Source organism: Pezoporus wallicus, unplaced genomic scaffold (assembly GCF_028554395.1).
Source record: "Pezoporus wallicus isolate ANWC-B61680 ecotype Strahan unplaced genomic scaffold, APGP_CSIRO_Pwel_v1 contig_9772, whole genome shotgun sequence".
NCBI lineage: Eukaryota > Metazoa > Chordata > Aves > Psittaciformes > Psittacidae > Pezoporus > Pezoporus wallicus.
Window position 1 is genome coordinate 138,934 of NW_026637538.1, and position 136,701 is coordinate 275,634.

The window sequence follows — 136,701 nt, forward strand, 5'->3', positions numbered from 1 at the left end:
CTCTTTTGCAGTGACTCAGAAGAAAAACAAACACCTGAAATGGGCACAAAGTCACACACAGACAAAGGATGCTCGTGGTGGTGCAGGGCCGGGAACGCGCCTGCTCAGGCCAGAGTGACCCAGGGAGCTGCTGTGCTCCATGGGGTTGCTGTGGGTTTGGGCTCAGGGAATTTAGGAGAAGCTGGAGGTTGCGTTGAGGGAAAAAATGGAGCCACAAAAGGCAATTGCAGAGGGCAGCTCCTCCTCGAAGGGGCAAGTCTTTGATCTGCTGGTGCCATCGCTGGGATGCGCCTCTGTTCAGGCTTTGGGGAAAGGCCAACGCATCCCAGCCCCATTTTCCCTCCTGTTATGGTTATTATGGTACTTGTTTAACTCCACTTGGTCCGTTTTTATCTAATGCTTTAAGTCAGACTTCTCTGTGTGTTTGTGGCACCGGTGCTTGCTCCTGGCCTCTGCATTTCTCTGCCCCTAGGAGCTGCCCTGGTTTCCTCTCTCCAGTGAATTGTCCCAGCTGGATGCTGTGTTCCAGCTGGACCATCCCTGCTGTTTCCTCCTGGGCTGCTTGGCAGGATGCGGTAACTGCTCCATCCACTGACCCCTGTGGCTCTGCTGTACCACCACCAAGGGAGGCAAGGTTGGATGCGTGCTATTGTAATAACAGGACTGAGCTCACTGGCAATGCTGTTGTGGCCACCGGTGTCAGAGGGCTCTGCAAAGGGGGTGAGTTCTGCTCTTCCTCGTGGGGAAACTGAGGCAGGGGAAGGTGAGGACTTGGATGCAACCAGGCCTGGGAAGAAGGCTGCAGATGCTGGGGAGCTTTCTTCGGTTCCCCAGTGTTTAAGCTGCGTTTGCTTCAGTTTCCATCAGTTTTCCTAAGGCTAAAACCCTGCTCTGAGGTTGGGGCAGATTTTCATCTGATGTTTAAAGGGAATTAAATGGCATTGAACCAGTATGGGCATGGAGGAGTATGGTGGGGAGGGGGAAAACAACTTCTATCCTGGGAAGGCTTCCAGCTGGGAAGCCTCATTGGAAGCCTGATTTCCTTGAGGAGGTTATAAAGGGCAACACTCCCTGCACTGGAGATGGGAAGAGGCTTTTCTGCTCCTTATGGGTGATGGTGGGATTTTGTGCTCTTGGACTGGCGCTGCAGCTGGGGCATGGGTATGAGGGATGGAGCATGGGCTGGTGTTGGCTCTGTTCTGCTGCGGGGCTGGTCCAGTGCAGGGTGAGAGGAAGGACAAGGGGCTGCAAAGCCACCCAGCAGCTCCTGGTACCTGGCTTTGAGGTGTTCCCAGGCAGCTTGAGGCACTCAGGGGATGGTTTTAAGAGGATTTAGCAATCGGTGATAGTAATAAAGGGTTTCAATTAGCTTTATGCAAATCCATGGAGCATCTTTGCTTAGTCAGTGCCCTCAAATGCTTGTGTTTGTTTGGTTTTCCTGGGGGAAAGTCTCTGGGATCTCCACCCCGTCCTAATGAAGATGTTTAACCAGGGAAGCACCCGTTTCTGTGCCTCACTGGCACGAGAGTGTCAGAAACAGCGTCAGGTGGAAGGGATCCTGCTCCCTGTGTGCTGTGGGTGTGAGGAAGAGGAGAGCTGTGCCTTCGCCTCGGTGCTGCTCTGGAGAGAGGGTCTGACCCTCTCCTTGCAAAGCTGCTCCTGTGCATGGAGAGCAAATGTTGGGAGTTATGGACAGCCACTGAGGTGCAGTGCCTGGGTTGGGAAGGAAGAGTCCCCAGTGGATGGAGGGCTCAGCCTGTGCCCGGTTTAGACCCCTCTGAGCTTTGGCATTTGAGATCCTGGAGCAGAGACAAGACTTAGTCCCCTTTCCCCAAGTGCAGGTGTTGAATGAAGGGAACTGAGTTGCTGTGTCAGTTTATTAGAGATGCAAGAGTAAAGCTGGAATAAAAGCCACTGACAAAATATGTCGTCATTAGAAATCATTGCTTCTCCTTTTCCTTCCAACAGGGTTCATGTCTTTCTCTAGCAGTTCAATGGGCTAGGTATTGCATGACTAGGGAAGAAGTTGATGCTGGTTCTGTGTGTTTAAAGGTGGGTTTGGATCCCTTGTACAAGATCACAGAGGAGCTTTGTTTCTTAGGGACAGACACATCGATGCTCAGCCCTTTTCTTACCTGACAGCAGAGTTTAGCCCCCAGACCCTTTGATTATGATGGAATTTATGGCAACAGATGAGCCAAAGCATTGAGAACCCAGAAGAAAAAGGGAAGCTGAGGGTGAGTTTGAAAGCAGATAGTGCAGGTACATAAGCAAACTGCCTTCAAGCAGCAACAGCCCTTGAAATCTACCCTTTGGGGCACAATAATGGAACCAATGCAGTGTGTAGAGAAGCTGCAGGCCAGGCTGTTTTAGGTGAGTTCTGCTCATGCCTGGGGTGTGTGTAATGTAAAAGCCTGACTGGTGAAGCTGCTGGTCAACTAATGTTGATCCAAGGTGGGATCTGTGGAAACAACTGGGATGGATAAAGCTGTAATGAAAATGCTCTTAGGCAGAAGGTACCTGCTCTCCCATTTCGTTTTAATCCTGGAATGTAGGAGTAGAAAGACCAGGACCTGCACCAAAGGCATCTTGGTTTAACTGCATAATGGGGGCAATGAGGGGGATTTTCGCCCTTCTTGCTCCTGAATTCCTTAGCAGAAATAGCAAAACTCTCGAGCACCCAAAAGGCCTCTTTGCCCTTTAGTATCCCCATGGAACGAAACATGAGCAGTCTTGGGGAGCTGTGTGTCCCCTGGCTCTGGCCTGGCTGTTGCTGTGTGTTGGCAGAAAGGGATGTGTGCTGCTTTGTTTCCAGCATCTGCAGCTCTTTACATGTTGCTCCTGGCCGACTTGGTCATGGGCATCACCTTCATGCGGGAGCTCCTCGTGCTCTTGCTGCTCCCATCGTCGCTGCAGCTCACTGCTGGGAAAGGCAGAGCAAAGCTGGGCTTCAGCTTAGGGAATTCCCTGGAGAAAAGGCAGAAGTTGCCCAGGTTTGGTAGAAGGTGGACATTCCAACTTACAGCTGTTGATGGGGAAGCCGCCTTCTGCACAGAGCCTGGAAAGAATGGGAAAGGGTGGCACATTATCCACCTATCTTCAAATGCAAAGCCCTTTAGCCTCATACAGCTCATTGCAGCCTTCCAGTGTGTGAAGGGGGCTACAAGGATGTTGGAGAGGGACCTGCATCAGGGACTGGAGAGATGGGACAAGGGGTGATGGGTTCAGACTGGAACAGGGGAAGTTCAGGTTGGAGATAAGGAAGTTCTTCCCTGTGAGGGTGCTGGGACACTGGAATGGGTTGAATGGAGAAGGTTTGGTTGCCTCATCCCTGGCAGTGCTCAAGGCCAGGTTGGACACAGGGGCTTGGAGCACCCTGCTCTAGTGGAAGGGGTCCCTTTGGAGCTGGAGGGGTTTTGAGGTCCCTTCAAGCCAAACCATTCCATGATTCTATGATCCCACCACTCACCTGCTCTCCTCTCCCTCCAGCAGCTTCCTGTAGGTGACAATCTCAACATCCAGGGCCAGCTTGACGTTCATGAGCTCCTGGTACTGGCGGAGCTGCCGGCTCAGGTCTGCCTTGGTCTGCTGCAGAGCATCCTCCAGCTCGGACAGCTTCTGCTTCGCATTCTTGATGGATGTCTCCCCACGTTGCTCAGCGTTGGCCATTGCGGCTTCCAGCTTGGTGCACTGCAAGGAGCAGGACAGGGTGAGTATTGGCTGTCTCTTGCTACCTTCAAATGTGATTAATGCATTTTCAGGAGATGGGGTTAAAGTCTGGTTGTGGATTCAGCCCAGCAGTCCCTTCTGTTGGGGTTCGAGGGAGCTGGACTTGTAGTTTCTGTGCTCCCTTGTGTTGCTCGCAGGGGAACATCTGTAACTGCATCTGCCTTCAGGTACTGCATTAGCTGGGCTTTAATGCAGCTCTGGTTGGAGCAGCAGGGTCCCAGCTCATGGGATGTGCTACAGCACCATTTAATTTAGGTGTGGGAGCAGAACAACAATTCACTCTCTGCCCTGTTGAAACAACCAGACCTGGCTCTTGGTCTCACCACATCTTGGTGCTCACCTGGTCCTTGGAGCTCTTGACTTCTCCATTCAGCCTCTGGACCTTCCGTGTCAGCTCAGCTGCCTTGGTTTTTGTCTCTCGCAGGCTGTCAGTGTTTCTGCCTGCAGTAACTCGCAGCTCCTTGAACTAGAACAACCCAAAGGATGTCCCAGAACACACTTTGGGTTAAATCAGAGTAAATCTGGAGGGGGGGGATGGTGTTTCTCTGGGTTTGAAGTTGGTCTGAAGAGTGGAGCTGCACCCAAACCCTCCCTCTCCAGGTTTTCTCACCTTACTTTCATACCAGGCTTGTGCTTCTGCCCGGCTCTTGCGGGCAATGTCCTCATACCGAGCCCTCGCATCAGCAGTGATGCCCCCCAGGTCCAGATCTTGGCTTTTGTTCATCTTGATGACCACTGAAGTAGCAGAGATCTGGGCCTGCAGCCGGTGGGTTTCCTGGTGGTGACATGGGGTTGAGCTGGTCAGAGATGCTGGTCCCGCTGTGCTTCCAGCCCGGCCTCAAGGGGTGTCACCCACCCTGCGCAACTCGGTCCCACTTGGTGAGGACCACGCAGAGATGAGTTGCTGTTCACCCAAGGGATGACCACTGCCCTGTGCCACCCCTCTTCCCTTGTCCTTTGGGAGCAGTAGCTTCAAAATCCAGCTGGGAAATGCAAAGGATGCTGGAGTGATTGACCGCTGCCTTACCTCTTTGTAGATCTTTCTCAGGAATTCAGCCTCTTCTTTCAGGCTTCCCACCTTGGCTTCCAGCTCTGCTTTGTGTAAAAAAACATCGTCCACGTCCTAGAGATGCATTGAGGATAGAATCATAGAATCATAGAATAGCTAGGTTTGGAAAGGACCTTAAGATCATCAAGTTCCAACCTCCCTGCCATGGGCAGGGACACCTCACACTAAAGCATGCCACCCAAGGCTTCATCCAACCTGGCCTTGAACACTGCCAGGGATGGAGCATTCCCAACCTCCCTGGGCAACCCATTCCAGTGCCTCAGCACCCTCACAGGAGAGAATTTCCTCCTTAGATCCAATCTAAACTTCCCCTGTTTCAGTTTGAACCCGTTACCCCTTGTCCTGTCACTGCAGTCCCTAATGAAGAGTCCCTCCCCAGCATCCCTATAGCCCCCTTCAGATACTGGAAGCTGCTCTGAGGTCTCCATGCAGCTTCTCTTCTCCAGGCTGAACAGCCCCAACTTTCTCAGCCTAAAAGAAGTTTGTCAGTGAGTAGACCCAGGGATACCCTTGGGCTGAGGGACTTTGAGTGCTGGTACCGTGACCGTGCGCCAAGTCCCAATTACACCGTTGCTGCTGATTTGAGTTCAAGCGAAGCCAAGCTCCAGCTCCTGCTTGTACTTGTTCTGTGTGCTGCTGTTGGGAAATAAATCACCCCAAAGACCTGAGCCTGGAGAGGAGAGTTCAAACAGCCCCTTGCTCACCTTCTTCAGGGCAATAAACTTGCTCTCGGTGCAGGGCCGCTGGCTGCATTCGTCCTTGTACCTGCGTGGGAAAACGGGAGATCTCGCTTGCATCCAGTGCAATTACACCTTTGTTTGGGTTTCTGCAGGGCTCCTCTCAAGAAGTGAAACTCCTCGTTATTTTCCTTCTTCCCTAACAGTGTTTTGGGATCTCGTTCCATTGCCCATGGGAAAGCAAACTCGTTTCAGAGAGGTTTCTGTGTCTATAAAGTTGCAGCGGAGCTGTTTTCGTTTGACCTCTGCAACAGCAAATAACTGTTGAGCACTCCTAAATGTTAACGTCTTGGATTAGGAGGGAGGCAAAGAGAACCTGGAAGGGGAACATAGAATCACAGAATGGTTTGGGTTGGAAAGGACCTTACGATCATCCAGTTCCGGCCCCCTGCCATGGGCAGGGATGCCTCACCTTAGATCATGTCACCCTAGGCTCTGCCTCCTCTTCCTCCATCTCTGTAAACTGGAACCTTGTTTTATGTACCAAGATCATTTGCAGTGTACCAACTAGTCCTCTGGGAACCATTTACTGCTATGAAAGGTTCAGTCTCTGCGTGCTGACAAATCCTGAGCAACATTTTGAGCTCTGCACTCGCATTTCTCTGTTTTTTACTTACATTTTCTTGTTGGTATCCAGAAGCTGCTGGGTTGCTTTCAGGTCTGTTTCTAACTGGGCTCTGGTGCACCCCAGTGCTTCCATCTGCTTCTTCAAGTTCCCAATGTAAGCCTCTAACATGGGTGTGATGGTGTTCTTGCTGTGATTTTGACCCTGCAGAAAGCTCCACTTGGTCTCCAGCACCTTGTTCTGCTGTTCCAGGGATCGGACCTGAATCCCAGTGAGCAAAATAGGAAATGAAATGAGGATTGAGAGCTTGTGGGAGCCACTGTTTGTGCAACGGCAGTGAGATGTGTTCTTGGTGCTCGTGAATGCAGCGTTTCCTAATTGAGTGGCTTTTGTTCTGGGCCACCCTTGTGGAAAAGCACAAAACCCCAAAGTACTTCTGGAAATGAGAGGTTTGCATTAAATTGGGATGTGTGGAGAGGAATTGGGAAGGAACTGGAATGCTGATGAAACTGGGTTTAGCTTGTTCTGTAGTCAGGCCTAGAAATCAGAGCAATCCTTCCTGTGCACTGAAGCTTCCCCAGTGGCTCAAACCCACCCTGGTGCTCAACTGTCCCCCTGAAGCAAGCTGCCTTCAGCATCCAGAACGAGTTGTCTTACATGGATTCCATGCCCTTTCCATGCCAGACACCTCACTTATTGCAGACTTCAGCTGGGGAGGGGTTCTCAGCTCACCTTGTCAATGAAGGAAGCAAATTGGTTGTTGAGGGTCTTGATCTGCTCCTTCTCTTGGTTCTTCACCGTTTGCACGTTGGGATCCAGTTCCAGTCTGAGTGGCTGGAGCAGTTGCTTGTTGATGGTGATGGGTATGACAGTGCACAGCCTGGAGACTCCACCAACCCCATAGGCAAAGCCTCTGTAGCCAAACCCCATGCCAGCTGCACCAAAGCCACATCCACGTCTTAGAGGAGGACACCTTCCAACAGCCATTCTGGGCCTGGCGCATGCCGCACCATCGAGACCTCTGCTGCTGAAGTAACCCAAGCCGCAGTAGCCCATGCCACCACCCCAGCGACACCAGGCAGTGCTGAAACTACATCGGTTCCTGGGAAGAGCTACAGAGGAAGAACCCAAGCTCCTGCCAGCACGGCCAGAGCTGATGCTGCAGGAGCAACAGAACATGGTCAGTGGTGGGAGAGAGATGGGTGCAGTGATGCGCTGGAAGCAGATTCCCTCTGACCACAGTGCAGCGCCTTCTTCCTTTTATTTGGTGGAAGCTGGGGTGAGGCTGCATGAAACTTCCACAAAATGTTTGTGATGCAAAGAATGTGAACTGCTCAGCATGCACTGCGCCGGCCAGCGGGGACAGCAGCAGCTTTACCCCAGGAAGGCTTGAAGAATGCTGGTAGGTCAGAGGGGGCATGTTTAGAGGGGTCGTGCTGGTGAATTGTGGTGATAAAAAGGGGAGCATACAACTTGTACTGGGTTGGATGAAGTGGAACTGAGACTTGACAAAGGTAAAATGCTGTTCTATCAAAGGAAATCTTGATGCTTTGCTGGCACCTCAGCTTGCAAAGGAGAGAATGTGACTCAACCTGCTCTTTAATAAAAGCTAACAGTGATAAATGTGGGAATTAATGAACAGAATCGAGGAGGGAGGTTAGGGTTCAATGTTTTTTTTGGTTCTGCCTGTAAAAAGGCAACGTGTTTCAATGCCACGTCAACATCTGCTCCTCAGGGTGACTGTTCTGCAGGTTGATGGTGTTTTCCAATGCCATCCTTTGTTGTTGGGGGAATTGCTGGTTCGTTGCCATTGAAACCAATGCTTGGAACACTTCTGCAGAGGCGTCTATTGGCCAAATCCTCTGAAAAGTGGCGTCTCTTCCTCCCCTCATTGAAGACTGGGTTCCCACCTTGTTTGGGGCAGGGCCAGGCTTGGTCCTTCACCTCCTACGTTGCCCTCATTGCGGTGTCAGGGCTCGGACGCACGCGTGTGTGCATCCAGGTCTTTGGAAGCGCAGGGATGGGGCTGGCGCCGTGGTGTGGGAGGGCGGCGTGGTTTCTGTTCTCAAGGGGCAGGGTGGAAGCTTCAAACCTGTGATTTAGTTTTGTTTACTGCATTTCTTTCCCCTTCCCTATGCAGTGGTTGCAAGCCACACGAGCCATCTTTATTCATGCGCCATCTTCCAGATGGGGGAAGACTCAAGTGCCTGAGTGCATTAAAAGCTTTTGAGCCCTGCACTAGTGTTCCTCTGTGCTTTACTTACATTTTCTTGTTATTTGTAAGGAATTTGGGTCCATAAATGCTAGGAAGTGCCTTGGAAAGTGTCACTCTCTGGGACATGGGGTCTTGGTGGGATTTGCTGCAATCACAGAGGTCATCAAGCAGACTGGGAAAGGTGGTTTGGGGTTAGTTCATTGCTATTTCTTCCTTGCGAGCACCCTGCAGGGTTGTGCCAGCACTCACCTGCACTCCTTTCCACCCAGCAGCTTCCTGTAGGTTGTGATCTTGATGTCCAGGAGCATCTTGATGGTCACGAGCTCCTGGTTGTCACCCAATGTCCTGCTTTGCCTTCTGCAGGGATACCTCCAGCTCAGAGGTTTGCATTTTGCATCCTTGACAGCCACTTCCTCGTGCTCCTCAGCTTCAGCAGTGGCTCCTTGCAGTCTGATCTCTGCAGGTAGGAGATTTTCATCACTGCCACTTTGGAGAGTTGGGAGATCTTGACCCTGCCTCTGTATTCATGCACTGCTCTTTGTTCTGCTCTCAGACTCTATAGGGAAACCTCTAACTCCAGGATGATTCTCTCTGCCAAAGCCTCTTTGCTTTGGTGCATGTGTTCTCACTGCAGGTCTCTACTGACGGCAGTTCAGTTCTAAGTCGTAATAGACCTTTTTACTCTGTGCTCTGGATACAGGCACATCTTGGAGTGGAGCAGCTGACATGTATTTCATCGAAACTGGCTTTACTGCTCCCTTGCTGTAGTGGAGGGGTTTTGGAAAGCCACAAGCTGGGAACTGCCAATGGCACATTCTTGCTCCTGAGTCATCCCTACCTGGGCTTTGGTGCTTCCATGTTCTCCAGTCTCTGAATCACCAGCTCCATCATCTCATCCTTTGTGCTCTGCAAGCTGCCGTGCTTTTGCCAGTGGCTCCTCTCAGTTCCTCATACCGAGGAGAGAGAAAACGCCATGAAAACAAATACCAGAGGGAGGAGATGAGTCAATAATTAAACCTACTCCATGATTCTGGAGCCACGGTCCCGGATCTTGAGCTCGAAGAACAAACCTTTGTGACTGGGGGTCACCAATGACTCATTTACACAGCAGCAGCAGCTCTGTGTGTGAAGATGTTAACAGAGGATGTGTCACACGCAGCAGGGAGCTCGGGAAGCAGACCCTTACAAAGCCTGTTCAACCCAAATTCGGGAATCCGAGGAAGCAGAGCCCTTAGAAGGAGGAATAACTGCGTTTGTGAGTGCCCATCGTGACTCACCTTGTGGTACTCTGCATCCACCTGGCTTCTGGCAATGGTGTCATATTGAGCTTTGACATCATCGATGGTGCCATCCATGTCCAGGCTTCAGCTCTTGTCTGTTTGCACACTAATAGAGGTGTCCTCAATGGATGCCTGGGGCTGAGGGATTCCCTGGGGGCAGCAGCAGGAGTATCACTTGTCTGCACTGGAGGTGTTTTCCCTGTGGATCTCCATGGTGCAGAGATAGGGAGATGTGGTGTGCTGCCAGTGGGGTAAATCAGAGGTGATTCTACTGAAGTTAGGGTTCAAATGATATAAAAATGGGGCATTAGAGAATCAGCTTCTCTGCATGTAACAGCAAAGCTTGATTGCCATTTGCAAGAATGCTCCTGGAGCATGAAAGTACCTTCTTGCCCCCATTGAAGGCTCCCTTTTAGTCTAATGGTGGTGCAAAATGTCCTCATAAAGCTCAAATGGGTCCTGTCTGCAAAGTCAGGCTGCAAGTTTTGGCTGCTGTTACTGGTCAGCAGTTTGGCAAACGCACTCCCTGTCTCAGATGTGCTGTGCAGCAGCTTGCTATGGCTCTGCACTGGGCATCTCTTACCAATGAAGGATGTGCATTTGTTATTGAGGGTCTTGATCTGTGCCTTTTCCTGGTGCTTCCCAGAATAAAGGTTTGGGTCCATCTCCATCTGGAGAGGCTGGAGCTCATTGACTGTGACCTTGGCAATGGGTCCAGACCCCAGGGCTCCACTGACCCTGCAGCTGAAGCCAGATCCACTGTAGGCCAACACCATGCTTGAGGGGCTGTAGTTGTACCATGGCTTGGTACACTGGCTGTAGTACAACTACACTGGCTTGGGCTTGCAGCCTGCAGTGACACCAAGGCTTCTGCTGGCAGAGCATCCCAGCCTGGGGTACCCCACACCACCACCTCCCCACACTGTCGTTCTTGGGGTCACAGCAGAGCCAGGGCTGAAACTCCACATGCTTCCAGCTCTGGAGCAGATGGGTTGGATTGGCAGGATGGGAGACTGGCTTGAAGGGGAACAGAGGCAGAGGGAAAGGCTGAAATGATCTGGATGATCTTAAGGTCCTTTCCAACCCAAACCATCCTATGAAAGCAGGAGGCAATACGGGCATTAATGCGACCAGAAACCTCTGCAGGGAGAACTTTCACCTCTTTCTGTCCCAGGAAAACAGGCTTTGGCTGCACAACCAGCCCCCAAAACTGTTTTCTAAGGATGTTTATGAGCGTAGGTTGGTTGGTAATACCTTGCTCTCCACTGAACAGTGATCTGAGCTGCTCTTAAACACACACCTATTGAGTTATGGGCTGCATCTGGGAGGGAATCCCTGGCCCCATAAAAGCTGCATTTGCAAACCTCCCTTTTTTATAGGAAGCATGAAAGAGAGAAGCATAATCAATCTTTTGATGTCTGTGGGGCACTGGGAGTGGGGGAAGGAGCGTTGCTTTGTTTTACATGTGGGAAAAGAAGAATCCGAGTTAAACTCTTGGGAGTATTCTAGGGATCCAAAGACTGGGGCTGGTTTGGGTTGACACGAGTTTGGCCTTTAGCCAGACTCGCTCCTTTTGTCAGCAGAATAATTCACCCTTTTCTTTCTTTCTTTGACCTCTGTGATTTTGGTTGCCTCAAACGCAATCTTCTCACTCCCTCAGGAGCAGAGGTGGACCTGCACAAGCAGATTTCTTGGTGCTAGAGCTCTGTTGGCCTGTAACTACAAGCAGAAAACAGGTACACCAAGGGGGCATGGGAGCAGGGAAGGATTTTCCAGCTCAGACCTTTGCATTAGCCAGGAAAAAACCAAATGCAGAGGTGGAATAGATGGAGGTCCTCAAACTACCTTTGTGCTTCTGTCCTCCACTGAATGCCCTGAAGAGGGAGTCTGTTGTTTTCCCCAAGTTTCATGGCATGGGATCTGCCACCAGTCAGATCCATGGACACCCCTCATCTTGCTGCTTGCGGAAGTGTCCTCCATGGGGAACAACTTATGGAAGAAGTGGTGAAATCGCTTGGGAATGTAAGTTTGGATGATATCAATATTCATCTTTCAGCAAAGGAGAGGGGGTTCAGAGAGACCAAAATGCAGGAAAGGCGGATAAATCTTTCCTAGAAAACAAACCAGGTGAAAATAGAAGTGAAGGGGCTGTTGGTGGGAGCCTTCTCAATGCTCTTCCCTCTACTGGGATAACACCCAGGGCTTAGCCCTGGAAACCTCAGCCTTTTCTAAAGGTGCATTTGCTTTAATGTGATTTTTCTTGCCATTCACCATGGCCCGAGAATGTTCCGCTCCATGAAGAGCATCAGGGAGAAGCTCCTATGTGCAAGCCTGAAAGCTGACCTGCCTCATTCAGCCACACAACGGTTTCGGATACAGCTGTGTGGGAGTTGTATGTGCTAAAGCACTTATTGGGACTGAGCCTAAAAGGCTTTCAGAGAGCTCAGCATCTTCCATGATTGGGCCCTGGATGCTGGAGAGCAGCAGCTCCACGTGAGAGCCGTGGAATGGAAGAAGTCATGTTGGCTTCTCTTCTCACTTTATCTCTTGGGGTTTTAACTACAGACCTGAGCAGAGCTCAGCTTGTCTGAGCCAGCCCGGCTTCGACCTGCTGACCCAGCAGAAACCTCAGCTCTGGAGCATCTCACTGCCCTGGGATCGCATCCCTGTTGAGCACTTGGTCTGATGGCTCTGTTGGCTGCTCCAGGGAAGGGATGGAGAGAAATCCCTCCTGTTTGCCCTGCACAAATGAGCCTTTCCAGAAGTTTAGCTCTGATGTGTGGGATCCACCTCTCCTGACTTTAAAACACCTTTTGGAGCGCTCCTGCAATGCAGATGACTCCAGCCAACTGCCTAGAGCGCTTTCAGTCCCACAGAGGGAGGTGCTACTGGGAAACCAATCATCTGACCCAAAATAGTCTGGTTCTGTCCTTTGACTGGCTCAGATGTAGGCGTTTATGGCCAGGTGAAACCAGCCCCACCTTCTGGTCTTGCCCTGTTGGCTGTGCAGAAAGAGTTTGGGTATTGCTGCCCTGTGATCCCTGTCTCCAATATTCCCCCTGCTCTCCGGGGCTCAAATGGAGGAGGAGATGGGAGGCTCTGAGTGACAGCGAGTGCCTATGGCAAATCTAAACCTTGCTCTAAAATTACACTTGGAGGTGTATTTGGCACAGAAAGCCCACGCTGCTCGTGGTAAATTTGACTGCAGTTTATTGAAGAAAACACCATAAAACTCACCCAGTTCAATGGGAGCAGAAAATGAGAGGCAAGGAGCTGGTTACGTTTTTGGCACGTATTGTCCAACCCTCCTCTTTCCATAAAAAGAAAGGAAAAAATGAAAAAGCCAAGAGCAAAGGTGTTAAACCAGAGGTGTTTTTCCAGGTTATGTAAAATTTATGCTGTTCTTCCTTTTTGTTTTCCCTGTATTTTTAACCCCATCTCTGCTTTAAGCTCACTCTGGCAGGTGGAACATAGAATGGTTCGATGCTGAGACAAGGTCTAACGACCTGAGGTTACATGGTGATATGATATGTACTGGGTGGGTGAGGAATTGGATGCTACAGAGAGCCAAGCCCTTGTATGGAAATGAAGGCTGCATTTTTGCATGTAGGTAGAGCTGGAGAGCCCTGGAGTGAAACAACCAATGCAGGAGGAACTAGGAAGCAGAGCAACTTGCTCTATGTTGGAAGATGCTCCGTTTTCATTCTTCAAGCCTTTGGGGTGAGCAAGCCCAGCAGTGGGGAGCAGGGTTGGTTAGGTGATGGGACACATTCTGCTTTTGTGTATGATGGTGTAAATGGAAGTCCTGCATCTCCTCTGGATTTGCATCAGGCCACTGGAGCCTGGGAAGCTGCCAGTGGAGCTCTAACCATGGCACCCATTAATGGGAGGGTTCATTACTCATTGACAAGCAGCTTCTGGTCAGCTGCATGAGGCTTTATGCAGAGGAATTAGTTGGACTTGGAGGGACCTCTCTCCCGGGCTAATAAGCAGAGCTCGGAATAGGTTTTCCCCTCATGGGAAGGTGATGAGCATGGCTCTGTGGATGGTGTTAACAGCTTTGTGCTGGTGGCAGGAGACTGTTCCCACCTCCGTAGCCGCTTCCAGATGAGACCATGACTGTGATGGGAAACAGTGAGGGTTAGCTGGTTTGGAACAGTACAAAGGAATTTCAACCTTCAGTTCCACACATCCCTGCACAGGCTACCACTGCTTGTAATCTGTGGCTTTTCTTCCTATCCTGCAGCGGTCCTGGCCTTGGACATCTGAGTCTCCCAAGAACAATCTCAATGTACAAAGCCTGTCAAGTTCAGAGCTGGGCAGAGAAAAGATGTTTTTTGGCCTCCCCAGATTGCTGCAAACCCCTAATACTCCATTTTTTTGCTGGTAACTCCTAGGTGCATATCTCATTTTCATTGCCTTATCCTCAGTTCCAGGTACATTTAAGGAATAACTCAATGGATACCCCATCAATGGTTTACAAGCTGGATTACTTACAAATATTCACTGCCCTAGCTCCTTCTTCAGCCAGCCTGGAAGAGAAGACAGAGAAGTAAGGGCTTGTTATTTAGGACAATTTCAAGCAGCAGTTTTGTGCCAGGGACATTGGATAACTGAATGGTCCTTTCCAACCCAAACCATTCTATCTGTTTAGGAAAGGGGGGTGTTCTCACTGCAGGTTTGTGTGGCTCTTCCCTCTCCTGTTGCAAGGCAAATGTGAAAACATCAATGGCTTGGGGCATTGTTTGGTTTGCAGAGGGAGCCGCTCACCTGCTCTCTTCTCCCTCAAGCAGCTTCTTGTAGGTCATGATCTCGATGTCCAGGGCCAGCCTGACGTTCATGAGCTCCTGGTACTCCCAGAGCAGAGCATCTTCCAGCTTGGCCAGTTTTGCCTTGGCATCCTTGATGGCCAGTTCATCGCTTTGCTCAGAATCCGTGGTGGCCATTTGCAAACTGGTGTGCTGCAAGAAGTGGAAATGGGTCTGGTGGCTGCTCAGTGGGTTTGGACCCCCATTTCCAGCCATGGAAATCGTGGAGATGGAGGTGCCCCCATGTCTGGAGGGGTCCTGTGCACCATGACCATACCTGTTTCTTTACACTGTCAATTTCTGGGTAGAGCTGCTAGATTATCTGGCTCATTTCTGAGATGTTCCTCTTGGTGTTGTTGAGCTCATCCCCGTGATGGCCAGCCGTGGGCTGCAGCTCCTCATGCTGATATGGGAATAGAGGTAAGACACCAGGGCGCAGTCAGATTTGGGCAGGAGCTTGCAATCACTGGTAGAGATTGACCATGCTGTGATTCTCAATGCACTGGGTCTTCTGTCTCTTTCTGTGCTCAATCCAAGCTCTTCTTCATGAGCTGCAGCACATTTCCTTCCTGCCTCTATCTCTTGATGCTCCTCCATCTCTCATTCTCAAATTAGCATTCAAGAAACTAAATAAAATCCCATCCAAATTAACTTAACACCTTCCTCCCCTGTTATCTCTGCTTGCACTCCCCAGTATAAAATAGCCTTTGGGAAATGCTGAGCAAAACTTTTCCACTCACCTGATTGATTTCCATCGTCACCTTGCTTTGGTACCAGGACTCACCTCTGCCTGGCTCCGGTTGGCGATGTCCTTGTACTGGGCTTTGACCTCTGTGATGATGCTGTTTGGGTCCAGGTTTTGGTTTTTGTCCGTGGACAAGGACCATGGAGGTGTCAGAGATCTCAGCTGAGGCAGCTCCTGTAAGTCAAACAAATTCATACTTGATCCCAAATGCTGTGTGTGGTTGTCCCAGAGATGATGTGTGGTGGAGGGATGGGAATGGGGAGGAGCTGCAGCTCCAAACAGCTCTCTCAGACTGGTTCTATCCTGTTGGTAGCAGGGAAATGGGGAAATAGAACTGGGAAATGTGGGATGTTCTTACTGCTTCCTAGAGGGCTTGCAGGAATTCAATCTCATCTGTCAGTACAGCCACCTTGGTCCCCAGCTCCACTTTGTTCACGTAGGCAGCATCTGCATCCTGGAACCACATCACCAGAGGCAGTGAACCAAACCTTGCCTATCTGCATCCTTGTACAAAGACCAGTTGTCATTTAGCATGAACCTTTAGAGACAGACCAGAACTGAAGACTTTATTGACCTTAGTGCCTTTGAACAGAGCCAACAGTGAACTGATTTCTTCTCTCTGCCTTTTCTAGTTTTTGACAAGTCAGAAGCCACTGAAATTCCTGATTTTCTTGTCAGTGCACAGAAAGATGATTTGGACAGTGCTTGAAATCATGGAAGTTCCTTATTGCATCTCCTGCAGGTAGGATCAGGGGGTCTGTGGAGGGTGGGATTGTATACAGCAAGGCTGCAGAAGTGGCAGAGCATCTAGTATGGATGACACAGCTCTGATCCGGAACCTGGTGGATGAGGGTCCTGAAACGAGGATGAGATATTGCCAAGGACTGACACCAGCACAACTGGGTGTTTCTGCTTCGAGGAGGGATGACTACACATTTGCTAAGTGCTCTGCCCAGCTTGGCACTGCTGGATAAAGAGGGTTATTTGCATTCAAATGTATTTTGCCTTTAAAAAGTGTGTCTCTTCTTTGTTGTTGCCTCGCCTTATTGAGCAAAAACAAAGTCATTCTCTGCAGTCATGCGCTTGTTGATCTCCTCTTGGTACCTGTTGGGAAGGGGAGATGAGCATCCCTTTACAGCTTCCATGCTGCAACTCACCTGGTCCACCATGCGCGTGTGGGAATCCCTCCTCCATGCATTCATTTTGGGTTGATTTTGGGGATACTGAAGAGTCTGTTTCCAGGGGCATTTACTACCAGTGCATAGATCTTTGGAGGAAACAACAAAAATAGCTACCCAACGATGCTGTATCCTTGCTATGTCAGTGCATATGTTATATGTAGCGTTATTAGATATGTGTATGTCACTGACTGTGATAGAAAGACAGTCCCCTTGGGCTAGGTGGTGAGAGGAAGCCATCTAAAGAAGCTGCATTAAAGGCCTTCATTAAAGGCACGTTTTACCCTCCCAGAAGTTCTTGCTGTGAATGGGAGCTTTGTCCTCTCCCAGTTTTCCCAGGCCAGGAGGGCTGGGTGGAGCCATGGCTGAGCTCATCCCCACCACACCTCTGTTAGTCAGAAGAGCCCGCATCTCTGACGCCAGCTCCCGAAAGCGGTGGCTTCGGGAGGGCTGGGGATGGCCAGCGAGGAGGGGGACCTGGGCAAGGAGAGCCAAGGTCTGGGCCATCAGCAGTGCGCAGTCCTGCTCTTGGGAGAGGATGAAACCCAGCAATAGCCGCTCAGATGAAATGGGGAAATGGGGGAGATGAAAGACAGGGGTTCAAAGGAAGGAGTCCGTGCACCTAATAAAACATTGGCCCTTCATGGCCATTTCATGGGGAAAGATTTGTTCACTTCAGGAATAACCAACCCTTAAAATCATTCCCATTAAGCAAAGTCCTAGCCTGTATTTAGATCTCTAATCTCTTAGGCACATAAAAGAGGAAAACTAATTTGGCATATATCTGATTTCTAATTACCATATGGATTAGTATTTGACTCAGAAGAGCAAAGCATTAGGAAGAATACTTTGGGAACCACAAAATTTAAAGTAAATAAAGGTGAGAAGAACAAATTCCAAGGAAATGGGGACAGAAGCAGTGACGTCCTTTTGGTTGGTGAAGGCATTGTTGCCACATCAGTTGATGGTTCCTGCCCAGTGGTGTGTGTGATGTAATTGAGCTTTTAACCAAAGATACCCTGATCAGGAGCCAGAACTTTGACACATGGAGGCAGAGTATTAAAGTCTGAACCTCTTTTATGATGTGGCTTTTGGTTGTCAAAGGATTTCTTGTCTGAAGTCAAGGTGCACCCAAGGGTTTCTTCTCAGCTGCTTTGCTGGTCCAGACTGTGCTAATGTTAGAAATAGCTTTTCAATGTAATGAGGACACTCTCTGGCAGAGGTAACTGATAGCAGCTGGGATTCATCTCAAGTCAGCTACCTGGAACTTGGCTGTTTTGGCTAAGCTCTATTCTTTGGGGTTTCTTTTGTAGCTCATGGAGAAAGACATTTATCTCTGGAATGTCATTTGTCCCATCCTAGAATGAATTGGGGAAGTCCAGATGGCTGACTTGTAGAATCCCAGAATGGTTTTGGTTGGAAGGGACCTTAAAGTTTATCCAGCTCCAGCCCCCTGCTATGGGCAGGGACCCCTTCCACTGGAGCAGGGTGCTCCAAGCCCCTGTGTCCAACCTGGCCTTGAGCACTGCCAGGGATGGGGCAGCCACAGCTTCTCTGGGCACCCTGTGCCAGCGCCTCAGCACCCTCACAGGGAAGAGCTTCTGCCTTATCTCCAATGTGAACTTCCCCTCTTCCAGTCTGAACCCATCACCCCTTGTCCCATCGCTCCAGTCCCTGATGAAGAGTCTCTCTCCAGCATCCTTGTAGCCCCCTTCACACCCTTGTAGCAGACCCTGATGTCCTACCTGGCCAAACTGACACAGGACAAAATCTGTGTCCTTTTCTGTATTAAACGTTTCTGAAGGCACAGAGAGCCGTCAGGCGTCTCAAAGCAGATTGTGGATGATGATTTCACCTCCCCAGGGCAGTCGTTCCTGTTCCGATGCTACTCTTGGGCTAGAGGCACTGCTGTAAAGGCAGAAAGTGTCACTCATGATCTCCCAAGAAAGGGAGAGCAGAGGGATTTTGGCAGAACGCGCGTGTCCTTGTTTTGAATTGCAGCCTGCATGAGCTCTCCTCTCTGGTTTTTCTGGTTCCAGACTGACAATTTAAGCTCCTTACTTATTCACAGCCACTGAGCTGCGCATCCCTCGTGGGCATGGTAGCAGACATGAACACTTGGGAGATGTTTTTGCAGAGTGCAAAGAGTGGATGAGAGTGGGAAAACCTCCTCCCAACAGCCTGGAGAGTTCAGGAGCTGAGCTGAAACTCAAGATTTCAGTGGCATTCAGTGGGGTGGAAGCAGCTCCTGACTTTCAGAAGCACTAAAACTCTCATCTAATACATTGGTACTAAGGGATATTGTAATAATTAAATTAAAACAAATCAAAAAGCCAGCAAAAGCACTCAGTTATAATTAATCTTTCTTTTTAGACATTTCTCTCCTGGAAAGGAGCCCACACCAGTAAGAAATGTGTCTTTTCAGAGTGCTCAATGGTATTGTTGAGATTCAGGTTTCATCCTGGTCTGTATTAAAATGACTGCACAGGAGCTGTAACCAGTTAAGAAGAACTGGAAGTTTCCTCCTCTCTGTGTTGCTTACCTGTTCTTGAGGTCTTCAACAGCATCCTGCATAGCCTTCAGCCCTGAGCTGAGCTGCAGCCTATCCCCTCCCAGAGCCTCGAGCTGTCTTCTCATGTTGCTGATGTACGCATCAAACATGGGTTCAAGGTTGTTTTTCACAACTCTTTGGTTTTTCAAGAGGCTCCATTTGGTCTCCAGAACTTTGTTTTGTTGCTCCAGGAGCCGCACCTGAAACCCAGAACAATTTAGATCGTTTGGGATCATCGACTCCAAACCTGCCTCAATTTCGTGAGATGGGGGCTTAAATGGAGGGGAGTGTGTGTGTGTGTGTGTTGGTTTTATTTTCTGTAATTTAAAGTGGGCTTTAGATGGGCTCATCAGCAAAAGATCATTGGAAGGAGGATTTGGAAACCAGGAGCAATAGTCACTGCAAAGAAACCTGGAAAACTAATTTGCACCATATCCAGCCTGCCCAGAGGCCTCCGACACCAAGGGCTATGTAGACAGTCTGGATATGGAGGTAACAAGCTGTGCATCAAGGGTTTGGGATTAAATTGAGAGTAGCTCTGATCCCACTCTACAGGCAATGACAGGCAAGCCAGGCTGGGTGAAGTGGAAGGCGTCTTTCCTTGTCGATGAAGGAGGCAAACTTCTTGTTGAGGGATTTGATTTGGTTCTCCTCCTCCTGCCACACTCTCTGCACGTTGGGGTCAATCTCCAAGTTAAGAGGTACCAGGAGGTGTTGGTTGACCATGACCCCTTGAATACCTCCAGGGCCACATCCTCCTCTGAACGCAAACCCAGCTCCAGCAACTCCATGTGCCAACCCGCCCTGACCTGACCCATAACTGTGTCCTGACCTAAAGATGCTCTCCACTCATGGAAATCCTCTTGCTTGCCCCTAGGTTACAAAGGCTCCTCCTGCCAAAACTGCTGCTGATCCATCCCATGCCTCCACCACTGTTGCGAGACATGGAGCTGAAGCTGCTTCAGTCAACGGGCATGGCAGCAGAAGCAGCACTGAAACCCCAGTGAGTCCTCCTGACCTCATGACAACCGACTTCTGTGCCATTGCTCGTTGGTGGCAAGAGCAGAGAGCAATGAGGTGAGATGGCAGATGAGTAGAAGGCTTTGGGAGTTTGGATCAGGAGTCCCCTCTGACTTTTATCCTTTTGGAGAGCTGGGCTTGCTCACAAAGGACCGCAGCTCTGTTTGCTGAGCTCATCGGTTTGCTATGCTGGCATGTGGCCACCTTCCCCAACCCGTTAATCACCAAGTCACTAATGCAATGGGCTGACAACCTGCAGGCTCATAAAAGTAACCAGATTTTCTAACCTATATTTTTCAAAGCAGGAATTATTACTGGGGGAAAAGAATATTTACATCTGGAAGTTCCCTTTAGGCTTGTTTTTAACTTGGTTAATGGTGTCAGTGCCCATGGAATTTAAAGTTGATGTTGCCACAAGAGGGAATCCAGAGATGTTGGAAGTGCCAGTTTGATGGGCTTTCCTATAGAAAACACTGGCTTTGCTCCCTGGTTACCAGCTGTCTTGGGGTAGGAGCAATCTGTCCTGATGCAGGCAAGAACTCGGATGTCTTAGTCTGCACTCCTCATCTTTGCAGGCAACTCTTCATCTGCACTGATAATTTGGGGTGTACCTCTGCCTTTCTGTTGGCTGCAAAAGGAGCCTGGATGCTTTGCTTAGCTGAAATGCTGGGTGATGAGATAGCTAAAAGTACATGGCTCCTTAGAGAGAAAACAGCCCTGTCAAAGCCCAGGCCATCAGGTGGCTGTTTGATGCTGTTATGTTTAAATAACAACCAAATATCAGTTCTGCTGCTGTCAGTGGGAATAGGCTCCAGAGATGCCAGGGAAAGATGGGCAGGTATTGAAAAGGACGGAGGACGAGCCGTTTCCTTTCCAGTAGTGTGGTGGTGTGCTTAGGTCTGGAGGATTAATGACAAACTGGTGTTTATTGAACCACCTTCTCTTTAGGTTAGGAGTCAGCATGCCCCTGATGAGTGCCACGTTTACCTGTAGTGCTTTAGGCCCTCGGCAGGGTTGTGGCAGAGACCGAGCCAGCACAATCTGCTGGGGTGATCTCACCACGTTCAGTTTTCATGGGTTTCTTAAGCTTTGGTTTGTGTCGGAGATCAGAGAAGGGAACTAAACCTTCCTTCCCTCAGGGTCTTTAACTATCTCACAGCCTAGGTCTGCGGACATTATTCTTCCCAAAGAGGGTGAGTTTGGTGCTTTAATGGGTCTTTTTCATTTCTAATTATGGTAATGTCAGTGAGGGCATGTTATTAGCCCCTGCAGCTGGTGCATGTACAGAACAGCATGAGCCTTCTTGGGAAAACCTGGATTTCTATCCCTACGTGACTCGTCGCATAAAACCTTGAACAATTGCAGGGGTTGGGGCATGATCAAGGTGGTATGAAAAAGCTGAGATGCAGTAATGTGGAAATGAAGATAGAGGGATGTTGTCTCTAGTACCTGCTAGGAGGAGTGGCTATTTCCCCATCCTGTGGAAGATACTGATGCTAAAACACTTTGCTCACACAAATGGGTATGGAATATCCACCTGCTCTATTCCTGTTGGATATAAGAGTTCTCCATGGAGTTGCAGTGGAAGGAAAGGTCTCAACTCTTGTATGGCTTCTTTTTGCCTTCTGTCAACCATGCTTTTCCCCAAGGTTCTACAAAGTAATTGGAATTAAAAGGCATGTATGACAGATTTAATTCCATCTGCCTTTTATTAGACAAACACTGGGAGATGAGGATTTTGGAGGGTCAAAGAACAAACAGGAGCATGACGTGTTTCATAAATAAGGACAGCTTTCACTTCCAAATCTTTTCAGGTAACAGGGAAAGGATTGCACACAAAATGAGAGGAACCTGGCACACACTGGCTAACAGTGCTCGTCTCTGGCTCTAGTAGCATCTCTTGGTTGAAGAGGTGGTGGAGACGTACTTCATGCTGGAACTGCTTCCACCCACCCGGCATGACCCAGCTGCGCCTTGTCCGCTTCCAGAGCTGAAGCCCATTCCTCCAGCACAGATCCCACCTCCGACACCACCACTGCTGCCTCCGAAGCTGAGACAGTTTCCACCTCCATATCCTGTTCCTACAGTGGTTCTGGTCACAGCTGCAAGAGGAAAACACTCTTTAGAGGCATCCACAAGCAGTGGGTTCTGAGTGGCAGGGAGGTGAATGTGAAAGTTACCAAACTACCTTTAGAAGTTACTTACAAATATTCACCGTGCCAGCACCTTCTCCAGAGAGCCTGTTGGAGAAAAATGAGCCAGTGAGAATTCAAGGGGAACCCATGAACAGGAGCTGGCTGAAAAAGGCAGAATACTTGGTGGAAGATGCAAAGTTAGCGTCTTCCCGAACAGCTCATCTTCATGGGCAATGGCTTGCCTTTAAACAGGTTTCAGGTTTTGTGAATGTGGGAAGTCTATACCCAATAAGGGTCTGCAGCTCCACTGCACCTCTGGAAGCTGGGATATCCAATTGTCCCTACCTGCACTCCTCTCCCTCCAGCAGCTTCCTGTAGGTCGCGATCTCGATGTCCAGGGCCAGTTTGACGTTCATGAGCTCCTGGTACTCACGGAGCTGCCGGGCCAGGTCTGTCTTGGCCTTCTGCAGGGCTGCCTCCAGCTCCTCCAGCTTGGCCCTGGCATCCTTGAGGGCCAGCTCCCCGCGCTGCTCAGCATCAGCGATGGCTGTCTGCAAACTGGCGCACTGTGGAGGAGAAATGGTGGTGGTGTTCCTTACCTGGAGCATAGACCAGTTCCTCGTACCCTGAGGTCATGATGCTTGATCTACATGCAGAAGGCTTTGGGTAAACATCTATAGGTGTGATCTTAACAATCACTGAATTGATTCATGTTCTGAGACAGGCCACAACCTGGATTTAAGCTAACTGCACACCTCTTAACATCTCCTTTACTAATGTTGCATTAAGTTACTCTTAGTGATGTTACTGCACTGACGTATTCATTCCTGATCCAGCAGTACTCACTGAGACTCATTTAGTTTTATTCCCTGGTGTTGGCCGGGCAACCAAGAGGTTAGACCACAGCAGCAGGTAAGCCTTAGCCATTCACACTGCCTTTTACCTGCTTCTTCACGCTGTCGATTTCAGACCGCAGCCGCTGGACGTGGCGATTGAGCTCAGAGATCTCCTGCTTGGTGTTACGGAGGTCATCCCCGTGTCTGCCTGCTGTAGCCTGCAGCTCTTCGTACTGCCACCAAGAGAGAGCAGTCAGTCAAGGTAAAATACATTGGTTTTAGAGTGGGTGGGTGTTTGCACTCAGAAGCATGCTTGTGTTCTCAATCCCAAACTGGCACTTCCAAACTTTATAGGATTATTAAATTGGAAGGCATCCTGTGTTATAGAAATCAAGGAGGGACCCATATGCCCATGGGGATTTGGAGGAGGGAGCGTGGTTCTCTCATCGCTGAAGCCTTCCTAGGCACTCACCCTGGACTGGTACCAGGACTCAGCCTCTGCCCGGCTCCGGTTGGCGATGTCCTCGTACTGCGCTTTGACCTCTGCAATGATGCTGTCCATGTCCAGGCTGCGGTTGTTGTCCATGGTCAGGATAACAGAGGTGTCAGAGATCTGTGACTGCATCTGGGACAGCTCCTGCAAAGCAGTGGGTATTTCGGTGGGTTACAGGTGTGAGATGTGAGGCTCCTCAGAGGGAGGAGACCCCCATAGTCAGAGGGTAGATCTGGGTGGACAAAGGGGTTTTTCCAAGGTAGTTTCAGGCAGGGCTAAGACAGAAGGTGAAATGGGAAAAGCATTGAATTATTTAGTGCAACAGAATGGAAAATAATCAGTCCTGAACTTCTGAAGGGGGAAAGGAAGGCCAGGGCATTGGAAACTGAGAGAAGGATGTAAATGCTGCTGCTTACGGCTTCATAGAGGGCTCTGAGGAAATCTATCTCCTCCATAAGGGACTCCAGCCTGGCTTGCAGCTCTGTCTTGTTCATGTAGGCAGCATCCACTTCCTAGAAGAGGGAAAACATCACAGTAATGACGTGGGGTTTGGAGAAGCAGAGGAAAAGCTGGAGAATGTGTATCTCGCTATACTGGTGCAGAGGTGGGAGGCACAATGTGCCTGCACCCACCTTCTTCAGGATCACAAATTCATTCTCTACAGCCGTGTGCTTGTTGACCTCCTCTTCATACCTGCAGGATGGAAAGGGAGGGTTGGTCTGGGCTTGTACAGTTTTGTTCCTTGGTCTCTTAGCCCCAAAATCTTCTGCCTGTGACTCAGCCAGGGGAAGTGAGGCTGAGTATGTCTGATACTAAACTTAACCTGGGCCTTACTCAGAAGATCGTATCAGCACGTGTCCCTTGTTTGATTGCACACATGCAACAGTGAGCTGTCACAGCCCACCCTGCTCCCTAGGCAGACCATGAATGGACTTACTTGTTCTTGAAGTCCTCAGCAAGGTTTTGCACCTTGCTCAGCTCCCCTCCCAAGTTCTCCTTGTCGGTCAGCAACTGGTTCAGCTGGCTCCTGAGGTTGTTGATGTAGGTCTCAAAGAGGGGCTCAATGTTGTTTCTGACTGTTTTGTTCCCCTGTTCTTGCAGAAGGGCCCATTTGGTCTCCAGGACCTTGTTCTGTTGCTCAAGGAATCGGACCTGGGTAGAGAAAGTAGATGTTTCACAAACGGTGATTTTAGGATGGTTGTCCTTAGAGAGGAAAGGTACAATCCTGCTTGCTGGAAGGTGGGGGCTCTTCGGGCTCAGGGAACAACTGACAATTTAGACAAGCAAGGAAGCATTGCACATCTGATACTAACATTCCTGCTCTCTTTGCAAACTCTGCTTCCTTACATCCTGTATCACCATTTTCCCAGTGTTGGCTGGTCTCATCTCAGCATTAATGCAAGGGTTGAGTGGTCTCAAAGCTGAAACCTTTTATTCCTGAGCTGCTGATGTTAGAAGTGTCAGTACAGGAGTAGCAGAATTGCTGATAAAGATACAACTTGCCCTTGTTCTTGCTTCCCCACTGAAGAATCAACAGAGCTTAACCAAGAAATCTTATGTCTCACCTTGTCAATGAAGGAGGCAAATTTGTTGTTGAGGGTTTGAATCTGATCCTTCTCATCCTTGCGGATACTCTGGATGTTGGGGTCAATCTCCAGGTTGAGAGGTTTCAGAAGGCTCTGGTTGACTGAGACTTCATGGATGCCTCCAGCTGGGACAGCAGGGAATCCAGGGCCACCCATGCCACCACCAAACCCGAAGGCACCACCAAAACCACAGGGGTTCCCAGTGCCAGCACCAAAACCTGCAGGTCCATAGAAGCCACCATCTCTTCCAGCTACGGAGATCCTCTTGCATCCACCAAGGCTGTAGAGGCTCCTGCTTCCAAAACCTCCAGCAAATCTTCCATAGCCAGCTGCGGAACTGCAGCTTCCACCTTGGGATGCAGAACGCAAGCAGAAGCTGGAGCTGCTGGCATTTGGGATGAAGGCAGACGCAGCACTGAAGCCAGTTTTGATCTGGTTCCTTGCAGCACACTGGCGAGACATGGCCACTGATATGAGCAGGGTGAGAGCAGTAGGAAGAATTAAGCAGCGAGGAAGTGGATGAAGGCAGAAAGGTGAATTTGTGCTCCCCCAGGCTGGGACTGGCCCTTTTATACCCTTTACTAGCTGGGGATGGGTCTGGCGTGGTGCTCATCTCACTGATTAACCGGGCTCGGCACACCCAGCCCCATGCAGCCAGTGAGTTCACCGTGAGCACAGGCACGGAGGAAGCACTCACAAAGTGCAGGGGTTGCATTTTTTCATGATAGTCATGATGGGGCTGTCGAAATATCTGAGAAAACACTAAATAGTTCCTGCTCAACCCCTCTTCACAGCCCTCCCTTTCCCACTCCCTCCTTTCACCTCTGCAGCAGATGGCTCCCAAGGTTGGGCAAGCGCTCGCTCATCTCTGTTTCAGGGGTGAATCAACCTCTCTGTTGCATAAGCCCTCGGTATTTCACGGTGCAGTGGTCCAAGGGCTGAGGAATCTCTTACTGTGGGTCAATGTTTTCCTGCTGCTGTGGTTTTGTGTAAACCCCAGCAGGGCATCAGCACCTCAGGCCTTGACTTGTTGGCAATACTGAACTCTGGTTCTTATGCCCAAACGTGAACTGATAGGGATGGGAGAAAGCAGTGATGGAGGGGAAGTTATGGGCCATTAGTGGAAGTCTTGGACTATCAACTATCAAAAACCAGCTGGGGAGTGGGGAGCACATGGAAGGTGATTCTATGAATGGTATTTTCAGGCTTTCCTGTGAAAAGTGTCTACATTTCATCCTGATTCAGACTGACAACCAATGATGAAATATCAGAGCATGACCTGGGAGGGAGTTACTGTCTGTGACGACACAAAACCTGAGTTAGCGATTTCTCAGGGCTTCACCTTCACAGATCTTTTGGCTGTTTCCTGACTCATGGCATGACCGTGTCTCTACACGGTGTGAAGCCTTTTCCCAGGCTTCCTGCCCCATGTCTGTTGTCTTCTCCCTCTGATATCTCTTACTCACAAGGAAATTCACTGCTTGGGATTGTGGCTTATGACCTTGTTCCCAGTCAACTCCCTTTACTCTTGTTCCACATAGCACCCAGGAAAAGTCAAACAGTGCATTTCTCTGGAGAAAGACACATGGAGACATTCGAGGCCAGGCTGGATGTGGTTCTGAGTGACCTGATCTGGTTGAACATGTCCCTGCTCATTGCAGGGGGGGTTGGACTAGATGAGCTTTGAAAGTCCCTTCCAACTCAATCTATTCTATGGTTCTATGGTGTTTTGACTTGCCCTGTGCATGCTGTATGGTAGCATTGTAGTCAGGGTTAAACCCCAGCCAAAGGCTAAGCAACGCACAGCCCCTTGATGGGATGGGGAAGAGAATCTTCAGTGTAAAAGTGTGAAAACTCATGAGTTGAGATAAAGGCAATTTAGTAGGTAAAGCAAAAGCTGCAGACGCAAGGAAAGCAAAGCAAGGAATTAATCCACCACTTCCCATGGTCAGGCGGGTGTTCAGCCATCCCGAGGCTCCATCACTCATAATGGGAAGACAAACGCCATCCTTCTGAACATCTTTTCTTCCTCTTCCCCAGCTTTACATGCTGAACATGACACCATATGGTCTGGAATAGCCCTTGGGTCAGATGGGATCAGCTGTCCTGGCTGTGTTCTTGTGCAACTCCAGCCGATCGATTGGTGGGTTGTGATGGGGGGCAGAAAAGGCCTTGGCTCAGTGTAGGCACTGCTCAGCAATAGCTGAACAGCCCTGTGCTTTCAGCACAAATCCAAAGCATTGCCCCATACCAGCTACTGTGAAAAAAATTAATGCTATCCCAGCTGGAATCAGCACATCTCCACACACAGGCACTTACCCGAGAGGTAAGGTGCTGGAAATCCACTCCCAGGGTCTCGTCCAGATGTTCAGGGATGGATACGCTTCTCTTGGACCCTGCAGCCCCTTAGGTTTGCCAGGGTACATCTCTCTTGTGGCTGTCCATGCTGCTTATCTACTCACCAAAGGAGGTAGCATCAGCCTGTAGAGTTACTGGGGAGTCACAGCTTTCCCCAGCTATTAGAAAGACCCTTGCAGGCTCTGGGTGCGGAGCAGATAGTTTCAGATGCATCTTCTCCTACCTTCCTGCCTTATTCTCTTCTCTAGTCTTGTAATATTTCTCATTACACACCCTGGAATGAAGCTAAAATAACTGTTCTGGGAGTGTTTCAGCTACTGTGTGTCACAACAAGCAGCAGTTTTTAAGAGGGGAGCTCCTGTGACTAAGCTACTGCCTGTCCTAAAGAGCTCTGTGAAAGTGTTATGGGTAGCAATTAGGAATCAGTTCCTTCCATGCACTGCAAATTCAAGCCCCTGAGTGCAAACACCATTCATTTCATCATGACTAAGGGCTTAATCTGGGCTGTGCTAGAATTAACAAGGGCTGTCCTCTCACACTGAAATACAAGCCCCAGGTCATTGCTACGTCTGTTTAACTTGTCCAGCAGGATGGATGCATTGTACATTGTGAGCAGAGCCCTGCTCTGGAGCAAGGACAGTTGTACATTGGTTGCGTATCCAGTGATGGGAACATTTGCCAGGGTGTCTTTTTGTATCTTGCTTAAGCAGGGATGCCCTGGGAGAACAAATATTCTGGCCTCAGCCTCTCCCATGCTCGATTGAAGAGCTTTGTAATCTCTGTGTTACAATGCAGGTGCTGATGCAATGGGTGGCATCCGTCTGATGTGCCTGTTGGCTACGTGCATTACACCCTCTTTGGTTAAAGAGTGTGTTTGGGCAGCAAGGTGGAAGACCATTATTTAACACTGCCCAGGCTCCTGTTCAGAGCGAGGATATTGGCTCCTTCCCAGGAAGCTGCTGTGAGCATTCAGCAGGGAGAGGTGGTGGAGCAGGAGTGAGAGTCTCAGCAGACCCATAGCCAAGCCTGCAAGTTGTTGGGAAGGAGATTGCCTGAGGGATACAGAGAGGAACATCAGAGCATCCCAGAACATTGTGGAAACTGGTGGTCTTGAGGGAAAATCCAAATACTCTCAATCATCCATTTGTCGGAGCAATCCCAGGCACAGCTACAGGTTGGGCAGAGAAGAGATTCAGAGCAGCCCTGTGGAGAAGGACTTGGGGGTGTTGGTCGATGCGAAAATGAACATGAGCTGGCTGCAGTGTGCGCTTGCAGCCCAGAAAGCAACCGTGTCCTGGGCTGCATCAAAAGGAGCGTGACCAGCAGGTCCAAGGAGGTGATCCTGCCCCTTTACTCTGCTCTCGTGAGACCTCACCTGGAGCATTGGGTGCAGTTCTGGTGTCCTCACGAAGAAAAGGACATGGAACTGTTGGAACAAGCCCAGAGGAGGCCACGAGGATGAGCAGGGACTGGAGCACCTCCCGTATGAAGACAGGCTGAGGAAGTTGGGGCTGGGAAGTTCAGCCTGGAGAAGAGAAGCTGCGTGGAGACCTCATAGCAGCCTTCCAGTATCTGAAGGGGGCTGTAGGGATGCTGGGGAGGGACTCTTCATTAGGGACTGCAGTGACAGCACAAGGGGTAACGGGTTCAAAATGAAACAGGGGAAGTTTGGATTGGATCTAAGGAAGAAATTCTTTACTGTGAGGGTGCTGAGGCACTGGAATGGGTTGCCCAGGGAGGTTGGGAATGCTCCATCCCTGGTGGTGTTAAAGGCCAGGTTGGACAAAGCCTTGCATGAGATAGTTTAGTGTGAGGTGTCCCTGCCCACGGCAGGGAGGTTGGAACTTGATGATCTTAAGGTCCTTTCCAACCCTAACTATTCTATGATTCATGCTCTGCCAATTCCCCTCTGCTTGCCCATCTCTTTGAGTATTTTCCTACTACTTGAACTTACTGAATAACATGGGGTGAGAGCTGGGACTGTTTTTCTGCTTGTCCAACTGCTCTTCAGCAGTGAGATGTAGCTTTCAGCCTGATGATACTCTGCTCTGCTTTTGCTTCTTAATTAATTTCTCTCGATTAGTCAGAACCACATCTAAAATTGCTACACCTCCTCCGGTTTTTCTCCACTTTCTCAAAGCAAGATCTTGTCTCCAATGTATTCTAGGAGTGAGAAGAAACATTGGATCTTGAAGGCTTTCACTTTCCAACAGGTCCCCTGTTCTTGGATATTTTTTACAGCTATTGGATGAGCAACATGTAACTCAGTGTAGCTTCTGAATGCACATGGACCAGATCCTCCACCTGCTTATAGTCAAAGGAGAAGGAACACCAGCATCAAGACCCAAGATGAGCACCTAAACCAGCATGGCCAGTGCTCTGAACAGAAAGGGTGTGCTTTCAACCCGCAGATGTTTGCACTCAGCTCACAGTAAAAGGGGTTTTGAGATGCACTGATACACCCAAACAAGTCGGGTGGTTGCTCTGACTCCCCATGTAATTAGCTCCCTATTGTTAGAAGTTTATGCAGGTTCATCACGCACTTGGCACTGCCCTTCGTACCCCCTGGGAGCCAGGCTGTTGGATGTTGCATTGCCTGGGACCTGCATAGTAAATGAATCTTAGACCTTTTCCCCTGTGCCTGGCTCTTGCCTTGGCGTGCCCTGTGTTTAGCTTCCAGTGGGGAGAGCACTGAAATCACCAGCAAACCTCCCTTTGGTGCTAAGCTGTGCCAGTGTGTTTTGGCTGCTAATGGAGGTGTGAATGAAGAGCAAAAATCTGAGCTTTTCACTGGGCAGAGCCCTAGGAAAAGTGCTTGTTACCTTCATTTGCATTTGCTGTTCCATGTCTTTAATTAAAAGGCCCACAAAATAGAATAAATTACATATGCATTTTTATTAGACAAACACCAGAAAGTGAAAAGAGACAAACAGTCACGGGACACGTTTTATATACAAAATCCTGCCAAAAAGTGCTGAGCTGTAAAAAGCAAGCTGCCAATTTAAAACACTTGGACTCATGTTCAATAGCAGAGCCCTACACGGCGCGTGCGAGACAACACAGCTGAGAGAGAGTTCCTAAGGTGAGGCTCCTGTGCAACAAGACATAGGGTTTAGGTGGCCCTCATTCTGTTGACCCCAACTATGGCCAATGTTAAGGTGTTTTCTGGTGAATGAAGGCATCTGAAAGGAGGTTTTTAGCTTCTGTAACTTCTTCTGGTGGAGGAAGTTGAGACAAACTTCATGCTGGAGCTGCTGCCTCCCCCAAGGGTGGTGGTGGTAACCCCGGGACCGCTTCCACAGCTGAAGCTGTTCCCCATGTTGCAGATTCCCCCTCCCATGCTGAGGTTGCTTCCTCCTCCGTACCCTGTCCCCACAGTGGTTCTGGTCACGGCTGCAAGAAGGAGGAGAAGCTCTCAGTTTCTTTGGGCACAGGCACATTAATGCTTACTAAAGGTAATTGCATGTATTTTAGAGACTTACAGATATTCACTGGGACGCCATCTCCAGCCAGCCTGTTAGGAGACAGAAAACAGTAAGATAAGAGCATAAGAAGTCTGTTGACAGTGTGTTTGAGGGAAACGGGGTGTATTTCCTAGAGATCTTGGGGAGAAAAAGAAAAACTTGCTGTAATTCGGGGATGCTTCCTGCAATGTGATTTCCATTAGTGAGAACAATCTTCGCCTTCCCTGCCCCGCAATGCCCTGTTTAGCTTTCCAGACATGCTGAGCATCTCTGGTGCTTTCATTGCTTTGCCTCTCCATCATCAGGACTAGAAGGACTGTGTTTCCTACCCACCTGCACTCCTCTCCCTCCAGCAGCTTCCTGTAGGTCGCAATCTCAATGTCCAGGGCCAGCTTGACGTTCATGAGCTCCTGGTACTCGCGGAGCTGCCGGGCCAGGTCTGCTTTGGCCTGTTGCAGAGCATCCTCCAGCTCGGCCAGTTTGGCTTTGGCATCTTTGAGGGCCAGCTCCCCACGTTCCTCAGCGTCTGCGATGGCCGCTTTCAGGTTGGCACACTGCAGAAGAGAAACCCCCAGTCAAATTCCCCATATCAGACCTAGAGCTGATCCTTATTTACCCTGAAATCACAAGGTTTTATTCCAACCGCAGCAGGTTAACTGTTTTTTAGTGACGCTTCTCTTTTTGCAAGAGAAAAGCATCAAACTGAGCAGAACTTGCCCAAGCTGCTCTGACATTTTCCCTCCTCTCCCTTGCAAGAGGAACTGGTTTAAAGTGTGGGCTTTGCTGCCTTTTACCTGCTTCTTCACGCTGTCGATTTCAGACCGCAGCCGCTGGACGTGGCGATTGAGCTCGGAGATCTCCTGCTTGGTGGTGCGGAGGTCGTCCCCGTGCCTGCCTGCTGTAGCCTGCAGCTCTTCGTACTGTCACAGAGAGAGGAACAATTACCCAAGGGAAAATCCATCCTCTTTGGAGTCATCCAGGTGCCTGAAAGCACAGGTCCCTCCTCGAGCCGAGACCAGCAGCTGTGCAAGATGCAATATCTGAGATAGTTTTCTTGGAAGAGTCGTTCTTTATCTGTTCAAGACAAGACATGAAGATAACAGCACGGAAACCCCCAGGTTCTTCACCTTGGTTTGGTACCAGGACTCTGCTTCAGCCCGGCTCCGGTTGGCGATGTCCTCGTACTGTGCTTTGACCTCTGAGATGATGCTGTCCAGGTCCAGGTTTCGGTTGTTGTCCATGGTGAGAACGACAGAGGTGTCGGAGATCTGCGTCTGCATCTGTGACAGCTCCTGCAAAGTGCATAGGGGATTAGGTGAGCTCATTCTGTTGAGAGATGCCTTTTCATCCTTTCAGATGAGCGTGCAGACCTGGCAGAGGCTACAGATTGTTATCTAGCCAGCTAAGACGGTTGATGTAACTCTAAAGAGATAAAGGAGTTAGCATCTCCTGGGGGAAGAAAACACAGGTTTTCAGGGGGAAGCTCTTAACTGAGGGTTGCAATGGCTTGGGAGGGGGTTGTACTCACTGCTTCATAGAGGGCTCTCAGGAAATTAATTTCTTCAGTCAGCGCATCTACCTTGGCTTGTAGTTCCACCTTGTTCATATAGGCAGCATCTACATCCTGGAGGATGAGAGATTTACGTTACGTGTCTTAAACTCCTATTAACAAGTCAGCAACATGCACATCCCTGTAGTAACAACGCAGGGAAAAGGTTTTGAAATCTCCATGGATGGATTTGTGACTGAGTAGGCGATCAGAGCCCTATCAGTATTCATCAGACGGTGTTCTGCCGTTTTCTCTCACCTTCTTGAGTGTCACAAATTCATTCTCTGCAATGGTGCGCCTGTTGATTTCATCTTCGTACCTGATGGAAGGAGGCAGGGGAAGAATTTGTTTAGGCAAGTAACTGATGGAGGTGATTTTAGTTTGCTGGAATGAATTTCCTTAAGAGCATTTTGCATACAATGGTCTTTTCTCCTAAAGAGTACCTGAATAAGAGACCATGAGCACGTTCCTAGGCTAAACTAGTTAAAACAAGTTCATCAAATAAATTTGAAAGAATCTATTCTTTTCTCCTATTTCTGGCCGTTAGTCAGACTCCTCCTGCCTCTCAGGCAAATTCAGCTGTCCTGGAACTCTCAGACCTACCATGTAATTTCTCTCTGTTTTTTCTCAGTAGGTAATTTAGTTAATGACTCTTTGATCATATTCGAAACGATTCCCTAAGTGTTTGTGTATTCGGATCTGTGACTCCATTACCATTTATCTCAGGAAAATGTCATAACCCTCACTGTCAGGAATTCCTGTGTCCCGGACTCTCCTGGATCCCCTGGTTGGCTTAAGGATGTTGAATGGAGAAAGGCTGCACCTACACAGGCAAGTAGCCCGCTAGCTCAGTAAACTTACTTCTTCTTGAAATCCTCAACCAGGTACTGTGTGTTGACGAGCTCTCCCTCCAGCCTTCCCTTGTCGCTCAGCAAACTGTTCAGTTGCATCCTGAGGTTGTTGATGTACGTCTCAAAAAGCGGCTCCAAGTTGTTCTTCACTGTTTTCATCCCCTGCTCCTGGAGCAGGCTCCACTTGGTTTCCAGCACTTTGTTTTGTTGCTCAAGGAATCGGACCTGCAAGCAGAAATATCCTGAAGATGCTTTGAAAGAGCGGAGATTATGGAGAGCTTTCCTTGCAAACGGGGGATCTCAGGATTAGCTGAGGTGCTGAAACACTCCTTACAGCTGGTTTTCATAACCAAATTCTCCTCTGCTAGAAGAAGGAATTTGCTGTTTGGCTGCAGGGACCCTGCTCAGTGGTGCAAAGAAGCTATGGAACGAACGACTGCCGATTTTCTTCCACTGTGATTGCAGAATCAAGGTAAGGTGCATGCATTTTGTGTGAAGACTGCATACAAAACTAGATAAGGAGCAAGACAGGGTCTGCACTCTTGTTAAAAACCCAATAGTAAAGTGCCATTTCTCCTTCCTTTCAGTATAGCTTCCCCACCCCACAAAAGCTCCACAATGATGCAGTGTTTTCCTTGAAACCAAAGGGGAGCTGCTCAACTGGAGCAGAAATCAAGCAGTTGCTCTTGTGCATCTAATACAGTTAACAAGGAAATGAAGTGGACAGACAGTGTCAGATCAGATTTTTCTACTTTGAAACATGCTGTCCAAGCATGTTTCGTAACAGTTCAAACAAGCTGGTACTGTTGCAGTGATACCTTTAAATGCCTTTCAGGTAATTTAAGCAATGAGCTTACTTTGCCTAATGCCAATTCATGCCATTCCTTTCTTGGTCATTTTAGATGAGTCGCTTGCATCTCACTTTAACCATCTAAAACCTGTTGTCTAGGCTCCTATAGTGCTCAGTGGAGAGAGCCCAATATCTCCAGAAGGACAGGATTGTCTTCTAGAGCTTTCTTTTTCCACTGCCTATGAGATGTCAAACAGCAAATGAGGAGTACCTCTAATACTGGATGATTAATTCATAGCAACCACTGTGTAGCAGGTACCATTCCCTGGAGTTTCCAGGGATTGGGCATCTTCCAGTCTCATTCCTCACTTCTATTCCTTCTTGATCACAAAGCAGCTAAGAAGAGAGTCCCCACCAAAAATATCAGGACAAGATATTTAGGGAAGCTCATGTCTCACCTTGTCAATGAAGGAGGCAAATTTATTGTTGAGGGTTTTGATTTGTTCCTTCTCCTCCTTTCGGATCCTTTGGATGTTGGGATCAATCTCCAAGTTGAGAGGTTTCAGAAGGCTCTGGTTGACGGAGACTTCGTGGATGCCCCCAGGGCCACCCATGCCACCACCAAATGCACCATATCCATAGCCTGGCATGCCAAAGCCACCACCGTACACACTACCACCACCAAAACCTGCAGATCCGTAGAAGCTACCACCCCTTCCAGCCACAGAGATCCTCTTGCATCCTCCAACATTGTAGAGGCTTTTGCTTCCAAAGCCACCACCAACCCTAGAAAAGCCGCTGCCAGCATTGCAGCTTCCGAGCCGGGTGACAGAGCACGAACTGAAGCTGGTGCGGGTAGTGTTTGGGATGACGGCTGAAGCAGCGCTGAAGCCACTTCTTCCCCTCTGAATCCTCACGGTGGACTGGCGAGACATTGCTGGCTTTTGGATTGGGATGGATGCTACAGCAAGAATAAAGGAGCAAAGGTGCTGGCCTGGAGCAAGGAGTAGGAGGGAAAGGAGAAAGATGAACCTGTGCTCTCCACGGGCTCGGGAGAGCCCTTTTATGCATGTATGAGACTGGGATGGGTTTGATGAGGTGGATCATCTTTCTGATTAATTAAGCTTGGCATGTCCAACAGCATTCTGGAGAATGAACTCACTCCGCACACACGCCCTTCTGAAATAATATAGCCAGGTTCTGAGCAACAGTGGTATTGTTTGGGAATAACTGTCGCCTTCTGCCGCCTTTGTAGACAGCCAGGCTCTTCGCCATATCAAAGCATTGGAAAGTTGCAGTGAGTCACGTTGGGCGCAGGGAGGAAAACACCGTTCAAAATGCCTGTCACTCAACACCTCTCTCATTTGAAAACTTCATCCCTCAGGATTGCTTTTGCCCCTTCTCTGTTCCCAAGCAGGGCTGTGAGAAGTTGCAGTCCCTTGAGGTTCAGGAAAGGGATGTCTGTCGGGCAGAGCAGTGTTTTACAGCAAGCCCTGCAGTAAATTGTTCTGTGTTGGCATTTGGGATGTTGGCTGCACGGTCCCCTCCATCCACCACAATGTACCTGCAGAAATAGCTTTGCTTCTGTCCCTATAAAGGCTCAGCTCCCTGAGCTGATCTCTCCTGAAAATCCTGCTTCTGCAGACTTATTCTTCTGAAGAGAAATACACTAAAAAGAAATATAGGAGTGAAATGAAAGGCTTTGATGAGGTCTTTTGTTCATGTGTGGACTTTGACAGCTGCCGTCAAGCTCTATCCATCACAGATAGTTGTGTCAATACCTCAGTTTTGAAGATTTGGACCTTGGTATTTTAGCAGGATGCAAACAACCAAATGAAAGAAAAAGCAGGAAGATAGATTGTGGGAATGGGAACTGCTTTGAATCCACTGGCTCTATGGAAATGGGGTGCTCCGGGGCTGTTCCCAAGTCACAGTTTATAAACACAATGTAGTTTCCCAGGCATTTAATCAGCTCTCTCAGCACTGCACATCTGAAAGGGTGATCCTGCCTGCTGGAATCCACTAGGGAAGTGCTCCACAGGATTCCCTCTGCCCGGATCTGCAGTGCTTGGGACACAGTGAGACATCCTGGATCTTTCCTTTCTCAACGCAGCTCTTTGCATTTCACATGGCAAGCACTTGGAGTAACAAGCCGAGTAGAAAAATGTGAGAAATAATGCATTTTGAGGGCCAGCAAGTGCTTCTGGCCCTCTTTGTGCTTCAGGTTGTTCAGGAAAAGATGATTTGTCATTTATTTTATATGAGAAGGTGAACGCATCTCCCCCCAACAGCTTCCTCTCGTGCTGTCTGTGGGCTGCCGCACAGGAATAACGTGGCATTGAGGAACTGCCATGGTGGAGGGGTGTTGGGCTTTGATCTGCCTCTACCTTGCAAAGTAGCAGGGTAAAAGAGAAATTGGAATTTCATCACTTTGTTCCCCCGCTGTTTCTCCAGCTGCTTTCTTTCAGATGGATTGCATTTGCAATGGAGTTTTAAATGAAGGAGGAATAAATAGCAATTGTCAGTTTATTTTCATGTCTATTACAAGACTGAGCTTTTGTTGTAAGGAAGGGCTTAATCCTGCAATTTTTTGCCCAGCGGGGCTGTCTCATTGAGTCTGGCTGCCTGCATGTTTGCACCCATGGGAACTCGAGTAAACGGATTGCAACCAACAGGTCTGCATCCAAAAAGCAGTTGGTTATTGCTCAGCCTTAGGGTTTTGCCCACCAACTGGCAGATTTCATGACTCAAACGCTGAGATTGATTCAAGCGTGCTTGGTTCATATCAATGCAAGTCCTCAATAGCAAGATATTCAAAGGCAGATGCAAGTTGCCAGGCTTCTCAAATGCATGTGGCTCCTTTGAGAGCTGCTCTCTCAGGTTCTACCCATCTCATTTAACTCTTCTGACTGAAAGCTGTTCTGTATTCTTGTGCAGTCCATGGAGGTCACCACCAAACCGCAGATTCTCCCGTTCCAAAGCAGAGGATGGAGAGGCCCCTGAAAATGGGTTTTCCACTTTCACCAGCATTACGTGGGTAGACCAGATAGCTGAGTCAGGGTGTGCAGAGCTGGCCAGGCTGAAACCCACCCTTGGTTACTAACAGCGTGATGCGTCAGTACTTTCCTTTCCCCCCTCAGGCTCCTTTTACATATGAAACTTGTCTTTTTTGGCTAAAGAATACATCAACTGCTTTGGAGTCCATTGTTAATAATAGTAATAAGACAGGTCCTCCAACCAAGTAAAAAGAAATTAATTTCTTTCCATTTCACATTTGCACTAGGGTGGAGGTGATGCGGTTGTCACTCATCTGGAAGGAATTCGAGAGGTAATTACAAAAGGCAGAACTGTGAGCACAAGGAGCTGTAGCTACAGGTTTGGGGTATGGGGTGATGGCAAAGGGGGGCCCCCACCCTGCTCTGTTGATGAAACACAGGGTTTCCAGGTAGCTCCTGGGGGAGTGTCTCCCATGCGCCCGGCAGCTCCAGGCATGTAATGAATTTGCTGCTCTGATGCAGATAGCTTGCTCTGATACAGACTTTCTCCTCCATCAAAGGATAATGCTTGTGCTCACTCAAGCTGCTCTGTAGTTCTTCCTCTTAACCAGACAAAGGGAGCTGTGTTTGGGCAGGTCCCCTCGTGTGAGAACCCCCGTGACGTAGCAGAGGACCTCTGAAAGGTTGAGCAGGCTCCGGGTCCTTTTCCTTCCCTTCTCCTCCTCATTTCTTCCTCCCAGACTCAGCAAAGAGGGCACGCAGCAGCAGGTGCAAGCCCCAGACCAAGGGGCAGGAGGTCCTTTTCCACCATGCTATAAACCTGGGAGTAAAGTTTTGGCTGAGTTTGGTCCTGGCATTATGCTGATACCAAGGCAATAACTCTCCTTTGAGATTAGGAAAGTGAGTTCTGACTCTGTGAGGGCAATAAAGGCAGCTCCAGCCCCTTGAGTGAGAAATCTGAGCCATTTTCTGCACTCAGACACTGAACAGAGGATACTTCCAACAGCTCTTCCTCACCTCCTCTCCATCTCTCTGCACTGCTGCTCCTCTCCAGCATCCACCTTCATCTGATGATGGATGATGCCCTTTCTCAGACAAGGCTGGAGGTTTTGGAAGTGCCTCTGTGTGTTTTGTTTTCACAAATACATCCATTTGTAAAAGAAGAGCGTGTCTTACTAACCTGCGTTGGTTCACCTGTGCTACCTAATCTCAGCTTAATTATCAGTAAAGCCAAGGCTGTAATTTAGGTTAATTGTTTAAATTAAAGCCTTTGGGTTAAACTTGGGCTGCTAACCTAAATTCAAACCCTACTCATTTTGACCGTAATTTACTATTTCATCCAAAGTTAATGAAGCCTTGCTGGTCACCTGAGCTTTTTCCATGGGGGACCACGGGACTCCATGTGCTCCCCACATGGATGTGCTGTGGGGATGGGCACCTCTGGGAGACCTCCTGAGCAGGAGCCCAGTGTCCCTGAATCTCATTTCCTGAAGGGATGAATTAGGATGAACTCCTCAGAAGCTTTCCCATAGGTGTTGCCCCGCGATGGGTGTTGCAGCCCTTTGAGCCTGTTCCCAGCAGTATCTGGAGGCCAGTCAGCTATAACTACCGATGGCTTTGAAGTGTAGGTGTGACCTGCTTTCTCCAGATAATTGTTTTCTGGGCTAGCAGAGAGACACTGATGCAGCCCAGGGATTTGGAATAACTTTGCCTTCATTACTGCTGTTGTTGCCAGATGCTTTATACAGAGCAGGGAGGTCTCCTTTCCCCTCATGGCTTGTTGCACCTTGAAAGAGCCGCTGACCATAGGTGGGTATGAGCTGATACCTCCTTTTTCCTATCCTGCTGGCAGCACTAGTGCTTATTTGGTGGTACCCAAAGAAAGCCAAATGTCCCAAATTGCATTGCAATGCTTTCTGAGCCTATCTTTATCACCTTTAATCCCTACCCTTTAACTCCTTGAAGCCCTGAACAGGGCTGCTGGGGCTGTGATCTCCACTAAGCTTCACATGGAAACCAAGATCTTTCAGCACTGAAGGTTGTTGCAGCAGAGCATCTGTAGCATCATTAGTGATTTAGTTAACGATATGTAGCAGCATTAACGGTTAGACTTGATGATCTTAAAGGTCTTTTCCAACCTATTTGATTCTATGACTCTATCTCCTGCTTTCTCCCTGCCCCAGGGTACATCTTTTATCCCGGTAAGGAAAACCAAGCCCTGGAAGTGGTGCTGCTGGGAAGTCCCATTTCTTCTTGACCAGCTCTGTGCCTGCACATGGCTTCATCCTGCACCAAGTGCTGCTCCTGGTTCGAGTTTCCTTGTGAAGAGCTATAGCACCTGTGTGAAGTGTAACATCTCCCTGTTAAACTGAATCTGCTCAATGCTGTTCTCAGAGTCGGTAAGATAAACAAGGATAATTCATGTGTCCCAGGAGGTGTATCCAGTCATAGAACTGTGGAATGGTTTGGGGTTGAAGGGACCTTAAAATTCACCCATTCCAACCCCCTGCCACTGGCAGGGACCCCTTCCACTGGAGCAGGGTGCTCCAAGCCCCTGTGTCCAACCTGGCCTTGAGCACTGCCAGGGATGGGGCAGCCACAGCTTCTCTGGGCACCCTGTGCCAGCGCCTCAGCACCCTCCCAGGGAAGAGCTTCTGCCTAAGAGCTCATCTCAGTCTCCCCTCTGGCAGGTTCAAGCCATTCCCCTTGGCCTGTCCCTACAGGCCCTCGTCCAAAGCCCCTCTCCAGGTTTCTTGTAAGCCCCCAGCTTTACAAAGCCGTAATTTCCTTGCCCCTTCCCATGTGCTGGAGGGGACGATCATGGGGTGAGCCCCACTCCAGCCCCACCATGGGACCATCAGTGCTTCAAGCCCTTGCAGAGCAGCTCCGTGCCTTTCTCTTGCTCTGGGCCCCCACCTGCTGGAGACACCAAGGTGGATTGTCCGGTGCTTGCACACCTCTGGGGATGGATGGGTCCCGTTGACTCAGGAGCTCAGGCGTTTCCATGTGGGAAGAGCTCCGGCATGCCGAGTGCGAGGTGCTTTTGCCTTGCAGATATGCTGATGTCCCCCTCTCCTCTCGCTCCTTCGGGGTCCTACATGGGTGCATATGGAGTTTGAAGGGAATGAGGGGTAGGTTGGTGGATACCAACCAGTCTCCTTTTAGGATCAGCATCCCCAGTGGGCTGCAGGCTCTTTCTCATCTGCTCCCCTTCCTGCCCTGGCCCCTTTCCTCACCCGTGGTTCATGCTCCAGCTCCTGCCTCCATTGAGTTCCCACCTCCCGCCTCCATTGAGTTCCCACCTCCCACTGTGCTTCCTGGTCACTGCTGCCAAAGCCCTAGAGCCTCACAGGGAGCAGGAGCAGGGGGATGCCCACGGAGCCACAGGAGAGAGCCCAGGAACATCACGGGAGCCTGGCTGGAGCCCTCCATCCAGGGAGGTCATTGTAGCCTCCCCAGGGGGGCTGGATGGGGATTGGGAACCCAAGTGCTGGGGGCGCCTTGGAAGGCCTCAGGTTCATACAAAATGAAGCTCAGGCCCCAGAACATCCTCTATTGAGGAGCAGCCATGATACCTAGTGAGGCACAGGGTGGCTGCCCCATCCCTGGCAGTGTTCAAGGCCAGGTTGGACACAGGGGCTCGGAGCACCCTGCTCCAGTGGAAGGGGTCCTTGCCCGTGGCAGGGGTTGGAACTGGATGAGCTTTAAGGTCCTTTCCAACCCAAACCATTCCATGATTCAATGCTCCACATGTGCCAACTCAGGAATCCCAGCTGAACCTTTGGTGATCTCATTCCTTTCCCCACTCCCCTGCTCTCTCTCCCTCCTGCAGAAAAGGCAGCTTTGCAGTTAACCACCACAGTGGGATTCATCCAGCTTTTGGCTCAGCCTTGGGGCAGCTTTTCCTCCCTGTCCCTCAGTCCTTCATCCATCCACCCTCCTTTCCACCCTCCTTTCCATCCTCCTTTCCACCCTCCTTTCCACCCTCCTTTCCATCCTCCTTTCCACCCTCCTTTCCATCCTCCTTTCCACCCTCCTTTCCACCCTCCTTTCCATCCTCCTTTCCACCCTCTTTTCCACCCTCCTTTCCACCCTGTCCCTCAGCCTGAGTCCCAAAACTGAGTTTTGTTTCCTCAGGACAAGGCTCCTTTCTCATGAACTGCCCACAGAGAGTCCCCACTGTGCCTGGGGCACACGGGAATACCCAGAGCAGAAGAAAAGCCAAAAAGCATCAGATTTTAAAAATGACAAATGCTCTTTATTGGACCATACAGTATGGTAGGCGTGGAAGTGAAGAGGCGGTAGCCATGAGGACAAGGGATTAGGAATCAGTGTCAGGAATCATTCATACACACAGAAAGCAATAACCTTTCCCACAGGTGCCTGAGAAAACAGAAGGGGCTGGAAAAAATACCTTTAGTTGCAGACAAAACATTTGGAGGTTGTAACGTGGGTTGTGGACAGAGGCTTTCAGAGCATCTGAGAGCTGTTTGCATTGCTGGGGACCCAGGACTGAGGATTCACGAGGCTGTCGCTCTTGTTTTAGGATGAGTGAAACGAAGTTGCGTAGCCAAACACGGTTGTCCCCATTCAGCAGAGTGCTTCCACTTTGCTTTAAATGTGACTCCAGAGGGAGAAGAGGGGAAGAACAAGGACTGTGCTGAAAGAGGGCCACCATGGCTCCCCAAAGCCCTGTCGGTGACCAGTTACAACCTATGCCTTAGCCAAAGATGCTCCAGATTCTCGTGGTTGGGATTCTGGTCTCCCCCCCACTGCCCTGAAGGTGGAGGGATGAGGACGGAGGAAGGAGAGGGTCTAGCGTAGCTATTTACACCATCGATCCATAGGGCAGCACTTGCTTTCCGAAGGCAGGAAACACATCGTCGTCGTCCGCGGAGGGGGTTCCTGTGCTCAGCATCCTTATCTGATGGTCTTTTTGCTAGTGGTGGTCTTGGAAACGATCCTCACGCTGCCTCCCGTGCTGGAGCTGATGCCTCGGCTGCTCCCGGAGCTGAAGGTGCTTCCCCCACCATAGCTGAGCCCCCCGCCAAAGCCTCCGCTCCCTCCGAAGCCGCTGCTCATGCTGTAGCCTCCACCGCCGCCTCCCATACCGAGACCTCCTCCCATGCCCAGGCAGCTGCCGCCACCGTAGCCCATCCCGCTGGAGCTGCTGACCACGGCTGCAGGGAGACACAAAGTCAGGGTCCGGCCATCCCACCAGGAATGCTGCAGGACCCCACCATGGTGGCAGGGGTGATGGATGGTGCAAGACCCCCACCATGGTGGCAGGAGGTGATGGATGGTGCAGGACCACCCATCCAAGGTGGGGGATCCTGCACTATCCATCGCCCATATGGCAGGGGTTGAGTGAGCAGGGGTGGAAGGAGGGGAGATACTTACAGACACTCACGGCTCCGACGCCCTCTCCGGCAAGCCTGTTGGGAAAGGGGAAAGTAAGCAATAAAGGCAAAATGCAGGCAAGAAGGTAGAACATTAGCCACTGGGACCATCTAGTCAGACTGTTGTGGCCTTCAGTGGAGACTGGTGGGGTATGTCTATGTCATGGGTGAAAGGTGGCAATGCTCATTTTTGTTACACCATCAGGTGCCAAGAGCTGGAGGAACGCTCCTTTTTGAAGCTCAGAGTTATAACACCCTTCTCTCTGCCCTTGTTTTACACCTCCTGGTGCTCCAGCCCCTGGGGAGAGTTCTCTCTTTGAGCCCAAGGAGATGTGCCCTGATCTGAAAGAGCAGAGAGCAACAGCTCCATGCATTTGCCCTCACCTGCTCTCCTCTCCCTCCAGCAGCTTCCTGTAGGTCGCGATCTCGATGTCCAGGGCCAGTTTGACGTTCATGAGCTCCTGGTACTCACGGAGCTGCCGGGCCAGGTCTGCCTTGGCCTTCTGCAGAGCATCCTCCAGCTCGGACAGTTTGGCCTTAGCATCCTTGAGGGCCATCTCCCCGCGCTCCTCTGCCTCAGCAATGGCTGCTTGGAGGGTGGCACACTGAAAGCAAGGAAAACAGACAATTATTCGACTTGGGCTGTCCCAAAGTGCTCTCCTGAGTATAACTATGGTATTGTTGGTACTGGCTGGTGGCTCCCCAGATGGCAGTGAGAGCTCCTGATGGGTCATCAGGAAGGTGTCATAGGGTGGGTGACTGGGAGCTGGCACCATATTCGTGTCCCCAAGAAAAGGAGAGGCATCTACAACTCTTTGCTTTGCTGGGGTAGCTTAGTAGATCACAATTTGCTTCCCCAGCAAGAAAGTGGCTATCACAGCACATCCTTGCACTGAGGGACCTCCTCTGGTGGGCAGACACAGAGTTTGCCATGTCCTCTTTAATGCAGGGGGAAAGCCTGGCCTTCCAGCCCTGCTGCAGTACCAGGGGCTGGCTCTTTTCACGGTTCCTGGCCACCCTATCTCCTCCCACCGGCCCTGCATCGCTCAGCAGCTGCTCTGCAGGAGCATCCCCCCTCTCACCTGCTTCTTCACGCTCTCGATCTCATTCCGCAGCCTCTGGACCACTCGGTTGATCTCTGAGATTTCCATCTTGGTGTTGCGCAGGTCGTCGCCGTGTCGCCCAGCGGAGACCTGGAGCTCCTCGTACTGGTGTGCGGAAAGGAGAGTGCTGGTTAGGCACCTCGGGGCTCGGGAGGGTGAAGGGGCTTCAGAGTGCTGCTCTGGGTGAAGGTTAAGGGGCAGGGGACACATTCCTTTGAGCAACCTGCCTATGGAATAACAGCATTTGCTCTTAATTGTTAATGTATATTAAGGCAGCTGTTGCATTGCATAGAGCACCTATGGGTTGCTACTAGTAAGAACCTGGAAGGGAAAGAGGAGTGCTCTGTGTTTATGTCCAGGTGTACCAGTGACTGTTTGTGAACCCAAGGTCAAGGCATTTAAGCATCTTGTCCCTTGGTTTCACCACGAGCATGTGAGAGTGGTCAAGGGTAGCAGCCCACAAGCACTCAGTGGGGATCTGTACGCAGGAGTCTATTGCAACATGCACAGAAAGATAAATTCATTCCTCCATCAGTCCTGCCTCCCACCAGTTAGTGTGGTGCCCCTTAAATCCCAGAAACCAGTCAGTCATTCATGTTCCCCACCTTATTTTGGTACCAAGCCTCAGCCTCTGCCCGGCTCCGGTTGGCGATGTCCTCGTACTGCGCTTTGACCTCTGCGATGATGCTGTTGAGGTCCAAGTTACGGTTGTTGTCCATGGACAGGACCACGGAGGTGTCAGACACTTGCTGCTGCATCTGGGACAATTCCTGCAGAAGATGCAAATAATGAAGTTAACGGTCTGGTGTCTGGGGTGGAAACCACACAGATGACGGGAACCCTCTCTGCCGAGCCATTTTCTTGCATTCCCCCTTGCTCTGCTCTCACCAGGTGCCCTTTTCTACCTTATACTTGCATTAGGATTTCAAAGAGGCAGTGACCACCTTCTTTTTTACTACTGGGCACGGCGGCTGGAGCACCGGGGCATGGAGAGCTGTACAGCAGGGAGCTGTGGAGGATGTTCCTGTGGGGAGGGCTGGCTGCTTACCGCTTCGTAGAGAGCTCTCAGGAAGTTGATTTCATCTGCCAGCTGATCTGCTTTGGCCTGCAGCTCGACCTTGTTCATATAAGCACCATCGACATCCTAAAGAAAAGGAAAGCAAAGATTTCTGGTGAAACCACAACCCAAAGGGGCTTCAGGACGCCAGTGGGACCATCTCTCTGCTTCCAGGTCTGTTATTCTTTGGGCTTGTTTTTTATGTTGCTGTGATGAAGGTTTGGTTTGGGGATTATTTTTACTGTAATGTTGGACATTTACCGTGAGCCAGAACAAGGTTCTTGGGCAGAAGGCAAAGCTCTGACTCATGGGGATGTGACCAGAGACCAAGCTGAATTGAGCCACAAGAGGCTGGGTGGTTTGCAACAGTGCAGCTCCATTGGCATAGAGAAGGTCATGCCCATCCTTGGCCATAGGAACACACAGCCCATCCTCCTAGATATGCCACCATCATATCCTGGCCCAGCTGTGAGGTTGTAGAACCCCAGCTCCCACCAGCTTTGCATGAACTCTCTACATGCCCAGGGAATGTCACTGTCCATCCCATAGCTCCCAATTCACTCACCTTCTTGAGGACGACGAACTCGTTCTCTGCACCCGTGCGTCGGTTGATCTCGTCTTCATATCTGTTAGGATAGAAGAGTGAGAGGGTTTGGGTGGGAATGAAGAGCAAAGCCAGCATGGGAAGCAGCAATGGGACCACTCCAGTCCCAAAGCATTAGCTGTAGCTCACAGACTTATTCCTTACTCCCACCTCTTTGCAGTCCAAGGCAGATGCAAATGATTACTGACTTTGAACCTGCAAGACTCCATCATATGAATAGTCTCATCTAAAATGAATAGATTCTAATCACTGCCCTCACAGTCAAGTTCATACATAAATGTGGGCAGATTCAGAGCCCATTTCGGTAGGAAGCAGGAGCAGGATTCTCGGTGACCTTTGCCGAAAGCAAAGTTGTGCAAAAGGCTTTCAACAAAGCTGCTTTGCAATGCCTACAAATATATAATAATGTAATGATTTGATATTTGATATTATAATAATGCTAATGGCTCTGAATAACCCGCTGCAGCATTTAATTAAAGAGAAAAGCCTCTGATTCTGTAGCCGTGGTTGTGCAAGAGCAGATCCTTGAGCCCCAGACTGTTTCTGTGGAACTTTTTATGGCTCTGAGCAACATCCTCTCATCAGATAATCAGGGCAGGGCAGCTAGAACGTAGACAAAACATGTAGGCTCTTGAGGCAAAGACCTGGATTTTAAAGGCAGGTTCATGCCAGTTCTTCTAGCGTTGGCAGAGATATCCCTGCAGATGGATCTCCAAGCGGACATGGGAAGAAGAGGAAATTAGCCAGAGAACTGGGAACAAACTCTGGGTCTGAAATCAAACATGTTCTCTTTTCCGGGCAGTAGCTCTAAAATTGAGACAACTTCATTTGTCGTTTTTGGCCTGATCAATATTTCTAAAAACCTATGATACATCTGAAGACCTGAGGGCCACCGAAGTACAACATATTAGAAGCTATGTCAGTCCATCCTGTCAGCTCTAAATGTCCTCTCCTTGTGTTCCCCCCCCAAAAAATCTGTCTCTTTATATGCTTAACTATCTAATACAAGCACATTCCAGGTCTCCAGGGTGTTTTTCTCTATTTGCACTTGGCCAGGTCTGGTTGAATAAGGGGGAGGTTGTTCTCACCAGACTGCAGCCAACTGAAGATGAGCGTCCTCACCTAAAAAAAACACCTAAATGTCCCTTGTAGTCAGCAGATGCCAACTGGCACATCCTTAAAATGAGTCATCCCACCTCTGCTGGGGTGATCATCCCTTATCTCAGGATGGGATTAATTTCCCTCCAGGGAAAATCATTTTCTTTGACAGTAGTCAGAGAAAAGAGCTGAGCATCTTTCACGTGATGAGTGCTGAGCACACACAAGTTGCCTGGTGCCCTCTGGAAAGGCTGGAATTTCCTTTGGAAGAAGAGAAGTGGGGGGATTTTGGAGCTGACAGTTTATGGCTATGGTTCCTTCCCTTTTTGCGTGTCTATCAGACTCATGAGGTATGCATTTTTCTGTCTCCAGGTCTATTATTTTGGGAGATTTCTGTTACACTGGAGCACCTTCCCACGGGTGCACTAGTTCTGTGCTAAATGCTGCTCCTGCACCTAAGAAATCTGGCATAAGCAGAGGTAATTCTGAGACTAAGCTTTGCTTTGATATGTTCATTTTGCAAGCTGGAAGAGGATCCCAGCACAAACCCGAAGGGCATCAGTGGGCATGAGCCGCCTGCCCTGATTTTCCTGTCTGTTAATCATTTATGCTACAGAGCATGATTTCTTACTTGTTCTTGAAGTCTTCCACCATGTCCTGCATGTTCCTCAGTTCAGTGTCCAACCGTCCCCTCTCTCCCATAAGACTGTCCAGCTGCCGTCTGAGGTTGTTGATGTAGGCTTCAAAAAGGGGATCAAGGGACTTCCTGGTGACTGTGTGACCTTGCTCTTGGAGCAGGCTCCACTTGGTCTCCAGCACTTTGTTCTGCTGCTCCAAGAAGCGCACCTAGGGAGAAACAGAAAACAGGCACATGTGTTTTAGCCTGGAATGCAACCATGGGAATGGTTCACGAAAGAGCCCCGCTGTCAGGATAAGGTGGGATCATTCAACATGGAAAGAAAAGGTCAAGAGATGCTGGGACAGTCAGGGGGAAGGTTTTAGGATCTTCCTAATTTAGGGCACTGGAGTCTCGAAAGTATCAGAAGATGTTTAGCTATGTTTCTCAAGAGCTATTAAGCAGTCCAGACACTTGCAACTTCAGGTGTTTTTACCCCCACTAGATGCTCAGCCCACCTTACTGGTTTAAACTGGTGTTATCCCATTGAGTTGTGTAGAGCTTTGCCATTTTGCAACCAGTAGAAGATCCATCCATCCATCTATCCATCCATCCATCCATCCATCCATCCATCCATCCATCCATCCATCCATCCATCCATCCATCCAACCCCTGGGATGTTCTTTACAGGGAGGAGTGGGTTTACTTTTTCAATAAATAAGGTGATGAAGAACTCATCCTTGCAAAGAGGAAACCTGAGACAGTTCTCAGTTTTCAGCCAAACCCACGCTGTTTCTTGGCTGGGATTAGTTCAGACAAACCCCTAAATCCAAAGGAAGTTTCTTCCTGTTGCTTTTCCCCAAGGCAACTGATAACACGATGATGTTTAAGACCAAACTCTCACCTTGTCGATGAAGGAGGCAAATTTGTTGTTGAGGGTCTTGATCTGCTCCCGCTCCTGCGTTCGCACCTTCTGGATTTCTGGGTCAATATCCAGCTTGAGGGGTGCGAGGAGGCTCTGGTTGACAGTCACTTCATGGATGCCACCAGGTGGGCAAACAGGGAACCCGGGGCCACCTCGACCACCAAATCCGGGACCTCCCATCCCAAATCCACTGCCCAGCCCATAGCCTCCACCACCTCCTAAGCCAAAACCAGCTCCTGCTCCACCACCATAGCCAAGACCAAAGCCAGATCCTCCACCAAAGCAGTATCCACCACTGGCTCCACTCCGTAGACCTCCGACTGAGCTGTAGGAAATTCTCTTGCTTCCACCTAGGTTATAGAGACTTCTGCTGCCGAAGCCACCACCAGCTCCGAAGCCTCCTCCACCTCCGGCTCTTCCTCCTCCAACTCTGGAGACAGAGACGGAGCTAAAACTGCTTCTGGTACCACTGCCACCTCCTACGATAGCAGAGCCTGAGCTAAAGCCCCTCATGCCCCCTCCAGTAGATGATCTGAAAGAGATCCGACTCATGGTGTCTTGTTCGATTGGAAATGCAAAGAAGAGGAGAAGGAGGAAAAAAAAAAGGGCTGGGAAATAAAAGCTGTGCAGCAGGAAGAGAGCAGAGGGCGATGGAGACAGAAACCCCTGTGATGGGAGAGCTTGGGAGCCTCCTCTTTTATCTGCTTGGAAAACTTGGCACGGGAGTTCAGAACTTGACGTGCCTTGCAGCGACTTGCCTTGTCAAACACACCTTGGCTATGGGGAGGCGCTGAAAAATGCATTGTTTGCAGGCAAGAAAGTAACGGAGTGAGGGAGCTCCCCCCTCCACTAAAGCCTGCCGCTCTGAGTCATGGAATTAGAATTGAATGGGACGACTTGGTCTGTGCTCAGGGGCAGGATCCAACACGATTCTCCCAAGACCCTGGGAGCCAGTTTTCCTTAGGTGAGCCAAGCGCTCACTCGCTTGAGTAAGGTTCCTTGCACTGAAGCTTTTTCAAGGAGAAGTTTAGGGTTTAAAGCATTGCACAGCAAACAGGGCAGCAGAAACAGGGGCTTTTCCAAGGCTGCCAGCTCTGGGACTCGTCATGCATGTCCTGTTGTTGGCTTGGGAAAGCTGGGGGTGAAGGTGACTTTACTTAACAGCACAGCTCTCATGGTTTCTTTTGGGAAAGGGATCTAAATGATCACGGGCTGGAAGTGAAGGGCTGAGTGGAAGCTTTTCGTGGCACGATTTTCTGGGATCTTTCTCTCCTCATTGCAGGAAAACTGAGAAATCGGTTACCAGGACTTTCAGGGACAGGAAATAAATCCCTGTCCAAAAATAACTACAAATTAGATTAAATAGTACGACGAGACTTATAAAATTGTTATTAAAAAGATGTTTGAAATGATTGCTCTCCCTTTGAAACTCCTTGTCAGGCTCAAGGTTCAAAAGCTTCCTGTGAAGTGGTTTTCTTATCACTTCTTTCCCCCCCACACCCTGTATTAAGCAGCAGTTTCCACGTCATTGCTGGCTCTCCAAGATGTTCTGTAAAGGGGAATTCACCCTCTTTTCTTCCAGCTCCCTCCCACTCCCTTCTTCCTTCTGCTGAGATCATTCAGGTGGAAAATTTTCCTGAAATAGCCTTTGCCTCTTGATGTTGGGCTCTTGGGTTGAACCCTCACCGAGGAGCTTCAATCCCCATGATGAGGCTGGGCCATGCTTTAGGATGGTGTAAAGGCAGGAGAGCGGGGAACCTCCTCTCCTGTGCCCATGAAGAGCTGGACACAGGTTACAAGAGAAGATATCCGCTCCTTCCCACCTGAAATAACTTCTGCAAACTGGATTCTCCCCAGCCACATCCTTGTGCCGCTGGGACGGACCACCTTGGTCAAGCTCAGGGTCAGGTAAAACAACAGTGCAGGGCAGAGACATGGAACCCCAAGCACCTGAATCAAAAAGGTTCTTGAAACTGTCTACGTGAGCAATAAGTACAGGAGCTTGATCCAAAACGAGCGGCTTAAGGGTATCTGCTGCAGCTCATAGCTTGTTTCTGTTGACGTGTTTCCAACCGCCTTTTTCTCTGTCTGGGAACTTGAAAGAACCCGAGCAGAAGGGGGTTTTTGTTTTGTTTTGTGTTGTGTGTGTTTCCCTCCTCACTGCAATCAGGAGAGCTTCACAATGCTCATCTCCTGCAAGCCCTCCTATCGCTGAGCGTGAGTCACCGGCACCCGCGGGGCTTGGGGCGAGCTATCGGGAAGCCGATCCTTGGAGGTGCTTGGAGCGGGTGTTGCAAGGCAGCTTCCCACTGAAAGGGAGGTGGCCGGGCGGTAGCAAGGGGGTGCTCTCACCTCGGGAGTGGAGATGCGGGAGCCTCCATGGTGCTGGAAAAGCAGTTTCACTGGGAGAATTGCACCCACACATCCAGAAGCAAGGAGCCCCCCGTCTCACAAGTGATGCACGGCGGCAGGTAACCCCGATAGTAACACCGCTGGGGTTACGCTGGTATTGAAAACAAATAAACTGTGTTTATTTGGCGGATGTGTGGAGATTTTCTTCCCTAATCCTGCAGATGTGAATTGGCACATGTGTGCTTCATCTTGTGGACGGGGGCCAGGCAGAGAGCCTGCCTTTGACTTCCAAAGAGCTATGCAAAGTCACACCTGGGAACCAGCGCACAGGCTGCAAGGGTTTTAATTAAAGCAAAGAGAAAGGCTTCGTGTTGAAGGCAGTCATTACCTCCCCAGCTCTTCTAGGAAAGCCTGTTGCTGCAGACAATGGTAATTAAGTGGAATATTACAAAGAAGTTGGAAGAGTAAAGCAAATGATGGTTTAGGCACCAAAACAAGGAAAATGCTTGCAGAATCTCTCAGTCCCCCCCAGTTTCTTTGCTGGGCTTGTGTTGCTTATGCAGTGTCCTGGTGTAGCTGCTCAGGGCTGCAGGTGGGCTGTGTTTGCTCCCTCAGACAGGAAGGTTTCCTGCAGGATGTCATAGACTCCCGGACTGGTTTGTTTTGGAAGGGACCTTAAAGCTCATCCAGCTTCAACCCCTGCCATAGGCAGGGACACCTTGCACTAGAGCAGCTTGCTCCAAGCCCCTCCAGCGTGGTCTTGAGCACTGCCAGGGATGGGGCAGCCACAGATTCTCTGGGCACCCTGTGCCAGCGCCTCAGCACCCTCACAGGGAAGAGCTTCTTCTCCATCCTAAACCTCCCCTCTTTAAGTTTAAACCCATCACCCCTTGTCCTCATGATGTCCATTGCTACAGTCCCTGATGGAGGGTCCTTGTGTCAATCACAGAGCCAGGATTTACTGCACAGGGATTGCCTGGAGGGCGAGGGCACTGCTGGGGTGGAAGGTGGGCTTGGGATGTGGAGCATGGGGAGGAGGAACGGAGCCAGCTGAGATGTTTGCAGCAGCTCTGCTGCCTGTGAGCACCACTGTTGGGCTCTGCTATATGGGCTTTTTCCAGCTCAGGGTGGAATAAAGACATTCAAAACTGTTAAGGTTAGTTAAGGTTAGGTTGTCATTAGCTGCGTTAATTCCTTACACCCGTGCTGTGTCATTCAGTGCTTGCACTGAAATTGAGGTGACTCAAAGTTTGGTTTTAGCCTTCGCTGGTTTTTGTCCTGTCTGTAGCATCCTCTGCAACAGCAGGGACTGAGGAGCTGGGTTTTGTCCCCACACTTGGGTCTTTCTTACTGTGGCTCCTTGGATTCTCTGGGAGAAGGGAGCTTGGATGCTCCCGTGTTTTGGTGCATCCGGGTTTCAGTGAGGTTTTGCTGCAGCTGTTGTGAGCGTCTCCTCTGAACCTGCCGGGGCTTGCTTGCTCTTCCCCATTTGCTGTGCTGAGTTATGTACAGCCAGGATATGAAGAGGTCAGGGCAGAGCAAAGCCTCTGACTCTTTGAAATGCAATAATGTGTGAGTGGTTGTCTGAGTTGGGTTTCTTCCCCCCTTTTCTCTTCTTTATTCTCCTTTTGCAATGATGGGCTGACTGAAATACCGGCATTGCTTGGTGAGTTGCTCTGCTCCAGCTCACCAAAACCCATCCTCAATCTAGATCATCCTGATAAATGAGGATGTATCATTTATGCTCTTGGGTTTGCTACATCATTGTAAGAAAGCAGACATTAAATACTTGGGGTTTGCTCATGCTGGCAGGGGGACCCTCTCTTCCATGGAAGAAAAGCTTTTGGATTAACCCCAATCCTATGTTAAGAAATGAATGGTGATTCATTTTTCTGTCACTTAATGGATAAACCCCCCCCCCCCCCCCCCCCCCCCCCCCCCCCCCCCCCCCCCCCCCCTTTTCTCTGATTCTTCAATTTAATTTCAAGATTTTCATTATTATTTTATCAAAATTTTGAAACTTTTCCCCTGAAGTGAAGCAAAAATCCTCTTCAGTTGAAGGTTGGGAGCATTTCATGCTACTGATTCTGGTTCAGACTAAAAAAAGATGTAGGGACACATAAATTACAATCCAATTTTATTGGACACATTCCAGAAAGAGAGAGGAAGGAAAACACAGCATTGTATCGCTACCATTGGGATATAAAAAGCTGCAATTTTCTTTGTAATGGTACTTCCACACAAATAAAAAGACATGCTGGAAGGCGAGAGGGGTAAACACCATCAGAAAGGGGAAACGCCATCAGTTTGAGGCACTGGTGTGCTCCTGCTCCCAGTTGCCTCATTTGCCATGTAATGGGCTGAAACCTGGCTGCACTTTTCAGTTTACCAAATGTCTTCCTTGTAGCAGAGAAGCCCACACTTGGTGGAGGTGCTCAAATGCCCCTTGGAGCAGTGTGGACATGGGCCTTTGGGTGGATTTTCAGTGTGATTTTCAGTGTAATTTTCACTGTCTCAGGCTTTCACCTTAACTGCTGCTACCAGGACAGTGGGGAGCTCAGCAAGACTTAGGCTGTTGGATGATTCTGGCATTTTTTAAGCCTTTCCAACAATACCCTCAGGACAGCAACTCAATTTAACTGCAAACACAGATCTGGCTTTTGGAGAACTCCCTGCCTCAGTTATTACTTAGAATGAAGGAATCCTATCATTTAGGAAACAAGCCCTTTTCCATACATTGTGGATCAGTCAATGGTGGCTCCTCTGACTGAGATCATGTGTAAGGTGCCACTAAGGGCAAACTTTCACTTAAGAGAAAGGACAGGAATGGGAGAGTAGTTGGGGCTTCCTTTTGCACAAGCTCGTTGCAAGTTAAATCCACATTCCTGCGAGTGGTGCTTTTTAGATGGAGGTATCTCAGCTTGCTCTGAACCACTGGCCGGGCTCTTGTGCTTGACTTCACAGAGCTGCAACGCTCAGCACATCTGGAAGAAACATGTTTTTCGAAGCTCATCTGGGAATGGGGAAAAGAGGGGTTTTCCATCGCACTCGGCTGACTCAGAAGTGGCTCCTAAAGGGCTCTGTGCTCCCACAATAAGGGATGTTTTAAGAAGGGCCCCACGCTTGCAAGCCACTGCCTGGGATCTTTCCGTAACCTCCTGGGGTATTTCTACATAGCAGAAAAATAACCCACGTCTCTGATGAAGATGAGTTGCTTAACTTGAAGGACTGAGTTTGGTTCATCCCAGCAGTGAAGGCAAAGCAGGCTGAACTGAAGCCAAGTTCCCAGCCCATCCCTGGGCTTCTGTGGGCCAGAACTGAGCTAAAACCCCAACTTACTGCATCTTCGCTGCTATTTGATCTGTCTTAGCTGATGGCTGTCAGCTAGCCACAATGACAAACAAGCTGCTCAGCCTCATTAAAAGCAAACAAACAAGCAAAGAAGAACCCCAATTCCCCATTCAGAAGATCACTTAGGCCCGTGGTTTCCTTTTAATCCTGTTTCAGGTGCTTTGAGACATCTGGTTCATGTGTGTGGTGCTGCTTTTCCTCAACTGTGATCCAAATGCAGAAGAGCTACGGTGCAAGGAGCCAGGACAGGGTTGTGTGGAGGGGTGGTGGTGGTCAGGAGTGATACAGGAGTAATGCAGGAGCAATGTGGGAGTCATGCCTTTGGGGAGGGTCTGGAGCTGGTTTTACTCGGGCTCTGTAGCATTCTTCAGGCTTTGACTTTTTATGCTCTTTTTGCTGGAGGAGGTTTTAGAGACGATTTTCACTCCTGGGTTGGAGCCTTTTGCACTTCCAGAACTGAAATTCCCTCCGCTGGTGCTCAGAGTGCTGCCACCACCTCCTCCATAGCCAAGACCACTTGCAGTGCTGAGACCACTGCCTCCTCCGAATCCACCTCCGAGGCCACCACCACCCCCAAGTCCAAGTCCTCCTCCGCTTCCAAAGCTGTAGCCTCCACCACCACCTCCTCCAAGGCCAAAACCGCTTCCACCTCCTCCTCCAAGACCAAAACCGCTTCCACCGCCTCCTCCAAGACCAAAACCGCTTCCAGCTCCTCCTCCACTTAGGCTCAGTCCACCAAATCCTCCTCCTAACCCAGCTCCACCAGCCATGCCAGAGTTGGAGCTGATGACGGCTGCAAGTAAAAGCAATGAGAGGGTTGGACATGTGTTTGGCAGACACCCAGTTCCGCAAAACACCATCCTCAGGACCTCAACCCACAGGACTTGAACCCAACTTATCTCTTCTCTGCAAGACACTAATGCTGGTTGGAGGGCTCTGGATGTGTTATATTGGGCAAAACCTCCCCGTTCCCAAGGTTGCTCACAGTCTCTGCTCCCAGTGGGCCCAAAGCAAGATAAGCACTGCGGTACTTACAGTAGCTGATGGGGTTGAGTCCTTCTCCACTCAGCCTGTTGGGAGCAGATAGAGGGGAGGTAAGAGTAAAGTAAAGGAGACAGGCAGGGGCAAAGCAACCATCACTATTACTCCTGCAGGAATCTTGTGCTTACCTGCTCTCCTCTCCCTCCAGCAGCTTCCTGTAAGTTGCAATCTCGATGTCCAGGGCTAGCTTGACGTTCATGAGCTCCTGGTACTCACGGAGCTGCCGGGCCATGTCAGCTTTAGCTTTCTGCAGAGCATCTTCCAGGTCAATCATCTTTGCCTTGGCATCTTTGAGGGCCAGCTCCCCACGCTCCTCAGAGTCTCCAATTGCTGTCTGCAGGGTGGCACACTGCAAGAGAAGGGATTGGGACTCCTAAACGCTGCTTTTCCTTTTGGATAAGGAAACAAAACCATTCTGGATGGGTTTTAGTGAGAAAAGTGATGACTGAGGTCATTCACCCATAGCTAACATTACTGGAGTTGAAATGCCAGCCTGGCAAGAAAGATTGAATAGATGTCATCGCATGGTACCCTTTCCAGGAGAGAATTCAACATGTTTAATGAGATACATCTTACTAATGTTCCTGATCAGCAAAGCAGAGCTGTGGTGCTAAGGGACCAGAGGATGGGGCTCCACAAGCTCCATTTGCCATTCCTACCTGGTTCCTCGTGTTCTCTATCTCTGACCGGATCCTCTGGATCAGCCGGTTGAGCTCAGAGATTTCCCCCTTTGTGTTGCGCAGGTCATCCCCGTGCTTCCCCGCCGTGGCCTGCAGCTCCTCGAACTGAGGTGCAGAGGGAAGAGTAAACCACTTGGACAAGATATGGCCCAAAGAGGCAAGGGACAGCAGCGGTGTTCCCCAGAAATGCATCCGTGGCATCTGTGGGTCTGTTCACCTTGGTTTGGTACCAAGCCTCCGCCTCGGCACGGCTCCGGTTAGCAATGTCTTCATACTGAGCTTTGACTTCAGCTATGATGCTGCTGAGGTCCAGGTCCCGGTTGTTGTCCATTGACAGGATGACGGCGGTGTCGGACACTTGTGCACTGAGCTGAGCCAGCTCCTGCAAGGAAGCACACGGGATCCCGGCCGGCTGCACTTACCTTTGCCATTGCCATGAATGGTGGCAGTCACTGTCCAAGGGTGACAACAGGACAGAAATCAGGGGAGGAGGGTGTCTGTACCGCATCATAGAGGGCTCGAAGGAAACTGAGTTCATCGTTCAGAGCATCCACCTTGGCCTCCAGCTCCACCTTATTCATATAAGCAGCATCCACATCCTGGAAAAGAGCAGCCATGGGGACATCTGCAGAACCTCTTCTGTAGCTCAGCCAAAAAACGGCCAAGCCAGGAGAGGAGGCCTGGTCTTCCACCACTGCACTGCTGCTGCCAGCCAAACTCTACTTGGCACATCCCCCTGGCAAAGCACCCAGAGGACATCTCTTGGCCAAAAGAAGCTCTGCGTGTAACGTTGTGAGTGGATCAGGTAGGGGATGCAGCCCTTTGGTTTCGGTACCCACACTAGTGACCATCTTTGTTTTGCGTGATCTATTTTCCCAGGCATCCATGTGTGTATGTTGTGGGGCAGGAGTGGGACAAGAATTTACTTCCATCCTCCGAGCCCCTCCATTCCTTTCTCCCCAAAACCACAGTCCAAATGACAGCTTTTAAAGGATGAGGATGCAGCTCCATGAGATCTCCCATCCTTTAGGACATTCCCAGCCTGTGCAACGGTTAAGGTTAGATCAGCATCCCTAACACCTCCTGTCTCACCCACCTTCTTCAGCACCACAAATTCATTCTCCGCGGCTGTGCGTCGGTTGATTTCCTCTTCATACCTGCAGGGATAAAGGGAAAGACGTGATGGATCATACCTTGGCAAACAGAAAAGTTGTACAGGTCGGATGGAGAGTTGTCTGGGCTGGGAATGGTGATCCAAATCAACCTCCTGGAAACCGCCCTGCTCAAATTCACTAGAATCCGATTTCTCCAAGGGTTGAAAAGAGATTTTGACATAATGCAGATGGAAGAAGGAGGGTAAAGCTGGTTTAGATGATTTTCCTTTACAAGTGTCATCACATGTTGTTGTGTTCTGGCTGAGTTTTCCAATTGGAAAAATGTTGATGGACAGACAACCTTTCTGCTGCTCTTAAGGAAGGCAACATGGGTTCTGCAGGGAGAGAGACCTCACATGAGTGGTATTCAGAGGGGGATTAGTTAGGTACTGTGTTATGGGCTAGAGCACAGACTGGAGATCCTCTTTTCCCCCCTTTCCTGTGGAAAGTTTGATGAATCTCTCAGGCTGATGTTTGACCTTTCAGAAAGCGAAATTTAAGCGAATTAATCCTACTGCCTAATGCTCAGATGAGCCATTTGCATCCCATTTCACCCCAGCGTGCCTGGATGTGCTGCTAACAGGCACTCACTTGTTCTTGAAATCCTCCACGAGGTCTTGCATGTTCTTCAGCTCCCCATCCATGCGTCCTCTCTCGTTGAGCAGGGTGGCCAGCTGCCGTTTCAGGTTGTTGATGTAAGCCTCAAAGAGTGGGTCCAGGCTGCTTTTGCCTGAGCTGTTTTTTTGACCCTGGTCCTGCAGGAGGGTCCACTTGGTCTCAAGCACCTTGTTCTGCTGCTCCAGGAAGCGAACCTGAGCATTGGGAAGCAGAAGAGGCTTAGCAGAGGATACCTGTGAGCATGCTGATGGCCAGGAATCAGTAACTGGGACTGATGCATGGCAGCACCCAAGGCAATCCCACACTAAGAGTGTTAAATCCGGCTATGAATATCCTCTAGATTATCTGGGGCTGTCTTAGCCCACCCAGTAGTTAAGCAAATTTTAGGGTTAGGGTTAGGATTAGGACTAGGGTTAAAAGTTATGGTTAAAGTTATGGTTAGGGTTGGGATTCAGACTCAGTGGCCAGTTCTCTTTAGAGACAATTTAATTTGGCAAGCCAATGAGCAGTCATTAGAAAATGTGGGTTCAGCTCTTTCAGCACTTGCTTTCTTCAACATCCTTTGTTTTTTTTCTGTCTTTGTAAGAGATATTCATCTTCCTTCATTAAAGCTAAGATCTGAGTACTACAGGTTAAAAGACAAGTACGTAATTGCCTTTCCTTTTGCTCATATATAGTACATATTTACAGGAGTCAAAGCCAAGGAAGGACTTAAGTTGAGTCAATTTAAAAAGGACTTTAGCTTGCAGGCAATAAAGCAATAAGGACTAAGACATCTGCTGCGATTCTCCACAGAGGGAGCTGGGTTAAGCAGCTAGATCTGGACCTGAAACTGGCTTGTTCCATTTGGCCAAATATATCTTATTTCTCAGGCAAAAACCCTGGATCTCATCCTCTTCTTACTAGTTTCTGGTCTAGTTTTCTGCCCTGTAACTGTTCAGAAGAACGTTCTTTTTGAGTGCTTTAATGATGACCTGCAGAATAGGAAACATGCAGCAGACTGTAGATCTATGAAGTTGTACTTTGGCAGCTACAAGGCTGTCTCTCTCCCTCTCAATCACATTCCACAGCACTTGATGAAGTCTCACCTTGTCGATGAAAGAAGCGAACTTGTTGTTGAGGGTCTTGATTTGCTCCCTCTCATCTTTTCGCACCTGGTGGATGTTTGGGTCTATCTCCAGGTTCAGTGGCGCCAGGAGGTTCTGGTTGACAGTCACTTCTTGGATTGTACCAATTCCAGGTGGGCCACCACCAAGTCCCATTGGGTTCCTGCCACCACCCAGCCCTCCACTGAACCCTCCCAGACCCCCTACTCCACCAAAGCCAAACCCTCCACCACCTCCAGGTCCAACACCAAAGCCAAGCCCGCCAGCACCTCCACCAAAGCCATATCCACCACCTCCACCACCGAGACCAAGCCCAAGACTGCCGCCAGCTCCACCACCACCAAGTCCACAGCCACCACCACCTCCCAGGCCAGAGCCACCCCCAGCTCCACTCCCGAAGGCAGCTCGGAAGCTGCTTCCAACACCAATGGATATTCTCTTGCTACCACCAAGGTTGTAGAGGCTTCTGCTGCCAAACCCACCACCACCACCACCGCCGCCACCTCCTCCAATGAGCCTTCCAAAACCACCTCCACCTCCTCCAGATCGTGCCACAGACATGGAGCTAAAGCCAGCCCTGTTGCTGCTTGGAATAATAGCTGAGGCAGTGCTGTAAGATCTGCCTCCACCTCCAGCTCTCATGCTGTAAGTTTGCCGATTCATGGCAGCAGGAGATAACACTGGCAGTGCTGAGAAGCAGCAGAGAATGCAGCTCTCGGATGGGAGGGCGTGCAGGATGCCCCTTTTATCCCTGTGGGGATCTGGGCTTGGTTGCATGGAAGTCCAGTGATCAATTTGGTGCCTTCATGGTTTTGACGTGCCAGGCAGCCAGCTGTCTCCATGAGACTTGTTAAACCCTGATTGCACTCAAACACACCTCTTGGAGCTGCTGTGAATCTGCTCAGCTAGAAGAGTTAGATAACTCCCTGAGTTCTGGCAGCGAGAGCTCCTGCTCCCTTAGTGCAAACCCTCTGTACGCTTACAGAGGTGGATTATTTCATTTCCTAACTGCAAAACAAGATAGGGAAAATAAAGAAAGGGTGAAAAGAACAAAATAGCTACATGGGATACTCTTGTGCTGCTTATAAGATGCAGTAAATCAGTAGAGAGCTTAGTGGAGAGTCCTCTGAAGTAACTCAAGTGAAAGGCAGTGGCAATAAAATGGCTAAATCTGAACAAAAATATTTCACAGTGCCTTCACAGAGCACAGGAGTGATGCTCATGAAGCCTGACATCTCTTTCAGGGCTCTAATTTATCCAGTTTGCCCATTCACACCATCATGCAGAGGCCTTCGTTTTGAGCCGGCTAGTACAAAGAGGTCCTGATTCATGATTTTCTGCTGAGACACTCTATTTAAATGTCACCTCAAATGTTGTCCATTTAGGTTTTAGTCTATGGCAGGTTTCCTAGGCTTCCTTTCTAGAGGTGTTGGCATCTCTAAAGGACAGCTCCATCCCACCCAGAGGCTGCCATTGCAGAGCCTCCAGCCATCTGATGATGTGGTCGACGTGTTTTCATCTTGGTCTAAAAAGCGTTTCCACCAAGGAGACAGATTTTCTGAGAAACACTCTGCCCAGCTTTGTGGCACACTATTATTTGCATGTCAACGCGAAGATGTAATCAGTCTCGAGTTTCTAGCTCTTTTACAGCTGTGATTTCTTTTACAGACCTTTGAACATTTCTGTTCAAAATGTTGCCAAAAGCAAAGATTTAACCAGCATGAAAAACACTCCCACAAATTCTCCTTGTTTTATTTCCTGGAATCCTTGGGAAAAAGAACAAAATCAGTGGGGGGTGATGACATTTTCTACCATCTCAGACTTGGTGGAAATGCAATGTTTTGAGTGTTTTATTAGTTGTATGTAAGAGCACAGTTTTCAACATGTTGCTGTCCTGGTGGCATTGCCCATGCTGTCTGCATGACTGGAGCTTAAATCTATTTACAGGATAGGTCTCTACATGCCCTTCAAAATGCATTCATGCGCCCCAGTGCTAAAAAACCATTAAGTATGAGCTCAAATCCCACTGGCATCTCTGGAAGAAAGATTAAGCAGGTGCTTCATGTTCTACCTAATGCAGAACACAAAATATCTGATTATCCTTGGAGAAATGCTGCCAGGCAGGCTTGAACTGGGAGAGCTGGGTCACTCAGATAGAATATCCCATTGCAGTGTGAAATTCCCAGTTGGTGCAGGTTGGCTTGGTTTTCTTTGGGGAGTGTTGGTCTGAATCTGCCTGGGACGTCACTTGAAATTCATGAGCATCTCTTGCCTTGATTATTTGCATGAAATTCAAAGCCCGGGTGCGATGGGAAAATGAAATTGTCTTCATGCTTTCTTGACCCCAGTAAAGGCAGATTGTCCTGAAGCTGACAAACGGGTTCAGATCAGATGTCAGAGCTGAATGAATGTAATGGGATTAAAGGTGGGGCTGCCAACAAGAAAGAGGGAATTGTCATTTTAGGCTCCCACACTCTTCTTCCTTCAGCCCACTGTCCACCAGGTATGTGAGCAATGCAAAGGCTGGGTGGAAAATGCATCGCTCCTTTCCCAGGCTGGTTTATCATGTGGAGGAGCTGAGGTTTGTGGGCTCCATATTCCAGAGGTAAATGTGGCTTCTTGCATCTGTTAGTTGGGATCAGCTCTACCAGATTCTGTTGACCTATGAAGGGTCGTGTCCAGAGCAACTCTGAGCAGGATCTGGCCTTCAAACTGCCCCAAAATACAAGCTCCTGACCTTTTTAATCTCCAAAAAGGCCTGATGTACCTGAGCATCCTCAAGCAGGCAGCAGAAAACATGGGTTGAGAAGGGCAGGCATGATTAAAGGTTTTCTCCCAGAAATGCAAGAGCTGCTGGGCTGCTTTGGTACCCTGGGGAGCTGGCTGGTTTTGGTGTGCAGGTCTGTTCTGCAGGGATGTGATCAGCATAAATTATGAGCTGTTGGGGCACCGGAAGCTTCTTGTTTGGGTGTTTCTGCTTGATATTTACATACAAATGAGATGATGTCCGAGTCACATTGGGAGAGAAAGGATGAAGATAACCATTTCGAGCAACGTTCGCTTGAGGTGGGTGGGTTTTGTCTTCTCAGCTGATTCATTTGGCTTTCACCACCACCCCCAGCCCAGACAGTGTGGCCAAGGAATGTCATTTATTAAAAATCAATTAGTGATCTACTACCTGCTGTTCACCATCATCTTGCTTTCCATTAGAAGAGCACTGCAGACATGGGGAGCCTGAATCCACCCTGCTCAGCGCAGCCTCTGTGCTAGGAGAGAAGCAGAGGCAGATGCTCATCACCATCCTGTTGGCATGGACAGACCGAGCCTGGCTGCGTGGTTCAAGTCATCCTCCAGCCATGGAGATGTTGGGGCAGGCAAGGCCATGAGTCAGCAGTGAAGCCCAGGAAGCGGAGTGAGATGTTGGGGAATAAATTACAACACCCGGTCCTCGGTGTAGCTTTCATGGGCTGAATTAACCTGCCCACACCCTGCGCTGGTTCCAGACTGGGTGAGGAGAGACAGATTTCTCCAAAGGGAATTTCAGAGCAGCGTTGTCTTTTGGCTGCACCCAGGCAAGCCATGGGAAGAAAGGAGCCAGCAGGGCTGGCTGGTTTTCATTAGCATCCATCTGTGCATCCAGCTGCGATGGGTGCCACCATGGCAAACCCTTCCAGCCATGTTATAGAGACCTTTCAGGAAAGGTCTGGGCACCCTCACAGGGAAAGGGCAAGCTGATCTCCCCTAAATCCCAGTGTTCTAAAGTGAGTTTTCCCCTCCCTGCAAGGAATGATGGAGGAGGACATCCAAGCATGTCCTACAGGCTCTGCTCTTTGTCTAAGTCCTTGTGCTGTAGGGAAGATGGGGCATTTTGGACACTGCACTTTTCTCTTGCTCTTGTTTCGGGGTTTCAGGGTTGAGATGTGGGATTCTTTTCTCTTTGTTACTACCAGGGCTGGTTCTCACTGATTTCTTTTAACAAGGTCCTGTCTGCTTTTCTGTTCTGCCTCCAGAGATCCCAGACAAGTGTGAGAGATCCCAAGTGAGCTGCGCATCCCACGAGCAGTTAAACATCCAAGTTTACACTGCATTTCCAGACTTCCTTCTGGCCACACTGGTCTCTGGATGGAAGAAAGGTATGCAAAAGTGCAGGAGAGGAAGGAGAGCAGACAAAGTCTCAAAAAATGACTTCTTAAAACTCCACTTCTCGTGGGCCACCAACCCCACCCGTATGGAGAATCATGTCTGAGAACATATCCATGCTTTTGTAATATCAGGGAGGGAAAGAAAACCCATGAAGCAAAGCATGAATTATGCATGTAGTTTATTGAAGGTACAGCTGAAAGTCTGGAGTAAGCGAAGGGTAATCAACTCTGTTCACTTACACATGAAAAGCATTAAATGGGTCTATCTGGTACACACACAGGAAAAACAACGCATGCATTTTACTACAGAAACATAAGGTGCTCGTCGGTGTGTAATTAAAAACCACTCTACCAAACCTGGTGTAGCAACTTGGACCAATTTGCATAAGCATTACCAACCCTCTCGTAAACAGGAAAAATTGGATTTTCTGGTGTCATTAAAGTTAAGTAATAGCTGCAGCTCCATTGCAGACAATTAAAATGTGGCTTCTCTTTCTGAAGTTGGGATGACCAAAGTTGTCATCCTTTTGCAAGAGCTGCATTGCGGAAGGGATGGGGGGGGGGAGAATCCTTGCTGGAAAGCGGTCCAGCAGGGAAGACTGATTTAGGGTGATGTGTGACTCCCTGAAATGAAAACCTCACCTGGCTGAGACCATGGGGATGAGTTTTCCCCCCGAGAAGGAGATGCAAGAGAAGGTGGGTTTTGATCATGCAAAGGGTTTTTGGCAGAGCGCCTATCCTAATGGTGTGTGCACGGGCAGCGCATGGTTGTGTGATCCCTACAGCTGTCAGGAGGAAGGGGAATACTGTCTTATCGCAGAAATGCTGACTAATTTAAAACACAATGTGTAGTTACCCTCCGGCCTCTACCGGGTTGTTCTGACCACACGCATGGCTGTGCTGTACCTGTTCCCGGCGCCGCACACCCCTGCCCCTGGAATGATGACGGCTCCCGGGCTGCACTGCTCCACGCTGGTGCACACCACGTTCCCCAGGTTGCCCATGCCGGTGGCACACTGCACCCCTTCAGCACCGGGGATCACCTCTCGCCCCACGCAGCTGACCACGCTCCTGGCCCCAAAGCCAGCCCCTACCCTGGGCAGACAATCCACGCTCCGGGTGCTAAAGCCGGCACCGGTGACGCCGAACGAGGAGACCACCCCTAACCCCGGCCCGGCCCCCCCTGCCTTCACAGTGCATTTGCCTCCGATTCCAGATAGGGATCGACACTCGCCGACGGTGCCACCACCGCTGACCACGGCTGCGGGAGAGAAACAGGCTTGGTCGATCCCTGAGCAGCTAAAACCCAGCTTATAGGGAAACTCACAAGCTTAAAAGACTTGTAAGGGAATCAAGGGAGTGCTTCATTAGCTTACCTACGCTCACAGGGTTGCCGGTGCATATCCTGTTAAGAAAAGATATGTCTCAAAGGTGTGTTTAGGGAAATATTCCTCAAATACACAAGCAAATAGAGGTGCTGCCCAGCCATTGATTCCTTAGAAACCCTGCAGGTACTTCAGGCTGGATGTGGTTCTGGACAGCCTGGTCTAGGTGAAGATGTCCCTGCTCATCACAGCGGGGTTCGACTAGATGAGCTTTGAAGGTCCCTTCCAACACAAACCATTCTATGGTTCTATGATTCAGCTTTTCTATGCACCTGGGTGTGAGGTGCTGGGCCAATTGCCCACCAAATCACTGAAGGGTTGGATGCCCAAATCCCATAGAGATCTTAATATCCCATCCCCTTTTTGTGCCACAAGAAAGGCCTCTGACAGCAGCGTGCTTGGTGAACCGTGATAGAGCTGCCCTGGGAGCATGAAGAGGAAACAGGGGCAATGCTTCGCTCTACACCTATGGGGAGAAAAAGGGATGATGCTCCCCTCTGTGCACTCATGGGGAGCTGAGTCTACCCAGCATTTCTCATTGCACCCCTCTCCTCCTATTGGGTTTTGCCAGCTGTCGATACAGGGTGCAGCCAGGGATGCTCCTACCTGCTCTCCTCTCCTTCCAGCAGTGTCCTGTAAGTGGCAATCTCAATGTCCAGGGCCAGCTTGACGTTCAGCAGCTCCTGGTAGTCTCTCAGCAAGCATGCCATCTTGTCCTTGGCTTGCTGCAGTGCAGTCTGCAGGTCAATCAGCTTCTGCCGGGCATCTTTGAGGGCGCAGTCACCCCGCTGCTCAGCATCACAGATGGCCGTCTGCAGAGCTGCAATCTGTGGACAGTAACAGGCAAGAGGGTGGCCAGTGGGGATATTAAGAGGCATTTCCACAGGGTTGCTCATGTACCCCTTTGTTTCTCAGCTGTGGACTGACAGAGAACCTAGGTTTAGGTTGGACACATGTTATGAACAAGCTATTTAGCAGTAGCAATGGCAGTGTTCAAGGCCAGGCTGGACAGTGCTTGGAGTAGCTCGGTTAGTGTGAGGTGTCCCTGCCCATGGAACTAGATGAGCTTAATTTCCTTTCCAACCCAAACCATTCTATGATTCTATGAAGGGGAGGGGATCTGTTGGCTGCACCCTGGTAGGAGGCATACAGCAATCACTGCTTCTGTTAGGGCCAAACCAACTGGATTCTGCCTATTTACTGGGAAAGAATTCTACTTCTTTGTGTATCAACAGCGGAAGAGAACCTACAACCTGCAAATGCAGGCTTAAGTTGGGAGGGGGGAGCTCTTTGCAGCTCAGCAAGGTGGGAGCTGGTGGGGATGAAGCCCTTTGCACAGCCTGCTGCCCATGCAGTGCTTTGTCCTACCTGTTTCTTCACGTTGTCCGACTCGCACTGCAGCTTCTGGATCATCCGGTTCAGCTCAGCTATCTCGCTCTGGTTGTTCCTCAGGTCGTCACAGAACTTGCCTCTGCTGCTGTGGAGCTCCTCCAGCTATGGCATTGGAAGAGGATGACGTTAGTGTGCCCACATCACCCCTTCCACGGAATCTGGTGATGCTCCAGAGCTGCACTGACGTTGATGCTCCTGGGAAGCACCCAAAAATGACCTCAGCCTAGACGAGGTGACAGTCCCAGGTTGGTCTTGGGCATTTACCCTTGGGGAAGGGGATGTGCACATCCTGATGGGTGTACACCTCTCTGAAGCAGCACAGGGACCTGCTGTGGTCTGGTTTTACAGGGAAGCCTCAAACCACAGCTTTAAGACTGGTGGGTTTTTTGGCTTGACCTTCTTTAGCCAGCTACGGTGCATGAACCCCCGAGGCGTGGGTTTGAGTTGTGTCATGGAGGACAGAAATAGTTGGTCCTTGAAGCTGGCCAAGAGATTTCATTTCTGTCAGTGCTGGTGGTGTGAATACTCACTCTGGTTTGGTAGAAAGCCTCCACTTCAGCCTTGCTCTTCTGGGCGATCTCCTCATAGCAGCACTCAACACTCTTGATGATGCCTTCCATGTCCAGGTCCCGGCTGTTGTCCATTTGCACGATGACAGAGGTGTCACACAGTTGGCAATCCAGCTGAGCTCTCTCCTGCAAGACCCACTGCATGTCAGTCCCCTTCCCTCAACCAGCCCAAGGGACCCCTTGCAAAGGGGGGGTCTGCTGAGAAGGTGGAAAGCTGGGGAAGTTCTCCCATTAACACCCAACTGGGGTGTTGGGTTCTCTGGGTGGGTAACTGGTTTCTAGGAAGAGCTGGGACCTGTCTTGTTGACACAATATGGGATTGCTGCATGCAGTTCCCTAAGGAAGGGTGGGGAATCCTGGTGGGGCAACTCGCTTCATTAAGATTTGGCATTTCTGGCTGTGTCAGCAGCTTCCTGGGGTGTGAAGCCCTCAGGGGTGGGTGCTTTGGGACCCTTTGCTGCTGGGAGGTGTTTGCCTGGAAAAGGGGCAAATGCAAAGTGTCCCCTGTGTGCTTTGTTATAAACTCCCTCCGTTTTAGACCAAAGTGTTACTTTCACCGAAATACTTTGACTAATGTAGCTTCAAATGAGAACATCTGGGTTTTGAAGAGTGAGATGGTCCTGTGGTTCCCAGGGGTTATTTTGACTAGAATTTGAGGGGCTTTTTCATGCAAAAGATCACTCTCTTTGCAGCCAGCAATACAGGGGACAACCAAGGATGCCCTTTGCCTTCCAAAAGTGTGTGCAATGGTGTTGTTATCATATATATATATATATATATAAAGAGAGAGAGATTTGGGGGATGCAATCCCAGGATTTGCAGAAAAGGCCCCTTTCCCTGCTTTAGTTCTGGTGTGGGAGCTTGGGGTGCAGCAGATGATGCCTCGTCCCCAGGGCAGCACACAGGGAGCCAGGAGCTCTTACCTCGGCATAGATGCACTTCAGGAACTCCAGTTGCTGCCGCAGGAGACCCACTCTCACCTCCAGCTCCTCCTTGGTCAGGTAGAGACAGTCCACGTCCTAGAGAAACACCATGTGTGCAGTGAACAGAGGTGAAGAAACAAGGGCTTTTTGTCAGGTTTGGAGGAAATCCCACTATTCCCAGCCCTTAAACCATCTGTTTTTTGTTGCATGTGCCCACAACCTGACAGGGGATCTCCAGGTTCACTGGGTTGCCTCTGTTGTGGGGCTACCTGATAAGGACTCAGTGTCAGGGTCAAGGTGTCCCCATTTCTCTCCCTGGCCCCACACTCAGGTTTTGCCCACGATCCTGTTGCTCTCTGATGGTCCCACTGGGGCTGTCCCTTGTGTCACTCACCTTCTTGAGGACCACAAACTCATTCTCCGCAGCCGTGCGCTTGTTGATCTCATCTTCATATCTGCAGGAGGAGGAGAGGAGAAGGGTGGGATGACGAGCCCCGTCCCCATCACCCAAGCAGCCAGTGCAGAACATGGGAAGCGTGGTTAAAAGCAGAGCCTCTCCCTGTTGCTTTGTACCTCCCTTTTCATTTTTCCTTTGTTGCTGTTTCTTCCCTGATGGGCTTTGTTCAGCAGTTTTAACCAGCCCATGCCAGCAGCGCTGGTGGCTGGAGTGAGCGGGCAGTAAATCAGGCCAAACCACTACAAATGCAAAGCTCTGCACCTCGTCTGAAGGCTGGGACTGCTCCTTCTGGCCTTGCTGCTTTGTGTGATGTTTTTCTGATGCAGGCAGGACTCTGCTCTGAGTGTTCATGGGGAGAGTGGCCAAAATGCCCCAGGGGAGGTCAGGAGCTTGAGCAACCTTTGAAACTCCCAGGTGCAATGGGGAGGAAAGTCCGTGTATAATAACCAAGTTAATTGGGACCTAGAAGAACTTTCACAACATGATTCTGGGAGTCTGACCTCCTTGGTGGTGGCTCAGAGAGAAAACACACCTGAGATGCTTGACTGAAAGACCTCTGGAGAAAGGACTCCCCTTTCATCCTGTGCTGTATAGCACCAACCACCAAGTGTCCTGTCCTGGGGCTTAGCGGAGCGCACGGGGAGCTATTAAGGAGTATCTGCAGCTTAGATTAAAAAGCCAATTCCCACATTCCCTCTGGGAAGAGAGAATGAACCCCAATGGAGATGATGCGCATAAAGCGTGGGGTGGAGACAAAGAGGCTGAGGGTTTTGTGGGAACGGGGACATGAGATGTGGGGGAGCCACAGGCCCTGATGATGAGGGAGGTTTGATATGGCAAACCACAGCGGTGTGCAGGAGCATTAGGGAGAGGAAAAGCGGTTCCCTGTCCCTCTCCCTTAGGAAATGCTGTGGTTGACGAGCTCTCCCATCAGCAGCATCTGAGCACACCAGTACTGGAAAGCGACCCAGTACTGGTGTGCTCAGCCCTGCTCCCCCTTGCTGTGCCCCAGTTCCTGCACCCATCCAGTGCAATTGCATTGGCTCAGGAGCAGCAGCAAACACCCGGGTCTGCAGCTTCTCCCTGTGCACTTACTTGCACTTGAACTCTTGAACCAGGTCCCGGAGACAGCGCTCCTCGTTTTCCAGCCTCTCCCGCTCCCCCAGCACGCACTCCAGCTGCTTCCTCAGGTTGCTGATGAAGTTCTCGAACACGGGCTCCAGGTTCCTCCTGGAAGCCGGCAGCACATACTGCTGCAGCAGCTCCCACTTGGTGGTCAGCACCTTGTTCTGCTGCTCCAGGAGCCGGACCTGCGGAAGCAAGAGATGCAAGAGTCATGCAACAGCCTCATGTTTCAGGCAAAGTTGCTTTGGGAGTCTCCACTTCCTAAAGGGAGAAGTAGAACTAAAATCAGCAATGCAAATGGTTAAGTGCTGGTTTCTCAGCAGCCTGAGTGAGACCAGCATCCTGTGGTCCCACCCAGGACTCGTATCACAGGCTGAGCAACGCTGATCCATTTGCTCTGTGTTGAGCCCAATCATCTATTGATCAAAGCTCAGCTCAACCGAACACCACCCTGTGACAAATGGCTGGTGGAGGATCCACTGCCTCCTCTGATGGGCTGAGTACGGTAATGATCCCTGAGCAACGCTAAATGCTCCATCCAGGGTCTCATTTGAATGTATCTGATTTAAACTCTAATCATGGATATTTATCATGCCTTTCACTTCTAGATTAAAGAGCTCTCTTGTACCTGAGAACCTTTATGGATCATGAATAAGTCATTTTTCAAATGGGAGGAACAGGAGTTGCTTCTCTTACATGGGTTGGGTTTTTGCAGCTGCAGAACAGCTCTCAAGGAAGATCAAGATCAAGACAGAGCAAAGGTTTCTCTGCCATTTGAAAAACCATTTCCTATAACACATCTCCAAACAGCAATGGGCTTAGCGAAGAAAACTACAATAGATTTTAGGAAATCACCAAATAATTTCATTCACAGAGTGGAGAGACAGAGAAGTTAAAATCGTTCTCATTTTAGCTAGAAATCTTCTCATTTTAGCTAGACATCTATCCTTGTCTTCTCATTATAGCTAGAAATCTATCCTTTTCTTCTCATTTTGGCTAGACATCCCTCCTTCTACATCCCCTTGATGAAGCACAAACTACTTTAAAAATACAAAAGTCCTTTGGAGTTTATAGAGGTGTGATAACAATGTCAGATTACACATTTGGAACGCAACTTCCTATTTTGCCTTATTACTTTTCCATGCCTCCATCCGCTTTGATTTACGATATTCCTGGAGCTGCTCCTGATTTAGCAATTTGGCAGAAGGGTGACCACCAGAAGGTAAAACACCACTGTGGTTGCCTTGGTGCAGAGCTTAAATCCAAACCATCTCCATGCCAGGACCACCGGGGTCTATCAGGAACGTTTACAGCACCAGGAGAAGTATCTCCCGTCGTTGTCTCTCTAGAGACAATCCATCCCTCTAGAGACAAAGAGCCTGCATGGAGGGAAGCGGGGTCTCACCTTGTCGATGAAGCAGGCGAACTGGTTGTTGAGGTTCTTGATCTGCTCTTTCTCATGGGTCCGCACTTGGCACTCCTCGGGGTCGACCCCCACGCACAGGGGCTTGAGGAGCTCCGGGTGGATGCTGACTCCCCGAATCCCTTCCGATCTCCCTCCGCCGATGCCGATGCCGATGCCGCTGCCGTAGCCTCCCACGGCCACGCCGTCCCCGAGACCTCTGTAGCTGCCCAGGCCCCCGTAGCTTCCGCAGTTACCAAACCCCACGACCGTGCCCATGCCAAAGCGGCCTCCGCCGTAAGCGACGTTGCAACGTCCGACGCCGGCGCCGCCGTAGACCCCGCTGCGGCAGCTCCCACCAAAGGAAATCCTTTGGCCTCTGCCCAGGTCGCAGACGCTGCGGCTGCTGAAGCCCCCGATCCCGCAGCGCCGTCCCACCGGCTGGCACACGGAGGCCGTGCTGCTGTTGGCCCTGCCGAGGCCGCAGACGGCGGATGCAGAGGAAAAGCCCCTTCTTCCCAGGAGAGAGCTGGAGGTGTAGCACTGTCGACTCATGGTGGCTGGAGGAGACGGGAGGCGGAACAGTAACGGCAATGCAGAAGAGCAGGAGGAGCAGGGAGTGGAAGAAGGAGATCTCCTTTACCTCCTCTGAGGCAGAGCCCTTCTCCTTATATACATTTCAGGAGGTGCCTGGGATGCAAAAATTTAATTTATCCACTGGGTTTGGCCTGCCTGGCAGCAAGGAATGGCTTCCAACATTTTAAAGCCACAGCAAACACTTCTATCTCATACGAAATAATGTGGAAATTAAAATAAACTGCTTTGCTTGCAAGCTTCAGTTTCAGGACTTATATTTTACTTAATTAATCTGCTTCCTTATTGTGTAATTATAGTTTAGCAAAATAAGTCAAGGGGTTTTTATTCATAGCTTGTTTACGGTTCGGTTTCACCACAACGTTTAATTACGTTTCAGGACCTCCTGCAAAATGTCATGGCCATGCCGCCTCTTCCAGGGTCCCGCGCCAGCTCAGGGCTGGCTCTTGAGCAACGACTGATGGCGATAGGGGAGGAGGAAGGAGTATCTGCCCAAACACAGGCTGTTGGAAGCATTCTCGTAAGCATTTGTTTCTTCCTCTCATGGGTACGGCTCCAGCTCTCTTAGGTGCTGGCTCGTGTGTGGAGTGGGATGGGGACAGTGGTGTCCATATCAATGGATCATGAGTTTGATCTGAGGATGAGTTCAATCACGGGGGGGCTCATGAAGTTGAGGCACTGGTCCAGCCGGGTCTCATGTGCCACTTAGACAGAGTTGAGGGTAAGGCATTTCTGGGAAGCGCTTTGCTGCAGACAGAGATTTATTGCTGTGTTATGTGCCCTGGGAAGGTGATAATTGTGCTCAGCGCCTGGGTGTGATGTGACTGGCACACACGGTGCATTCACGCAAACGATAGCTGGAGATGCAACAAAGTGAAGTGTTATAGACAGGTTGAGAAATGTTAGCCGGAGTGAACCTTTTTCCTCGTATTCCTGTGACACACCTCTTTGACATGAAATGATTCTGGTAATGGCTGGTAATGAGAAGGTACCAGCCCGTCTTAATTAAAAATTCTTAAAAAGAGTTTCGAATTTGCTTGGAAACGAAAAAAAAGTCCCTTTTTTGCCTTGAATTTGCTTGGAAATAAAGTCCCTTTTTTGCTGTAACAAAGGGGTCTAGTCACAGAATCACAAGTGATTGCATAGCTTGCCCAGAGAAGTCTTTGCATCTTTGCTGGGGCAAAATGAACTGGTTCTGGGAGGATTCTTAGTCAATGCTATTGTAAGCTTGAAATACATTGCCTGGAATTAAAAATGATGCAAAGGAATCAGGATGATTTAGAATAGTTTTTGGACTCTCTCCAGGTGAAGATCTTCCTATTTTTTTTTTTTCTACAGGTCTCATAATAGGTTTAAATTAACTATAAAATACTTTCTGCAATTCTAATCATGCAGTAGTTCCGTTGTAGCTGTGTTGGTGTGTGGGTGGGTATATTAGGATGTGCATCTTGCAATGAGATGTACTTTTGTTTGGGATATTGAGATAGTGGAGAAAGCAGACAAGCTTTTGGGCACTGCGTCCAGGTAATCCAAGCAACAGGACCCCATGCTAGTAAGTGAAAAAGGGAAAACATATGGAAATGTACTATTTTGTGCTGAAGTGTTGGTGTAAATGTTGGAGGACTATGGGGTGTGTGCTCTGTAGACAGACCTGGAGCACTGCCTGGCAGTGGGGCTAAAGCATCACTTAGCCTTTAGGTAGGTCTGTACAACGTGACGTCAATGAACTCTTTTAGGTGAGCATAACCATGGGCATGCTGTAAAGCAGGGAGAGGCCAGGCTGTCCCATCACCAGCACAAGTGGCTGTGGTGCTGCTTTCTGCTGGCTTGGTGCAGCTGTGGTGGGGCAGAGATGAGACATTGGTGGTGGTGACCAGGAGCAGCCACTGCTCCGAGCTCTGGTATCCAGCAGGAGCACAGGGACAGACTCAGCTCCTTTTCATGGCAAGGAAGACGCGGCCCTTCATCCCTGAGGCTGGTGACATGCTGGTTTTTCCAGCTGTGAGAATCTGGATCTGGTTTGGGTCGGGTCCCTCCTATCCTCCATAGGAGGAGGATGACCATCCACCATAGGGTGCCTTGAGCTGCATGGGTGACACACGTACCATTTGAGGGCTAGAGACCCTCCAAGCATCCCATGTTGTTGGAAAGCAGGAAAAATGCCTCTTGTGGGACAGCTGTCCGCGTTCCTCCACCAGCTGGGAGCCCTGCAAGCCCTTCTTATGGATGACATTCCATCAGGCTGTTTCCCTGAGGATTGAAAGCAACAAACCTGCGCTTCAACCTTCGGCTCCTCCTCGCAGCCCTAAGAAGTGGCTTCTCCCAGGTGCCCAGCCTCGCACATCAGAGGGAGACGGTTCAGGGCAGCGCTTGTGGTTTCCATCTGCTGAGCTTTCACAAAGCCGGTTCACAGTCACATGGTGGAAGCCCTGAGCGCTGGTTACATCAGCTTCAAAGGAGGAAGCACCCTGATGTGATTTGGTCTTCTGAAGAGAAGGATTGCAATCGCTTTTCTTTCATTGGGCACACACATGCACAGCACGCAAATGCCTCCTTTGCAGAGAACTTCTTCATGTCTCCGTGCTTTGTCCTGCCTGATTGCAGGACAGATAGTGTTTGAAGAGCCTAGAGAGGCTCTAACCTTCCTCTGCACAAGGAGGAGATGAAACCGCTGTTTTCAGGCTGGCGGGATTCATTAAAGCTTTAAAGGAGCAGCTTAACGCAGATTTACTGGGGAAACCCCTGAGGTCCTTGGCCCTAAATACGCCTTGAACTGTGGTGGCTTCTGTCAGAATCATGCCTTTGAGATTTACATGTACCCGGCTGCATTAGGCTAAATTAATTCTGCTTAAGCACCTTACCAAATTGGGACCTGTTAATCCAACCGTGCAGATAGGGAAAGCCCAGGGGTAGTTTTCCAACCTCCTGTTATGATTCCAGCTGTAATAACCCGGCCATCCCTGTCATCCCAGGTGGGAAACCACTGTTTAAGACCCTCTCCTGAGAACACGGGGTTGTGAGGGCTTGGCTGTGATGGGCTCTCCCTCTTTCCCTCCCTGCAGGCTGGGCAGTTTCTGTGGCTCCTTGCGAAAAGGACCATGAAGTCACCATTGAAATGGCTAATGAGGCCCCTGGGACATCTCCCTCTGGTTTCTCGGGTCCACCCCTCCAAAGGTGGCTGCTCCCAGTCTCTTAACTGCATCTTGATTCTGCTCCCACATCAAAGCAGATGGTGGATTTGTGGGGATCAGGGTAGAGATGATGGTCTGGGCATTTTCCATCACCACTGGGCACACTGATTTCTTCCCCGTAACCTTGCTCCACAGTAGCTGCTCACACTCAGTCTGACTTGTTCCTGGCCAGTTATGCTGCTTTGGGGCAAGAAGATGGACAAGATAATTCCTGAGGTTCTTTCCAGGCTGTTCCTACAGCATCAGTGGTCACTGCCCATATACACCATTTGCATTTGCAATGCTGCCAGATTAAGACCTTGCCAAAGCCTTTACCCTCCTTCTGCAGGCTTTCTGCTGGGCCATAACAACCTGTGGGTGACCAGTGTCAGTCAGGCCACCAGCGTTGATGGGAAGACGTTGGAGTATCATGGCAGTAAGCTAAGCAGAAGAGAGTATCACTCCAAAGGCGATGTCTCATGCAAGGAACACGGAGAGCTACCTACTGACCAGAGCTGGGTGTCTGCCCTGCCCTGTGGTGCCTGCTCCACGCTCAGAGCCCTGACAGCAAATCCAGGTGCTTCATTCAGGGCAACTTCGTCATATTCTGGTGTATTCACAGTTCTGATTTATCCTCTTACTTTGCAAGAGACAAATATGTTTGGCACCAAGCACCTCCAGTGTCCACCCCCTCCCTTTGTAAAGCTCCTTGTTTGCATAGGAATTTGTAAAGCACTTTTGCATCATCTGACCAGCTTTGTGCTAATAGTCCGGGCCTGATTAGGGTTCTGAGTAATGGGGTGGAAATGGTATGACAGTGCCACGATGAAAGCATAACAGCCAGGACTAAGCACTGGGAATTGCCACCCAGGGCATGAGGTTTGCACTGGAAGGGTTTTCTAGGGAAAGGGGAGCAACCCTTGTATAAAGCAGCCATGAGAACCACATTGGAGCTCAAAGCTGAAAGCTCTGCCGTCCTGTTTCACGGGACAGTTGTCTCTTCTCTCCTATGGTGCAGACGTTTTTAACCAGAGAGCATGTTCCTTCATGCACTAAGCCAGCCAGGGACTCCAGAGATACCCTCCAGCAACAGAGTGAGCAGAGAGAGTGTGGGAGGAGGGAAATTCAGCCCCTGAATTTCAACTAGTTCCCATCGATAGGTTTGTAAATCTCTGTCTGTGTGCGTTTATGACTGTATATAATAATGACCATAGAAAGAAGCTGTTCAGTGTCTGTGGTTAACGTCATGCAGTTAATTCTGCAAACTTGCATAAAGGTTTCTTAAAAACTAAAGGAGAGTGAAGTGGAGGCAATGCACAAACATCGCGTGCACTTTACTGGCAGCAGAGCAGCAAACACAGAGCTTTTATCAGCAACACAGTCTCTGGGTGCTGTGTTGAATTAAAAATCATTGCTCCCCAGGGACAAGGAAAAATGCTCAGTAGAGAGCAAACCCCATCACTGGCCTTGTAAAAATGACCTGGCAGGTGAGATAGCTTAAAAGAGAAAGAACACTTCTAGTGTGGGAGTCCTCTTACCTGAATTCAGTTACTCAAAAACTAGTCACCAAGTTGAAGTAAGGGGCATGGGCTGGATGAATAGTCAACGAGAGCTTGGTATCATCAAGCAAAAGCTTCTTTTCTGCAGGAGAAAGTCATCAGTGCAGGAGAAAGTCATCAGTGCAGGAGAACCCAAAGATGAGCTTTGCAGGGCTATGGGGGCATGATCCAAGAGCAGAGGTGGTATTTGTGCACAGTTACCAGCCTCAGCAAAATAGAAGGACAAATGCAACCAGGAGAGGTAACAATGCTGTGTTTATGAGCACCTATTCATTAAGCTTTCTAAATGGACACTCAGATTAAGGAGATTACAGAAGGTACATCTTCTAGAGGACGTACATATTATCCTAATGAATGGTTGGAGTCGATTTTGTGACTCATTTTACCACCAGCACACGAAAGACTTGCCATGTCTCACCCCACAGGTGGCAGCTTGGTGCATAAGCTCTGCATTATGGCTGTCTCTACTGGATTAACGAGATAAAGAGCAGTATTTGTCCTAGAGGAGTTTATAACCAACTTCTATTCATCACAGCCCTAATCCTCAGAAACACCTGCCCCAAAGTTACCTAAAGCCCCAGTGCTATCTGCTCTGGAGGGCAGCCAGATGAACGTGGGGCACCCCAGCCTTTATTTCCCCAATCCATCAAGCCCACAGGGTTGTAACCTCCATTTCCAGGCATTAACTCTGAATTGCTACCAAACCACACATTCAGGGAGATAAAGTCAAGCAACGGTAATGGTGTCTCTGGACAGCTAATCCCTTCTCCAAAGTTAAATGCCTTTCTGCCACAGCCATGTCCTCCAGCGTGCAAGGTCAGTATGCCTTCAGAGATGCAAAGTCACACTTGTCTTTCGTTGTGTTTCTGAGGTGGATTCCTTCACTTCTTGACCTAAATCTCCTGTTTTAGGAAACTTCCTCCCATACCCACAGATGTGGCCACACGGAGTTTGAAATCCAACTGAACCACTATCACCATCCATCGCATTGGTCTTGGGAACCTGTGCTACAAGAAAGCCCAGCACTGAGTAACTGGGAAAGAAATCCAGGAACAACACGGAGAAATGGAAAAGAGAAAACCTTCCAGTGAATCAGACACTCCTCATAGCTGCCCAACAGGACTGCCTGGCCATGCTCCATTGGAGGATAAAAGGAAATATGTTATTAGGGAAATCTGTGACTTTCAGAAGAAAGTGGGATCTTTGACACTACTCTTAACTCCACACCCGGGTGATCCCGAGTGAATCAGGCACCCATCTTCCCCCTCTGCTCAGTGGGGATGAACACACTGAGGAGATTCACCTGGGGAACTCCAGTGTAATTTCTTGAAGCAACATCCAAGCATCAGCGTTTTGCCTCGTTATTCTCTTTGTTCTTGTTATTATGTGGTTGCTTTTTCTCCTTCAATATCCTATGGGGTAATCCACCTGCTGGGCACTGCGTGTGATACCAGGGAGTGTTAAACACCTGCCTCTCCTGTTCGCCATCCACAAATGGCTTGCATGTGGAAATCTCAGTGACCAAAAGCCAGCTTGGTGTTCAAGACATCCCAATAATTGCACGCTCGGCCTCCCAGCTCCTCCTTGGCTTCTCAGAGGGAGCATTTCGTGGTTTTCCTCCCAGGCATTTTAGCAAACACCATCACCACGCTGCTCAGCATCACAAATACCCGTCTGCAGACAGGCTACCTGTCAAAGGTGGCTTTACTTTCCCTTTAATTACTGAGCATGACAACTGTGGCTTCATTGCCCTCATTTCAATCAAGGGCTGATGAACACCCAAGGCGCAGTGTCCCCAAAACGTCATCCCCCTTTGAGTGACTTCTTTCAAGTTACTCCAAGAGGAGATGATAAAGAGAATCTCTTGCTTGTGAGATTGCTACTGGGTTTGGCATAATTGCCTGTTGCTCTGCAGAGGTTTAGCACCTCCTTCCCAACCAAGCTGTCACAAGCAGAGCACTGTGGGGCAAGCTCATGGTCTCGCCTCCAAAGGCGGAGGTCTCGGATGCTGAGTGTTCAGACCCTGTTTCTCAGTTACACTGAATCCTCTTTCCTTGACCTGAAGGAGCACCTTAAAGGTTAAAGGTTTTTATGCTTTACCCTTCCACTTTCCTGCTTCCATCACATAATAACTTATGTTGCTCAAAATAGCCCATTTCTAGACAGCTGGTAGAGGTCCTGTTTAATACACTGTCCTAGGTCAGCATCTGGGTTCCTCCAGAGCTGGCACTTGCTCTTGTGCAATGGAACTCAGTAGCTGAGGGTCCTTCATTTGGGCTACAAAGGCTTGATGTCTGCTCCACCCTGAGCTTTGTTCAGTGCCAGGGTTTCTGGTGATGCCCCATGTCCCACCAGTTGCCCACGTTCGCCGTGATGGAGGTGTTGCAGGGCTTGTCCTAAAGGTTGCAAAAAGCTGTGGTCTGGAGAGATTCCCCCTCATTTGCATCACTTCTGGGGAAATGCAGGACTAATTGTATAATGTGAGTCTTCATCCTGCAGCTACAACCTGACCTGGAGTGATTCATCCCTGAGGAATACACCCAGCCTCTTTTCATCCTGAAAAAGGATAAATCCACCTACTGAACTGCACTGTGGCCAGAGAGCATTGGCTATAGAGAGAGGATTCCCCATGTAGGTAGCACCTGAACCGTGACGAATACTAGTGGGGTTTTTGTTCCAGTATGCCACTAGTAAATAAGAACTATCAGTCAATACGCTGGATAAGCACCGCCAAAACCCAACTCTCTACACTAAACTGGGCTGTGTTAACGATGAGCTAAAGATGCTAAGGATGAGGGTGTTTCCAGGAAAAAACCCATAACCTGCATTTCCCTATGGACAAAAAGGGAGGAATTGCTACCTCTTCAAACGCACAGCTCAGCAATTCCAGCTCCTGCCTCCACAAATCCACCCTGCCCCATGGCTCTGTCGTGGCACCGTCCAGCTCCTCGGGACAGGACCAGCCTCTTGCAGACAGGGAGCAGTTCACACTCAACTAGCCAGTTGGTTTGCATGGCTGGTGTAGGGCTGGGTTCCCTTCATTTCTTCTTAGCAGACTCACAGGTCCTGTTGTCTGTGGTTAGGAGTTTCCTTGAGTCACTTCGATGGCACAAGCCTAGAAAAAGTGGAGAAAGAGAGCTCAGTGTGCTGGCCTGTGTTCTGGGGAGAGCAGAACTCCTGAAAAGGTTTTATGGGTTTGGAAGAGAAACCTTGAACCCCCAGAAATGCTTAGGAAAAAAAACAGGTCAGAATCTACCCTGATGTTTGGTTTGGCCACCAGACAGAAAGATCCAATATTCACTTTGTTCTAGTGCCCCTTGAATTGAAGCATCCAAAGAAAACTGGGGTTTCTATTAAAATCACTTCAGAAGGAAAGAAGCTGTACTAAACAGGTGAGAAAAGTCCATCATGATATTGCTTGTACCCAAGGAGGTAAGGAATCCTCCATCCACACACTGAGCCTGGACCATAAACCCAGAGTATCTTGCTCCTACCCTGATCCATCCTTTTTCAGGTGAGATCCCCAACTAAAACCTTCCCCCTCCCTCCCATTAGTAATATTGACCACATCATAGGAAACAACTTGCTTTTGAATATGATGTGGATTGTGGAGCTGTCTGGCTGCAAGGAATGAGCGTCCACACGAGGAACTAATTACTGGCTAATTTCTCACCTGTATTTATCCACAATCTGCTTTGCGGCAGCTCTTTGGGTATCGCTTCTTCCCACCTGCTCTGCAAAGTGTCTGCCTGCTTCCTCAGGCTGCAGATGCAGCATCACATGAGAATACATCATTTCCCACCCGTGTAGCTATGAAACACCCCATTTGGTGGCCTCCTCTGTATGGTAGAAGCAGTAACAATTAGTAACAAATCTAGTAAATGGTGTGTTCATTAAAGAGCAGAAAGCAAAGTATCAGGAGAGCAAAACCTTCTCGTTTAGTCCAGGAGGAAAGGGGAAATAAACCCACTGTGCTTTCAGGGATGCATTGCTTGAAAATTAGATAGCTGAAGGAAAACATGGTGGGGGGAAAGGAAAATGATCCCTGATTATGATTCCCTGAGTAATGATTCCACTTCATAAGGCCACAAAAATGCAATTACCGTCCTCCAGGGAATTCTGAGCTATTGAAATGTTCTTGTGAACACCTAGGATACCCAGCTGAAATGACACAAGTTGGTGTTCCAAACCACCTCCTTCTGATGTGGCTGGGGACTTCCAAGTTTGGCTGTGGAAGGAATTAACCTCAGAACAAGGCAAAATACCTGCTCCTACCTTATCAGCAAAGCAGGCAGATTTCCTCCTGGGATTTCTTTATCTGCATATTTCATAGTCCCGGATGATTCAGCCGCAGAACTGAACCATTGCTGGGAGTGTTCATCTCTGTTGACGCTTTGGCTCTTTTCATCTTGCAGAATGAGTGGGACCAGGATCACCATCACTGTGATCCACCCCTCTGCTGCTGTAAACTCCAAACCTTCTGCACTAACCCAGCTCCCTGCAATCTCCAAGGTCTTTAAAGCCAAAACTATGGCATGTGCTTCCACATCTTGTCCTGTGTGTGATCCACCACCACGGTCTCCGTAGTCCTGTGCAGAGACCAAAGAGGGTTCTTGTTCCAGCAAAGCTGTTCAGAGTTCTTGTTGTTGCTACTGATTCAAAGGCTGATGAGTTTGCTTTTGACTTTCCTGCTGCTTCTGAGCGAAAAAGGCTTCAGAGACACATCGTCCAATGGTGGACTGCAGAGGTCCATCATCTTTTGCTCATTCCAAGTACAGCCATAGAATAGTTTGCTTTGATAAGGACCTTAAGATCATTTAATTCCAACCCCCTCCATGGGCACGGATGCCTTAAACTAAAAAGAAAGAGGCAGAGCAGGAAGGCAAAGAGCCCGTCTAGTGGCAGACTTTGAAAATACCCCTTATACTGGGCATGGTGGATGAGCTAAATGTCTTTTGAGCCTGCATAGTTTTGTTTGACTGGTAGTAAATGGCATCTGCTTTTGACATGAATAAACATCATCGTAACTATCACACACACAGAGGGAATAACGAGCAAGTAAAAAAGCCTAAATGACAATCATGGCTCAGAGAACATTCCCTTGTTTAATGTGTTCCACTCGGGGTAATTACCGGCTCAGATATCCACTGTGAAGTGAGTTCTTTCAGCTGATTGCCACAGTTGTGCCGATTCTTCTGCCTTGTACCGCAGGGACACGCCGTGGAGATGACTGACTTGGTGGTTATTTTCTCTTCCTGTAAGAATCCCACCTTTTCCTCCTCTTCCCACTTTCTTGTCCTGGTGTATTTAGTGCAGAGAGATCCTTTAGGAGAAGGTGAGTCACCCTTTCTACTCTATAAATTAAGTTCAGGGTGATGGGTCAGTGGGATAAGGGTTTTGAAGGTGAGTTTATGGCAGCGTTCCACGCTGGACAGGATGCTTGAAATGGAAAGTGCTGGTTATAAAGGGTGGTGACATATTTGCAGGAGGTTGTAGAGCCACCCTGTCTTCATACTGCTCTTTTAGCAACACACCCAAAACATGCTTGCGTTTTGGAAGGGGCACTCTCTGAGTTGCCCATCTGTCCCCACTGATAATGGAGGAGGCCTAGACCATGCACTTAGTCTAGATGGTTTTGCTTCTTCTCACTTCCATCTTCATCTCCTCGACCATGGCAGGCTTGGGATTGGAGTGTTGTATTCGAATCATGGAATCAACTAGGTTGGAAAAGACTTTTAAGATCATCGAGTCCAAGCGCTGCCCCAGTATTGGTCAGCCAAAACATCAAACCAAAACCCTTTCATAGCGTAAATCTTCAAGATTTATTAAAAGAAAAGGAGGAAAAGGAAGGAAAGATAGCAATCACTTCCAAGAAAATGTTCCTGAGCTTGTGACACAAGTTTGAAAACTCTTTGGGATGAACCTTTTCCATTTGGGACAAGAGTCCTGTGGTAAAAGCTGTTGCCATAGAGAAAAAAATAATGCAGCCTCCATTTTCCTCTTCGGTTTGCTACCATTGTAGCTAAGAACATCCAGGTGTTGGCTCAAAATGAGGAGAAAAGGAGTTGCCCTTGGTTTGGAAGAGGTAATATCATCTTCCTTTCTTCCCTCTGTTATTCAGTCCAGTGAAAGGTAATCATTCTCCCACTGAAATTAGGCAGCCACCTCCTGCTTCCTTGGCTGGGATGGGAGAAGTCACCCATACTAATGCTAGGAAGCTATTTTAGACTCCAGCCTGCAGTTCACCCCTGGAGCAAGAGAATGAGGCACTGCAACCGACAGCCCAAGGTTGTGTCTTCTCTTATCTGGGGACAGATGGGTGTCCCGACTTTAATGGTCAGGAGGGGAAAGCTCTGGAAAACCTGGGGTTTTCTGTGCTGTCACCCCTTCGAGGCTCGGAATGCCATGCAAAGCCAGGTCCTGTTTCACCGGGCCATAGAGGGAAAGCAAGCAAGGGCAAGACCAACTGGTTGAGTCAACCAGCAGTGGCTGGTGAGGACTAACCCCAGGTCCCAAAGCTGTGGCTTTCTCCACCTCCTGTCTTTTTTAGCAACAGCAAAACCCAATGAAAAATGGCCTCTGAAACAAAGCCAAGCTAAGTTCTGGCTATGGATTGCAAAGGGACTGCCATGCCTCCTCCTAGCCACAAGGAAGACCCAAACTTCGATCCACAGTGGTTCCTGTGCTCACTGCCTGGCTGTGGCCGAGAGTGACATCGTGAAACCACACAGGGAATTGGTGACGTTGAGGAAATTCACTGGAGCTGCCAAATGTCTCAGCAGGGACTCTAAACATCAGGCCTCCCTTCTTTCCAGGTCACATTTGCAAGCAGTGAATGCATTAAGCTCAGATGCAAAGTTACCCACTGAGGTGGGCTCCATCTCATCTAATTGAAGTCGCTTGGAGGTTGTATAAACTGCAGAACTGGGTTTCCTCACTTGAGAGAGGGGCTCAGGTGGAGCACTCAGCACCTCCCATAACCAGAGTGTGACACGAAGATGGTCAAAGTTAGATGAAGCAGCTCCTACTCCTAGTATAGGAATGACATCTCATGCCCTTCCCCAAAGGTGCTTAACTTCTTCCCTGCCTCAGTCTTTAATATTCACGTTTTTTAGGTTGCAATTAGACTTTTGCCCTGTGAGAGCAGGCAGATTAGTAGTGCCGTGTGGCCTGTAATTCTTCATGTGCTGGAGACAGGAGGAAATTCACTGTGATAATAGTGTCTGTGAATCCAGTGGATGACGGGCAGGGTGTATTCGTCTGAGTACATGCAGGCGTCTTGCATGGTGATGTCTCCATTTGCACTAATGCCCCTGCCCCAGGCTGCCTGCAGAGCCAGGAGAGACCTAATTGATGCTGTCAGTGGAGTCTAGAGCTTGATGTGTTTCATGCTAAATTAAGCACCTGCATTTGGTCAGATGAATCAGCCCATGGAAATGTTGGTTTCTTTCCATGAAATGAGCCCCAAGCCAGCAGTTCACACGTGGAGCACTACATGGGAGACTTCAAAACTGAGACAAAGTCAATGCCACTCCGGTATGGCCTATAGGTCTCATAACTTATCCCTTTGCCTTTTAAGTCATACAAGGCAAACGTCACACTTTGTCAGCCTTAATGCCACTGAAGCAAAGGGTTTGTGTCTGAAGCACCTATGACGCTCGCAGAGTACAGCCCCGTCGAGCCCAGAAGACCAGTGATGGCATCTTTATATATACATATATATATATATATATATATATATATATATATATATTCAACAGCTGTGACATGGAAAGATCAGAGGTGAATGGAGCTACAGGCTGGTAAACCTGTGGTAGAGGACATCTTACAGTGCTCAGAACGATTTGGGAGGTTTCTGTCACACTTTGGCATCAGTTGTTCCTTGGGCTATAAAATAGCTCGTAGGTGATGTGACAAAAGGAGGTAACCAAAACAAAATAACATCACAGGGCATTCCTGAGTCCACTGGCTAAAGGAATCAAAGATCTGCTTGGTGCTTTCTTCCCACCCTTCTTCTTCACCTGTTTTGTGATTCCTTTAAATTCCATCTAGGGAAAAATTCCAGGACAAAACATACTTTCAATGCAGTTTATTGAAGGCACAAGGAAAAGCTGGGAAGTCTGAGCAGTCAGTGAAAGAAACCCTGTTGGTGTGAGTACAAGATGTCAGCTTGGAAGACATCTGCACCAATAACTTCCCTTGGAATTCTGGGGGTAGGGATGGGGGGTGAGCTCTTCTAAACAGCACACTTTGAACTAGCCACCCCGAGCATGCAGAAGCGCATGAAGGTTCTATGGATTCATCTGTAAGCAGATTCCACACAAAGCCTATGGCTGCAGCGTAACGAGCGGGTGCTCTGGAAGCTGAAATTCCTTTGATTAAAATTTAAGCCCAAATTGGCAGCTCAGGGTTTTTTCCTTTGACAGAAATCAAAAGGGGAGCGTGCTCTTTGCAGCGCCTCCTGGTAAAGCTAAATCATCACTCTCTTCTCTGAAATGCTTTGGCAGGAGCTCGAAGGAAAAGAGGAGTCTTGGAAGGAAGAAAATCATTAATGCTCATTATGGGGAAAGGCAGAGAGAGAAGGCAGCACAAGAAGCAAACCCTTAAAGCTGTGATCCTCTAGAGAGTATAAACTCAGAGCAATAACACTGTGTTGAGCACCTGCTGGAGAAGCTTTCTAGATGTGTCTTTAGGGCTGGGGACTCTGAACACATCACTTGGTGGGGTAAATATCTAATACTAATACATGTGGGAATGGACTGGGTGGCAAACGTTGCTGCTATGGGGCAGAGGAGCTGCCCTGCATCATCTCAGCACCTCTGAGTGCTGCTCTCCACCGTGGCTCTGCCACCTCCCAGCCGATGGCCCTACGGCACAACACAGGGGTCTCTGACAACCGCGTAGTTCCCCACCACGCCGTTGTTGCACCCCACAACCTCAGGGCTGTTCGCAACGACGACGGGAGAGCTCCCCAGCTGCCTGACAACGCAGCCCTGGTTTCCAAAGCTGACCACCCCACCAGCTTGGCACGGCCCCATGCGAGCATTCAAGCCCCCGTTCCCCGTGCTGATGACGGTGCGGGCTGGGTAACCCCCGCTCCGGGAGCTGAATCCCCCATTCTTGCAGTTGACAGCTCCGGCTTGGCAGTACACCTCTGGGACACACTGCTTGGCCACCGAGCTAATGACTCTCTTGGGGTGGATCCCAGCGCTCCGGGAGCTGAATCCTCCATTCTGGGAGCTGTGCCGTCCGGATCGCCTTCCCAAGGAGCCGTAGCCGCACGCAGCCGCGTTTGCAGCCAGCATCCCACAGTCGTCAGGGATGTTGTAGCCGCTGCTGACCACAGCTGCAAGACAGCCCATGGGAGGGGTTATACAGGGAGGAAAACTGGAAGACTCTCACAAGGCATGCTGCTTCATGAGTGACAGAACCAACCCAACCTGATCTCCTCTAGATCTGTCCAACATACCGGAGCCCCTGCTCCTTCCAGCTCCTTCCCCATGTCGCAACACATCCCCTCACACATCCTCCCAGTTCCCACGTTGCTCGTCTGGCTGGTGCCATGTTCTCTCCCAGGTTCAATGCATATCAGTGCCTGGTGAACTCACCAGGACAGCTTGCTGTTGCCTCCAAGAATAGAGAAAGGGTCCTGGATTCCACCTTCCCCCCTCCTTCCAAAAGCTGATTTTTCATAAATTCAGAGGTATTTGGGATTTCTGAAACTAAACTTTCAACATCAGCCTGGGCCAACATGGAAAAGGAAGGCAGAGGGATCTTGGGCAGATGGGTTACAGGCCAATGGCACTACTAATCTACCTGCTCTCACAGGGCAAAAGTCTCATTGCAACCTAGAAAAGGTGAATATTAAAGACTGAGGCAGGGAAGAAGATAAGCACTCCATAAACTAACATGAGAAGCCCTCATGGCTGAAAATCTTCAGGTTACTTACACACGCTCACTGGGTTCCCCACACATATCCTGTTAGGGGAGAGAAGAGAAATACACGTTATCCTATTAACCAGTTGCATGCACATCTGGAAACCTTACGTTACTCATAACTTCCAGCCATAGACCCAGCCCACTTCATCCCGTGTTGTAACACGTTTGACTATCCTTAGGACAGGCACTGTTTTTCCTGGCACAATGGTGGCCTGTATGGCCTCCAGCCATTTCTCCAGTGCCATTTTCTGTGAGCCTGGGAGGATCCTGGAGCTGCAAAATTCACTTGGAAGCTGGAATTGTTCTGCCCTCTGGAATACAGGAGGAAAGGGACAAGGTCTTTGTCACTCACCTGCTCTCTTCACCCTCCAGTAGAGTCTTATACGTTGCAATCTCAATATCCAAGGCCAGCTTGACATTCAGCAGCTCCTGGTAATCCCTCAGCATGCAAGCCAGCTCATCCTTGGCCTTCTGAAGGGCATTCTGCAGCTCAACATGCTTCTCCCGGGCATCTTTGAGGGCACAATCTCCACGCTGTTCAACATCACAAATGGAGGTTTGCAGGCAGGAGACCTGTCAGAAGGGAAGATAACAGTCTTCAAGTCTTCGTTTCCCAGTTCTTGGACATTCTAGTTTTCAATCCACTTTTCCAACTGCAAACAGAGGGAAAACCCACCAGTGTCCCTTCTCACTATCCTCTTTCCAACTATACACTTTCCACCTACAGCCTAGAGCAGGTCTTGTCTACTAAAGGCCAATCTTCCCCGATAACTTAATTGTTCTCCAAGACATTTCCCTTTCTGCAGTCATCATTCTGGACCTTTCCTACCTGCTTCTTCACGTTCTCCAGTTCACACTGCAGCTTCTGTATCATACGGGTTAGCTCTGAAATCTCACACTTATTGCTCTGCAGGTCGTCGCAATACTTGCCTCTCTTATCCTGAAGCTCCTGAAACTGGAACCAAGAAACAAGACGGTCACCAGTTCTGACCTCTTCAGTTGCCATTGAGACCCCAGGTTACTTCTTACTCACCCTGGTTTGATAGAAAGCATCAACTTCTTCTTTGCTCTTCTGAGCTATTTCTTGGTACCAACATTCAACGTTCTTGATGATGCTTTCCATGTCCAGGTCTCGGTTGTTGTCCATTTTCACGATGACCGAAGTGTCGCATAGCTGCCGATCTACCTGAGCTCGTTCCTACAGGTTGGGGAATGGCTTAGTCAGGTGTTAGCAATGCTCAGACTTTGTAGAGAAGGAAGGGCTGGGAGAAAGAGGCACACTGAGGGATAGAACAAGTCTATGGTTGTCTCAGCAGAAAATCCTCCCTGCTGGATGGGTTGCCACATGTCAACTGCTGACCTGCATGCTGACCTGCAGCAATTCTGTCCACATAAAGGGCAAGGAATTTGGGTGACTTAACCCTTAATATCCTGTCATCTTCATCTTCTTTACTGATGTTAATGACAGGATTAAGCTGGGAGTTTCTTTAGCTCTAATCAGACAACTGCAATCCGGAGTAACTAAACAGACTCAAGGGTAGAGTTAGGACAGGGACAATTCATACCAGAGAAAGGGGGAACCACCCTATTTCTAGCATCATAATGTTAATGTTATATCAACCTTGTACTTCCTTGTTTTCAAGTATTCAGAGCTTGGGATGAGACGTGTCCAGGAAGGGTTTCAAGCTGTACAAATTTGGAGTACCTGAAGCATGAGACAGCACCACCAAACTTCTGGGGCGGACCAGAGAAAACTCACCTCCTCGAACACGCATTTCAACAACTCCAGCTGCCTTCTTAACAGATCCACCTTCACCTCCAGCTCTTCCTTGTTCAGAAAGATACAGTCTGCATCCTGAAAGAGAGGAGACACGGTCCAGCCCTATCTCACTGCAAACGGTGGAGAAGCACACAGAAAACAGAGACAGCACCAATAAAACAGAAACATGTTTCAACAAGGTTTCAAGAGCAGAAAGGTGTGAGAGGGTGAGTCAGGATGCTCTGGTGTCTCCTCAAGGAAAACAAACCCATTCCAACACGACTTACAGGGATTTGTTTGTTTATTAGTGAGGACGTGGCTACAAGCTCAGAATTGACTAATGAGAGTTTAAACATTATTTCTTCATGTTGTCCAAATGATTTCTGCTTTTCTGATGTCCAAGTATAAAGGAAATGAAGAGACAGAAAATAGCCAACGTCTTAGACACCGGATATTCCAGTGTGACCTCTTCCACAAATGCACCTTCCCATTGTGCTTGGGAGAACAAAACTATTGCTGCAGTGCTGATGGTGTGAGCTTTAAGGGTACAGTGTTTTTGCTTTTTAGTTGCATTTGCCTCTTTCTTTGACCCTGTACCTCTTTACAGGCCTCCTCCACCTGCTCATTATAACACTTTTGCCAGGCATTTGCTAATAATGCATCATTTTGGCCAAGATTTACACCAAATAAACTTATTTCAGATACAATGATTCATGCATTTTGAATTTCTCACCTTTTTGAGTGCCACAAACTCATTCTCCACAGTCGTGCGCCTGTTGATTTCCTCTTCATATCTGTTGAAAAACGAGAAGAAAGGGGCTGAGGCAAACAGTATTATCAGACACACTGACATTAACCATCACGTATCAATAACGACCTCCACTTGCTCAGAGGCTGCTATCAAGCACTATAAGCTCAGTGTCTGGAGACCATTCCAAGATCAGAAGCTCCTTCATGAACAACCATATTAACAATGCAAAGAGTTTGCAAGTGAGACAGAAGAATGTGACATCCCCAGAGGTGATGTGCCACATGTCTGGGAGATGTTGCCTGAGATGAACCAGAGGAGAAGTGAATGCCAACAGCTAGAAGAGACCTGAAGGTCCTTACTTGCACTTGAACTCCTCCACCAGCTGGCTCGTGGCACATTCTTCGCTGCCCAGTTTTTGCTTCTCACAGAGCAAGCAGTCCAGGCGCTTCCTTAGGTCGCAGATGTAATTCTCGAAGTAGAGCTCCAGGTTTTTCCCTTTCTTTGGCAGGACATATTGCTGCAGGAGGCCCCACTTTGTCTCCAGCACTTTGTTTTGCTGCTCCAGGAATCGGACCTGCAGGCCAAAAACCAGCAATTCTTCAAATCAAGAGATTAATGCAGTAACTCAGCACCTATAGTTTAACTGTCTGCTCTCACTCGGGGTGTAGGAATAGGATTTTGGGAAAGTGAGAGGTGAGATGCCAAGATAATGAGCCAATTATCGGCCTTTATTTAGAAATCTAAAAATCCCATGTTTACATTATCTAGAAATATAAAAGCCATATGTCTAAATCTGCCTTTCTCACTAACGAATAGACATAAAGCTCCTCTGAGTGGTGCCTCTTGTATTTTAGGATGAAATTGAGTCCCCATAGAGTGGGACCTGGTTGTTTTTTCTACAAACGGACCCTAAGGTGGCAGCTCAGTCTTAGATATCTAATGCCTGAAACGGGATTGACCTCCTTTGCCTTCAGGAATGTTTTGGGAACAGTCGCTCTATTTAAAGACAAAGGGAGAAAAGGGGATGATACAGGGCAGAAAGATGAGCCCATCAGGGCTGTAACTTCTCATTGAGCTAGAACAAGGCTGCAGTAGGGAAATCCAGCCTTGAACTGGGGCTGTCCAGAGAGGAGACACCTGCAGGAAAGTCCAGTGCTCCCGTGGCCACAATACAAACACCATCAAATACTAGGACCGGTGTGTGGCTGAAATGAGCCCTTCCCCAGTACTGAGGATCTCAGCCTGAACCAACACGGCGATGGGAATCTGGACCCTTGCATGGAACCGGCTCAGTGGTTCATGGCACGAGCAGGTTTGCACTCACCTTGTCGATGAAGCAGGCAAATTGAGTGTTGAGGGTCTTGATCTGTTCCTTCTCCTGGCAGCGTATTTCATGTTCCAGTGGGTCGACACCAACGCAGAGGGGCTTCAGAAGCCTCTCATCGATGCAGATGCCTTGGATACCCTCAGCCTTGCGATCGGGGTACCCTCTCACAATGCTATATCCCCTGGGGCCACAAAGACCAACCCTTCCTCCAACACTGCCGTAGCCTACACCTCCAAAGCCGAGCTCTCCAAAACATCCATTTCCACAGCCCCCATTCACGTAGGAAATTCTCCTGTTTCCACCAAGGTTGCAGACGCTCCTGCTGCTGTAGGCACCGGCTCCGCAGCGCACAGGCTGGCAGGCAGAGGCAGCGTAGCTGCGACCACAGATCTCCGAAGCCGAACTAAAGCCTCTTCGTCCCAGGACGGATCTCACTGTAGGCGCCTGTCTGCTCATCGTGGCTTACTTGGAGGTGGAATATGGAAGTTTAGGGGAAGCTCTTCTGCAGGAGAGGAACAGAGATCCTGCTGGAGTGACACCAGTGATGCTAACCCCTTATATATATTTGGGAAGCTGGCCTTGATAGGATCAGGACGTTAATTTAAAGCGCTTAAGGGTTTGGTTTGCCTGGCAGCAATAAATGCTCCTCAGAATGCAAAACAGCCCAGCAAATACTAACTACTGAGGAAATAAAAAGGAATCTGAAAGTGCTCTGTTTGCAAGTTGGCTTAGAATACATTATGGTTTGAAGTGTTCCCCTAACTTACTCTAATTATAGTTTAGGAGACATTTTTGAAGAAACTCTTTGTGATTTGTTTGCAGTGTGTCGTTTGGGGTTTTGTGTCTCATGGGGTTCTCTGTGTGATGGCAGGTTTTGCAGACTTGCACTTTGTGGGGGTAATTTTACAATCTTTGGGTGCGGAAGAATAACCAGAGACAAAAAAGTCAAGCATGGAAAAAACATGGTGGAAGTTGTGTTGTGATGGATGGATTGTTTCTGTGCCTGAAACACCCGCACATTCACTGTGTTATGGGTCTAGATAGGACCAAAATGCCCCCCAAAAGCATTTCCCATGTAGCATTTCACACTGACCTTCTCCTAACCACCATGAAACACCTCTAAAACAGAGCAGGAACTGTGGCGTATTTTGGTTTGCTTACCAGATCTATGTTCTGTTCTGTCAGTGACATTTTCACTTGAGCAGTGCTGCAGATTCTTAACCTGAAGTCCTGTTGACACAGATAAATATTTGGCCCTCGCCATACTGGAGCTTCTACCAAGCTGGATGTTAAAGACCTTTTTGATCCATCTTCTGGTAGTGAACTACCAGGGAACTAAAAAGGCACAGTAGCACGTTCCAGCCTGGTGAGATGCACCTCATTCAAGAAGTGACAGCTAAAAGCTGGGTGGCTTTGCCAGACACGTCCTTGACACTCCATGGAGAGACATCTCCAAGAGAAACAGCCCTTGGGTCCATGCTTAGGGGAACTGGGGTGATTCACTCTCCACAGGCCCTGGTCTTTCTGCATCAACAGAGGAAGTCTTAATGAGTGGATTAGACTGGACACAGCTATGGCTTTGACTCACATTGGCAAGGTGAATCTCTCTCTCCTAATCACCAGCCCAAAGGCATAAGACAGCAAACCTATCTGCCAACCATCTCGGGGCCTTCTCCAAACTGACAATAGGGCTCTTTCAGCTCTTTGAGAGTAAATTGTTTGGGAGAAAAAGAAACATTATAGTGCAAATAACTAAGTGCCCTCAGCCTTTCCTGACCAAAGTGGAGCGATGCTTGCAGAAGTCTCCACATTACATACGACAGGACAGTATCTGGGGACACCCAGTAGCTGTGTTCCCTCATCTGCATTAACCCCCTCCGAGTACATTTTCCAAGAGTTAGGATCAGGCTGTGCAAGCCCTAAAAACAATGCTAAACCTCCTGAAAACATTAACCCTTCTAATATCAAGTTCTTAAAAAGAATCCATGCACAGCGCAACCATAGGACGTGACTGCAGCAGAGGTTCCCAAGGCTATTAATTGAAGTCTAATTGTAACTTATGTGAGTTTGAGGGGCTGGTGGTACGAATTAGTTGTGTAAACTAATACTTTTGCCCTATACAAATGGGGTAATTCAACATATTTACAGCATGACTTTCACATTGCACCTTTGTTTATAGTATTTTAGGCTCACGGTTCATACTGGGGTGCCAGCACAACTGGCAATATCAGTTAAAACAAATATTAGAGGCTTCAAGCTAAAGCTTGTAACTTCCCAGATCCTTTAAGCTCTAAACAAAGATTTATCACAAGTGAAATGCATGCTTGAATCCAAAGAAGAGGACAAAAGGCAATTGTTATGAGCTATATATAGGAAAACTATGTCCTGGACCAAGAGTGAGACGGAAGGCTGGTGTGCCACCGCTCCCTTTCTGTACCCCATTAGACATGTTGAATGTGTAGGAGACACCTGGAACGTAACATAGGCTGCAATTAAATGTCTGTGAACCAACCGTGCTGCTGCAGCCCTGGTCCTAAAATGCCTCACCAGAGCCCGTGACTTCCTGATAGGTAAGAGATTTGGGGCATACATTGCCTGGTATTGGGTAAAATTTCTGTGTTAGCCAAATCCCTGTTGTTGCTCCTGAATCCCAGTGAGAAGGCAGCAAGGCAGGAGGTTCACTCAATGTCTTTTTGGTCTTTCCAAGGAACAATGAGTATTTCACCTTTTGGTACATAAGAACTCCAGAATCAACAGTTTGTCATTGTGAGTATGGACGTGAGAAATGTGAGAGTATCCTGAAGCAAAAATTGACTCTTTTTGACACAAAAAAAAAAAGGAGGGGAAGGACTGAGGAAGCAAAAAAAAGGAAAATATTTTTATGAGGGTTTGATGAGTCATTTTGACAACTTGCAATCTCTCCCTTTGTCAGCATTCTTCTCCCTCAATGTGCTGCTGAAAATGAAATTCATTACAAGAACATGTGAAGTTCACTAATTTGTTTGTTGCCTCTGGAAATGAATCTGAACTAGCTCTTAAAATAAGCTTTATGCGATAGTCTCAAAGAGCTGTGCTCCATCTCTGTAATTATCTGCAGCCAGAGAAAACTCATTGCATTCAGACAGGACAATGGCAATAACCTACCTGTGCTAAAACCATTCCATAGGTGGAAGATTGGGTCATAACATGTGTTTTTATGCACGTAGTTTCTTGAGCTGTACAGACTCTTTTCCATGTCATTCATGAGATGTTAAAGAGTTGATTTGATTAGTGCAGCCTCGTTCCCTAGTAGCCTAAAGGCAAACTTGTCCAAGGGAATTCAAGCTGGTGATGTATTTTTTCTCTCATTAGCCTACATCTGCTCTACATTAGAAGTCGAGTTTGGGATTTTCAAAGGATGTTCCTCATAAAATTCATCAAACACCAGGCCTGGGTGCACCTTCCTCCCTCCTTCAGCCATCAAACTAGCCATGGATTCTAATTTCATCTCTGAGACTCCATCTATGGCTAATGGAAAGAGATAGGCATCTCCAGACGGTGATTCATTGCATCCTAAAATAGGCAGCTAAGGCGGGTGGGAGGAATCCACCTCTGGAGGTACTTGCCTCTCTTCTTATTGACTACCAGAGGCAGTCTAGACAACCAGACAAGTAGACCAGGCGCCCCACTTCTCGATGGTTAAAGTTGGGTGAAATTAGTCCCACCCTTTGGGCGCCAAATTTCTTTTGCTCCTTTGAAGTCTAAATGAGAGCACACAACATCACACGGCTCCGTCCCTGGTGTACACGTATGTCATATCTGCGTGCGGTGATGAGCGCCTGTAGAGCCGAGGCTTGCAACAAAGCAAAGGGTTGGTTTGATCTTTCTCGTGTCAATGTCTTCCTCCACCAGAATTGTACAGTGGAAATGAATGTGGGACGTATGGAAAGCCGGGCCCCTGAAGATGGGATGAATCTGGGATGGCATCACACTGCCCTCCAAAGCAAAAACATAAGAAAAGGGGAAAAAAACACTTCACTATTACTAGGTTAAAGCAACTTCCATATAAATCCATAGGGGTTCTTGTCCCTTCTGGCTAAAGCTGTTTTCTTGGGTGGAAAATGTTCTCTCAGCCACACAGAAGGAAGGAATTGCCCCTGGAAGGTGGGTCAGGTCCTCCTGGGAAGCGTATTCAGCCAGCAGGAGATAAGCTTTCCCTTTTGCTATGCTAAAGCCCTAGTGCCCAAGCTCATGTTTGTGCAGCTTTGGGATGAGCTGCTGCATAGCTGATGAGAGATTGTGATGGTGTTCAGAGGGGCTGGTCACAGGTTTAAAGTAAAGCACTTGCTGGGTTAACTTCTCAGGTCTTGAAATGGTGGGGGGGTAGTTTGGAGGTGAGAAAGCAACCCCAATTCTGTGTCATTTCATGACTTATTCTTCTCTTACATAAAAAGTGATAGAGTTGCCTATTTTCAATGGGAACACCATCACCTTGATGAGATGCATAAACCCCTCTTTATGAATATTTATGGTTGCTCAACTGTTTTTTCTTGCCAAATCTTTCTTGTGGCTTTCTTAATTAAAGATGAGGCCTGTTTCCTTTTGTGCTCCCCATATTTGATCAGGAAATAACTTCCTAGCACAAGGGAATTAGGGGGTGGGAGAGAAAACTCTTCCAGTTCTGAATCACGGTAAGTGCTTCAGATAGGAAAGACCTTCTCTTTGAATCTCCCCTTCTGTAGAACACATACCTGTCCAACACGCCTCTGTATGGTGCACTTCTTTGTTCTGCTTATTGGCTTTCATCAGTTTAATAGCAAAACACTTTAGTCCTTTTTGGTTGATTTATGTAACTGATTTGTTGGCTGCTTCTTTTAATCTGCTCAGATATACAATAAAATATCCCCTTTGATCTGTTTTGACCAAACTGGTAGTTATAGGATTTCTAAAATGGTGCTGAGAAGCCACAGAGCACATTCCTGTGTTTTTTCCCCATAAATGGCACCATTGCAGCAGATTTTGAAGAGGAATAAAACGCGTTTTGTCATCACACCTCTGTGGTAGACATGCTGTAAACATGCAAAGAGACTGAGATAACTTCCCTATAAATCTTCAAGCACCCATTGACTAGCATTGTGTAGGAGGCAAAGTCGGTGCAAATCAGCATGAATAAGCTGACTTTAAAAGGCTTCATAATTGACACCAAGGAAGACCAGATCTGTGTGACACTCTGTGGGCAGCCCTGCCACCTCTGCGTAGTTGTTAAGACTTCTAATCAGCAGGTATGTCTTGTCCAGTTTAGGAGTAGGGTATTTCCGTGTTCGTGACAAACACTAAAAACCAAGGGACAACACGTTTGTTCCCTGTGCAATTCGTTGGGAAAAAAGGGAAAAGAGGGAAAACATTTAAAGCTCTTGAGTCATTGAGATAGAAGAGAGGGTGCTGCCATCGATGTGTAAGTCAGGACTCTAAGCAAGGACACTAATAGGAGTACAAGCGACATAATGACTCTGGCGACTACAAAAGGTGAAAGGTGGCTTTAGGAACTGAGATTTCCTTTATGACCTCCCTGCCTGCACACGGGTGACCAAACTGCTCCAAGACAATGAGCAAAGAGTCCTGCCCCTCCTCGCATGTGTCTCACCACGACAGCTCCACTGACTTGCCTAAAGTTACGTCAGATAGACTTTGATGGAATGGTGAGTCCTAGAGAGCTCGTTTCCCAAAGCAGTCTAGGGAAAGGACTCTGAATTACACACACCACTGGTTCCAGAGATAGCAAAGGCTCAATCAATCAGGAGAAATAAAGAAGGTTGGTGGGAAGCAGGAATCGAGTCATAATAAGTGCCCCAACACAACCACCAGCTCTTTAAAGAAACGTCATAAACCAAAAGGAACATGTTTTAAGTGTCTCTTTTTTGATGTGATCCCAGCAGAGTTTCTCTGATGTGGTTTCATGATGCTACAAGGTTCTTGTACCCTGTATGCCTCTCCCTTGTGTGTAAGGTGGAGCTAGGGAGGTTTTTACCACTAAAAGTAGAGCAGGGCTTTCATTTTTCCACTTTAGATCTTACATCATGGTTGTCCTGACTGGCACAGCTGAAGTATAGATCCAGGTGCTCTGGAGCAAGGAGATGAGGTTGAAATCCTCACCCTTGGCCAGCACAACCCCTGTGGGTGAGCTGAGTGTACCCTGCTCTTCACAGCTCTCTCCACAGCTGTGGCCCCCACCTCTGGTCATAAATTCTTCACTCCTAGGGATACAGTGCCTGTTACAGAGCTGGAAATGCTTCTGGAGGTGAGTCCTTTGTGGCAGGCACCAGCACCTTCAGGTAGGGATGCTTTAGCAGTGCTCCAGGTAGACCAGTGCATCTTCTGGGCTGTCTCTACCAGACCCACATCCCAGATGGGGTTGGCAGCCAGAGATGGTGGTGCAGGGGATGGTGATGACTGCCATGGCAAAACACAAGCTGGATCACTCCTGGGGGTGATGTAGCCTTCCTCCTCCTTCTACAGACCAGAATTAGGCTGTTTAATGCCATAAGGGAAATAGAAAACCTTGAGCTTACCTACATGTTCTCACAGGGCTCCCAAAGCGTATCCTGCAGGAGAAGGTCACGAAGCCATCCATCACATCACTTGCATTCCTTGCGTTTTCCAACCTTCTTTGCTGAAGAGTCCCAAGGGCTGAACACTGCCCACACATGGTTGTACCCTCCAGTAGAGTCTTATATGTTGCAATCTCAATATCCAGGGCCAGTCTGGCATTCAGCAGCTCCTGGTAATCCCGCAGCATGCAAGCCAGCTCATCCTTGGCCTTCTGGAGGGCATTCTGCAGCTCAGTGTCCTTCTCCTGGGCATCTTTGAGGGCACAATCCCCACGCTGCTCAGCATCACATGGCCTGTCAGGGTCTTTCTTTCCCTTTCCCTCTTTCTTGCCATCCTTGCCTTTGAAAGAGGAATTCTTGCTTCTTTTGAGGGTCCCAAATTGGGAAATATTCCGGTTGGTTTTAGGAAAGACAAAATCACAGAATCATAGAATGTATGTTAAAAAAAAATGTAAAATCAAATGTAAATTCTGAAATACTACAGAAAAGCTGTACATGTCCCTGTGCTGCCAGACTGGGTTTAAGTCTTGTTTTGAGGATATCAATACTTTGTTCTAATTGGAACTAATAATTAAGGTTTTCCATTACCTCCCGTTATAAACTATATAATGAATTAGATGGTCTGAAAATTATACCAGTTTCTATGGGTGCTGAATTACTGGTGAGTCATAATTCTATCCTGCTTATTGGATGCTTTGAACCTGTGTCAGAAGCATTGTGTCCTGCCAGAATTCATGCTGGAGCAATTTTAACCACTTTCAAAGCTAATCCAATGATCTAATTTGGTGCAATTAGTTCTTTGCAATAATCAAAACGACCCAACAGAAAATAGGCCATCAGGTAAGCTCTCTTCCTTGCTCAGCACTGGTAACATCCTCTCTAGACCAATGGAACCAGTGTGAGCCGATGCTCCTTGATAAAGATGAAGGATGTAGGAAACATGATTTGGGATCTCACATCTAGGACCCAGTGAGTAAATATGATCTCTATTGCCTGCTTCTTCACATTTTCTAGGTCAAACTGCCTTCTCTGGAGCACAGAACTCAGCTGTTCAATCTCTTTCTGGTGAGACAGACATGAGATACTGCTCTCCAGAGAGCCTTTCCTCTCTTCTTGAGTCCAAGGAAGTCTAAAACGACCAGCTCAGATGTGGATGCCCAACCTTTAGGCGGAAAAAAAACAGTGTGCCTCTATCTTCTTATGAAGTTTTTGGCTTTGACTGCATAGAACACATGGAAAAATGAGACTCCTGTGGAGAAGATGATAAATAGCTTAGAAAAGAAGCATCTCAGCCACAAGCCTGTGAACTGTCAGCTTATGAATCATTTAGTTGGAAACTGTGGTGGGCTTGGCCTTGGTGTGCAGACCAGCAACCAGCATCCAAAAATACCTTCTTAACACAGCTGCTCTATGGCTACTCTCTGTTGCTCTCCTTTGTGTTTGAGCTTGTAATTAAAACCCTTGGGATACCTCAAGGCAAATAAAAGAGATTTATTGGAATTGCTTGACAGACGGGGAAGAAAAGGCTGATAAATTTAATAGAGCTGCTGAGAGCCTCACAATGCCTCAGAGGCGGAGCCGAGATTCCATCTCTGTCCTTGTGGCTTCTCTCCAACTTGTCTTTCAGAGCAGAAAGGGGAAGGGTTTTCATTTCAGATGATCTGAAAGGAGCGGTTTTCCCCTGCTGTTGCGTTGAACCAATCCTTTGTCAACAGGCTTGAAGCTTGGTCGGTGTTTCCTTGGCAGTTAAACATCTGGGGGTTTCAGATTCCCAAGAAATGGATCCATCTTTCAGGTGCCCATTTCTTTCATTGGCTTTGCAGGGATTTTTTCATCCCTTTTTTGTCTCTCCCTGGGCTCAGTGGAGGGCTTTTCCCATCACCTTTCACAAGAAGGCTGATGAAAACCAAAACTGGTTACCAGAAACCTCGCTGGCATCTTGTCTCCAAGAGCAGCTGATGCCAAAGGTTTTCATATACCTCATTATTTACAAATGTTCTGCACTGGAACAGCTTGCCCTTAGCCCAGCAAGAGAGATAATTGATGCTATGAAGTAGCTGGAAAGACAACCAACTTAATTGCAGGTTCTTGACAGCACTATCAATTACACCTACACACAGAAGAGCAGGAATGATTGAAGTCCTGGGTGTCTCACTTGGCTGCTTAAATACAGGCAGAGTCCGTGACAATCCCAGCTGGAAGAGCAGGATTGGAGCCCAGGAGGAGGACACTTGGCCTGGAGCTGCTCTGACTCCGTCTTCACTTTGTGCTTCCCGTTTGTCTCTCCTTGGTCTCCCACCACATCCCCCTGATGCATCCGCACAGCCCCATGAGGAGGTTCCATGCTGCTTCTGAGCACAAGTGGGTGACCTCCGGGCACCCTGCCTGGTCCTGCAGTTGGGCTCCTTTCCAGCAAGCAAACTGAGCTCAGAGTTTTGGTTTCCTCGCTGTGGATGGAGCCCACAGGGTCATGGATGGTTTCAAGAGTTTTCCTCCCATAGATACACTTTGATAAGCACTTGGGTTTTCACACCCCCGGACATGGAGAGAGGTTCATCCATTCTGCTCCACCTCACCTCTGAGTCTAGATGTCCCCTGGTGACCCCGAGTCGCCAAAAGGCAGATGATGCCACCAGATGCAACCCTTGAGCTGTTCTCAACCGCTCAGCTCGGGCTGTAGCTTGGAGGACCATGAGGTCACCTCTGCCTTCCTCTCCCGACTTCATCTCATCTCTAACTCGCTGCAGGAGATACAGCTTCTGTGTGTTGTTTGACAGCACAGGGTGTCCAGGTTTGAAATACACCGGATCTTCCCCACACGTTTCCATCTGATGGAACTCAGTGCATTCAAGTCTGAGTAATTGTGTTTGCTGCCTTTCCCTGTCAGGAGAGAGAGGGTTGTACGTGCATGTGGGCACCAGGGGAGTAGCTCCCGGGGTAATCACAGCTCATTAATTCACTTCTGATCACCAGGAATTTTGGAAAGAGGCCCAAAAATCAGAGCCCCCCCCCCCAGTTTTTATGGTACTAAAATGCAGCCCTGACTGATTTCACTGCTTCTTGCCAAAGCAAATCAGGACAACTTCTTGTTCAGACCACATCTGTACGGCAAAGAGGGCTCAAGCCCAGAACTCCACCAGTCAGATTGAAACTGGGAGCACTGGGGCAAAGACCAGCTCACCACCAGTCACTATGGCACGCCTGTTTTCACCCACTAGGTGGTGGTATCTAACGCATCTTGGGCTCTTGTTGGGTTCTTGGTGGTGACATGAGCCTGTTCACACCCAGTTCAACACTCAGAAACCTCTCTGGATGCCACCAGCAAGAGCTGGCTCACATCTATAGAGGGCAATATTTAGAAGCCTTGACAGCATGTAACCATCAAGGCCCTCAGGCCTTGTAAGAAGGTGGGATTTCATATGGATTTGTGCTCTTAAGGTTGACTATGAGCCTGGGATGTTTTGTAAAATGTATGTGCATCCAATAATGCAGCTCTGCCAGAAAAACAGCACTGAGGTAGAGAGTTACTCCCACATTTAAGGACAACTGGTCTACTTCATCTTCTTCACCACCTTGGTGTCCTCAGGCCCTACCTGAAATCTTGTTCATCATGTCAATACTCTTGGAGGCTCAAGCTGTGCCCAGGCACAGGGGGTCAGTAGACACCTTTCAGCCTTACATCCTGAGCATGTTTACAGTGTTGTGATAACTGATAAAACATGCCCCAAGACATTAATATGAAGGCCCCATCTTATGATGTTCTCAGCCCCTGAACCTCAAAAATCAAAGTGTCCCCTCACACAGTCATTTCTGTGGCATTTTCCATCAGAAATGCAGTATCTAACTGATATACACAGTGAGAGTCGGTGAGAGTCAGTGAGAAATCAGCAGTGGATGTTCTACACAGACACTGCACCTCTTGTAGCCACTTTCCATACTTTGCATGTGCTGTTGTGGTGGAAAGAAAGCCATCTGCTTGATCATGCCAGCTCAGATCTGGATGGTCCAAAGACCTGCAGCTTGGTTTTGGTCTTAACAGAGCTCCTTGCAGATGCTAGCAGGAGTTGGACCACGGACCTGCCGAAGGAAAGGAACCACAGTAACTAACATATTTCCAGACAACTGAAATCCTGGATGAGATTTTTTTCACTGCTACTAAAACAGAGATGATTTCATATGGAAGGTGCCAGAACACTCATCTCCAGAAACCGGAGGTATCATTATAGCTTAGCTGACAAGCAGAACAGGTTTTGATATACCCATCCAAACCATTCCTTCACTAAATTAGCCCAGCGCTTCAGGCTATGTACTACCAGCGTGTAAACAGTACTTAAAACAACTCGGTGGAAACGCTGATCAAGCCCCTGTACGAGCTGGGGGTTTGCAATCTCTTTTATGAGCTGGTCTCCCAGGCTCCCGTTGTAGTCACCTGAAACAGTTGGTTTGTCTGATCTCCAATGGGTGTTTCATCCCATATGAAGGTTGAGGCACAAATCAGGTCTTCTGAGTCGCCTCCACAAGGGCCCATTTCTCTTGGCTGACTCCACCTCCTTCCTTTCCAACCCTTCACTCTACAAAGTAGATCAGTAAAACACCCGCAGACCCGATCATGATGTTCATATTAACTCTTTATTTCTTCTAGAGATGATGACACTTGGTAGTGTGCAGAATTCCATAGCTTCCACTTCTTACTGTGAGAGGAGAGGCTTTGTCTTGATGGAAAAGCCTTACCCAATGCCTCAGATAAGAAGTGGGGTGGTGACGATGCAGCTGGTTTATCACTTGGATCCTGAGGAACGGGGCTGGTTCAGTGAGCGAGGTAGGAGCAGCCACCACCAAGGTGAACAACCAGCCTCAGCTGCTGGAGGGCAGCTCTACATGGTGTTTCACAAGCCCAGGTAGACTCACTGCACCCACACACTGAACCTGTGGGACATGAGCCAGAGCAGATGCAAACACGGGCTCCTCTCAGCAGGGTTTGCTAACACCACATTTCATTACCTCAGCTGACTGCTCCACAGCCTGCTTTTGAGGGTGGTGATAACCTAGTTTGGACAGAAACACGGTGTCTGGACCTCCCCACATGCAGGGCACTCACAACTGCTCCCAGTCTATGCTCTGAAGGTTTGATTCAGCCCTTTGTGCTCCCCATCAGCCTTCTCCAGTTGTTTTCATGGCTCTATAGCCATTTGCAAATGGGTCTCCCCAAAGGATTTCCCAGCAACCCAAGGATCTCCCTCCCCGCTGGCTGCCACCCCCAGGACTCTTCACGGTTGGATTCCTTACCAATGCCTGTCAGATTTTCAACACCAGACATGAGATCAGTTCCTTCTTTCCTGTCTGTATCAGAAGAAATGGGGTAGCCCTAAACCTCAGTGAGGATGCCCCATCCCTGGCAGTGTTCAAGGCCAGGTTGGATGGGGCTTGGCTCTAGTGGAAGGCGTCCCTGCTCCCAACCCAACCCATTCCATGGTTCTATGACTTTAAGGAGGTTCTGTGAGAAATGTAGAAAACATCTTCCTTCCTCTGCATAGAAGTGACAATTGAATAAGTTGTTGCCCAAAAAAGGCTCACGTGGGTACACACCACCCCAAGTGTGATTGGGGATCGCAGTAGGGAAAGACAGGACTAGAAGGGAGATAAAGAGACATTGTTGTTCATGGACTTTCTGCTCCTTTCTTTCTCTGCAAGTGCAATGAGAGCAAAATCTACATGGACAATTCTGTCCCCTGGTTATTTAATGAGTGACTCCTGGAGGCAATGGTGGACCCAAGGTGTAGCCACATGTCCTGGTTGAGCAGATGGACCCCCCCAACACACATTCATTTGTAAGCAGCTTCTTCCACTTTATCATTGATATTTTCTTAAAGTTGGGTCAGATCTCCACAAGCTCCTTTATCTAGTCAGAGTTCTCCAATCATAGTCAATCAATGAGTTCTCCTCATCATAAACATCGGGGTCGCGCCCTCCCATAGACCAATACACACACCACAAACAGGGTTTCAAGCTTTTAGTTGCCAAAGACAAAGGTTCCAAAGAGCTGAGCTCAAGGGCTCAGAGAACACTTGAGGAAACAAGAGCAACCATCACAACTGTGCCCCAGACCCGAGGTGCGTGGTAGGACAACGGCTGTGGAGGGAGAGGACAGCTTGGGATTATGTGTGACCCTTTCAGAGAAGCAGTGACTCAGTGATGGAGAAGAAACCATTGCCTCAAAGGTGAGGTCAACGTCTTCTTCCATCCCACTTCTGGCAGATTCTGGCATGCAAATATCAGTTGTGGGATGCATCTCCAGAAGAACCGGAGCCACTTCCAAAGACAGACCAGTAAACCCGCCTTCGGGAAGGCCACTCACCTTCGGGAGTGTCCTCCCCAGTCCCATCCCCACAGCTGCCTTCACAATAACCCCCTTCCCCTCCAGAGGTAACACCACGTGAAGAGCCATAACCTTCACTATCAGAGCCATAGACACCCCCCGAGCTGGATTCCCAACCTCCAGAGCCATACCCTCCACTGCCAGAACCACAGATACCTCCGCAGCTCGACACCCCACCTCCTGACCCAGAGCTTCCACCTCCTCCTGAGATGGAGCACTCACTGCCTGAGCTCCCACCTCCTCCATACCCTGAGCCTCCTCCTCCACAACAGATGGAGCCACCGCTGCTTGAGCTGCCTCCGATTCCATAACCTGAGCCTCCTCCTTCTCCTCCACCAATGCAACTGCCACTGCCAGAGCTGGATCCCCAACCTCCAGAGCTGGAACCTCCTCCAGAGATAGAACCTCCACTGCCAGAGCTTCCTTCTCCATAACTTGAACCTCCTCCTGAAATACCTCCTGATCCAGAGCTTCCTCCTCCTCCTCCAGAGATGGAGCCTCTCCTGCCAGAGCTGGATCCCCAACCTCCAGAGCTGACACCTCCTCCAGAGATGGAGCCTCCATGACCTGAGCTTCCACCTGAGCTTCCACCACCGGAGATGGAGCCTCCCCTGCCCGAGCTTCCTCCTCCAAATCCTGATCCCGCTCCAGAGCTTCCTCCTCCTCCATAACTTGAGCTTCCTCCTCCGATACCTCCTGATCCAGAGCTTCCTCCTCCTCCTTCAGAAATGGACCCTCTCCTTCCAGAGCTTCCTCCTCCTCCATATCCTGAGCCACCTCCTGAGATACCTCCTGATCCAGAGCTACCTCCAGAGATGGAGCCACCACTGCCAGAGCTCGAGCCCCAACCTCCTCCAGAGCTTCCTCCTCCTCCATACCCGGAGCCTCCTCCTGAACTTCCTCCTCCTGATCCAGAGATGGATCCTCTCCTGCCAGAGCTTCCTCCACCACCAGAGCTCAGCCCCCCACCATGGGGACTGCATCTGCCACTGCCAGAGCTGGAGCCCCAACCTCCAGAGCTGGAACCTCCTCCATACCCTGAGCCTCCTCCTCCAAACCCTGAACCACCTCCAGAGCTGCCACCACCGGAGATGGAGCCACCACGTCCAGAGCTTTCCCCTCCTCCATAACTTGAGCTTCCTCCTGAGATACCTCCTGATCCAGAGCTGCCTCCTGATTCAGAGATGGAGCCTCTCCTGCCTGAGCTTCCTCCCCCTCCATATCCTGAGCCACCTCCTGAGATACCTCCTGATCCAGGGCTGCCTCCAGAGATGGATCCTCTCCTGCCAGAGCTGGATCCCCAACCTCCAGAGCTGGAACCTCCATGACCAGAGCTTCCTCCTCCAAATCCTGATCCCCCTCCAGAGCTTCCACCTCCTCCATACCCTGAGCCTCCTCCAGAGCTTCCTCCACCACCAGAAATGGATCCTCTCCTGCCAGAGCTTCCTCCTCCAAATCCTGAGCTTCCTCCAGATGGAGAGCTGCTTCCAGAGATGGAGCCACCACTGCCAGAGCTGCTGCCACCACCAGAGCTCAGTCCCCCACCATGGGGACTGCATCTGCCACTGCCAGAGCTGGAGCCCCAACCTCCAGAGCTGGAGCTGCCAAAACCTGAGCCTCCTCCTCCAAACCCTGAACCACCTCCAGAGCTGCCACCTCCAGAGATGGAGCCTCTTCTGCCAGAGCTTCCTCCTCCTCCATAACTTGAGCTTCCTCCTGAGCTCCCTTCTCCTGCACAGATGGAGCCACCAGTTCCAGAGCTGGAACCCCCATGACCTGAGCTTCCTCCTCCTCCTCCAAATCCTGATCCCCCTCCAGAGCTTCCTCCTCCTCCATAACTTGAGCTTCCTCCCGAGATACCTCCTGATCCAGAGCTTCCTCCGCCTCCATACCCGGAGCCTCCTCCTGAACTTCCTCCTCCTGATCCAGAGATGGATCCTCTCCTGCCAGAGCTTCCTCCACCACCAGAGCTCAGCCCCCCACCGTGGGGACTGCATCTGCCACTGCCAGAGCTGGAGCCCCAACCTCCAGAGCTTCCACCTCCTCCATACCCTGAGCCTTCTCCCCCTCCACCCCCGGAGATGGAGCCTCTTCTGCCAGAGCTTCCTGCTCCTCCATAACTTGAGCTTCCTCCTCCTCCATAACTTGAGCTTCCTCCAGAGCTTCCTTCACCTGCACAGATGGAGCCACCACTTCCAGAGCTGGAACCTCCATGACCTGAGCTTCCTCCTCCTCCTCCAAATCCTGATCCCCCTCCAGAGCTTCCTCCTCCTCCATAAGTTGAGCTTCCTCCTGCAATACCTCCTGATCCAGAGCTTCCTCCAGAGATGGAGCCACCACGGCCAGAGCTGGACCCCCAACCTCCTCCAGAGCTTCCACTGCCTTCATACCCTGAACCTCCTCCTGAACTTCCTCCTCCTCCAGAGATGGATCCTCTCCTGCCAGAGCTTTCTCCACCACCAGAGCTCAGCCCCCCACCATGGGGACTGCCTCTGCCACTGCCAGAGCTGGAGCCCCAACCTCCAGAGCTGGAACCTCCTCCATACCCTGAGCCTCCTCCTCCAAACCCTGAACCACCTCCAGAGATGCTACCTCCGGAGATGGAGCCTCTCCTGCCTGAGCTTCCTCCTCCTCCATATCCTGAGCCACCTCCTGAAATACCTCCTGATCCAGGGCTACCTCCGGAGATGGAGCCACCACTGCCAGAGCTGGATCCCCAACCTCCAGAGCTGGAACCTCCATGACCAGAGCTTCCTCCTCCAAATCCTGATCCCCCTCCAGAGCTTCCACCTCCTCCATACCCTGAGCCTCCTCCAGAGCTTCCTCCACCACCAGAGATGGATCCTCTCCTGCCAGAGCTTCCTCCTCCAAATCCTGAGCCACCTCCTGATGGAGAGCTGCTTCCAGAGATGGAGCCACCACTGCCAGAGCTGCTGCCACCACCAGAGCTCAGCCCCCCACCATGGGGACTGCATCTGCCACTGCCAGAGCTGGAGCCCCAACCTCCAGAGCTGGAGCTGCCAATACCTGAGCCTCCTCCCCCAAAACCTGAGCCACCTCCAGAGCTGCCACCACCGGAGATGGAGCCTCTTCTGCCAGAGCTTCCTCCTCCTCCATAACTTGAGCTTCCTCCTGAGCTCCCTTCTCCTGCACAGATGGAGCCACCAGTTCCAGAGCTGGAACCCCCATGACCTGAGCTTCCTCCTCCTCCTCCAAATTCTGATCCCCCTCCAGAGCTTCCTCCTCCTCCGTAACTTGAGCTTCCTCCTGAGATACCTCCTGATCCAGAGCTTCCTCCTCCTCCATACCCGGAGCCTCCTCCAGAGCTTCCTCCTCCTGATCCAGAGATGGATCCTCTCCTGCCAGAGCTTCCTCCACCACCAGAGCTCAGCCCCCCACCATGGGGACTGCATCTGCCACTGCCAGAGCTGGAGCCCCAACCTCCAGAGCTTCCACCTCCTCCATACCCTGAGCCTTCTCCCCCTCCACCCCCAGAGATGGAGCCTCTTCTGCCAGAGCTTCCTGCTCCTCCATAACTTGAGCTTCCTCCTGAGCTCCCTTCTCCTGCACAGATGGAGCCACCAGTTCCAGAGCTGGAACCTCCATGACCTGAGCTTCCTCCTCCTCCTCCAAATCCTGATCCCCCTCCAGAGCTTCCTCCTCTGCCATAACTTGAGCTTCCTCCTGAGATACCTCCTGATCCAGAGCTTCCTCCTCCTGATCCAGAGATGGATCCTCTCCTGCCTGAGCTTCCTCCTCCAAATCCTGAGCCACCTCCTGATGGAGAGCTGCTTCCAGAGATGGAGCCACCACTGCCAGAGCTTCCTCCACCACCAGAGCTCAGCCCCCCACCATGGGGACTGCATCTGCCACTGCCAGAGCTGGAGCCCCAACCTCCAGAGCTGGAGCTGCCAATACCTGAGCCTCCTCCTCCGTATCCTGATCCTCCTCCAGAGCTTCCTCCTCCTCCATATCCTGAGCCACCTCCTGAGATACCTCCTGATCCAGAGCTGCCTCCAGAGATGGAGCCACCACTGCCAGAGCTGGATCCCCAACCTCCAGAGCTGGAGCCACCATGACCAGAGCTTCCTCCTCCTCCAGAGATGGATCCTCTCCTGCCAGAGCTGCTGCCACCACCAGAGCTCAGCCCCCCACCATGGGGACTGCATCTGCCACTGCCAGAGCTGGAGCCCCAACCTCCAGAGCTGGAACCTCCTCCATAGCCTGAGCCTCCTCCTCCAAACCCGGAGCCACCTCCAGAGCTGCCACCTCCAGAGATGGAGCCTCTTCTGCCAGAGCTTCCTCCTCCTCCATAACTTGAGCTTCCGCCTCCTCCATAACTTGAGCTTCCTCCTGAGCTCCCTTCTCCTGCACAGATGGAGCCACCAGTTCCAGAGCTGGAACCCCCATGACCTGAGCTTCCTCCTCCTCCTCCAAATCCTGATCCCCCTCCAGAGCTTCCTCCTCCTCCATAACTTGAGCTTCCTCCTGAGATACCTCCTGATCCAGAGCTTCCTCCTCCTCCATACCCGGAGCCTCCTCCAGAGCTTCCTCCTCCTGATCCAGAGATGGATCCTCGCCTGCCAGAGCTTCCTCCACCACCGGAGCTCAGCCCCCCACCATGGGGACTGCATCTGCCACTGCCAGAGCTGGAGCCCCAACCTCCAGAGCTGGAGCTGCCAAAACCTGAGCCTCCTCCTCCGCATCCTGATCCGCCTCCAGAGCTTCCTCCTCCTCCATATCCTGAGCCACCTCCTGAGATACCTCCTGATCCAGAGCTGCCTCCACCAATGCAACCGCCACTGCCAGAGCTGGAGCCCCAACCTCCAGAGCTGGAGCTCCCAATACCTGAGCCTCCTCCTCCAAACCCTGAGCCACCTCCAGAGCTGCCACCTTCTCCATACCCTGAGCCTTCTCCTCCTCCACCTCTGGAGATGGAGCCTCTCCTGCTTGAGCTTCCTCCTCCTCCATATCCTGAGCCACCTCCTGAGATACCTCCTGATCCAGAGCTGCCTCCAGAGATGGAGCCACCACTGCCAGAGCTGGATCCCCAACCTCCAGAGCTGGAGCCACCATGACCAGAGCTTCCTCCTCCTCCAGAGATGGATCCTCTCCTGCCAGAGCTGCTGCCACCACCAGAGCTCAGCCCCCCACCATGGGGACTGCATCTGCCACTGCCAGTGCTGGAGCCCCAACCTCCAGAGCTGGAACCTCCTCCATGGCCTGAGCCTTCTCCTCCAAACCCGGAGCCACCTCCAGAGCTGCCACCTCCAGAGATGGAGCCTCTTCTACCAGAGCTTCCTCCTCCTCCATAACTTGAGCTTCCTCCTGAGATACCTCCTGATCCAGAGCTTCCTCCTGATTCAGAGATGGAGCCTCTTCTTCCAGAGCTTCCTCCTCCTCCATAACCTGAGCCACCTCCTGAGATACCTCCTGATCCAGAGCTACCTCCAGAGATGGAGCCACCACTGCCAGAGCTCAAGCCCCAACCTCCTCCAGAGCTTCCACCTCCTCCATACCCGGAGCCTCCTCCTGATCCAGAGATGGATCCTCTCCTGCCAGAGCTTCCTCCACCACCAGAGCTCAGCCCCCCACCATGGGGACTGCATCTGCCACTGCCAAAGCTGGAGCCCCAACCTCCAGAGCTGGAACCTCCTCCATATCCTGAGCCTTCTCCTCCTCCACCTCCAGAGATGGAGCCTCTTCTGCCTGAGCTTCCTCCTCTTCCATAACTTGAGCTTCCTCCTGAGATACCTCCTGATTCAGAACTTCCTCCTGATCCAGAGATGGATCCTCTCCTGGCAGAGGTGCTGCCACCTCCAGAGCTCAGTCCCCCACCATGGGGACTGCATCTGCCACTGCCAGAGCTGGAGCCCCAACCTCCAGAGCTGGAACCTCCATGACCAGAGCTTCCTCCTCCAAATCCAGATCCTCCTCCATAGCTTCCTCCCCCTCCATAACTTGAGCTTCCTCCTGAGCTTCCTTCTCCTGCACAGATGGAGCCACCTCTTCCAGAGCTGGAACCTCCATGAGCTGAGCTTCTTCCTCCTTCATATCCTGAGCCACCTCCTGAGATACCTCCTGATCCAGAGCTGCCTCCTTCTCCATATCCTGAGCCTCCTCCAGAACTTCCTCCTCCTGATCCAGAGATGGATCCTCTCCTCCCAGAGCTGCTGCCACCACCAGAGCTCAGCCCCCCACCATGGGGACTGCATCTGCCACTGCCTGAGCTGGAGCCCCAACCTCCAGAGCTGGAGCTGCCAATACCTGAGCCTCGTCCTCCAAATCCTGATCCCCCTCCAGAGCTTCCTCCTCCTCCATATCCTGAGCCACCTCCTGAGATACCTCCTGATCCAGAGCTTCCTCCAGAGATGGAGCCACCACTGCCAGAGCTCGAGCCCCAACCTCCTCCAGAGCTTCCACCTCCTCCATACCCGGAGCCTCCTCCTGAACTTCCTCCTCCTGATCCAGAGATGGATCCTCTCCTGCCAGAGCTTCCTCCACCGCCAGAGCTCAGCCCCCCACCGTGGGGACTGCATCTGCCACTGCCAGAGCTGGAGCCCCAACCTCCAGAGCTGGAGCATCCATGACCTGAGCTTCCTCCTCCATAACTGGAGCCTCCTTCTGGGGTACCTCCTTCTCCACAGATGGAGCCACCTCTGCCAGAGCTTCCTCCTCCACACCCTGAGCCACCACCTGAGCTTCCTCCTCCAGATATGCATCCTCCATGACCTGAGCTTCCTCCTGAAATGCCTCCTGATCCATAGCTTCCTCCTCCTCCAGAGATGGAGCCTCCTTTTGAACCTCCTCCACCTCCACATATTGACCCACCACTTCCAGAGCTTCCTCCTCCTCCAGAGATGGAGCCTCCTTTTGAACCTCCTCCTCCACATATGGATCCACCACTTCCAGAGGTTCCTCCTCCATACCCTGAGCCTCCTTTTGAGCCTCCTCCTCCTCCTCCTCCACATATTGACCCACCACTTCCAGAGCTTCCTCCTCCTCCACAGATGGAGCCTCCTTTTGAGCCTCCCCCTCCTCCTCCTCCTCCTCCTCCACATATGGACCCGCCACTTCCAGAGCTTCCTCCTCCTCCACAAATGGAGCCTCCTTTTGAGCCTCCTCCTCCTCCACATATGGACCCACCACTTCCAGAGCTTCCTCCTCCTCCATACCCTGAACCTCCCTTTGAGCCTCCTCCTCCTCCTCCATATATGGACCCACCACTTCCAGAGCTTCCTCCTCCTCCATACCCTGAACCTCCCTTTGAGCCTCCTCCTCCTCCTCCACTTATAGACCCACCACTTCCAGAGCTTCCTCCTCCATACCCTGAGCCTCCTTTTGAGCCTCCTCCTCCTCCATATATGGACCCACCACTTCCAGAGCTTCCTCCTCCTCCATACCCTGAACCTCCCTTTGAGCCTCCTCCTCCTCCACATATGGACCCACCACTTCCAGAGCTTCCTCCTCCTCCACAGATGGAGCCTCCTTTTGAGCCTCCTCCTCCTCCTCCACATATGGATACGCCACTTCCAGAGCTTCCTCCTCCTCCATACCCTGAACCTCCCTTTGAGCCTCCTCCTCCTCCTCCACTTATAGACCCACCACTTCCAGAGCTTCCTCCTCCTCCAGAGATGGAGCCCCCTTTTGAGCCTCCTCCTCCTCCTCCTCCTCCACATATGGACCCACTACTTCCAGAGCTTCCTCCTCCATACCCTGAGCCTCCTTTTGAGCCTCCTCCTCCTCCTCCACATATGGACCCACCACTTCCAGAGCTTCCTCCTCCTCCTCCACAGATGGAGCCTCCTTTTGAGCCTCCTCCTCCTCCTCCATATATGGACCCACCACTTCCAGAGCTTCCTCCTCCTCCATACCCTGAACCTCCCTTTGAGCCTCCTCCTCCTCCTCCACTTACAGACCCACTACTTCCAGAGCTTCCTCCTCCTCCAGAGATGGAGCCCCCTTTTGAGCCTCCTCCTCCTCCTCCTCCTCCACATATGGACCCACCACTTCCAGAGCTTCCTCCTCCTCCACAGATGGAGCCTCCTTTTGAGCCTCCTCCACCACATATGGACCCACCACTTCCAGAGCTTCCTCCTCCTCCAGAGATGGAGCCTCCCTTGGAGCCTCCTCCTCCTCCTCCTCCACCACATATGGACCCACCACTTCCTGAGCTTCCTCCTCCTCCAGAGATGGAGCCTCCCTTGGAGCCTCCTCCTCCTCCTCCACCACATATGGACCCACCACTTCCTGAGCTTCCTCCTCCACAGATGGAGCCTCCTTTTGAGCCTCCTCCTCCTCCACTTATGGACCCACCACTTCCAGAGCTCGGTCCCCATACTCCGGAACTTCCCCCTTTTTCTCCTCCAGGGTTCGACCCCTTGCTCGTGCCCGTGGTGGCACCTCCAGAGCTCACCCCCCCTTTCCCTCTTTTCAAGCCTGAAAATTTGACTCCATAGACTCCAGCAGCACTCGGATTGTGGTCAATGACACCTGCAAGAAATGGAAATGATGTTCTCCTTATTCTTCTTACTCACAACAACCATAAGAACCACTCATGCAAGTGGTTACATATGGCCTGTCCTTGGCAGTGTTCAAGGCCAGGTTGGACACAGGCTTGGAGCACCCTGCTCCAGTGGAAGGGGTCCCTGCCCATGACAAGGGTTGGAACTGGATGAGCTTTAAGGTCTCTTCCAACCCAAACCATTCCATGATTCTAGGAACACTCAGTGCAGCCCTTCCTTTAGGGAGGTTGGGATATGGGTTCCTCTCTCCTTTAGCTGGCCTCTGTCTTCCACAAACTAGTGGGGTTTTTCCTTCACATCTGACATGCAATGAGCACATAGACCTATGGAATAATGACCTCTACAATAAGAGACCCATAGAATAATGAGGAGTTTCTCAATTCCTACAAATCTGGTTGAAATTAGCCATTACGTTCCAAAGTCAGTAGCTCAGGGCTGACATATTCATGCGTATACACGCATATTCACACACACAAGAGGATCACACAAGAACACAAGGAAATACTATAGGAGCTAAGCTAGGAACTACAATAGCTTGCTCTGGCGGTAGGTGCTGTATACCACAGACACCAAACAGGTAAAGGTGCCCTTAAAAAGCAAAGCAAAGCCTTGAGGTACTTACAGATGGTGGCAGGAGACCCTTCCTGTATCCTGTGAAGGAAAAGTGACATTGAGACAATGAACCCACTAAACAAGTCAGGGTATGCTCTATCACTGAGCCAATGAACGATAGAGCAAATCATCCTGGAGGTCCAAGTGATAGGTCAAAGAGTGGGACCCACTGCTTGGTGCTGGTGCTTCTCTCCAGGATGGATAGCTCGTACCTACCTGGTCTCCTCCTCCTCAAGGAGTGATCGGTACATGGCAATTTCAATATCCAAGGCCAATTTCGCGTTCAGCAGCTCCTGATAATCATGAAGAAGATGAGCGAGGTCGTTGCTGGCCTGCTGCAGGGCGTTTTCCAGCTCCTGGAGCTTCTCCTGGCCATCCCTGACGGCATTGCTCCCGCGCTGCTCAGCGTCTTTGATGCTCTCTTGGAGGCTGGCGTTCTGCAGGGGGCACAAACAGAGTGTTCCCATTTCCCTCCTATGGGATTTTCCAACCCTTCTGACAGGATTTGGGAATCAAAAGTCCTGCCTCAATGACAGAACCCAGGGTAAATTAACCCAAACTGAATCTCAGTGCAGACAGCCAAAACCTGTATCTGCTCCATTTAGAGGAGAAATCACCCCCTCTAGGTTTGCCTTCAAGGGACAGGCTGTGTTATCCTGCACCCAGTCCCCAGGTAGAAGTGACTTAGTTAAGTCCTGCTGGAAAATGTCAGCTTTACCCTTTTCCTTGCAATTTCAATTTCTGGTTGAAGCCTTTGGATCTGCCTGATGAGTTCCTGGATTTCCTTATAACTGGTGCTCAGCTGCTCACGTTGATTCACCCACATGTTCTGCAGGTCCTGGTACTGGTGTGCAGAGAAGAAAACAGACATTTTTGGTTTCTTTTCCATTGAGCAGACTTACCCCCATGTCTTGTAGATGTCCACTCACCCTGCCCCGGTACATGGCATCTACTTCAGCTTTGCTCCTCTGAGCAATTGTCTCGTACTCCTGCCTGACTTCTTCAATGATGCCATCCATGTTCAGTTCTCTACTGTCGTCCATGGACAGAACGACATTGGTGTTGCCAACTACTGTTTGCAGCTGGGACAGCTCCTGAAAGGCAAACAAGATTTGGGATTTTAACAGTGTATATGAGCCTTCCAGGTCGTGTCATGAGGAAAGAAATGGCACCTCCCAGAAGAAACCCACTGGAACGTCCCTATCTGCATCCTCCAGGTCCTATTGTCCCACCACCATTTTCATTTTCAAGTATCTCCTCACCCTTTGTGACACACCAGACCCCATCTAAGTCACAGATTGAAAAGGACTTTATCAGGTCAAAGACAAAGGTTGTGGTCAAAGGGAAGCTGTGGCTGCCCCATCCCTGGCAGTGCTCAAGACCAGGCTGGACACAGAGGCTTAGAGCAAGCTGCTCTAGTGGAAGGTGTCCCTGCCCGTGGCAGGGGGTTGGAGCTGGACGGGTCCCTTCCAACACAAACCATCCCATGGTGATCCACTCTCCACAACAAAACGTTCAGGCAAAATTTCTGGGAACCCTACAGAAGACCCGTGTCCTTCAAGTCCTGAGGGCAGTTTTTTAACCTGAGAAGCTTAATACTCACAGCTTCATGCAAGCATCTGAGGAACTCAAGCTCCTGCTTCAGGATTTCCACCCGAATGTCAAATTCCATTTTTCCCATGTAAACGCTGTCCAGTTCCTGTAAAGAAAGCCATTGGCACATTTGTTTCTTTGGTCCAAATTCTCCCCTGAAGTGCAGCTCTTGCAATAGTTGGTACATTTCTATAAGGCCTTCGTTCCTGGAGCCAAATAATGTTCCACAAACCTCAGCTCTCATTTGAAAAGCAAGTGGAACAAAAGGAAAGGGAGTTTCCTGCACTCATCCTAAAAAGGACTGATTCAGTCTCTAGAGGAGACGATTCCTCTCCAGTCTGGCAGTAAAAATCTGCAGTTTCAATGCCTTTCCCTCGGGTAAAGGTTGGACTTGATGGTCTTAAAGGTCTTTTCCAACCTAGTAGACTCTATGAATCTATGACTTCAGTTAGAGAAAGTTAAGCAGAGACCTCGCTTTGGAAAACCTGAGCAATCATTCAGTTACTGCTTTATTTCTGAGGCTTTGATTTAGTTCCTTCACCTTTTTAAGCTCCACAAACTCCTCTTCTTTGGAGGCGCGCTTGTTGATCTCATCCTCGAATCTGAATGGAGAAAGAACAGATTGATTGTTGCCCGTCTCACTTTTTCCATCAGGGGGATCAGAAACCAAAGGGAGTCATTCATCAAGGAAAGGTGTCAACTCTTCATCTAACTGCAGTTTCTGCCACCTGCAAAACTCTGTGCTGAATTAGCCAGCAAGCTGGGGTAGGGCCAGATTGGTTCTAACCCCCCTGTAATTCTGAACTCAGCATCCCATTTCTCAGAGCTGTGGACATGTATTACCCTTGGATGCAGCTAAGCCAGGAGAAGTAATGACTCTTCTCAACTTGACTCCATTGACCCCACTTCTCAGCTCTCTCCCTCCCCAGTGTCCAGGTTGACCACAACCCAACGACTATCAGCAAGAGTCCTGGGTTACCCATTGCTTGGGGGAGGAATGGCATGGAGGAGGTGGGAAGAGCAGGAAAGACCTACAGGGTCTTTGATTTTCCTCTTCCTGTTCTGGGTCCTACCCTCACCAAATCTGCTCTAGTCCTCCAGCACCGCAGTCCCTTAATGGACCTACTGCAGAGCACTGCTGTAACCTCGTGGAGGTTTGAAGCCAAGCTGTGCCATCCCAGGGCATTGCCATGGCGAATTCCAGCCTGCTTTTCCCCACACTTGTGATTATTCACCTCTTTTTATAATCCTCCACAAACTGAAGCATATTGTAAGCTTCCGGATCCAGCTGCTCCCGCTGGCTCTGGAGCGTTTCCAGCTGCCTCTGCAGGTTGCTGATGTAAGACTGGAAGAAGGAGGTGATGTTTCTGCTCTCTTCTGGTCCAACACTTTGCTGCTGCAGCAGTTCCCATTTGGCGATCAGAGCCTGGTTCTGCCGCTCAAGACACTGGACCTGAAAGGCAAAGGAGAAGAAGCTCTCAGGCACTGCAGGGCACTGGGGGAAACACCAACATCAGCGCTGGTCCCAATAGAAACCAAATCCAAATTAGAATTTCCAATGCAGTAACATCCAGAGGTTTAATCGGGTGAGACCAACTGTACCAACACTGGTACCAATACAGCTTACAATGAAGGAGGGACACCTTTTGTCCCAATTTGTTGCAGAAGATGGGTTTGATTTTGCTGCTGCTTCTCAAAGCTGATACTGAAATATTTGATGTTTTTTCATCTCTTAAATGCACAATATTTAGGGGGATGATTGGGGTGGAGGAAGACTTTGGTTGTTCTTGAACTACCTCAGACACCAAATATATGAGAAGAATTATCTCCCTCTCAGCAGACCACACAGAACCACGCTTTTGTCTTAGAGAAGAAGAAAGAAAGACCTATAGCATGCAGAGCTGATATGTATCGAGACCAGAGGGGTGGCATCTCTTCAGCTGAGGCACTGAACAGATTTTACCCTGGAAGCTGATTTCCTTTTCAATATGAAAAGAGTCAAAAGTGCTCTTAGTTTCCAGGACTTAAAACTTCTGGGTGCAACCAACACCTTTTCTCTACGTAATACAAGAAGCCCTTAAGTCTTCACATGTAACACACAACACAAGCTTCCATCCTGTGCAGAGACACATCACCACCTGACTAAAGGCACAGGTCAGGATTGGAAGGGTGGAAGTGATTTTGTGGCTGTTTTGTTCCTGTACCTACGAGTAGCAATGAAGGAGAAGACCAGACTGCAGAAAGAGGTGAAAGCATTGTAGCAGATAAAGAAAGATATGGGGGTCACTGGCCTCCTCAAAGAGGCTGAACCTCCAAGCAAAAAGCCCATTTGGGTTGAGATTTGGAGAAACGCAACACTTTGCTTGGGGAAGATCAATAAATAAATGAATAAAACCAGAACACATGAAGAATGCTCAAGTCCATCCGCCATCAACAATTCCCAGGCCCCAGAAGATTCCCAGTCATGCAAAACACTTCTCCAGTGAGTCAGTGAGTGAGTTCACGTGTTGGTGACATCCTGGTACTTTGCTGTTGTTCTGCCACCAAAGACAACTCAGAGATACTTATCCCAGGGCTAAATGTGATTCATGTTTATAGCAAGCTATTAAAAACCTCACACCAGTAAAAGAGAATCAAGCCAATGCTGGGGCTTTGAGGGGAGAAGATGCCGTTAAACATGCCCTATGACTCACATGGGCAGAGCGGGACCCGTTACAGTTCCCCCTTCCCAGGTAATGGTGCAAGAGAACAGGGACTCACCTTATCGATGAACGATGCAAATTTGTTGTTGAGATCCTTAATCTGCTCTTTCTCATCCAATCTCACTCTCTGGAACTCAGGGTCAACTTGTACATCAATTGGCCTCAACAGGCTGGTGTTGACACGGACCTCCTCAATGCCTCTGCTAACACCAGCCTGCCCCAAACCCTGTCCAGCCCCTCCTTCACCAAAGGTGCTTCCACCAAGCACCTCCCTGCCTGCAACTCTTCCACACGTGCTACCAAGCCGTGCTTCACCCCCTTGAGAAGCTCCCACAAAATACCTTGTTCTGCCAAAGCCCCTATCCAGATGTCCCCTACCACCAAACCCCAGGCACATCCCATCTCCTCTTCCTTCTCCTCCGTAGCCTCCGCTGGTAAAAACATTCCTAAAGCCACCAAGGTTGTGGAGACTCCTGCTGCTGTAACCATACCCGTAACCACGGTATCTTCCTTGTCCTCTATTGTCTTCACAATGGCTCACGGTACATGAGCTTCTCCCACCGCCAAGCGTGCCACAGTGAGCAGAAGAAGAACTGAAATTGCCATCCCCAAACTGGGAGAAGCGCCAGCTCATCGTGTTGCCTGCAGAGTGTTAGGAGGAGAGAGCAGCGGGGAAGTGGTAAAACAGGAGGAGAAATGAGAGCAAAGGATCCTCAGCTCCTCTGCCGGGGGTGATGGAAGTTCTCCTTTATATGTTGTGGAGGAGTTCCTCTCCATTCCGTGGTAATTAGCAGGTCTGTTAATGCTGTTGGGTTTGGTTCATCAGGCAGCAATTAAGGCTGCCTGAGGAGAGGTCAGAGTAAACACCACACACTCCAACGGAGATGTTGTGAAATTCCCCAAATCCTGCTTGACTCATGAGCTTTGCTGGGGTGAGATTTCCTTATCTCCTTCACCTGCCCTCCATATTAATTACAGCTCGCACAGTTACCCATGCACATCACATCACCGTGCCTTGTTCTCCCTCACACCTCCCCACCTCTCTTGGCCTCTCATTTCACGAGAACCAGGCCTTGATACTGTCCTCACATTGACGTGGGGGTGGCTGACCTTGCTTCACCGTGTCACCAGAACCTACTACCAGGAGGGAAGATCCCTTAGCTTCCCATTCCCACTTTTCTCTCATTCCCAGTATTTCCACCCAGGAGCAAGTATTGCTCCTGCAGGGAGAGGCTCTTCTTGCTCATGGAGTTGCCTTTGGTCCATAAAGCTGAAATAGTGCCTAGAAAACAGATAAAATGGGATCTCTCTGTATCAATTTTAGCTTTGAATAAATGGATGTAGAGTTTTAAATGGAAACGAGAAAGCTCTGAGAGAAACTTCAATCAATTGAATGAATCTTTGAAGTATTAAAGATGAGGTTGCTTTAGGGAGCAAATGACCCATCACTTCCACCCTTCCACTGTGATTGCTCCTACTCTTCCATGTGGGAATAGATAGACCATGAACTCAACCTGCCTGTTTGTGGAGTGGTTTTTAAAGGCTCTGCTTCTGGAGAGCTGAGATGTCAAATCCAGAGCTGGGCTCCAAGCTTTTCTCCCCAGGTTCTCCCTCTGAGCCTGATCCATCCCTCTTCATCTCTGTGCAGGACTCCAGCTTCCCAGTCTGAGCACGCTCCGGTGCAAGACTCAATGGCCATGGACCCAATGGCCCTTTGTGAGCCAAGTCCTGCTGCTGATAACACCACTGAGAGCCTTCAGCTTTGACTAACAGCTCAAGAAGACAACTGAGATCTGGTGCACGGCCTCCAAAACCACTGGTGGAGCAACTTCCACATGGCAAGTGCATCCCCTTTGTCCTCTGCACCACATCAGGAAGAGCTGGAGATGCTCTTCCTGCCAAAGCTGCTGGATAAAGCCACACTGTGAGCCCTTCAGTTGCATAAAGGTTATGTGGTCAGGGCTTTGTAACCCTTTCTCTGGGTCCATTTGAGAAGTGCCTCATAAATCCCCTCGATGAAAGGCTTGTGGGGAGCTCTGTTAGGCTGGTTGTTACAGGTCCAGCTGAAATATCTTGAGGTGGATGAGAGTTTGGATGCTCAGTGACCAGAGGAAGGGCTTTTCCCAGAAGCAGGCACTGTGTTTTCCAGACAACCAGATGAGAAGTGCTGCGTTTCCCTCCCAAACTTGGTCTCTTCTAGCCTTACATCTGCAGACTGTCCACTGGTGCTGCTTTCTTGTAATTAAACTTCACTGGTTACCTGCATTTTACTGAGAATTTCAACCAGATTTCCCACTGAATTCCCCCTTTTTTATAGACCTATTGAAAAATCTGACTGGGGTTGGGAATTCTGTGTCCTGCTGGAAAGAGTAATTATGGTGAACATCAAAAATGTCATGTCCGTCACAAAAGTGAGTGGGGGCAAATCTGGGAACAGCCCCATTCCAGCACATCTGGGTAAGGTTTGCCAGAGCATTGGGATACCACACAAAAACCTTTCCTGTTCTGTTTCAGTTGGGCTCAGTAGTTTCTAGATGATGGTGCCTGTGAAGAAAACACAATGTAAATTGTCCTCCTTCACTCCCATGTTTTGGGTGAGCTGAAAGATTCCTTCAAGAGCTGCATCCACTCTCTGCAATGTTCTGTGCAGGACAAACTGTGTCTGAACAACACTGAGACTCAATCTCCTGTGTGGCCTTGGGGCCATTATTAGGCTCAGGTAAAGATTAGGAGGACAATATATGACTCCATGTCAGGAGGAGGTGAGACTTGGTGGACGTGAGCCATGATTGTCCTTGATGTCTGAGCTAAATCATCCCTTTTCCTTGCCTTATCAACTCCCCAGCACAAGAGTTTCCCAAGGGTCGCTGCTGGTCACCTCTGGGTTGAGTTTGTATATAACTGCTTTGGGGGCAATTCATCTTCATCCTTCTTCTTCCCAATTTGAGAGGCTCATTCCAATGCGTGCTGAGTCAGGGCAATGCTTCAGATCATCCACACGGATCTTGGAAGGAAGTGTTATGACCTACGGGAGGGAACACCCACAGATCAAACAAACTAGTTCCATGTGGAACAAGGTTAGATAGACGTCTATCCAAAATCACTGCCCTACATACATACATCAGCTCCCTGCATGAAGCAAACCAGGTGGCAGCTCATGCAGGACCACTGCACTGTGGTGTGAAGGAGCTTGAGAAGGAGCCTGCAAACCCTGCGTGAGAAGAGCAGCCATCCCACCCCACGTGCCACCTAATCCAGAGCACGACGTGTAGGCTGCTGTTGTGATGGTCGCTGGCACCAGCTCAACCCTGGCACAACAAGAGCCACACCTGAACCTGCTGAGCTGGCTCCAGAAACAGCGATGCACCCAGCGAGATGTTCACACATCCTGTGGATGCAGGGGGAGCTTCCTGTGGTACCTTCCTCTTCCCTGCAATGAGCTGGCATTGCTCCTGGATGTGCCTGGGGATCTTCTGCCCTGACCCTTTAAAAGAAACAGCGAAACAGTCCCCAACATAGAATGAAAAATAAAAATATACAAAATAAAAGTCATGGAATCATGAGACCTCACCTGCAGCATTGGGTGCAGTTCTGGTGTCCTCAGCATAAAAAGGACATGGAACTGTTGGAACAAGTCCAGAGGAGGCCACAAGGATAAGCAGGGACTGGAGCACCTCCTGTATGGAGACAGGCTGAGGAAGTTGGGGCTGTTCAGCCTGGAGAAGAGAAGCTGCATGGAGACCTCAGAGCAGCTTCCAGTATCTGAAGGGGGCCTATAGGGATGCTGGGGAGGGACTCTTCATTAGGGACTGCAGTGACAGGACAAGGGGTAACGGGTTCAAACTGAAACAGGGGAAGTTTAGATTGGATCTAAGGAAGAAATTCTTTGCTGTGAGGGTGCTGAGGCACTGGAATGGGTTGCCCAGGGAGGTTGGGAATGCTCCATCCCTGGCAGTGTTCAAGACCAGGTTGGACGAGGCCTTGGGTGACCTGGTTTAGTGTGAGGTGTCCCTGCCCATGGCAGGGGGTTGGAACTGGATGAGCTTCAGGTGCTTTCCAACCCAAACCATTCCATGATTCTATGATTCTATGAATCCCAACATCCTTCTTATGCTCCAAATGTCCTTAATGCCCTTCTTGTCTACCTCACTGCTATTTGGGGGCTTTTCCCCTGTACCAAACATTTGTCATTCTCTAACAAATTCATACACTGAGCTTGATCTGTCTTTTCCCCCAGAAATGCCTCATAGGAGCAAGATTAATTGTATACACTTTATAACGAGTGTGAGTACTAAAAGAACCGACATTCTTGTCATGGAGATGGGTCATCATGGAATATACCAGTTCATGGAGCAATTCAGGGGCTGCTCAAACACCCACATGGTCAACCTGGCTTTTTGTTGATGTGGGTTTTTAGTATGAATCTAAAAAGCACCCCAACTTAGTCATGTAGATTTGACTGCCTGGGCTCCCTGTGCAGCCTATGGAGCCAGCACAGAACATCCACGTGTTATTCCACCCATCCAGGACAGTCCATGAGGCAGGTGATGATGTTCCTCCCATCTGGACAAGCCTCTGAGAGAGGTGATATAAGTGTGCCCTTTGGGATGCCTCATTTCTCTCTATGGACCATAAGGGAACCTGGAGCTCGCTCAGCTCCTGCCTGTTGGGTGGTGAGGGTAACATGAGTTAATCATCCTCCATCAGACCCATGTCACAGAGAATGTGCCAAGAATGAACGTTTTCAAACCACAAAGACGATTCACAAACAGGCCCGAGCTGTTCTGGAGCACAGCTGAAGCCAGAACACAACCCACATCTGTCTGTCAACCCATGTCACACGTGGGAATCACAAATCCTAGTGCTTAGGCTGATGCTCGAGGAAATGCCTCCAGATTCCTGCAGGACCATTTTAATCAGATCAGCGGATAAATAAGTGCTGTAACGCACTTATTACTCTTAAACAACTACTGCACACAGTGGACACAGAGCAGTGTAGTATAGTAGCACATAATAAAGGCAGTACTTCAGTTTAATAGTTGTCCAGAGCAAGGAGATAGACTTGACTGTAGTAGCACACACAGGATTGAAATGGCAGCTCTTGATCACTGGTTGCCTAAACACCCGCGTAAGGAGGGCCCTAAGTCACTTAGAAAATGGGATTGGGATCACCCAGAGCACTAATAAAAATGCCTTTCATCCCACAGACTTTCATTTTCTCCCACCTTCCATCCCAGCGACTAACAGCAGCCTTTGTCTGTGGCCAGTGAAGGCAGCCACAGGTTCTGCTCCTTTAACTCTGAGGTTCCCCAGCCTGGAGAGCACCTTGTCTGCAAGAGCACATTGTACTTAATACAGAGACACTTGGAAGCTGGAACACGATCCCATGGGTGTGATCTGTGGTACACAGAGATCAGATGGAGCTTCCCTCACCTACATCTGGGGGAGACTCAAGGTTGCAATTAGAGCACAGAAATGAAGCCCTATGAGGGCATGTTGAGAGTTACATGAGTTGTCAACTCTTTGTAGTAAAACACTGAGCATTCATGACAAGGAATCTGTAATTAGGGGAGGTCTGGGGTAGGATCATGGAATGATGGAATGGTTTGGGTTGGAAGGGACCTTAAAGCTCATCCAGTTCCAATCCAGCTCCAGGGACCCCTTCCACTGGAGCAGGGTGCTCCAAGCCCCTGCATCCAACCTGGCCTTGAGCACTGCCAGGGATGGGGCAGCCACAGCTTCTCTGGGCACCCTGTGCCAGCGCCTCAGCACCCTCACAGGGAAGAGCTTCTGCCTAAGAGCTCATCTCAGTCTCCCCTCTGGCAGGTTCAAGCCATTCCCCTTGGCCTGTCCCTACATCCCTTGTCCCAAGCCCCTCTCCAGCTTTCCTGCAGCCCCTTGAGGCACTGGAGCTGCTCTCAGGTCTCCCCTTCAGGAGCCTTCTCTTCTCCAGGCTGCCCCAGCCCAGCTCTCTCAGCCTGGCTCCACAGGAAGCCAGGCACAGGCAGGATGAATTCAACCTTCTGTGGGGCAGGTCCCTACTTCTAGGGGTAGGTCACTCCCCACCTGTGCTTTGCCTGCTGGAAACACTTGGAATGGGGAGAGGGGTGAGCTGTGTTAAGGCTTGATTGTAGTCTCAGGTCTGGACCAGCAAGGATTCTTCTAATAGAAAACAAAACATCACTTGACTTTGCCATCCCGTTAACAAATGACTAATGGCTATTTTAACAAATGGCTAATTATTCTGGGTTAACAGGAAGGTAAACAGGAGCACAACTTACTTGTAGCCACCTAGAGCATTAAATTATCTACTCAGAAAGTACTAATCATAATTATGGTACCTGTCAGTCTCTTATTTCCCCGGCAAGAATGTGAAAGTACCAATTTAATGCAGTGTGTGAAAATAATGAAGTCATTTTTCTGTTGCTGTCATTCTTAACCACCGCAGTGAGTGGATGAAGCAGAAGTCTATTGCTTTTCTTCCCTTTGTCGTCTTAACCTAACACCTCTGTCACACTCTGGTATCCCTGAGATCTCTTCAAGGCTGAGCAAGTCCCAGTTCCTCCACACGCAGCAAAGCTGCAGCTGATGCCCTCGAGCTGGGGCGTGTGGGGCTGCAGAGAGGCAGAGATGGAATCTCCAAAGGGGTTTTAGGTGGAGAAGAGATAGGGCCTGCTGAGAAAACAAGGAGAGAAATGAGGATGAGGAGGAAACGGGGTTGAGCTCCAGGTTACGTGCACCAGGTGTCACAGGCTGATGGAATAGTTGGGATTGGAAAGGCGTCATGAGAAAACGTGGCTGGTTTTCAATGTGCAGCTGCTTCCCAGCTGGAAAACAGTCAATGTACGCTGCATCCATGGTAAAAAGGGAGGAAAAACATGAGGCAGCTTCTTGATGTACAGAGGGAATAAGTAAAGGGAGTCGTTGGAACTTCAGTAGCTGACACCGCAACCAGCGCTCACCCGATCCTCTCTATGGGTTCTGGATCATGGGGACTGCTTCCCTTGGCCAGAGAGCAGAGGTAGAGGACACCAGAGGGGTTTGGCAAACACCAAAGATGCCTTTAATTACTGAGAGCAATTTTAATGACATCCCTTCGTACGGGAAGCTGAAACAGCTGGAAATCATCCCGGCAGATGCTCGGGATCTGGTAAACAAGGTGATTACCTGCAAAAGTGGGTCCAGCGCTGCCTCCTCAGTGTCATCCACCACACCCCATCACGCTGGCATATCACCTGGGCTGGCCTCCCAATTGACTTGGAGCCGATAATTAGCCCAATCAAGGTCAGATTTGGTGATCAATTGAGTAAATCACTCTTTTGAGCCATTGGAAGCTCGATTGCTGTCATTAGCTCTGCAGCAGGAATAACAGCATCCACGGGACAACAAAGCAAGCAGAGAAAAGGTAAAGCAACACAGAAAGCACCAGAACTTGGACTGTTCTCAGACCAGACCTGCCCAGCAAGGGGTCCTCACTGCAAGAGAGACATTGAGGTGCTGGAGCAGGGCCAGAGAAGGGCAATGGGGCTGGTGCAGGGCCTGGAGCACAAGGGTGATGGGGAACAGCTGAGGGACCTGGAGGGGTTCAGATGGAGAAGAGAAGGCTCAGGGGGGACCTGATCGCTCACTGACAGGAGGATGGAGCCAGGCTCTGCTCCCAAGGACCAAGGGATGGGACAAGAGGAAACGGCCTCAAGCTGCACCAGGGCAGGTTTAGATGGAGCTGAGGAACAATTCCTGCCCCAAAGGGTGCTCAGGCATTGGAACAGGCTGCCCAGGACAGGGCTGCAGTCACCGTCCCTGCAAGTGCTCACACAGCGTGGAGATGAGACCCTCAGTGCCATGGGTTAGTGGTGGCCTTGGCAGTGCTGGGGATGGTTGGACTGGATGAGCTCAAAGGTCTTTCCCATCATGAGTCCATGAGTCAGGGGATGCCCAACTTTGAAGGCATTTCAGCAAATCTGGTCGGTTGGGTTCTTCACAAACCTGATGAAGAAAGACCTCCCCCTCTGGAGAACCCATCCTGGGAGGTATCTTTCTTTCCCCACATAATGGAGAAGTGAATCAAAGTTTTCTTTCAACCCAACCTTACCACCCAGCAATGGGTTTAAGGGTGGCGTTTCTCAACCAAGAGGACTCTTCCATTAGAGGGGTTCTGCCACGGAGCACGGTTGGGTCTTGGCCAGCAGGTTTTGCATGGTAGGTTGGGCACAACTTGCTGACATGCAGCTTTGAGCTGGTGGTGCAACGTGCCCGGAGGGGGTGCAGCGTGCCATTGCCTCCCACCAGCACTCCCTGCACCATGCACAACACCGGCCGGGCTGGGGTTCAGGCTGCAGCATCAATAAGATATGGAAGAGCTCCCTGGGTGGGATGTGGTGTTTGGATGCCTGGCTGATGGGCCAGGGTATACGTTAATGCACTGGGTTACACCTCAGGGGAGAGTTGGGGGTGGAAATAGAATCATGGAATCATGGAATGGTTTGGGTTGGAAGGGACCTTAAAGCTCATCCAGATCCAACCCCTGCCACGGGCAGGGACCCCTTCCACTAGAGCAGCTTGCTCCAAGCCCCTGTGTCCAATCTGGCCTTGAACACTGCCAGGGATGGGGCAGCCACAGCTTCACTGGGCACCCTGTGCCAGCGCCTCAGCACCCTCCCAGGGAAGAGCTTCTCCCTTATCTCCAACCTGAACTCCCCCTGTTCCAGTCTGAACCCATCACCCCTTGTCCCATCGCTCCAGTCCCTGATGCAGGTCCCTCCCCAGCATCCTTGTAGCCCCCTTCAGACACTGGAAGCTGCTCTGAGGTCTCCACGCAGCTTCTCTGCTCCAGCCTGAACAGCCCCACACAGCTCACTCAGAGGCTGCCCCATGTGGCTGCACAATATGGGGTTTGCTATCGCCACACGCAATAGGAGGGTGTGGGGTTCAGGTCAGGCTTCACAGAGCAACATTTGGTCGGGTTTGCCTTAGGTGGGAGAGTGTCACAGAATCTCTTAAGGCTGGTTTGATCCCTCACAACCTCTGGGTGCTGTGGCCCACCTTATGGTACAGGCATGAGGCATTTCTACTGGTGAACATGGGCAATCCCGACAGCTTAGAGGAATCGTGATGGGCTGCCACTCACCGGCATTGTCCTTGAGCAAGGAAACGCTCCCAGGTCCACATTCAACGTGAGCTTTGGGGAAGAAAAGTAACCTGCTGAGCACCCAGCTCTGTTGGCACCCAGCGCCGCATCTCCTGCCCAGGTTAGCAGGAAATGATCAGTGCTGCTGCTTGGCCCAGGAGGGCTGGAACTGAACCTTTATCATCTCCGGGATTATCTCATCCATCAGCCACTTCCACCCTGGCCTGCAGCTGCACTTGGCTCACCAAGGCAGAGGTGCCAGTCACAGCAGCAGGTTTGCTTGCTGGAATGACTGGCACTGCCGGGAAGAGCCATGCGAGCCATAAAGAGCCCTATGGCTCAGAAGGTTGTAGGCTTCCTTCAGAGCAGCTGCCAGTGTCCGAAGGGGGCTACAAGGATGCTGGAGAGGGACCTGCATCAGGGGCTGGAGCGATGGGACAAGGGGTGATGGGTTCAGACTGGAACAGGGGGAGTTCAGGTTGGAGATAAGGGAGAAGTTCTTCCCTGTGAGGGTGCTGGGACACTGGGATGGGGTCAATGGAGAAGCTGTGGCTGCCCCATCCCTGGCAGTGCTCAAGGCCAGGGTGGACACAGGGGCTTGGAGCACCCTGCTCTAGTGGAAGGGGTCCACCCGTGGCAGGGGTTGGAACTGCATGAGCTTTGAGGTCCCTTCCAACCCAACCCATTCCATGATTCCATGATCAGATGCTGCTTTTAGTCCTTCCTATGCCAGCAGCAGCCAACAGGACACAGAAGTTTCAAATACAGTTATTTTTGTCACTGGGGACCTCAGTGATCTCTGCTGGGAGCTGTGCAGGCAAAACCACTCACACCCTGTCACCAAATGCCCTTTGGAGCACAGGCAGGCACCTTGCAGGGAGATCAGCTGCAAACACCTCGCATTAACAAGTAATTAACATCAATCTTTGTGCATCTAAAACCTTTCCTGAGCCCTCTAGTGGTGTTTGGGCTTTAAACCCATCTGGAGCTTCCGTCTGCAGGACACCTGGGTGTGAGAACAGCCACAGAGCCCTTGGCATGACCAAAGGATGCCTTGAGCATGAAGCATCCCCTTGTATTTACCAGCGTTTTGGTGGCCTGGTGTGAGTAACCCCGGCCAGCGCAGCACCGGAGCCAAGCATGAGGTCATGGAATGGTTTGGGTTGGAAGGGACCTTAAAGCTCATCCAGATCCAACCCCTGCCACGGGCAGGGACCCCTTCCACTAGAGCAGGGTGCTCCAAGCCCCTGTGTCCAACCTGGCCTTGGACACTGCCAGGGATGGGGCAGCCACAGCTTCAGCAAGTTTGCTGATGACCCCAAGCTGTGTGGTTTGGTTGGTACCCTGGAGGGAAGGAATGCCATCCAGAGGGACCTCGACACACTTGTGAGGTGGGCTGATGCCAACCTCATGAGGTTTAACCATGCCAAGGGCAAGGTCCTGCACCTGGGTGGGAGCAATCCCAGGCACAGCTACAGGTTGGGCAGAGAAGAGATTCAGAGCAGCCCAAGGAGAAGGACTTGGGGGTGTTGGGTGATGAGAAAATGAACATGAGATGGCTTCAGTGTGCGCTCACAGCCCAGAAACCAACCATATCCTGGGCTGCATCAAAAGGAGCGTGACCAGCAGGTCGAAGGAGGTGATCCTGCCCCTTTACTCTGCTCTCGTGAGACCTCACCTGCAGCATTGTGTGCAGTTCTGGTGTCCTCAACATAAAAAGGACATGGAACTGTTGGAACAAGTCCAGAGGAGGCCACGAGGATGAGCAGGGGCTGGAGCACCTCCTGTATGGAGACAGGCTGAGGAAGTTGGGGCTGTTCAGCCTGGAGAAGAGAAGCTGCGTGGAGACCTCAGAGCAGCTTCCAGTATCTGAAGGGGGCTATAGGGATGCTGGGGAGGGACTCTTCATTAGGGACTGTAGTGACAGGACAAGGGGTAACGGGTTCAAACTGAAACAGGGGAAGTTTAGATTGGATCTGAGGAGGAAATTCTTTGCTGTGAGGGTGCTGAGGCACTGGAATGGGTTGCCCAGGGAGGTCGGGAATGCTCCATCCCTGGCAGTGTTCAAGACCAGGTTGGATGAAGCCTTGGGTGACCTGGTTTAGTGTGAGGCGTCCCTGCCCATGGCAGGGGGTTGGAACTGGATGATCTTAAGGTCCTTTCCAACCCTAACTATTCTATGGTTCTATGGTGAAGCAGGTCTCAAGCAGGCAGGTAAGGCAGTACCAGAGCTCCCCTTGCCCTTGTTCTGCTGCTTCAGTGCAGACAAGGCAGTGGCACAGAAAGGACTCTCAGGGAGGATCAGTGTTTCCTCTTTGCAAGTCCCAGGGAGCTGGGCTTGGTTGGAGAGGTGAAACGAAAGCCCTGCGAGGCAGCCGAAGGGCTTGGCTCCTGGCTGCCAGCCCAGCCTCTGCTCCAGCAGGTTTCAAACACCTCTGGAGGCACAATAGGAAGAGAGAGACATCTTATTCCAGGGCTTTCCAAGAGGGGTTTTGTGTGGGAGGAGGGAGGGAGGCTGAGGTCTGAGCACCCCCAGGATCAGGAGGGGTCTGTCCAAGCTTGAGGCAAGCACCAGCTCCTGTTTCGGTTGATTCTGGCCCCATCTCAAGCCCTGTAAAGATGAGGCAAGGCAGAGGAGCTGCAGCTCAGGCAGACCTGCCACGGACCCGGTCATTGGCCAACACAACCCAGCACTTTTCCTTTCAGCTCTCATGGGGCTGTGACTGCCCTGAGGAAGGTCCTTCCTTCAGGTGCTGTTTTAATGCGTGACCTGAAATCCCCATCTCAGCCTCATGGATAATTTAAGGGGAAGTCGATTTGTCATTGAGGACAGCAGCAGGTTGTGGGTGACAATGGGGCAGTGTCTCTGGGCTAGGCTGCAACCCCTCCAGTGGCACTTTGTGGCCATGTCTGCCTGATCTTCATCAGGGCTGCATCAAGCCCTGGTCCCCAGGCTACAGGAGAGGGAGATTGCTTCTACCCATAGTTCTGGTTAAAGTGGATATTTCCATGTCACGTCGACTTTCATCCCGGCCTGATGGTCCCCAGCAACAGAGCTGGTCAGGAAATGTGGATTGTGGGGCCATGAGTGTAAACCTAAAGGTATTCCAGCCCACTCTTAGGGTATAACTCGTGAGGTTGGGAGCAAGATGAAGGGCAGAGAAGCCCCAGCTGGAGTGGGTGGGAGGAAGAAGAGGAGGAAGGTTTGCTGTCAGCACCAGACACGATGTGGTTGGTGCAAATCCTGCTCTACCTGTCCCAGCTTTAGCTGAGAAAGCCTTGGTTGAAACGTGGCCGGGAGGGAGCTGGAGGTGCACCCATCCCCAGTGCTCCCATCCATCCAGGGTACCTCCATGTGGGAGCAGATGTTCTGTACAGAGACACCTAACATAGGAGCAGCGTGGGGTTTGAGCACTCACAGAGGAGCAGGGCTGGCACCAAAGAAGGAGAAGGCTGGGGTGAAAGGCCCTTGACTTGGCACATTCCTCACAATCAAGGCTGAGGTGAATATCAGCTGGGATGAAGGGCCCAAATTCCAGCCCTAGGTGATGTAAAGATGATCTAAATGATGCTCTCGGACACAGACTTCTTTGGCTCCCAGGAAGCCAACCAGCAAGAGTCACCTTTGCTGGCACAAGACAATGGAGAAGGACAGCAGAACCAGTTCTGCTCATGATGAATCCAAGGGAAGAGCATCCAGGATGCGAAGAGGCAAGAAAGGAAGGACTTCAGCATCCAAAACAGCAGCACGGCTTGCAAAGCACACGGAGGAGCTCTGTTCTGCTCCTTTGCTGAGTTTCTTTGGTAGCTTTAGGCATGGTTGTCGATGTGTTTGCTTAAAGCTCTTAGGTCTCTGACTGTTGAGTTTTAAAGCTCCTTCCAAGCCCAGATGGTTGTGGTTGTGGCTGCTCCCAGGAGATGCTGATTTCAGTCTCTCTCTTGAGGTCAGCGGGTTTTCTTGTGAGCTTTGAACTTAGTCAAGTCAAGTTGGAGACGAAGGAGCTGGGGGTGTTGCTGTTGCTGTTTGAAGTGTAAATAAGGGACTGAAGGATGCTGATTTAGCCTCCTATAACCTCTCTGCACCTCAGTTCCATTGCCCTGAACGTATCCTTCAGGACCACGAAGGCTCCGGCTGCTCAGGAGATGTGTGCCATGTAAAGAGCAGTGTCCAGGATGCAGATGACCTCTTGGGAGACAACGTTCTATCCTCTCAGCAGAGCCTTACCACTGGTAAAAGCAAACGTTCCCTACTCACCAGCTGCCCAACACAGCTGCAGAGTGGGTGAGTCTCCTCCATATTTGCACAGTGATCAGCTAAAGGGAAGCAATCTCCGGAGGCCCTCCCGTAAATAAACATGATTAGTAACAATTAAAACCCCATTACAGCTCTAATTACAGCCAATAGAATGCCACCTGGATTCATTCCCCAATAAGCTCGTAAAATATCGCACCTATTATGTTGCTTTCTGTGTTCTAATGAAAGGAATATTGCACCATTCACACTCAGGTTATGGGATAGACACCTACCTGCTCTCCCCTGCTCCCAGCAGCATCCTGCACATGCAGCCTCAACGTCCAGGGCTACCTTCACACTCAATGAGTCCTGCTATTCCTCCAGTGCATGGCCAAGGCCCTCTTTGGCTCCCAAAGGGCTCTGCAGTGTTCACCCAGTTTTGCTTTTGAGATCTTCTTTGTGTTCCACCTCAACAAGACTTGATGGAACTAAGAGTGTCCCATCAGAGGGACCCAACTGCCCTCCAAGCCATAGGGCATGTGGGTCTTGCACTAGACCCACACTTGGTGGCTGGGCAGATCCACCACCCCAGCCTGCACCTCGGAACCCCACATTACTCAGACTCAGTGATAGAGGCTCAGTGGTAGAACCATTTGCCACCTCACTGTGAACTCCAATCTCAGCAAGGCAAAACTGATGTGAGGACACAGGCAGGTTCCCAGAGCACCCAACCCGAGCCCAGGGGGGCTCCTGGGGCAGGTTTTGTATCTCCACAGATTGTGCCTTTTCCTGTAGAAAAACAGGACTTACAAACCAAAAAATCCCACAATAATTCAGTATTTTTTTATCCTTTATGTCCAAAATGGCAACAGCTTTACCTAGAAACACTGAGGAAGTGTCATCACTTGGTCACACTGAGGCTGTTTCACAAGGAAATTCACTCATTCGAAGCAAAACAGGCCCCTTGCTGCAAATATGGATCTACTGGTCCACAGGAGCAAGCAGCCACCCCAGTGCCACGTGGAGCAGATGAAGGGCAGCCTTCATGGGCTGCTGTGATCATCCATCCGAGCGTGAGGCACTTGGGCAATTAATGTTACTGCCTTTTTCATGAGCATAGCAGATGGGAAAGATAAACTCCGTGTTAGAGCCTGGAAAAACTCCAGGACAAACTCAGGGAACTCTTAAAAGCCTGTGGTTTCCTGCAGGGTGCAGCCTGCATCCGTGGCCTCCTGGGGTTCGGCACCTGGAGATCTTCCATCTCTCTGCCATCCTCCCAAGGAACTCCCCAAGGATGCACTAGGGCTTTGCACCACCTTGGTCTGTCCTTGGAGTCCTTGCTGGGATGAGGAAGGAGGAGATGCCTCCTTGGTCTCTCCCATCCCAACCCATAAACTTGAGAATCAGAAGTGTCATTGTTTAGGCAAGCAAGAGCATGAGGCACATCGCAGCCTGTTGTAAACAGCAGATGAGGGAGTCACCTGAAAGAATGTGGAGGAAAAGAAGATCAGCATGAAAGTAACATTGGAACCATAGAATCCCAGACTGGTTTGGGTTGGAAGGAACCTTAAAGCTCACCCAGTTCCAACCCCCTGCCACAGACCTTCCACTAGACCCATTTGCTCTAAGCCCTGTCCAACCTGGCCTTCATCACTGCCCGGGATGGGGCAACAGCTCAAACAAGAACCATCATTTCTCCCTCATTTCACTTCGATGGGCAGGCCTCTGCGAGATGGATCTTCCCCACTTCCATACCTCCATCTGACCAGGACAACATGCAGGGCTCAGTGCAGCCAGGGTTGATTCACCCACCAGCCTGGCTCTCGCTCCTCCCACCGCTGCAGGAGAGCCCAGCCAAGCGTTAATCAAATTAATCTGGTTGCAATGGGGTGTTATTTATGAGGTCTAATGACTAACCTGGAGCTGTAATAGCAGGTTCCAGGTTGTCTCATGCTTTCACGCTGCTTTTCTTCGTGAGTAATTTGTGTCCACGCAGCGTCTTCAGGTGCTGGTGTCCATGTAGGAGCCCGGCTCGTCAGGTAGATGGTGCTGCTTGCCCTTGTGCCAGCCAAGGCTGGAGGACAACCACTCTTCCCACTGCAGACCTCTGGTTGGTGTCCTCCAACCATCACATCCCGGTGGCCACATTCAAACTGCCACCATCCAACTGCCACATCCCAACAGCCATGTTCAAACCAGTCCTAGTTCAGCTGCCACATCCCAATGGCCACATCCCAATGGCCACATCCCAATGGTCATGTCTAAACCACCCCAGTCTAACCAGCACATCCCAACAGCCATGTTCAAACTGCCACATCCCAATGCCTATGTTCAAACCACCACATCCCAAAAGCCACATTTAAACCATCACATCCCAATGGCCGTGTTCAAACCACCCCAGTCCAACCACCGCATCCCAATGGCCATGTTCAAAGCACCCCAATCCAACCACCACATCCCAATGGCCATGTTCAAACCACCCCAGTCCAACCACAACATCCCAATGGCCATGTTCAAACCACCCCAGTCCAACCACAACATCCCAATGGCCATGTTCAAACCACCCCAGTCCAACCACAACATCCCAATGGCCATGTTCAAACCACCCCAGTCCAACCACAACATCCCAATGGCCATGTTCAAACCACCCCAGTCCAACCACCACATCCCAATGTCCATGTTGAAACCACCACATCCCAACTGCAATGTTCAAACCACTCCATCCCAACAGCCCCGTTCAAACCAATACCAGTCCAGCTGTCAGATCCTAATGGCCATGTTGAAACCACTCCATCCCAACAGCCATGTTCAGACTGCCCCAATCCAGCTGCCACAAGTACCATGTTCCAACCATGTTCAAACCATCACGTTCAGACCACCATTTTCAAACCATTACATACAAACCATCACATACAAACCATCATGAGCAAACTTCTCTCATTCATTGCCACGTCCCAACCACAATATCATAGAATCATGGAATGATTTGGGTTGGAAGGGACCTTAAGCTCATCCAGTCCCAACCCCCTGCCACGGACAGGGACCCCTTCCACTGCAGCAGCTTGCTCCAAGCCCCTGTGTCCAACCTGGCCTTGAACACTGCCAGCGATGGGGCAGCCACAGCTTCTCTGGGCACCCTGTGCCAGCGCCTCAGCACCCTCACAGGGAAGAGCTTCTCCCTTATCTCCAACCTGAACTTCCCCTGTTCCAGTATGAACCCATCACCCCTTGTCCCATCGCTCCAGTCCCTGATACAGGTCCTTCTCCAGCATCCTTGTAGCTCCCTTCAGATACTGGAGTGTCCTCACTGGTGGCCCTGTCTGCCTTACTCATGTGGCACCCATCAGCTGAGGGCTGGACACTTCATCCTGCTCTGTGTGGAATGAGCCCAATAACCCCTCAACTCATGGCCACCAGGTTGACATCTCATGGCCCCTTCCTGTGCCACACTCCTCAGAGCCATGGCTCTCCCACCCCACAGAGAGATGGAGAGGCTACTGTGGAGGAGCAGGAGGAGGGAGAAGAACCATCTTCCTCCTCCTCCCCTCAGCTGGGCAGTTCTTGGTGCTCAGTGATTTGAACCATGGGACAGGGCACCATTGCCATTCCATATGGTGAAGACACCATTACCATTCCTTATAGTGAAGGCACCGTTGCCATTCCTTATGGTGAAGACACCGTTGCCATTCCTTATGGTGAAGAGCAAAGGGTGTTTTCCCTCCCCTGGGGACCATTAAGTGATGAGACAACACAAAGAGATCTTTTCATCTGTCTGCAGTTTATTGGTAATGAAGAACTCGGAGGAGAGGGGTGCTGGTAGGAAGCAGCCATGCAGCAGGGTTCACGCAACAGAAGGGCTGCAATAAGGCCATGCATACGTCAGGTGTGAAGAAGAGGGAAAGGGATCTATAAAACATTAAAGCTGCCAAATTACTCCACCAAGGGGAGGTGGACATCTCAGAGACCTGTTTCTCACTCCCAACTCTGACTATGAGACATTATCACGTTTCTTCTGCTTACATGAGTGCCTGATAGAGCTGAAACAAGCATGTGGGTGACATGCAGGACACGCGGAGGCGCAGGGGACACGCGGCCGTTGAAAAAGAGACCTTGAAAAGTGACAGGAAAGAGCCCTTTTCGACACGCTCCTCCTCAGCCACAGCAGCAGCCGGGGGGGCAGCAGCAAGAAGCGCAGCGAGGGATGCTCAGACGGGCGCTGGAACGCACAGGGGAGATCTTCCACCCCTGGAGCTGGTGGGGCTCCGAGAGGAGCTGGGTTCCACTGCAGACCCCCCCTCCTTGGGCAGGGTGACTTCTGAGCTATAGGGGGAACAGTTCATTTCGTTGCTGGGCACCGGTGAGGGTGGCAGGGGCTGTGCTGCGGGCTGGAGGGAGGGGACGGCGCTGCTCTCCTTGGTGGGGCTGAGGGCAGGGCTCAGTATTTTACACCCGAGGATTTGACTGTCGTGGTGGTGACGCATCTCCGCACCGAGGAGGATCCAGCCCCGGGCATGAAGTTGCCACCTCCAGGGTTGCAAATCCTCCCGCTTCCAGAGGAGAAGCCGCTGGTGAGGATCGCTCCTCCCAAGCCACAGTTGCCTCCGATGATGTTGGGTGCTCCGACCACGCACACTCCTCCTCCCAAGCCGTTGCTGGGGCCAAAGCCGCAGGGTCTGCCTCCGACCACGGAGCCTTTGCCTACCACAGCTGCAAGACAAGGACAGGGTGGGTGAACATCAAGTGACCCCTCATGAAACCCAGGTAAAAGCCATTCTGCAGAAGGGAAGATGGGCAGATACTTACAGACATTGACGTTGGATGGGTTATCGAAACAGAGCCTGTGTAGGGAAAGGAGCACAAGTTGTAAACCTGATCTAACAGACAGCAGTTCAGCTCCATACAACCTCCAAGTGCTCATCTTATCTCCTGTTGCATTTAACAGAACCAAAACCACTGAGGAACATTCCCTGTGGGGACCTCCTTGCTATTTTAGGCTGAAAAACTTGAGGAAGAACTGGAAGATTCCAAGATTAAAAGGGCTCAACCTGTCCCAGGGAATACCTCAGCCAGGCCAACAGGACAGGAGCTCTTACCTGTTCTCCTCTCCCTCCAGCAGCTTCCTGTACATGGCAATCTCAACATCCAAGGCAATCTTGATGTTGAGCAGCTCCTGGTACTCCTTCAACAAGCGAGCCAGCTCCTCCTTGTCTTTGCTCAGGGCACATTCCAGCTCTTCCAGTTTCCTCCTGGCATCCTTCAGGGCCATCTCACCCCGCTCCTCGGCCTCAGCAATTGCTGACTGCAGCTGATGGTTCTGAGAGAAAGAAGAGCAGTTTCTCAGTGCCCTCAGGGCACAAATGGGATGGAAACAGGCAGGAACCATCAATCTGCTCCAAAGGAACTGGATTCCAATGACTGTGTTTCCCTCACACGTTCCTCCCTGGCTCACCGTGATGACGCTGAGGAGCCCCTACCTGCTTCTTGACGTTCTCAATCTCAGCCCGCAGCCTCTGCACGTTCCTGGTCAGCTCCTGGATCTCAATCTTGGTGTTGCGGAGGCTGTCCCCGTGCCTTCCAGCAGTGTTCTGCAGCTCTTCATACTGATGGCACAAAACAACCCATCGGTGACACCAAGAACTCAGCTGGTTCCTCTGCTCTGCATCCAACAGCAGAAACAGTTCCAGGAGCCTTTACTACATCGCAACTCACCCTGCTCTGGTACCAAGCCTCGGCTTCAGCTCTGCTGTTCTGGGCGATCTGTTCGTACTGGCGTCTGACCTCCTCGATGATGCTGTCCAGGTCCAGGTGCCGGTTGTTGTCCATGGACACCACCACAGACAGGTCCCGGCTGATGGTCTGCATCTGAGCCAGCTCCTACAACCAAGACAGCAGTCAGCCTGAGCATCTGAGGAGGGCACAGAGGAGCAGCAGCTCCAAGCAGCCTCTGCAGACCAAATCCAATGGACACCCAGTCCCACTCCAGTGTCTTTGGCCACCACACTGCACCTGCAGCCAGCTCATGGGTAGGGGAAGCTCTTACCTCCTCATAGATGCACCTCAAGAAGCTGATTTCATCTGTCAGAGCTCCCACCTTGGCTTCCAACTCTACTTTAGTCATGTAGGCACAGTCCACATCCTAAAGGAAAGATCACAGATACAGACATCAGCTTCCTCCCACCCCAGCACCATCCTGTTGCTTCCCCTTTACAACATCTTTGCAGCCTCCTCTACTATGCCTCTGTTACTCACCTTCTTGAGCACCACGAACTCATTCTCAGCAGCAGTACGCCTATTGATTTCTTCTTCATACCTATTGAAGAGGACAAGACCACATGAGCAACCTGCTCTAGTGGAAGGAGCCCCTGCCCGTGGCAGAGGCTTGAAACTGGATGAGCTTTAAGGTCCCTTCCAGCCCAAACCAGGCTATAAGTCTCTTGCAGTCATCAGTCAACCACAGAACCCCCCTTCCCTCAGCCCCATTTCTCCAGAGCTCCTCAGCAATGGGAAGCCTGTGGGAATGCCCAAGCTCTGCTCTCCAGGCTGCTTGAGCTGCTTCCTGAGCCTGCCAGGGCACTTACTTGGTCTTGTACTCCTCCACGTATTGCCGCATGCTCTGCAGCTCCGCCTCGAGCTGCCCCCTCTGTCCCAGAAGAGACTCCAGCCTCCTCCTCAGGTTCTGGATGTAGTTTTCAAAGATGACATCAAGGTTCTTCCTTGGGCCCATTGGCCCTTGCTGCTGGAGCAGCTCCCATTTGGTGGCCAGGACCTTGTTCTGTTGCTCCAGGAAGCGGACCTGAAAGCCCACCAAGGGATGTGTGAGATTCATATGGGGGACATCACACAACTCAAACTTCCTCTTGCTGATGTGGGAGACCAAGGGAATCACTTCCCAGATCCCCACTATGACTATGGCTGGTTAAAAGCCACTTTCCAAGAGGAAGATTCCTCTTTTCTTCCTGTTTTTTCAACTATCCTTGAATTTCTCTTCTTTTCTCCTTCATTTCTGCTCTACTTTGGTTCTCTATGGGAACATCACATTCCAGTATTACAGTTTTGTCTTTTCCAATTGCAAATTCTGATCTGGAATTCATTTCTGGAAGCATCAGATCATCACTTTTACCTTCCAGTGAAAGAAATCCCACATCAGGATCTCAATAGTGGAAAACATTCCTCTTAGCAGATACGAGAGGAATTCAGTATTCATGTCATGCATTGAAACAACTCTGAAGCATGTTCTCAACCAACGTTCTCCCAGTGCAGGAACAATAAAGAGTACTCAACTGTACTTGAACCGAAGTAAAGAACAGCCAGGAATGAACTCAAAGCCCTTCCTGACATTCCAAGTCCCTCAAGAAGAACAAACCCTTGAAAAGCATGAACTTAAAGGATAACTGAGTGTATCACGACCACTTTGGCCTCAAAGAACACAAGAGAAAAGCAAAGCAAGAGGTTGGATCAACCAAACCCAGAGAAAGTCCTTTGGTTTCTCTGTGGATGGAAGGTTATTAGATTGCCTCAGGACTCAGTGCAAGCACCACCAGCCTTCCAGAGCTGCCCACACGGAGCTGTGAAGGACAGGATTCCCCTCTCCACAGCACAGGAAAGCTCCTCAGAGTCCCCATCCCCAAGCAAATACAGTTCCAGCCTCTCACCTTGTCAATGAAAGAGGCAAACTGATTGTTAAGAGTCTTGATCTGCTCCTTCTCCTGGCACTTCACTTGTTGGATCTGAGGGTCAATATCAACATGGACCGGCCGCAGGAGGGTTGGGTCAACCTGCACCGGTTGGATGCCTCCAGGGAACCCAGGACCACCTCTCACAGGACCACCAAAGCCACCTATTCCTCCACCAATGATACCTCCTCCAATGCCGCCAAATCCTCCTCCAAAGCCTCCACCAAAGCCACCAATTCTACATCCATATCCACCGCCAAAAGAGCCACCCATGGAAATCCTTCCGTTGCCACCCATGTTATGGAGGCTCCTGCTGCTAAAACCTGCACAACGTCCATTGCCTCCAAATCCCCTGGATGTGGAGAACGAGCTATAGCTGATCCTGCTTCTGCCCCCACATCCTCCAAAGCCACCACCGATGGCAGAGCAAGAGCTGAATCCCCTTTTGCTTCCGCCTCCGAAGCTTCTGCAGGTTGACTGCCGAGACATGGCCGGTTCTTCCAAGCGGAGTCGAGGAGAGCAGAAGGACCAAGGGAGCTGTGCTGCTGCGGGATGAGCGCGGAGAGAAGTGTGCACAGTCTTCTCTGGCTCCACAGCTCCAGGCATTCCCTTTTATCTGTTCCTGGAGGTGGGCTGGGTCTGCAAGGGCGTGAAGAGGAAACAAATTTACTGTCTTCATCAGCTTGGTGCGGTTAACAGATTTTTGCCAAATTGTTGAC

At 50.0% G+C, this 136,701-nt stretch overlaps 9 protein-coding genes and 1 pseudogene across 9 annotated transcripts in view; all 10 read right to left on the reverse strand.

Annotated features, from left to right (window-relative positions):
- Nucleotides 1-3,465: 3,465 nt before the first annotated feature.
- Nucleotides 3,466-7,156, reverse strand: LOC130597444 (keratin, type II cuticular Hb4-like). The gene is made up of 7 exons (XM_057405991.1): nucleotides 6,833-7,156; nucleotides 6,153-6,361; nucleotides 5,503-5,563; nucleotides 4,757-4,852; nucleotides 4,340-4,504; nucleotides 4,070-4,195; nucleotides 3,466-3,690 (listed from the first exon to the last, which is right to left on the reverse strand). Exons 1-7 carry the CDS (start codon nucleotides 7,154-7,156, stop codon nucleotides 3,466-3,468), a joined length of 1,206 nt encoding a protein of 401 aa, XP_057261974.1.
- Nucleotides 7,157-14,084: 6,928 nt separating this feature from the next.
- Nucleotides 14,085-19,636, reverse strand: LOC130597445 (keratin, type II cytoskeletal cochleal-like; annotated as a pseudogene).
- A 1,445-nt stretch (nucleotides 19,637-21,081) lies between these two features.
- Nucleotides 21,082-25,529, reverse strand: LOC130597460 (keratin, type II cytoskeletal 5-like). The gene is made up of 9 exons (XM_057406012.1): nucleotides 24,927-25,529; nucleotides 24,299-24,513; nucleotides 23,994-24,054; nucleotides 23,778-23,873; nucleotides 23,341-23,505; nucleotides 22,976-23,101; nucleotides 22,378-22,598; nucleotides 22,103-22,137; nucleotides 21,082-21,999 (listed from the first exon to the last, which is right to left on the reverse strand). Exons 1-9 carry the CDS (start codon nucleotides 25,407-25,409, stop codon nucleotides 21,785-21,787), a joined length of 1,617 nt encoding a protein of 538 aa, XP_057261995.1. The 5' UTR covers nucleotides 25,410-25,529; the 3' UTR covers nucleotides 21,082-21,784.
- A 4,763-nt stretch (nucleotides 25,530-30,292) lies between these two features.
- On the reverse strand, nucleotides 30,293-34,894 carry LOC130597462 (keratin, type II cytoskeletal 75-like). The gene is made up of 9 exons (XM_057406014.1): nucleotides 34,418-34,894; nucleotides 33,180-33,394; nucleotides 32,577-32,637; nucleotides 32,298-32,393; nucleotides 31,897-32,061; nucleotides 31,564-31,689; nucleotides 31,103-31,323; nucleotides 30,788-30,819; nucleotides 30,293-30,698 (listed from the first exon to the last, which is right to left on the reverse strand). The coding sequence occupies exons 1-9, from the start codon at nucleotides 34,892-34,894 to the stop codon at nucleotides 30,502-30,504; spliced, it is 1,590 nt and encodes a 529-aa protein (XP_057261997.1). The 3' UTR covers nucleotides 30,293-30,501.
- A 6,981-nt stretch (nucleotides 34,895-41,875) lies between these two features.
- LOC130597452 (keratin, type II cytoskeletal 6C-like) lies at nucleotides 41,876-48,309 on the reverse strand. The gene is made up of 9 exons (XM_057406003.1): nucleotides 47,737-48,309; nucleotides 46,848-47,062; nucleotides 45,080-45,140; nucleotides 44,506-44,601; nucleotides 44,063-44,227; nucleotides 43,437-43,562; nucleotides 42,739-42,959; nucleotides 42,356-42,390; nucleotides 41,876-42,135 (listed from the first exon to the last, which is right to left on the reverse strand). The coding sequence occupies exons 1-9, from the start codon at nucleotides 48,307-48,309 to the stop codon at nucleotides 41,876-41,878; spliced, it is 1,752 nt and encodes a 583-aa protein (XP_057261986.1).
- A 4,979-nt stretch (nucleotides 48,310-53,288) lies between these two features.
- LOC130597457 (keratin, type II cytoskeletal 5-like) lies at nucleotides 53,289-58,982 on the reverse strand. The gene is made up of 9 exons (XM_057406009.1): nucleotides 58,042-58,982; nucleotides 56,927-57,147; nucleotides 56,278-56,338; nucleotides 55,685-55,780; nucleotides 55,399-55,563; nucleotides 55,161-55,286; nucleotides 54,630-54,850; nucleotides 54,496-54,530; nucleotides 53,289-54,253 (listed from the first exon to the last, which is right to left on the reverse strand). The coding sequence occupies exons 1-9, from the start codon at nucleotides 58,834-58,836 to the stop codon at nucleotides 53,805-53,807; spliced, it is 2,169 nt and encodes a 722-aa protein (XP_057261992.1). The 5' UTR covers nucleotides 58,837-58,982; the 3' UTR covers nucleotides 53,289-53,804.
- Nucleotides 58,983-62,874: 3,892 nt separating this feature from the next.
- On the reverse strand, nucleotides 62,875-70,141 carry LOC130597458 (keratin, type II cytoskeletal 4-like). The gene is made up of 9 exons (XM_057406010.1): nucleotides 69,458-70,141; nucleotides 68,023-68,237; nucleotides 66,865-66,925; nucleotides 66,471-66,566; nucleotides 65,509-65,673; nucleotides 64,955-65,080; nucleotides 64,193-64,413; nucleotides 63,578-63,606; nucleotides 62,875-63,462 (listed from the first exon to the last, which is right to left on the reverse strand). Exons 1-9 carry the CDS (start codon nucleotides 70,007-70,009, stop codon nucleotides 63,068-63,070), a joined length of 1,860 nt encoding a protein of 619 aa, XP_057261993.1. The 5' UTR covers nucleotides 70,010-70,141; the 3' UTR covers nucleotides 62,875-63,067.
- Nucleotides 70,142-83,195: 13,054 nt separating this feature from the next.
- On the reverse strand, nucleotides 83,196-89,226 carry LOC130597453 (keratin, type II cytoskeletal 4-like). Its single transcript, XM_057406004.1, has 9 exons — nucleotides 88,551-89,226; nucleotides 87,586-87,800; nucleotides 87,209-87,269; nucleotides 86,476-86,571; nucleotides 85,750-85,914; nucleotides 85,546-85,671; nucleotides 85,069-85,289; nucleotides 84,727-84,755; nucleotides 83,196-84,123 (listed from the first exon to the last, which is right to left on the reverse strand). The coding sequence occupies exons 1-9, from the start codon at nucleotides 89,007-89,009 to the stop codon at nucleotides 83,645-83,647; spliced, it is 1,851 nt and encodes a 616-aa protein (XP_057261987.1). The 5' UTR covers nucleotides 89,010-89,226; the 3' UTR covers nucleotides 83,196-83,644.
- Nucleotides 89,227-95,097: 5,871 nt separating this feature from the next.
- Nucleotides 95,098-116,148, reverse strand: LOC130597447 (keratin, type II cytoskeletal 8-like). Its single transcript, XM_057405993.1, has 9 exons — nucleotides 115,007-116,148; nucleotides 113,482-113,699; nucleotides 112,788-112,848; nucleotides 112,257-112,352; nucleotides 111,583-111,747; nucleotides 111,478-111,497; nucleotides 106,809-106,823; nucleotides 96,122-96,224; nucleotides 95,098-95,442 (listed from the first exon to the last, which is right to left on the reverse strand). The coding sequence occupies exons 1-9, from the start codon at nucleotides 115,580-115,582 to the stop codon at nucleotides 95,098-95,100; spliced, it is 1,599 nt and encodes a 532-aa protein (XP_057261976.1). The 5' UTR covers nucleotides 115,583-116,148.
- Nucleotides 116,149-132,586: 16,438 nt separating this feature from the next.
- The window catches only part of LOC130597459 (keratin, type II cytoskeletal 6A-like), a 4,765-nt gene continuing 650 nt past the window's right edge, over nucleotides 132,587-136,701 (reverse strand). Inside the window, exons 1-9 of the mRNA XM_057406011.1 lie at nucleotides 135,962-136,701; nucleotides 134,888-135,102; nucleotides 134,559-134,619; nucleotides 134,350-134,445; nucleotides 134,019-134,183; nucleotides 133,784-133,909; nucleotides 133,403-133,623; nucleotides 133,113-133,147; nucleotides 132,587-133,016 (exon numbers count right to left, since the gene is read on the reverse strand). The exon at nucleotides 135,962-136,701 is cut by the window's right edge and continues 650 nt beyond it. Coding sequence (XP_057261994.1) covers nucleotides 132,745-133,016; nucleotides 133,113-133,147; nucleotides 133,403-133,623; nucleotides 133,784-133,909; nucleotides 134,019-134,183; nucleotides 134,350-134,445; nucleotides 134,559-134,619; nucleotides 134,888-135,102; nucleotides 135,962-136,588 — 1,818 coding nt within the window. The 5' untranslated portion in view covers nucleotides 136,589-136,701 and the 3' untranslated portion in view covers nucleotides 132,587-132,744. The remainder of the gene's footprint in view (nucleotides 133,017-133,112; nucleotides 133,148-133,402; nucleotides 133,624-133,783; nucleotides 133,910-134,018; nucleotides 134,184-134,349; nucleotides 134,446-134,558; nucleotides 134,620-134,887; nucleotides 135,103-135,961) is intronic.

What these genes read in the sequence shown, in the direction of transcription:
- LOC130597458 (XM_057406010.1), bottom strand. Translation starts at nt 70,009, where the DNA reads ATGAGTCGACAGTGCTACACCTCCAGCTCTCTCCTGGGAAGAAGGGGC. An exon ending in AGGCTTTCTACCAAACCAGA is followed by an intron (nt 65,081 to 65,508) that starts GTGAGTATTCAC and finishes CCAATGCCATAG; the next exon opens with CTGGAGGAGCTCCACAGCAG. An exon ending in CGGACAACGTGAAGAAACAG is followed by an intron (nt 64,414 to 64,954) that starts GTAGGACAAAGC and finishes TACTGTCCACAG; the next exon opens with ATTGCAGCTCTGCAGACGGC.
- LOC130597457 (XM_057406009.1), bottom strand. Translation starts at nt 58,836, where the DNA reads ATGCAACCAAGCCCAGATCCCCACAGGGATAAAAGGGGCATCCTGCAC. An exon ending in TCGCTTCTTTCATCGACAAG is followed by an intron (nt 57,148 to 58,041) that starts GTGAGACTTCAT and finishes CCCAATGCTCAG; the next exon opens with GTTCGCTTCCTGGAGCAGCA. An exon ending in AATTTGTGGTGCTGAAGAAG is followed by an intron (nt 55,781 to 56,277) that starts GTGGGTGAGACA and finishes GCTCTTTTCCAG; the next exon opens with GATGTGGATGCTGCTTATAT.
- LOC130597444 (XM_057405991.1), bottom strand. Translation starts at nt 7,156, where the DNA reads ATGGGCTACTGCGGCTTGGGTTACTTCAGCAGCAGAGGTCTCGATGGT. An exon ending in TGAGAAAGATCTACAAAGAG is followed by an intron (nt 4,505 to 4,756) that starts GTAAGGCAGCGG and finishes TGTCACCACCAG; the next exon opens with GAAACCCACCGGCTGCAGGC. An exon ending in TCAAGAGCTCCAAGGACCAG is followed by an intron (nt 3,691 to 4,069) that starts GTGAGCACCAAG and finishes TGCTCCTTGCAG; the next exon opens with TGCACCAAGCTGGAAGCCGC.
- LOC130597462 (XM_057406014.1), bottom strand. Translation starts at nt 34,894, where the DNA reads ATGTCTCGCCAGTCCACCGTGAGGATTCAGAGGGGAAGAAGTGGCTTC. An exon ending in AGTCCTGGTACCAAACCAAG is followed by an intron (nt 31,690 to 31,896) that starts GTGAAGAACCTG and finishes TCTCTGTGACAG; the next exon opens with TACGAAGAGCTGCAGGCTAC. An exon ending in CTGGAGGGAGAGGAGTGCAG is followed by an intron (nt 30,820 to 31,102) that starts GTGGGTAGGAAA and finishes GTCTCCTAACAG; the next exon opens with GCTGGCTGGAGATGGCGTCC.
- LOC130597452 (XM_057406003.1), bottom strand. Translation starts at nt 48,309, where the DNA reads ATGAGTCGGATCTCTTTCAGATCATCTACTGGAGGGGGCATGAGGGGC. An exon ending in GTGGAAGACTTCAAGAACAA is followed by an intron (nt 45,141 to 46,847) that starts GTAAGAAATCAT and finishes CTATCCTAACAG; the next exon opens with ATATGAAGACGAGATCAACC. An exon ending in AGTTCGTCGTCCTCAAGAAG is followed by an intron (nt 44,602 to 45,079) that starts GTGAGTGAATTG and finishes CCTTTTCTTTAG; the next exon opens with GATGTCGATGGTGCTTATAT.
- LOC130597447 (XM_057405993.1), bottom strand. Translation starts at nt 115,582, where the DNA reads ATGAGCTGGCGCTTCTCCCAGTTTGGGGATGGCAATTTCAGTTCTTCT. An exon ending in TTGCATCGTTCATCGATAAG is followed by an intron (nt 113,700 to 115,006) that starts GTGAGTCCCTGT and finishes TTTGCCTTTCAG; the next exon opens with GTCCAGTGTCTTGAGCGGCA. An exon ending in ATGCCATGTACCGGGGCAGG is followed by an intron (nt 111,498 to 111,582) that starts GTGAGTGGACAT and finishes TCTGCACACCAG; the next exon opens with TACCAGGACCTGCAGAACAT.
- LOC130597453 (XM_057406004.1), bottom strand. Translation starts at nt 89,009, where the DNA reads ATGAGCAGACAGGCGCCTACAGTGAGATCCGTCCTGGGACGAAGAGGC. An exon ending in TTGCCTGCTTCATCGACAAG is followed by an intron (nt 87,801 to 88,550) that starts GTGAGTGCAAAC and finishes TTTGGCCTGCAG; the next exon opens with GTCCGATTCCTGGAGCAGCA. An exon ending in TGAAATGCGTGTTCGAGGAG is followed by an intron (nt 85,915 to 86,475) that starts GTGAGTTTTCTC and finishes CCCAACCTGTAG; the next exon opens with GAACGAGCTCAGGTAGATCG.
- LOC130597460 (XM_057406012.1), bottom strand. Translation starts at nt 25,409, where the DNA reads ATGTCTCGCCAGTGTGCTGCAAGGAACCAGATCAAAACTGGCTTCAGT. An exon ending in TCGACAGCGTGAAGAAGCAG is followed by an intron (nt 22,599 to 22,975) that starts GTAAAAGGCAGT and finishes TCTCCTCCACAG; the next exon opens with TGCGCCAGTTTGCAGACAGC. An exon ending in CTGGAGGGAGAGGAGTGCAG is followed by an intron (nt 22,138 to 22,377) that starts GTAGGGACAATT and finishes TTTCTCCAACAG; the next exon opens with GCTCTCTGGAGAAGGTGCTG.